At 40.7% G+C, this 127899-nt stretch overlaps 6 protein-coding genes across 7 annotated transcripts in view; 4 read left to right on the top strand and 2 right to left on the bottom strand.

Moving 5' to 3' along the window:
- Positions 1 to 12944: 12944 nt before the first annotated feature.
- Positions 12945 to 77445, top strand: LOC119660755 (A disintegrin and metalloproteinase with thrombospondin motifs adt-1). Its single transcript, XM_038069520.1, is given in 17 exon segments — positions 12945 to 13901; positions 41073 to 41145; positions 41526 to 41615; positions 54356 to 54543; positions 55032 to 55749; positions 66926 to 67085; positions 67149 to 67277; positions 67404 to 67653; positions 67982 to 68134; positions 68260 to 68399; positions 68452 to 68503; positions 68562 to 68676; positions 76062 to 76421; positions 76424 to 76650; positions 76716 to 76976; positions 77040 to 77244; positions 77305 to 77445. Coding segments are annotated over 17 exon segments (3315 nt in total). The 5' UTR covers positions 12945 to 13790; the 3' UTR covers positions 77388 to 77445.
- Positions 77446 to 82357: 4912 nt separating this feature from the next.
- Positions 82358 to 92152, bottom strand: LOC119647425 (G2/mitotic-specific cyclin-B). The gene is made up of 7 exons (XM_038048330.1): positions 91922 to 92152; positions 91690 to 91823; positions 91467 to 91630; positions 83879 to 84162; positions 83684 to 83818; positions 83447 to 83563; positions 82358 to 83384 (listed from the first exon to the last, which is right to left on the bottom strand). Exons 1-7 carry the CDS (start codon positions 91958 to 91960, stop codon positions 82785 to 82787), a joined length of 1473 nt encoding a protein of 490 aa, XP_037904258.1. The 5' UTR covers positions 91961 to 92152; the 3' UTR covers positions 82358 to 82784.
- A 698-nt stretch (positions 92153 to 92850) lies between these two features.
- Positions 92851 to 94473, top strand: LOC119647429 (histone H3.3A). The gene is made up of 3 exons (XM_038048342.1): positions 92851 to 93003; positions 93597 to 93880; positions 93956 to 94473. Exons 2-3 carry the CDS (start codon positions 93599 to 93601, stop codon positions 94082 to 94084), a joined length of 411 nt encoding a protein of 136 aa, XP_037904270.1. The 5' UTR covers positions 92851 to 93003; positions 93597 to 93598; the 3' UTR covers positions 94085 to 94473.
- An 8451-nt stretch (positions 94474 to 102924) lies between these two features.
- LOC119661628 lies at positions 102925 to 103654 on the bottom strand. Its single transcript, XM_038071047.1, has 2 exons — positions 103495 to 103654; positions 102925 to 103434 (listed from the first exon to the last, which is right to left on the bottom strand). The coding sequence occupies exons 1-2, from the start codon at positions 103527 to 103529 to the stop codon at positions 103002 to 103004; spliced, it is 468 nt and encodes a 155-aa protein (XP_037926975.1). The 5' UTR covers positions 103530 to 103654; the 3' UTR covers positions 102925 to 103001.
- A 75-nt stretch (positions 103655 to 103729) lies between these two features.
- LOC119652941 lies at positions 103730 to 119206 on the top strand. The gene is made up of 6 exons (XM_038057369.1): positions 103730 to 103938; positions 109727 to 109986; positions 110041 to 110513; positions 110566 to 110860; positions 118569 to 118844; positions 118906 to 119206. The coding sequence occupies exons 1-6, from the start codon at positions 103757 to 103759 to the stop codon at positions 119181 to 119183; spliced, it is 1764 nt and encodes a 587-aa protein (XP_037913297.1). The 5' UTR covers positions 103730 to 103756; the 3' UTR covers positions 119184 to 119206.
- Positions 119207 to 126410: 7204 nt separating this feature from the next.
- LOC119651849 (CTD small phosphatase-like protein 2) overlaps positions 126411 to 127899 on the top strand; it is a 20636-nt gene continuing 19147 nt past the window's right edge. For both annotated transcript variants that reach the window (XM_038055661.1, XM_038055653.1), the window contains exon 1: positions 126411 to 126557. The gene's annotated coding sequence lies outside the window, so the exon portion shown is untranslated. The remainder of the gene's footprint in view (positions 126558 to 127899) is intronic.

The following is a 127899-nucleotide window of genomic DNA, read 5'->3' as shown; positions in this document are numbered from 1 at the left end:
CATTCGCCGGCAAATAAAATATTTTTAGTGAAGTTACGATTTTGCCTAATTCGCTTTTTCACCCAAACGCCAAAATGTACTCGAGTTTTGCGTAAAATGGTAAGAATGATAAGGGCGTAGATTTTTTAGAAATTAAAGTGCGTGTAACAACTAAAGGGGTTTTTGGTTAGAACTTCAGGAGGAATCGCCTGGCATATAGTTTGCCCGGTAATTTTGGAACACCCTGCACCATATATTATAGTTCTTATTATCGTTTTCATGACTACGCTACTATTAGGGCATATGCTCCGAAATCTATCCGAAGTCGTAAAGTAATATTAGATATAGTCACGAATCTCTCCATTGGAATTTTCAGCGATGGATTTGCATCCATCATGAAAATATTCAACAGTATGGGCATGAACAGCTTCTCAAACACTTATAATATGTGCGGTGATACCGAAACGCATAAGAAACGCGCAAAGATCCTTATCAGAAGATGCAAAACAGACGAGAGCCGATTAAAAATTGCCAAGGATGGAAAGACAGGAAGAGTTTAAGTCATCAAATGGAAGTAATAAGGATACTTAGTAACTAAAAGGTTTGTTTTGCAGCATTATTTTTCCCAGTCCAGCAACATAGATGACTCAGCTTCGGAAACGCTAGTGAACTTTTGGAACTCTTCTTATAGCCTTCTACGACCAAGCCATTTGGGATGAGCTCAAGATATTTTAAAGATAACGATTCAAAGGTGAAATCTCTTAAAATCGATTTTTTTCCTCCGAATATGATGGTAAAGTTCAACCAATGGACAAGGGATTTATTCAGAACTTCAAAATATATTACATTACATTAGATCACCAAAGCAGTTGAGAGGGTGGAAGACAGTGAATTTTAGAGAGAGGGGGAGGATAAAGTCTTTTACAAAGTTAGGCTGAATTAGTTACCGTTTCTGATGCTTGCAGTATTCTCCAACAATAAAAGCGCGTAGTATAACTTCCAAAAAAATTAAATTTCTGCATCGAGGGTCAAATTTCAGAGGAATTTGAAATTTGCCGTTGATTCCAATTCCTAATTGGTGACGTTGCTGCCTGCCTACGTGTACACGACTTTAAGGGTCCACGACATCTTTCCTCAAACACCTCAACTCTCAAATTATAGCCGATAGCCAAATGGCTTTGGATTTGGAAAGAGAGGCAAGCAAAGTAGGAATGAAAGTAAATACCGACAACCCCAAGGTCCTCAGTCCTCAGTTTTCCTATTTGAATTAGCGGGCAAAACACCAAGAAATTAGTCTACATTAGAAGCGTTGTTTCTGCCGACGGTGGCATCGAGCTTGATGTTACCCCAGGCACTAGCAGTGCTAACTCAGCCTTTGCAGTTTTATTCAAAATTTGGAAATGCAAATACCTCAACACCGATATTAAGCTGAAGGGATTCGGCGCCAATGTTCTCTATGTGCTGTTATATGGGATCAGCACAATGGAAATGGTTACCCAAAGGCTTCAAGCCTGCGTTAACATCTATCTCCGCCATGCCATTGATGTATTCTGGCCTCTCTAATTGGAGAGCAAAAGCACTGCTGGCTATGCCATGGAATGAAGCAACAACTGGGAACGATAGCGCGTAGAAGTGATAGACGCACAAGGCTTCACCTAGGAGGTATTGGCTACCATATATCTAAAATTTGTCGAAGTTTTGTGCAAAAAAAACTTTATTATTATATTAAAATCGGCTTACTATCTGTTTATCTGTCCGTCAAACCCATTTTCTCTCAGTCTCTCCTATTGATACCAAATTTGGTGGAAGGGTGGAAACTGTGAATCCCCTAGCATGCACTGAGTAACATCCCTTCGCTTTGAGTTTAAGGGGAGGTCCTCATATATGTAAAAGGGAAGCGTGTCATATGGGGTTCCAAAGCCGGTCTTATGTTTGAAATTTGATGCAAAAGAGGAAAGGTGGAGAACGGAAACTGATATTTTCCCTCGTTCTCAAAAAATACTCAACTGAAAAAATCTGGACCCCCTTTCATACAGATATCTGTTAAAATAAAGTTAATATTTATTATTATTCCATTTTTTTAGAAATAACCTAGAATTCCCTTAAGTTTATCCTAAAATCATCAACTTTTTCAGACTATAATATTTCACCTTGAGCGCGTGGTTTTTTCATCGAACGGCACACGATGGGGACCTTATTTGAAGACCCAACAAGCAGGCTTTGTAATATGTTAAAGAGGAAGTAACAACCTTTCATACATTGGAATGTTTCGCGCAATTGCGGTGTAGATTTCTCTGAACTTTTCACGTAATTTAACTTTAGTAGGACGCACAAAGAGCCAACAAGCAGTAGTAAAACCCTATCCTATATAGAGCACCTCTCCTGCATACAACAACTGATACCTGCATTAAACTTACGAACTTAGCGAATGTAGCAACAATAGTCACACCATCAACTTATTAAGAATAAATTGTTTGTAAATCTAAAGATTGGATGTAATTGGACCCCTTTATACATACATATATGTTCATTCTACATAATTTTATTGCTATTTAAAAAAATCGAAGGGCAAAGAGGATATAAAACATGAATGGAAAATACAATGGGACCTTGGGGACTATACTCAATTCAGTTATATATGTAGGCATGAGTAAAATTTATCAATTCTCAAGTCAAGATATGTTTTTTGCCGTATCATTACAGGTGTAATTGTCCAAGTCTCTCCAAACCGACTCCGTTAATTATATACTCCGCTAATCTCCAATTACACACATGCGGAGCGTATTTTTCACACATCGTGGAAATCCAAAGAATTATGTCGCCAATTTTATAATAGTTCTTTTCGCTCCTCTACGATCGCTTGCAGATAGTACTCAAGACAATGATGTAAACACAAAATACCAGGAAAAAATTGAAGTATTTACAAAGTTATGCTTTTTACCATTTGTTTTTATTGAGGGACATTTCCATCGCGAACCGAAGACAGCTCAAGAACGTTAGCAGTCATACGGAACGGTAAAAGACCAAAGACCTTTGCTGGAAAATCAAAAGCAAAAAACGCCACCGGCAGAGCGCTAAAATATTACAAGTGGGACTTTATTGGAAAACATATCGACGGATGGCCTGTGCAGTTATCCACCATGTCCATCCATCAGATCTAAGATGTTCTTACCGGTATTCTAGTGAATAGTGGCAACAGTACCAACAATTTATAGCTTCCGATCTGCAGCTGAATCTTTGCTGCACAGAACCATAGATCGTTCTGGCCGTTAACAGAAGATCCACCAGAATAAGCTCTCCTGGGAAAATTGCTTTGGAGGCCATAATGGAAGACGCGATGAGGAGCTGGTATCAATGCATGCACCACATGAAATCCCGCAATTCTTTGATTGATTTATGCCCGACAGCCACTGCGCATTTTTTGCGGATCAATTGGCGATCGCCCACTCATTATCGGGGTACCGGCATTTCGCTGTCCATTTGCAATTTGAACAATGAAAAATTGTAGGTTAACACTCGCCAGTTAGCGCTTGCAGTGCTGACCGCCACGATCATGATTATGACGATGCCAATGAATGCCGGTGCAGAGATAATGATGGACATCATGCTAAACGATGTAACGTACAAAGCGTCTCTTTGCCGACATGGATCGGTGCTTCTCCAGCTATTTTTCATTTGGGCTTTCCACTGATTTAGTTTTTTTGGCTGTGGATTTGCAGGTGTCGGTGGTTATGGACATATGTAAATGTGAGCTTCTAACTTTGCTGTGTTGAATAAATTCTGTTGGGATTTACTAAAAATGATAATGGCATTCAAATTTGCGCAGTGTACATTTAATTTAATTTAAAATAGGAATATTATGAGTTGGATGGGAAGCACTCCATGGAGCATGCATGTTTACCATTTCCTTTATTAATATTTACAATCTAGGAAGTCAGTGAGCACTTTTACAATGGCATAATGTATTCTCTATCCTTTGTTCATTATGCACAAATCTTTATATTCGGAAAATCTCAATAAATTTGGAAATTACATTGCAAGTCTTATCACGATCTGCATTTGCTTTACACGTGGGCAGTATTCTTCTGACTGGGCTTTGCGAAAAACAAGGGTTAATTTGTTTCAGTAGTGTTGTTCGCGGCACAGTGAATTGAATTTACCTTTCTTATTTGTCACCGAACATGGAGATGGAGTTACAGCTCTGTCAAACTACTTTAATTCCTCAAATGGTTAATTTTTGTTGTAAATTATCGCAAACAACGATGATCCCGAAGCAAGGTAAACATCAAACGCTACTCACGCCCTAATAAGCCTGCTTCCCCCATTATCAAAGTTATTCGAAGAACTCCTACTATCCAAGCTACAACATTTGGACGAAAACGAAATGATTCCTTCTTATCAGTTCGGATTCAGGAGGAAACATGGCGACTAAAATGCATAGAAATTTGTGAGCTAACAACCTGCAAATTTTGAAACGTCATTGTCACCAAAACGTCAACAACGCCTCGGATGGGGGCTGACCCCATGCCAAAGACCTTTAGCTATCAAAAACGGACTATCATTGGTTTCTGGAATGTGCACACGCTTCTCGACAATGGTAGCGAATCAATGAACGGAAGCTATTGAAGGCTTTATTTATCGTTGCGAGTGATGGCGGGCGTGATGCGCTTGAACTCCAACACTGTGCGAAATCCCGAGAAGTCCAGCATAGTGTGCGCGACAAAAAGGAATTTGCTACTGCGTTGATCATGGAGCAGAACGCAATTCGTTCAGAAGTGTATACCGCAAATTCTGCAAAGATCCTGTGAAGAACATTAACAGTGAACTTCTCATCCGCGATGGCGAATAACTGAAGAGGTTCTTAACCGTTTCAATACACTCAAGCGAAGTAAAGCCACTGGACTTGAGGATCTCCCACAAACAATTATTCATCGTGGCACCTTCAGTTACTGCAAATCTGCTACTTCTACTCGTATGGAAATCTTGGTAGTCGAGTCCTCCCCCATAGAGTGGAAGAAGGAGGTGATTGTTAAAATTCCAAAAAAGTCACCCGTTTTGAGTATGACAATTGGGGGGATGTTGCGGGTTCCTTCCTATTGCAAAGGTGACAGCTAAAATAATCGTGGAGCGCATCAAAGAACATGTCGAAAGTTTGATCGACAGAGAGCAGACTGGTTTCCGCTCCGTATCCTCCTGCATAGACCACGTCAACATCCTACGGATCATTTTGGGGCAGTATGCGGAGTTTAAGTCTATATCTGCTCTTCATCGATTCTGATAGCGTGAACAGGGAGTATATCTCCCGGAGCCGGATTTTATCCTTAACTAGATGATCACGGTATCGCTCATAAATTTCGTCGTTATGTAAGCTACGGAAACGCCCATCCTGGAGTGAAGCCTCTTTGGTGTGAGCCAAAAATGTTCTGAGCGTATGGGGCAATCCGACCTAGTGAGATAGCAGCAAATATCTTATAAATGGTATTCAGCAACGTATTCGCTCCGATCCCCCCCTCCCCTCCCCCTTGATGAATCGCTTGATGTAATTGGTCGCGTCCATATTTAACTCGGCTGTAATTTATCATATATTGGTGGTGGCAGTATTTGTCCGTCGTTTTCAGTTAGCGGGACCTCCAACTCGCCGATGTTTTGGTTGTTGAGCAGTTCATCAAAGTACTCACCCCATCGCTCCAATATGCCCATTCTGTCGGAAATCAGATTTCTCTCTTTGTCTCGGCAGCATGAGCATCGAGATATATAAGGCTTCATCCTGTTGACTTGTTGGTAAAACTTGTGCACCTGGTGCGGTTGCTCCCTGTACTTTTCGAAGTCATAGACCTATTGGTTCTCTCAGACTTCCTTTTTCCGTCTCTGAAGTCGCTTCTCTGCTCGACGCAGTTTGTGATAAGTCTCCGCGCGTGCCGCATTCTTTGAGAATGCGGAGAATGCAGCATTACTCAGTATGCGGCATTCTTCCGCTCCGTTGCTAGCTTACATTCATCGTCGAACCAACCGTTCCGACTTTTCTTGCGACTGAGGCCAAATATGTTTGCGGCCTTATTAATGATAACGTTTTTCAGTACCTCTGTTGACTGCGGTAATGCAGCCTCCATTTCGCCCTTATAGGGGTTACGGAGGACTGTGTTGTTAATGGCATCAGTGTTAACTCTCACCTGATTGTCAGAGGGGATCTTGGGTGGTGTTGTTATTCGAGCCCGGAGCACCATGCCAACGAGATAGTAATCCCAATCTATGTCGGCCACCCTAAATGTTCTGATATTCATCAAGGCTGAAAGGTGGTGGCTTTCAAACAACACGTGGTCAATTTGGTTGAAAGTGATCATGTCTGGAGAGGCTCGCGTGTGTTTGTGGACCGCTTTCCCCGCAAACCAGGTATTTCCAATAACCATTTCGTGTGACACTGCTAATTAAATAATCCGCAGTTCGTTATCATCGGTATCCTTATGTAAGCTATGGAAGCCAGGCTCCGTCCCTACTTGGATGTTAAAATCTCCAAATATGATTTTCATATCATACCTGAAACAGGCTCCGGAGACTCGTTCTACTGCCTCGTAGAAGGTATCCTTCTCCGACTCTGCAGTCTTCTCTGTAGGGGCGTGAACGTTAATGAGGCTTATATTTCTAAATTTGCCTAGTAAACGCAAAGTGCATAGTCGTTCGCTTATGTTTTCAAAGTCGATAACAACAGATTTAATTTTTAGGCTGACTAAGAAACCTACTCCGAACACATGGTTTACTGGATGGCCTCTATATTATATGATGTAGTGGCTCTTGTTCAGGAAACCGGTCCCTGTCTAGCGCATCTCTCGTAACGCTGTTACATTAGCCTTACAGGGTATCGACTAGCTGGTGGGTAGCATTCGATCTGTACAAAGAGGGCACGTTCCATGAGGAAATGGATAAATCGTTATTTCCTTTTTTTTCCTGGAGGGCCAGTTGGTGCAATTTGTCCCATTTTTTGACACGAGAGACTCGCCTTTATCTTTCTCCGTCTGCAGCTGTTCGTTAAGAAAGAGTTTCCGGTCACAACATGGAGGTGGAAATAGGGTTTGGTAGTAGAACAGTTGGTGTTGATTCAGCAGGTGTTTCTCAGGTTTTATGCAACTATTCCACGTTTCACGCTAGGACCTAGACTACCCTTTGACACACAATCAGAGTGACATAAGATTACTCAAAATATCACGTGCTGCATCGAGGCAACATCTCAGAGGATTTTTAGCCCTCTACGGTTACATTCCTGTCACCGATATTATTTCTTCTATTATCGGTGACGTTCTTCATGCTGTTGTCTCGAGGACGTAGAGAGTTCAATGAACTATGACATCTTTTCTCCAACACCTCGACTGTGCTGACAACATCTGTGCTCTCTCTCACCCGGTTATGGAGCTTAACCAAATGGCTGTAGATTTGGGAAGAGGAGCAAGTAGAGTTGAACTGACGATAAACACCTAAAAACTCAGATTCTCATCGGCGTCATCGCACTCTCCTTATCTGTATTGATGGGCAGAGCATCGAAAGCGTCAACATTTGTATGACTACGACGCATGCTTTCTGTCGACGCCGGCACAGAAGTGAACGTTGCGCGACGCATTAATAGCGTCAGATCCGCTTTCGTTGATTTGTCTAAAATCTGGAAATGCAGTTATCACAACACCAAGATCAAGTTGATTTTTATTGTTTTTTACTAAAATTTCCAACACAAATAAATCAATAGATTTTGAAGTATCTATGGTTGAAAACATCTATTAAGAAGTTGCTCGGTCTTGCCTCCCAAAAAATTAGGGTAGACACGTTTGACCTCGTCGAAGTTGCGTCCACAAGGCAAGTGTACTATGGAGCGGAATACGTGGTAATCAAATTGTGCAACATTTGGACTGTTTGCCCGGCGTGAAAATAGTTGAATTGCGTAAGATTTTCTATCTTTTGCTGGTTCGTTTGGCACACTACATTTGCGTTATCCTGACACAAAAGTACTCGCCTCTGATTTAGCAACACATTTGATCAAGTTGTTCACAGCAGAGGTCTTTGTCATTTTTCTGGCTACTTAATGGAACCAACTAAAAGCGGAAATTCCTTTAAATACACAACAAGGCTTTTCTCGACTACCAGCTCTACAGACCGACAGATACAAGCGTCTTGACTAGAAGTTGTTTCACTGCAAAGAAGTTTATGCCTGGCACAACGCAGTTGTAGCGGAAAGTTGCGGTTTAAATTTCACTGGCGATAGAGGGAGTAGTGCCCTTTTACGATCTTGAATAAAGTCCTCCAATACGCTTCAAAGCACAGAATTGAATTGTAGAGCCAACAATTATTATAATACCCAACTGAGCGAAAATCTTACTGATGGACGAGCGATTGAAGGACAAGCGCATCGACAATCTGCACCTTTCGGTGCCGATCAGCTCCGTGATCACCCCAAAAATCGTTTAGGAATATAAAACTCGATTGAAATTTGTATCTTCATTCAATACGATGGACGGTGGTTGTTCTCTGGCTACCAGATTACTGTAGCGCAGAGGGAAATGAAATTTTAGATACCTTAGACTGTCCTAATCCTATTTGAGAGTGAAGGATGGAAGATACACTATTGTCTGAATGACCATGTATTTTCTAGGCACACCAGGAAGCAGATAGGGTAAATTTCACTAACGCCAATTAGCCGGGAGATTGATGCCCTGCTGAGCCTGAGACTTCCTTGTAAGTTGGATGGTTTAGAAATCACTCAAAGTATTCCTTATTTGTGGTGAATATCTACTAAAAATGTAAAAGATCTGTGTGCTTAACCATCACATTTCAAAATTTATTATACTTTGGGAATGACATTGTCGTCATAGGATGCGATGGAGCGAGAATTTCTGCGATATAACGTGGATAGTTTGGGGTTTAGCAAGTTAAAATGGCGGGAGCACTCCATTCCCTATTGCGACATGGTACTTTTATAATATGGCAAACCTGCCGGCAGTAAGCTTGATTCCGGGGCTATCGGAATAATGCGCCTTCATATCCTGGGGACTGGCATTAGACAGAAGACTGCTATATTCTGGTCCAAAATGAGGAACATGTCAATATCCTTGGGCCTTTTTATGAACAACTGAATACAGTTCAGGAAAGGCTTCCTAAAACTAAAATTACAATAAAGATGGGTAATCTGAATGCCAAGATGAGTTCTAATAACACCTTGCTCGGATATGTGATAGTAACACGGCCTTGAGGACCGCAATGAAAATAGTGAGAGGATTTTGGTTTTCTGGAACTTCTATCGCGCCATCATTGGTGACACATTGTTTGAATTCAGGGTCTGCTATAGTGTCAGGGGTTCAACTAACCTGTGATGAAACGGATTTAAGAAACGGTCGTCGTTCGGCTGTGGAAAAACAACTTTTCTGACAGGGCTACCAAAAATCTTGATCAACTTAACAGAAAACATTCATTAACGATTTCCCGCCATTAAAATGGTGCCATAATATCTAGCTGATTGCAGGAACTGCTGCGAACGGGGCGGACGACCTGGAAAGTTCAGCGGAGTGCGTGCCGCGACAAAAGGGCTTTTTTTATTTCCCTGGGCAGGGAGATAGAAGATGCCCCAAATAATAATGATTTCAGTATCATATATTGCATTACGAAGGAACTTGGATGTATTCGCAAGATCAATCCTACATATTAAAGGACACTTTTAAAGTTTGATCGACAGAGAAGATGCTGAGTTGCGCTCTTTTCGTTCTTGTTGGCGATATTTTTCATATGGTGGGCTTCAATGGACCTTGATCCATTCCTCACACACCTCGACTATGCTGGTGACATCTTTCTGCTCTTTTACCGGGTTATAGACCTTGTCTAGATGGCTCCAGGAAGAGAGAAGCACAGTCGGAGTGAAAATAAACACCAACAAAACCACAAGTTCTCAGCCGGAGGGGTCATTGTACTCTGTCTATGTGCATTAACGGGCAGAACATCGAGAGCGTCTTTCAATTTGTCTATCTTGTTATCTCTGCTGACGATGACACCACGTTTGATATCACCCAACGTATTAACAGTGCTAGATCCACCTTTGCTGTTTTGTCTAAAATTTAGAAATGTACTACTACTCTAAAGCTCCAACGCGTTCGTTAACACCAGATTCCGCCGTATTATTGGTGTACTATGAGCTGAGTTGGCGGTGGCGCATAGGCTTTATTGGGAGAAGACCCTGTGGTCAACCCCAGCACTTTGGTCGGCTTTGCTGAGGAACTGACTATTCTTTAATAGATTGTGTCATTAGGCAGGTTATCCTTTATGTTAGTAATTCATTTGGCTTTAATCTTTTCAGTCGTCTTATTATATTTGAAAAAACTGTCAATTTGGAAACTTGGTTATTTTCATGTGAGCATATTCGCTGGCTATACTTAATTGCGTGCTCTTTGATAACTTCACTAACCAAGTCTAATTACGCATTTCCTCATTACGAATAAACCAGAGAATTTATATGATCTTCAAGTTTGATTCTAAGGCATAGCCCCTGAAGCTGAATGACATATGTCCATATGGCCCTCAAGATCTGTTTGTAAATCAGAAACTTGCTGTCGACGCTGAGCTGGAAATTCCTCCCCAACAGTCAGTACATCTGTCGGCATCTGACATTTAACTCGCCTTTCTATTTTTGAGGATGTGTCTTTTCAAGCTCAGCTTAGCTTAGAGTGTCAGTCGCCTACGGCACGTCGTGACCGTTCATGTTGACTTTAGCTAGATTCACTTTTTTGTTTGTGAAGTTAATGTACGTTCATTTAATTTCGTTTAACTTAATTTTATATATATCTGATGCAGGCAATAGTCAATCGAAGCTGCTCCGAGATGTGGCAATAAGACACCTGACCAAAATCACCTGGCAGCAACCTAATATTAAATACTTGACTATAAAAATACTCTCCAACCGCCACCCAACCACTCACTGGTTGCTTGATTTTCCTTGTTAACCTAATTAGAATATCATCAAATAAGGAAGAGATATAAGAGCGACGAAACGTATAAATAGCAGGGGGTAGACCCAATATAACTAATTAAAAGTGTACATAGCTTGTATCACGAAAGAACTTGGATTTGATCGCAAGTCTTTCGATGGTGCGGTGAGGGATATTGACGGTCGACTCCTCATCCATGATGACGAGCAGCTTAAACCTCTATTCATACTTATCAGCACGTAGCATATCAGACACAAAATATTCTTTCATAAATTCACTATGCGGGTATTCATATTTACAAGCAGTATGCGTAGCGAATCCGCACAGACCCTGCACAGTACAGCCAGAATTTTCGGAAAGAACATCTTTGTTATTCTGGCTACGCTGTTTACTGTAATTGCTAAGTGTCTATAAGTATAAATATACTTTCGTCATATCTGTGGATGGCTGTACGTTGTTATACTGGCATATTAAATGAACATTTTTTTACATTTTTAGACGACAGTGCAAACTGTGTCATACGTTTAGTTTTCATATTCAAAATGAGTAACAAAGCATTCATTTAATAGTTTTGTATGAATACTTTTGCCCATAATATGCCTACTTCGCAAATTGCCGTATACTTTACGTGCTGGTAAGTATAAATACTTTTGCATGTGCTGTGTTTGCAGTATATATAGTAGGTATATATAGAGCTTAAGGGATGAAAGGAACATTGCATCACATCTGAGTGAAATTATGCGCTGTTTCCAACGACTAATTATCTGAAATAATAAAAACTTGTTGTTCCTTTTTCATTGGTGTGAATATTTATTCTTGCAAATACCGATATTTCGGGAACCACTTGTTCCCTTCATCAGTGCTAACAAGTTACTCTTACTTGTTAGCGTCTGAGATCTTTCCTAGTACGTGGGAGAAAGGGATGATTGTAAGATTCTGAAGATGGATACTCGGCAATAGGAGGGTTATTTGGGTGCTTTCTGCCGCCGCCGCAAAGATGATAGCTAAATTAATCCTAGAGCATATAAAGGAATACCTAGATTGGAGGCTGGTTTCTGCTCTAGATCCTCCTGCTTTGACCACAATGTGGAATTTAGATTTTCGCTTCACCTATTCTTCAATGATTTAGAAAAGGATTTCGACAGCGTCAATAGGGAGCGTATCTAGAATACTCTATACAGGAGGGACATTTCGGAGAAATTAATAACTATGATCAGAGCAACACGTTACCTGCTTCATAGATGTGACATTTCGGAGGAATTTGAAGTCCAAACCGATTGACCTGGGGTCCAATTGCCAGAAACCAACAACGAAGCGCGTAGGTGTGGATGACGCGCTTAACCGCATGTAGGAATCTATGGAAATATATATAAAAAAGTGTTCTATAACATGTGTAATAAAATCCCGTTTACCGAATTTTGAATAATCTCTTTTCAAAGAAACTACCTCGGTACAACCCTCTCCATTTGATATTAAATAACTCCTGTTATTTTCAAAATAATGTTAATTTCATTCAGAAAATGGTTATAATTCCAAAGAGAATTAACTTATTTGTTCACTTGCAGCAACATCGTACAATTCCCAAATTGTTGTCTGAAATTCATAGCAGTGCTGTCGAGCAAGGACTTATCAGCCGCGAAATCTAACGCTTACTTTTGCAAATAATATATGAGCAACTTTAGAAACGTTACGAAAGGCGTCCATTCATTATAGTGTAAAACCTAAGCCGAAAGTGTCTAAAATGTAAGCTCATAAATTGCCATCAAAATCCACCCGTTAACAGAATCAGCGAAGCAGTTCTTGCTTCCATGCAACAAATGTTGGTACCAAATTCAAAAACTGCTACAGGGAATCAACCGACCTCCGATAAGCATTCGCTATTGACGCGCTTTTTTCCCCAAACTTTTTAGCAATAGTATAAGCTCACTGGTACCACCTACAGCAGTCATCATGGATGAGCTAAAGAAGTGAAGATTCACTCATTCCGCTTGCGGGATTGCGTTAACACGTACTCTCGGATCCGGTGTAGAATAGTCGCGCGGTTCTAGTATAAAATCCTCTAATGGGTCAGTAAAGACTCCATTCGGGTATTGGCCGTAGTCCTTGCAATTATCGATACTTTGATCGTATAATAATATTAAATGTAAAAATAATATGGAAGACTTTAGTATCCACTGTGTCCTACAGAAATCACACTAGTGCCACTATAAAGTCACTATGCTCCAGTGGTTTTCCATTCTACTTACCGTTGGCGTGATACACAGAATAGTGCAATTAGGTGTCTTCAAACGTTGAAGACAGTGAAGTAATTAGCTTGAATCCAGGCAGAAAGTCCATATATCTTCAGCTGACCTTAACACGTCTTCCATTTATTTTCGTATTGTGTGCTAATTTTAATAGTTCAAGTGTGAAACCATTTAACAATCATTTGTGCTGCAAAATTCCACCGACGAAGAGACCGTTCTTGTATCACATCTAACGGCCGGGGACAATGCCGTGTACAGCAAGTTGTACGGAGGTTTTCTCAATTGCAAGAGTATTCTAGGCATTCGAATATTTTCCATTGCAACGAGGAAAGACACTTTTCTAAGATATGCTGGCTTCACCGACGTAGTGAAAGAAAATGTTAGACTGGCTAATTGGTGCATAAAAATTTCGTTGGTTCTGCCGTATTCAACCTTTCCGCGGTGGTGTTCGTTCGCTAGCGATTTTCTATCATTATCGTAATTAATTTATTATTCGCAGCGTTTTCTATTGTTGCGGCTTATTGAATTTTTGTGAAATCGCATAGTGTTATGGAAGATTTCAAAAGAATGCAGCTTTTCAGAAAATTTTTATGATGGTCACAAAGAAAACACTATGGTTCTAGTTAAAGTGATTGCTTTTACGTTGCTGTGCATTATTGTATCGAATTATGGATTTCACATTAGAATTAGAAGGAAAGGATATACCCGATTGGGTGAAATTAAGGTAAGCTAAGTTAATAAGTACGACCATACTCTTAATCACAAAATTAAACCTACTTTGGAAAGTAAAAAAGTGAATAAATAAAAAATCTTAACGAAAGCTAGTCACTTACAGATTAGGTTAATTTATAGTTGACGACTGACCCCAAACAGCAGCAACTATGTCCTGTTCTGGATTATATATTTAGAAATTCTGTCAGTTAAAGTACAGACAGCATTAGATAACTGGGGAAATTTCCATTTCCCAAAGGATTTAGATCTTTAGGTTTTATTTGCAATGCTACTATTAAACTGTTGTGATGTCATCTTGAAAACAGCAACGGCTCTCAGAAGAATGATGGAAAACGAGCTCCACTGTTATTGAAAAGCTCCTAGTCTTCATCAGCACCTGTCTTCGTCGCATCATCGGGGTAAGCTGGTCTGGTACTATAAAGGGAAAACCACTCGCACGCACTGTGATCGGAAGGCGGAAGTGCCGGTGGATAGGTCGCATATTAAGGAGGAGTAAAAATTGCATCGTGGGCTACGTCATGCAGTGGAATCCGCTCACGGATGTTTCGCCCCAGGAGCATTTGGCGCAACACCGTAGAGAAGGGGTGCAGGCGTCTCAAACGATCGCGAACCATGGCGCGTAGGTGTTGTTGATGCACTCTACCCCACTAAGGGATAAATAACAACCAGTCCGTTTCCTTTTTCGTTGATCCACCAGTTATTACGTTTGCACAAGTTATGTTATATAAGCGCTGGCAGACTCTCCGTCTACGTCCTTATATTTTAACTCTGAAGACCAAGACTCGAATAAATCAATATATTGCCAAAGGTCTGGTTGCGACAAAATCTTATTAAAATCGACTTACTCGTACGGTCTCTCTCACCCGCGCTTTTCTCAGAAACGATTGCACCCATTACATGAAATTCGATAGAAAGGTTGCAACTGTGAACCCTCACATATGCGATGAATTACATTGCTGCACGTTGAACTTCCCGTCGCCATACACTTAAAAATGCGGGCAATTTTTTTTCACCGAATATAGCCATGTGGGGTATCAAATGAAAGCTCTCGATTAGTAATTTCCAAAGCAGATATTAGTTTTGATATTGTTTGCACAGGGGAAGAAAGCGGGGGTTCGAAAAAAGTTAATTGCTTCGAACCCCTCTTAAGTTCCTTCCAGGTCTGCAAAAGTTTGCGGTCTCGTCACGTTACCACTCCATAAGAGATAGAACGTTAGTATTACATTGAATTGAATATCGGGTATTATTCAACGTAAAACACTATGAGTTATGTATAAATAGAACCATCGTGTAATCAAATACTTATATAAAAATAAATAAAATATTTCGGCATTCCAACTTGTTAGAAAATTTAAATAAGTTCGATGAGAAAAAAAACGATTTTTAGTGCGTCTTCTCTAAATTTCTTTCCCTTCAAATAATTCAAAGAGTGGAACAAGTAAAAAATCTGTGGAGTCAAGGCCAGAGGAGTAAAGGGGTTGGACCAACTGCTGTCACTCTACCTTCGAAATTTTCCTCTAAGTGGAGGCAACATTGGGGTAACACACTCTATTCTATTCACGCACTCTATATCCACCGAACTTGCACAACTACTGCAAGGGGTTGAATACAGTAGATTCTCAAAGAACTCGATTACCTTTAATTGATATGAGAAAACCAGGTTTTGGTTTTATTGATTTTTATTTCAAAAATTCGAGCAATTAGATTATTTCGATCATCCGTTATTATATATCCTATAGACTTCTATTATTCCTCATTTTAAAGGCATTTTCTAGTACTTTAAAAGATTAGATCAATTTCCACCAAAAGTAACTGATTTTGCGTTATTTGACCTTGAAAGTATTAATTTTTTTAGACATTTCAAATTAACGCTTGACGAGCCATAACTTTGCCTAGATTGTACGTAAAAAAAAATAAAAAGATTCATTCTTTCTGTTATCTAATATACTTTGTTTCTGCTTAATATCATTTTTAAATGAAATGTTTGGTTTTCGAGTTATTTGTGAAAAACTGTTGAAAAGCATGCATTTTTTGGATGAAAAAACGACGTGTTTGAACATGAATAACTCAACAACTACTACTTGTATGAAAAATGTTCACTAAACATTTTCTGCTTAGAATCGACCATTTAATCGATTTCCTCCCGGAGGAAAGCGCACATCGGCATTATATAACTTTTGTTTCTTATGCCACCCTCAACTCCCACACCAAATTTCATATCAATCGGTCTTGATTGAAACAATTCGAAGGTGGAAAGCTTTAATGAGTGGACTAATTGTATATCCAAGTATAATATTATCAGAGTCTACAACAGAAATTGAATTAATACTTTCTTCCTCCACCTTTAGGGAGCTTTCCCGCAGAGAGCTGCTTATACTCGCAGAAAGGACTCTTTTCGTTTGCATAAAAAGGTTCCATGTACTGGCGAACAGAATCTTGTAGTTGAAATTTATGTTCTAGACCAAAAAATCGTACCTTGCAAATTTTGTTACCACCAATTAAATAACGGACCCATACTAACTTGGTGCGATAGTTTAGTTGTTTGAGGCGTCAACTTTGTAACCTTGATCCCGTGCCATAGTCAAGGCTATGGATGTTTGCTATTGTCTGAAAAATATATTACAATTGGTCTATTACCGCATGAGCGCTTGTGTTCTTGGACTATGATTTCAAACTTTCAGTAGAGTTTACGGAGTAGTAATGAAAGGATTCTTCTATGTATCTTATTTCACCTACACAATAGAATTAGAAAAAAATATACGATAAGCAAGTCGTGGTCATGAGGCGTCAGCTTTTCCGTCGGATTCTAATGCCAATACTGACCATTTGCCTTGGTACTTGGTTTGCTGCTGTAAGCTTATCATTTGTATATAAAATCAAATTATACCAAAATTCAGGGGAAGCACCATCAAAAACACAAGCCCCAAAACGTAAAAAAAAGACTTAAAATTTATTTCTGACCTTAAGAATATTTTTGCATCTGTTCAGGAACAGCAACAGAAATCCAAGTTTCAAAAATTGCTTTGTCAGTAAATCTCTACCTCTAAATCATGATAGCAGCCAGAGCTCAAACTGTTTTTCAAATCCAAATAGATCGAATAAAAGCCGCCAACCCAGATCATGTAATTTTTTTTTAAATAGAAATCTTAAAAAGACTATCCCCAGGGTTCAAATGCCTTGAGAGTGTAGAATTTTTACCCACTAAAACTGCCTCTCACCAAGCTACGACTACGCTATTTCAGCCTCGCATTTATAAGGGAGGGATCCTGTGGTCAAACTCAGCACCTTGGTTGGCTCTTATACAGGAACTATGTATGTTTCTGATCAATGGTCCCATAACCCTCGAACTTGTATTAAAAGAGTCGATCACTTGCAATAAAAGGAATAAAATAAATAAATCTTCCCCAGAATCCGTAGGATCAACCTCCTGATAGGGTGGATTTGCCAGTATAACTGGTCTGCCACCTGGTGTGTTTAATCCATTGTTTTGTTGCCAGGTTCAGCAGTCTCTCTGTCAGAGTGTGAGATGGAACGTCGCTCACGTTTGTTCACCACACGACGGTCATCTAGTGGTTATCCAGGACTACCACTGGGAGGCTTGAAACAAGTTGATTAAGGAGTGGGCAAGGATCGTTACTGGCTTTTGCCCAATTAATCACATTGTGTAAGTAATGAAAGTAAGGAACTATAATTCGTGAAGTTAAACATTTCTTGTCAGTTGTCAGTTCTCTAACCCTCACGGTTTTTGAGCTACTATTAAAAAGAACGAAAATTGCCAGAAGAAGTAGCTAATGAGTTTGCTTGGAACTATGACAGCAACCACAAATATTTTAATATTCTTAAAACACAATACAATAAAAATGTCAAGCGATGACGGCTTTACGGTTTCTTACCAGTGCTGAGGCAAATCGTCAGAGAGGCAGCGCTCTGCCCTGGGAGCAGCGTGACCGTAGCGGCTCGCAGATGTTGAGTGCTCCTTTATATAATTATATGTAAGAAACCGTAAAGTCGTCATCGCTTGACATTTTTGTAAAGTTTGGGTGCAAACCCTAAGCGAGGGGTCTGTGGACCAGGAAAGAGGAAGTAAGTTGCTCCCCATTTTTTCCGGTCCAGCATTAAGTTGATCATTCTCACAAAAAAAATACTATACAATAGTCCCAAATTCCTAAAGCTATTTAAGCCTTAAGATTTTAAGAATATTTTTGACAAACATTTGCGCTTGGCATGGATTTTCTAACTTCTAAATCGATCAACTGGCTTAAGCGGTCACCAGATGTAAAATAAAAAATTCAATTTCCTTTAAACCAATGAGTTTTTTATTATTCGCCGAATATGTATTTCAGCAGCCACTTGCTGCCTTCTTCAGTGGACTAAAGAAAATTTTTTATTATTGAACATGAATTCAGTCAATGCAAACGAGCCAAGCCCAATACGCAATACCATCTAGAACAGACTTTATATTTTTTCAGCTCGGAATCAATCATCAATCCATCTTCAAAGAAAGTGTTTTTCGGGAGGAAAGTTGGGGGGGTTCTGCTCATTTGGAAAAACACCAAAATTCATAAACTTTCGTGCTTTCCCGACTTCTTCGATGTAAAAAAATTAAAATTAAAAATTAAAATTCGTTGGATACATTTTAAGATATATATATATATATAGTTCAAAAAGCCCACGGACCCTCTTCCCGCCCAACCGGACCGAGGGGCGACCAACCTAAGGATGGGCTGAAGGCAACATCCAAAGGCCCGCATCACAGCGATGATGCGTTTTAACGCAAAGTGTGTGCGACCATGCGAAAATGTATTACTATCATACATCCCGATTGTCGCAAACACTTCAGCCAATGACGCGGAGGTTCTACACTACAGAGACATGGATCTTATATTGTAGACAGTGCGGATCAAGACCGAAACCCATTAGGTCAGATTGTTACCGGGCAGGACTCTTCGGACTATAGCACAGGTTGCAAGGATAACCGCTTTTTGCATCTCCATGTATAGTCCAGCCCTAAGATCGAGCGTTTTCAGCGCTTTATGTAAGTTCTGCGGGACTAATCCCGTCGCTGAAATTATTACTGGGACTACTTGGATCTTTTGTAGTCTCCAAGTCTGCTTCATATCGTCTGCCAAGGGGCCGTAGTTCCGGATTTTTTCGTGCTGTTTTCCAACAGTGTTCCGGTCCAACGGTACGGCTACATCGATAATAAAGCACGTTTGTTCTTCCTTCAGAAGCAGAATTAGATCGGGTCTGTTATGATTAGCACTGTGGTCGGTGGCAATGGTGTGATCCCACAGTAGTTTGACCCGATCATTTTCCAAGATTCTCTGCGGAGTATACTTATAGTAAGGATGGTAGGTTGCCACTAAGTTATACTTCAACGCAAGGTTTTGATGGAGAATCTTGTAGACGGAGTTATGACGATTGGTGTACTCGGTACCGCTCAACATCCTGCACGCAGATGTTATGTGCTGAATGGTCTCCTCTTCATAGTTGCATAACCTACAACTGGAGTTGGTGATTGAGGAGTCGTGAAAAATATACCGTTTATAATTTTTTGTTGGGAGCGAAGCATCTTGAATTGAAGTTAGGAATGCTTCGGTCTCATAGAAAAGTACACCATTTGTCAACCATTTGTTGGAGGCTTCGATGTCAATGCCTGACAACAACAAATTTTTTATATGACCTCCGTGAATGGGTTTCTCTTTCCACATGTCGATCTTCTGTTGGACTGAAGTAACATTCGACATGGGATCCCATTCTCTGCTTCTCAAGTTCAAAGGAGATAATTTATTATCTGCCATGACGGTAGCCTGATGTATTTGGCTAGAGGATTGTTTCTCATAGAAAAACTCACGAAGAGAATGCACTTGATTGTAGTGCAACGTTTTTAAATCAAGTACCCCCCTTCCTCCCTGATGATGTGGGATAGTGATCCTAAATTTTTCGGCAGCTCTATTGTGCATATTGTTGTTTGCAAGAACTACCCTTACCCGTCTATTGACAGATTCTAAATCAGTATTACTCCACTGTATCACACCGAAAGTGTATAGAAGGACGGGAATGCGAAGGTGTTGATTGCCATGATTTTATTTTTCCCGTACAGCTCAGTTTTAAGGGCAAGATCCAGACGCCGCTCAAATTTGTTGCTTCCAATATGCCGAGGTATTTGTAGACGTCGTCCGAATCCATGCCCTCAATTCGGATGTTATTTTGGCTGTATCCTTCGTTGTCGGTGTGTTTTCCCCGAACAATTGTTTTTTTGCGACATTTCTCCAAACCCAACTGCATGCCGATATCCCTGCTGAACTGGATGGTGATGTCCAGCAAGGAGCGAAGTTGGTTCTCGTCTTAGGCATACAATTTGATGTCGTCAATGTACATTAAATGGCTTAATGTACATTTCGACAATATGCCATGCTTGACTTGGAACCCGTATTTGCTTTCATGCAAAAGATGGGATAGCGGATTCAATGCCAAACAAAACCACAGTGGGCTTAGAGAGTCGCCTTGGAAAATGCCACGCCTGATTGGTATCTCTCCTGATGTTTGCGAAGATACCGATAGCTTCGTGCTCCAATTCTTCATTACTGTTCTCAGTAGAAGAACGACATTCGGGTTGATTTTTTACAAGCGTAACACTTGTAGTAACCACGAATGTGATATGGAGTCAAAGGCTGATTTATAATCGATGTAGGCTGTCGAGATGTTTCGTTTTTGGTGGACAGCCTGCTTTACAGCTACCGTATCGATTATAAGCTGTTCTTTGCAGCCTCGGGAGCCTTTTGCGCATCCTTTTTACTCCTCAGCTATCAATTTATGAACATCAAGATGTTTTGAGATGTTCGCGCACAGAACTGAAGTGAAGACTTTGTAGATGGTAGGAAGACAAGTAATTGGTCGACATTTTGAAGGGCAAGAGGCACCCTGTTCCTTGGGGATGAGGAAAGTTATCCCCTTGGTGAAAAATGGTGGAACTAAATCAGGATCGGCAATCATCTGATTAAATTGATTTGCCAATATCCTGTGAGTGCCGCTTCAGCCAGAAGTTGTGAATTTTGTCAACTCCTGGCGCCTTCCAGTTACCTGCCTTGTCAAGTGCTGCTTTAACGTCGACTTCAGTTACGTCAGGCATGGTCATTTCGGGAAGGGCCTCGCATGAACGCATAAGGTGTGGGAGCCACGCTGCTTCTAAATTGCAACGGCTGGATTCGCTCCAAACACTTCTCCAGAAGTCTTCTTCCTGATCCAGATTGACGTTACTTTCCCTATCTGAGCTGGTGAGATTTTTGTAGAATCCCCGTTGGTTCTGGAAGAACAAGGTGTTGTCTGTCCTTCGCTGAAAGCTTTTCTGATACCTACGGATGCGATTGGAGCATACCGCAAGTTTCTGCTTCAGCACCTCGAGGATTTCTTCGATTGGCATATCATTGGACAGATGGTAGTTTCCAATGATGTTCGCAACGCATCTGTGCACTCTTGGTGATGGATTTCCAAGGAGTGCTTGCGTCACACGACCAATCTCCTTTCTCAACTTTTCGACTCTTTTGTTGAGTCGAAACACCCAGAACGGTAAAGTCCTTCTGCGCATACCTCTGTTATTCGCTCTAAGATGTTGGTTATGGAGACGAATAACCGTGGCAGCTGTAACGTAGATCAGGCTGTGAACCTCTGTAGCAGTAATCTCGCTAGCCAAACGATCAGCCAAAATTCTGTCAACGGCAGCAATGATGTTAGTAGTTGCCGAAGTAAACTTCAGTTTTGGGATCTTTGGCCTGGCGTCTGGGAGAATCTCAGCATACTCTGTGAATGCGACCTGGAATGCGGTCAAAGCCTCATTATAAATTGGGTTGACATCCCCAGTTACTAAGCTTCTCCTGATTACTGGATTCATGGAGTGCCTTACAGGTGGAGTACTTGTGTTACTCCTTTGATTAGTCCGGTAATTTGATGACTCCGGCCCGAGCTCAAGTGAAACCTCTTGGAAGATTTGTTGCCTAGTTGGTAAGGCAACTCGGTTGTAATTCACTATCACCCGGTACTGGTTGACGACGTTCTGTTCCGGAACATGACTTAGCTCCGGAAATCGGGTTATGAACGCGTCATGTAGTCGATGTCTGTACCCTGATGGATTCCGTTCCAAATCCGTGACACGGTAATAGGCGCGGACGATAAATTCGTTGAGTTGGTTCGTCCAAACCATACGACGCCTAGGTCTCCCGTCCCTGGTGGTTGACGGCATAACCGCCAAAACATCCAAGGGCGAAGAGCCGCTCTGATGTTGTTGAACGACCCTTAACCGTGTTGGGTACTGTCTTCGTGTCCCTGGGGTCCCATTAAGAGAATTTAAATTGTTTTCCCCAATTTTATTCCTACGAGTATTGGGGAAGCAGTCAACCCTGCAACAGAGCTCCAATGTTGCAATGCCCCCCCATGGTTACCTCCAAAGGTAGGGAAGGTATTTGGAGGGGAGCCGCTGAAATACAGTGTAACGTCACTGCAATTCATCCGATAGGTGCGTCAATCTCTTCACCCCGGATTACGGATTTGTTAAGGAGGTTTACTCCCCCTGAACGGGAAGAATCGGTAAGGGAGGACGAACACAAAGGGAAACGTTCTGCTTGTCCGCGGCTACTTATTTACAAGATTAACTTGCGATATTCGTAGCTGACCCGGTGGGTCATGTCATTATCCGCAACCCATGACACGCGCCTGGTCGCATGCAGCTCTGCGTTTGCAACTCAGGTGAGGATAAATATATATATATAATATATATATATAGATCCTAATTTTTAACATACAATCTTGGAATAAAACATGTTGAAAATTCATCGAATGCTTCAACAATATTCAGTATAAATCCACTATTTATCAAAAATAGTGCCTGTTTTATTTTTTATGATATGAATGTGATTCAAAATTATTTGAAAATAGGCAATTACACTGATATTCATTAATGGGGCAAAACATGCTCAGAAAGAAAATTTAAGAAGGCTGAACAAAATGATTATGAAAATCGTTGGTGCAGAACGAGGAAACGTGCTGAGCGACCGATGAAGACATCAGAATCTAAAGATCGATATATGTTGTAGCTTTTTGAAAAAAATCGTCAGAAATCCCTTCCGAAAATAGAATAGAAGTGAACAATACATGGACAAAACAAATTTCAGCAGCTACAGTTGCAAGAGACGCATTGTTGTGTTTCCAGAAGGCGCAAAGGCTGCACGTCAGGGCAAATCGCAGTTAATTTTAAAAAAAAATATTCTATATTCATTGGTAATATATTATTATTAACTTATTAACCAAGTACCGATATGGAAAGTATTTTGAGACCTAGATACCATGTGGATGGACCATCATATTTTTTTCAGGTATTTGAGTTGAGTGGTTTCTGAGAACGGGTCCTTGAAGTAACTGACCAATTTCGGAGCCCGCGCTCCTCCCCTTTGAAATGAATGTCAAAACTAATATCGGTGTCAGAGTACTAATCGAGACCTTTCATTTGATACCCGACACGACTATACCCCCCCTTAAACTCAACGTGGAACTATGTTATTCAATACATGAAATGGGTAACACCTTTCTACCAAATTTTGTATGAATAGGAGTAACCATTTGTAAGACAATAGGTGTCACAGACGGATGGACGGGCAGACAAACAGACAGACAGTAAACCGGTTTTAATAAGATTTTGTTTTTCACAAAACCTTAAAAAGCAGCTCCCAATATGTCAAAATATGGCTTCAGTTCGAAGTCGAAGAACTGGTCAAAATAGACGGCATCATACGCAAAGAATAATTCTCAAAACGAAAATGCTGTAATTGTTCGTAGCATTCTCCAGCGAAGCGCCATTCCATCGAGAATTACTTTGAAGGACTACTAAACTCTACTTTGATAAGATTTCTTTTAATCTCTCACAACTAAATCTACAAACGGATTTTTAACGTGGTGCATGGTGTTTGTGGGGATGGGGACCAACTGGTGGTATTGAGGACCAGCATGAATAATATAACATGGGGATTTGGGCAAATTTTCTTAGTGTTCAACACAGGTTCAATGGAGGCTTAGGTAATTCCTGGCGGATCCTAATAATTGATGATATATTTAGTTCATTTAAAAAATATATCAAAGTTTGGTATGAGATTTAAATCTATAGTCGCAAATTAGAATCAAAATTCCTGTACAAAAAAATTTCATTGTAGAATTTAATTTTTGAAGTTTATTGACATCTTTCGCGAAAACCATAAATCTTCAATTTTTTTTTGATAATTATAATAAAGCAGTTAATTAAATTGCAAACTAAGTGATGGACCATTAAATACATATCATTATGAAATAAATTATCATCTGAGCAAACAAAAGTAAAATGGCTAAGCTAATCCATCAAACATTGCCCGATTCGTTATAATTACTGTGATTGCTTCTCTAACCGTAACCGTTTTCTTGGCGCTTCACATGAAAATTATATAATTTATTTAACCGAATGCATTTCTGTTTTATTTATCATATTCAAGAAGCAGGAAAAATTCGAACGCATTGTTCCGTGATAGTGAAAATGTACATTATGGTGTTCAATGAAGTTTATGTATGTATGTTCACATAAGCAGAAGGTAACCGAATGTGCAAAAATTGTTAGTAATTAATGCAAATTTACAATGGTTTATAGTACATATTGCCACCTACTATATCAAGATGCTATGGTTTTGGGTTTTAAGATTATGGTAGAAGTTAGTAGAGCTGAGCATTTCGTTGAGGTGAAAATGATACAGTTGAAGTGAATTAGAAAGTCTTTTGGTAAAGTTTGCATCCCATTGGGGATTTGATCATTTTAATCCATTTATTACCTGCAGATACCTTCAATACTTGCATATATTGTGCTGCTTCCATGATTATATACGTTTATATTATCTCTATGTAGAAAATATTTGTTGACTCCATAACACTTATATAATATTCTGGTCACTAGTCTAGATAAAGAAGGGGGGTTTGGAACAATATCCTCAGTAATATTAAAGTAAAATTGCTAATATGTATCATGAATCAGTCCGAAGCCTCGTTCAATCTGAGCAATGCAAACATTTCCTGTAACTATCGTGTGCCGTTAGAAAATCACCCTCGCCAGAGATGAACGAGGCTTTGCTATCTAATTTTGCGTTAGTCCAAGTGCTCCTTTAAACTCAGATTGGCATCGATCGTTACCCCCAGGCATTTAATTATCGATTTTGAGACGACTTCGTAGTCACCAACCCAGATATTAGAGGTATTGTTTGTCGTTCCACCTGTTGTCACAGTGTACTCTTTCGGCCCGTCCTTCTTTCCATACCAAAGAAGTCTTCCTACCAACGTAGCACTACAATAACTTCGATAAGATTCATAGATTGCAGGTACCCCTACATTCGATTATCGCATTGTTTGTGACAAATGCTGAATTTGCATCAATCTTATTTACCAATGTAGTTGAGCGCCTTCCTAAATGCCGAATACTTGTTTCAACTGCAACGTGCCGGTCATCCACAACCCTTTTCTTCCTGCACAACATGCATTCTAAGTTTCCGGTGGAATCCTTGATAAGGTGACTCTCTTCCTCGTACCTTCTGCACTTTTTTGATTTACCGTGCTGACTGGTGCATGCTGGGGCAAAGTGGCGAAATCAGCATATCTGGAGAAAGAGATGTGTGTGTGATCCAGCCTATCTTTACTTTGTCCGCAGTAATGAATTTAACCGCTGTTTCCGTTGGTAAACTAATAATAGCGGTCTCGGTACCTCTGTCCGCCCTTCTGATCCTTTTTTATGGCACCCTGCCCAATATCGCTAAGATTGAATTGCTTTTTCATTTCATTTTCGGGTCGATCCGGACTGCTTTCATTGGTGAAGAGGACTTTCTCTTCTTCTCATCTTCCTGGAATCCCAACAACGCACTGGCACTGTCCCAATTTCGTTTGATCGCACTCTTGCTTTCGCTTCCCTCGTGACCGTGCCACTTGATGATTGGTGGTTTTTTTGCTCCAGTGCCCTACTATAAGAAAATTTATTGTCCCTTATCAAAGCCTGGATGTTTTGATAGATATAACGCCTCTCTTCAATTATCTGACATAGTTCATTTATACGTTCCCCAAGTAAAATAAATGCTGTTCTGGCTATTCCCTTTTACTCTCGTGTTTTGCATCAAAAGTGATTACTTCGACTCGGGCACTATACGCGTTCCTTTCTCAATCCCGCGACGAATTTCGACTTTTTAAGGACATTATTGTTTCCGGTGGTGACCTCCTTTGGAGCTTTTACCAAAAGGATCCAGTACAAACATGCCTATGCATCATGAATTTTGCTAGAAGGTCAGATAACAGGCAATATTAGTTGAACGATATGAGACATTTGCGTTAGGTAATTTTTCAGAATCAAAAGGATTTATGGGCACACAGCTTATGGATTTTACGCAGAAAAGCACGTGCCTACACAGTGCCATTTCTGACAGCTACCGAAATCACCTGATTTGAACGCCTGCGGTTTTTTCTGTTCAATCAATTTAAAAACCACTACGCAAAAAGCATTTCAGGATCCAGGTAGTCACTATGATGGATGTATTGTATGAAACCTCGAGTACTAACATTCCAAACACAAATACTTTTCGCTTTTTCAAGCGACAAATATCAATTGAGAAAAAGCGAATTCCAGATACCGTCAACAATTTCTTATCGAATGTTCCAAAAGATGGAACCGGTAAACACCAGAGTTGATTGAAGAGAAAATTCGGACGTTGTATATTGGTCTTGGGCTAGCAAAAAATTAGCACGGGTATATTCAAATAGTATTGAGAAAGAAGCGCCATGCAATTCCTCTCACATCCCATAAGGTGCAAGTGTTATCTGCACGACCCCAATGTGAAGTGAGGGATCATTATCAATTAGATCTACTAGTAACTAGATCGATTTCACTACTGGTTCATATTGATAATAATCAGCTGTCTTTTACCGTTTTGACTTCGTCATGGAAATGTCGATCTATGTACAGGCTCTTTTGAGATGCTGTAAGGTCCTTAATAGTAGTAGCATTTTCTAGCAGATTTTTTAGTATGCTGTGATCTTTATTACTGTAATTCTAGAAAAAACTTAAAGAGGTTTCCAGTAAATTTTCAAGATATAAGAATATATTATTAGTAACTTTTAATGAATAGATATGGGCATGGCAGCATCATAATTTTTTAGTTTTTTGAGAATGGCCCAAAATTTAAGTGACCTCTTTCTACTCCTCCTCCCCTCCCCCCACTTTTCCAGTGATGTCAAAATTACTTCGGGAAGTACTAATCGAGACCGTCCATTTAATACCCATTAATACGACTTTGAGACCGTTGACAATTTCTCCTATCTAGGGTCGAAAATCACAACCGATAACAGCTACGATGATGAAATCCGCGCACGGTTGTTGTCAGCCAACAGAGCCTATTTCAGTTTACAAAAACTGTTCCTCTCGAAACGTCTCACCATAGGGTCAAAGCTCTTACTATACAAGACTATGATCTTGCCAGTCCTCATGTATTCCTCGGAAACTTGGGTTCTTAGCAAGAAAAATTGCGATTTCTTGGCCGCGTTCGAGAGAAGAATCCACTGAAGAATTTTTGACCCCCTACATGAGAATGGACGATTCCGTAACCTACACAGTGACGAAATCTATGAGCGATATCATGACCGTCCAGTTGTGGATAAAATCCGGCTCAATAAGTTACGATGGTCGCAGTATCCGTATGGATGAGGATGATCCAGCCCGGAAAGTATATAAGGGCAATATCTATGGTAGAAAAAGAAGACGAGGCAGACCCTGCCTAAAATGGAGCGATGGTGTAGGTCAGGACGCCAGACAACTTTTAGGGATATCGAATTGGAGGACCTCGGCGCAAAACCGGGATGTCTGGAGTTCCTTGTTAAGGCAGGCCTAGACCGGATACCGGTTGTTGCGCCGTTGATGATGATGATGACTATATTCAATGTTGAACGATATCATCATCAATTTTAACCTTTCCGTCGCATTTCGCGGCAATAGGTATTAACGTTTCTGAGAGAGCACCCTTGACAGATAGACAGTGTTTTCCTAAAAATAGGGACTAACGGTTTCATCCAGGGCAGAGGCAACTTATCAGACGCTGCCTGTCCAGTCGAACATCAAGCGGATGTAGAATTAGGATCCCTCACTATCCTAAACAATAATTTAGCTTTAACCTATCTTAAGCTCAACCTATTGCCGGTTTCACTTGGATATAATTCGCATCCTTGAGGTGTTTTTGCGAATATATAAAGGAGCGTTTCCCATCTATTGCCACTTACGATCATGCTGCTCTCAGGGCAGAGGTGAGGCAGCGTCTGATGAGTTTCTTCTGCCCTGAATGAAACCGTTAGTCCCTATTTTTAAATGCTTGGGTGCCACGCCCCAAACGAAGGATCCGTGGACCAAAAAACGTGAGAGTAAATTGCTCTCCATTTGGTCCGGTCCAACACCAAGTGGGTGTGAACTTAGTATCCCTCACTATCCTAAACAATAGTGTTTTCCTGTTATCCAGTTTTTGAAGACAGCCTTAGCCAATGCTATCGATACTCCAATTGCTGGTTCCGGTCTTGCCATGGGGAAGATTGAACCCTCTTTTGATAAAGCATCCGAGATTTCATTTTTCTCCACAGCATAGTGACCAGGTACCCAGAGTAGTGTCACCATATTAAATCTGGAGATAGAATTCTGACAGTTTCTGCATTCCTGAACGATTTTCGAGGTGATCAAAGGACTACTCAACGCCATCAAGGCAGTCTGAATATCATTGCAGATTGTGATCCGCCTGCCCTCCAATCGCTCGCCAATCACCCAGTCTGCCGCCCTTAGGATCGCATATACTTCGGCTTGAGAAACCATTGCATATTGCCTCGAAGAAAAGTCCACTTCTCATTTTTATTCGAAAGGTAGATTCCAGCTCCAGAGTCTTGCTCTATTTTTGAGCCATTGGTGTAAAAGACTTCCATATATCACGACTCGCATTTCTCTGCGACTTCCCAGTTTTCTTTACGTCTCAAAGTAACTTCATATCTTCTACCAAACAGATGTGTGGGGACCCGAGAATCAGAAGGCATTGTAAGAACTGGATTCGATACTCCCAGTAACTCTTCACGTCCGTTCTTTCCTCATAGATCTAATCGAATTAGTCTATAAGCTGTTCTGAATGCAAAGTGAGTAATGCATTTAGAGTTGCGGCGATGTCGTGCTCATGGCACTGGTAATACCCGGACATACAGTTCTTTGCAGTGCGGCTAGTTTACGATAAAAACCTGCTTGTCTCACCTTAACCCGCCAAACTACATATGCATAAGCGAACATCGACCTAATGATAGCAACGTATATCCACATTACCATATGAGACCTGAGTCCTCATGTCGAGGCAAAGGTCCGTCTCCACAGTAAAGTCCATCCAGTTTTCTCCTTTTTGTAAATATACCATTGCGGTTTGTGATCAACGGCACGTTGTATATTTTTACACACCGTTCCGAGATCACGATCAATAGCAAGCAACCTCGTCATCAGCATAGCCTTGAGCGTTTATTGACAAATTTTGTAGTTCGCATAGTAGTGAGTCAATTAGCGCACTCCACAGAGGTGGCGATAGCACACCTCCTTGAAAAATGAAGAGCAGACTCACAGGACTTTCAACGCTGATAAGGATGTTAGTTTTCATTAAGTGGGTGTGACCTGAGCGCGTTCTCATGAATGGGACGCTCAAATAGTCTCTCTAAACCTTTCAGCAAGAATAAAGTCGAGCTGATCTGCCTGAAGTTCTTTGAGTTAGAATAGTTATCTTTCCTAGGCTTCAGTATGAAGACTACCTTAATCTTCTGCCAAGAGCCTAAGTGCGCTCTAAGTGCTTTATACCTTCCTTTAGCATTGCTGGATAGATGCCATCCATACCAGGTGCTTTGAAGTGTTCAAAAGACGGTATGGCAGCTCTCACATTTTCATCGCTAACAGCCGCTTTCGCAGTGTTCCACTTCACCTTCCAACACTTGTGTGTTAAAGGGGTTGCAAGCCCGATAAACAGGCAGACAGTGAACAAATTTTATTGAGGTTCTCTTTTTAAAAACCTTAAGAACAACAATAAATGAGAAAATGGTTTTATAAAGCCTCAATGCTCAAATCTCTAAAAGTGGAATACGTATATATCAGCCTTGGTCCATTTCTTTATATTTTAAGGTTCAGTTAGGTTTTATTATTCATTACAAAAAATTTCAGTAGTAATTATTTCATATAATTTGATGCTCGCCTAACTGGTCTATTCAGTGTGGAAAACATAAAAGTTGCGCACTCGAAAGTTACTCTAAATCAAAATGTGTTTCCACTATGATCCGCAAAATCCTGGTGTGAGGTGTTTCAGAACGGAGAGACTCGGAATGGGAACAAGCAGATGTCATCAGCGTAGCCGAAAGGGAATAGTAATGGCAACAGAATACACTCAAATGTGTCAAATGTGACTCAGATGATAGCTAACACTTTCTCCGAAATTTCCTCCTGCCCAAAGCATTCCAGATACACTCCTTGTCGATGCTGTCAAAAGTCTACTTCAAATCAAAGAAAACTAGGTGAAGCTAAACTCCGCACAGTATTGCAAAATGATTGATGATTGGGTATCGATGCTGTCAGTGCGAGGATCGAGCGCTGAATCCAGCTTGCTTTTATAATAATAATAATCGCTGGCGCAACAATCCAATTGGACCAGGGCCTTGAAGTGTGTTAGAGCACTTCATTCAAGACCGTAACGGTACACTACAGGATTACAGTACCCTATAGGAGGCAATGTTGTCAGCATTGCGCTCGCCCTAGATTATTATCTTGATTTGACTCAGGTGCTCATTTACAGCTTAGTCGACTGGTATCCGACGTCAAATCATGATACAAATTCCACTGCCCCCAGTGGGATTTGAACCGTCACTTTCCGTACGACGCAATGGCGGAATATCTACCTTTTCTTTCAAGCCCGAGAGTTAGGGTTCAAGAATCTGCTCAAATTTCGAAATTTTACTGCTATTGAAATTTTACTATTGCTGCAATAACGCCTTGGATAAGGACTGATTTCACGGTTACGATTGAGATGGTAGGAATCCGGAGAGTACTTTTCCCCATACATGCAAATGGGGAGTGTAAAATTTGTTATCATCAAATATAGTCATGTGGGGTATCAAATTAAAGGTCTCGATTAGTACTTTTCCAAGCCGGTCTTAGTTTTGACATTTGTTGGAAAGGTAGGGAGTGCGGGGGGTTAAAAGTGATCATTTCTTTATGGGGGCCATTCTCAGAAACTACCAAACCGAAAAATCAGAAGGCTGCCACTATATGGTGCCTGCGCTCCGAAATACCTTCCATACCGATATCTCTTCAAATAAAGTTAATATTAGTACATTACTATTATTTTTAGTAATTTGCTGCAAAGCCCCCTTAAGTTCATCCTAGCACCACGAAATTTTGCAATGATGTAGGCTATAATGTAGAGCATGATCTTACCAGTTTGGTGGAAATCGCACTATTACTAGCAAAGATATAATACGTCAAAGCTGTTACTCTTTGAAAATTGAAGACTATGAATACCAAAATCACCCGAAAGTGGATACTCTCATTTAATATATGGATATATTACGTGCTACGTACTAAGAAATACACAACATCTTTCGTACCTGAAGCGTCCAGCTTTCGGTTTCCCAACTTGTTTGTACTGTTGAAGATGCCGTTCAAATAACTACAAACTCCCCGGGATATATATTAGCAAAAAACAGATTGCTCATTTCTTAGAAATTAGTTCATGTTGCCAGGAGAACTTGTTCCGCAAAGAAGCTCAACTTTTATTGTCGGAACTGATTCTGGCTTCACAAATCCAAAATTGGTTGAACGAAGACACCTAATTGAATTAATGGAGCAGCTTCAGCTGGCTAAATCACAAATGTTCAGTGATTTTCTCGCCCCAATGTTTATTCGAATCAAACTTTATTTTGAAGTTCTGTAAATTCCTTAGTATGGAAACCTTCTCTCCGAATCCATTTCATCATTCTAACCAAAAACCTAAGGGTGCACAATCACCTCCGATCAGAAGAAGATGACTGTGAAAAATACCCTCAAAAGAGGCAGAACCTCTTACAACACCCTTGACCGGTATACCAGCTTAAAGTTATTAACCTGAATAAATTTTGTGAAAAGAAATGACACATTACAGGTGAGGACCTCATTTTATTATATTTTAGGCGCCTAGATCAGATGGTTTTTTTAGATACCACTAAAGCCAAACCTAACATTGGCAAATACATAAACGTTTGAATATCTTTTCATTTCAACTCTTCCATATTATCAGGCTTATTATCACCTTTGTTACTTCCTTTCTATGAATTTACCGTGCTCATATCCATGCGACTAGTCAGCGTAATTGCTTTGTCACAGTTTCGGATGTAAATATTGTTCGTTTTCGCCAAATTATATTCAGGAAACTTAATGATTCTACTGGTGAAAATATTGTTTGGGTACATGCTAGCAGCGTCTATGGGACGAAGCTGTTCAATCTGAAGTCAAGGTTAAAATGGCAATCAACTCAGATTTTACAATGGTTCGTTCGGTTAAACGTATCCAACCGTTTGCTTATTTACCTATTACACATTCACATGTATGCAAAATAGTTTATATAAAGGAAACACGCAAATATGTAAGTACAAAATTAAACCGTCGCATATATGCATACATCCATCTTTCTGCAGTTTTAAAACGACATAATCTACTGACTTAATTACTGGTTTATCTATAATGGGTGATCATAACCGCAGAAAACTGTAAAGTTTAAAGACTTCTGATTTGCAAAAGGTGCAGGTTTCGGGTTAATTTTGTTCGACTTAACAGTTATTCTTACGAATCCCAGTCCCCGGGAATGTGTTTGATTTCCAACGACACCATAAATTCCTTAAACTGAGTAATTTTACTTAGCACACTTGTGAGTTACGATTTGAGAAATTTTAAATTTGTTTTTAGTGCTGTTGCGGTGAAGTTACAGAAATTCTGGAAAAGATTATGTTCACTGGATAATCTTCTTTCTTCTTTTCTACAATTGTCCATCAACATTTTTAATTAAGAGATTAAGAGAATGTAAATGTAGTCACATTTTGGCATTTTTTTCAATCTTGCGATGGAGAAAATACTTAATTTGAGTCCCTTAATCCACTCCTAGAGAGTTTATTATTATATACAGTGTAATCCTGATGATTCGTGACGTCAAGAGGCTGACGATTTGGTAAGAAATGTCGGGATTACCAATTGTCGGGAGTGCAAAACAAAGAAAATTAACTCTGCGACCGACAAATACGAATTATCGGGATTCCACTGTATTACATAATTTATTTCCCCACAGTTAAGACAAGTATCCTTTTATTCGCCACAAAAGCTGTATTGATTTCTATGACTAATTGTTTCTAAACGAAAATAGAATTAGTGCTTGGAATTTCAGTGAATTCTACTTTCAAATGGGTTTCCTTACCCAGCAACGTCCAACGTTTAAAATGATAAAATGGTAAAAAATGGCATTAAAGTTAGTAGAACATAGCCAGAAACCTCTTCCACTTCGCTATCATAAATACTTTGAGACCTCTTCGTATGACTCAACGGTCGGGCGAGTAACTTTTTTGGTCTCATGCGAAATGCGGTTTTTTAAATCCTATTCTATCATGGAAGATATGGACCACCTTTTCAGTAAAAAAATATTTTTTTGACCTCCACTGACTACTTAAAAGTCATCATCAACGGCGCAACAATCGGTATCCGATCTAGACCTGCCTTGATAAGAAACTCCAGATCCCGGTTTCGTGCCGAGGCCCACCAATTCGATATCTCTAAAATCTGTCTGGAGTCCAAGCCTACGCCATTGCTCCACCTCAGGCAGGGCCTGCCCCGTCTTCTTTTTCTACCGTAGATATTGCTCTTATAGACCTACTTCCATATGGATTAAGTGACCCGCATAACGTAACCTATTGAGAGGGATTTTATCCACAACCTGGTTCGCTCATAGGTTTCGTTGTTATGTAGGCTACCGAAATGTCCATCCTCATGTAGGAGGCCGAAAATTTTCGGAGGGATCTTCTCTGGAACGCGGCCAAGAATTCGCAGTTTTTCGTGTTAAGTACCCAAGTCTCCGAGGAATACATGAGGACTGGCAAGATCATAGTCTTGTACAGTAAGAACTTTGTCCTTATGGTGAAGCGTTTCAAGCGAAACAGTTTTTGTAAGCAGAAATAGGCTCTGTTGGCTGCCAACAATCGTGCGCGGATTTCATCGTCATAGCTGTTATCAGTTGTGATTTTCGACCTTAGATAGACAAAATTATCAACGGTCTCAAAGTTGTAGTCTTCTATCTTTATTCTTTTCGTTTGACCAGTGCGATTTGATGTTGTTGGTTGGTTGTCTTGCCTTCATTGATGTGTAGCCCAAGATCTCTCACCAATCGACGTCTGCTCGATCTGGATGAAGGTAGACTGTACATCTCCGGTTGTTCTTCCCATTATGTCGATATTGTCAGCATAGGCCAGTAGTTGGTTGGACTTAAAGAGGATCGTGCCTCTTGCATTTACCTCAGCATCACGGATCACTTTCTTCAGGGCCAGGTTAAAGAGGACGCATGATAGGGCATCCCCTTGTTTTAGACCGTTGTTGATGTTGAATGGTGCTTTTATCTGGCCTCCCACATTGGTCAGGGTTAGCCTAGTCAGCCTTATCAATTTCGTCGGGATACTGAATTACCTCATGGTCGTGCACAGTTTTACCCTGGTCATACGCGGCCTTGAAGTCGATTTTACATCGCTTGCCGCAGAGAGAAAATCTGATTTGCTGCTGATTTGCCTGGAGTGAAACCTCTTTGATATCAGCCAGTGATGTTCTGGGCGTATGGGGCTATCCGACTTAGTAGGACAGCGGAGAATATCTTATAGATGGTATTCAGCAACGTGATACCTTTATAATTGCTACACTGCTGATAATGCCTCTTTGCCAGTCATTAGGCATTGATTCGCGGTTCCACACCTTAAGCATAAGTTGATGAATCAGTGGAGTTGGTCGCCTCCATATTAAACCAGCTCGGTTGTAATTCCATCGGCTTCTGGCGATTTCTGATTTTTAAGCCGATGAATTGCACGGACTGTTTCTTCTATGGTGGTGGCAGTATCTGTCCGTCGTCTTCAGTTGGCGGGACCTCCAACTCGCCGACATTTTGGTTATTGAGCAGTTCATCAAAATACTCAACCCATCGCTCCAATATGCCCATTCTGTCGGAAGAAAATTGAAAAAATCGTTATGACAAAATTATTTGTTTAAACAATAAAAATAAAATCAAATGCATGAACAATTTTGGGTAAACAGTTTTAGCACATCAAATGAAATCCCAGAAGCGCGTAAGTATTTATTAATTCCCACAGTTTGTCGAAGGCAAAAGCCATGGTGACTCCATTATTGAAACACAGAAATCTGCCGTTTCTGCAGTGCAGAAGGCTTCGCTGCATCTTAACTATGAACAAAGTCGGTACGGAAGTCCCACAATCAAGAGGCAATATGGCACGCCTCAATTCCACCAAAACGCACTTAACATAAATATATAAAAAAAAAATTAGTGTAAATTTAATAATTTTTTGCCTTTTGTGCGATCTAAGGATCTCAGTTAAGGGAAAAATTCCACTAGGGAGGTTTAAGGGGAGGAACTCGCATTTTTTGATTTTTTCAAGTGGCAGCTTGATTGGGGGATCGCAAATTAAGTTAAAACAGCGTCAGTGGTAATGAGAAGTTGATACTCGCATCGTTTCAAAAAATAGAAAATGAAACGTGTTTTTCAGGATCCTTCAAAGTCACATTTCGATCGTTTTCAAGCTGATATTGTCTTAATGCATTTTGCGCCATGTATGTCGCTTTGGCAACAGCTATCAGCTTCTTCGAAATGCCTCTTCTGCTTACAGCACTCTTGAAAAGTAGGAGGGAGAGTGAGATCTAAACTCCGTATACTGGCTGATTTACAATGATGCGAAGGACGTTAATGTGGTCAGTATCGGAGAATCCAGAGCAGAATGAAAGGATCCAACCAACCTGTCCTCTGTCGACTAAGCTTTTGAGATTTTCTTTGATGCATGCTAAAACCATTTTATATATTTTCTTTGTGGCTGCAGGAAGCTATTGCTTCAATATATGTACATACGAGTGTCAACCTCAACGAGTGGGTTAGATCATCAATGCTATTGTTTACCATACAAAAAATATACCTGCTTGCACAAAGATTGGGTGAATCTTGCATTACGTCAGTGCACTGGTAAACATCATCTTAGATTTTTAAGGAAACTGTAAAGTATAAGAATACCATACTGGCAATTATCCATCCGCTTCTCTAGTCTGTTGTTTTATTGAACTTCTGGGTAGTCTCAGCATTAGACAACGAGGTTCTTGAAGGCCTTCGCTTCATACGAGCTCTTGGGAAGTTGAGAAAAATATTTGTTTGTTTTATTGAAAACCACATATACTGTATTGCAGGAAACAACTGTGCCCTTCGTCAGTGTGCTTTTTTCTTTTTACTTCTCAGAAGGTAATTTTTTAACTGTCTTTCACAGCCAAAGATTATCATCTGTAACGATAGGACCCTTCAGTTCCCGATGGACCACCGAGTTATTGACGAAATATGGTCAAAGGGTAGTATAGGTCCCAGGGCGAAACGTGGATTGGTACCCACGATGGAGCATAAAACCTAGAAAATGCCTGCTGAACTAACACCAACAGCTCTACTACCAAACCCTATTTCCACCTCTACGTGGTGACCGCTGGGAGCTCTTTCTTAGCGAAACGACAACGGAATAACGATTTGTGCATTTTCTCATGGAATGTGCGCTCCCTGTACAGAGATGGACCTGCCAAGGAGCTAGTCGATACCCTGTCCCAATATAGGGCTGATGTAACAGCGTTGCAAGAGATCCGTTGGACAGGGAGAAGAGTCGCTGTACTCGGAGTAGGTTTCTTAATCAGCTGGCTTTAAAAACATGAGCGAACCGCTATGCACTCTGCGCTTGCGAGGTAAATTTAGAAATATAAGCCGCATTAACGTTAACGGCCCTATCGAGGAGTCTCCAGAGTCGGAGAAGAATACCTTCTACGAACCCTCGAAGCCTGTCCCAGATATAATATCAAAATCATACTTGGGGATTTTAACAGCCAAGTAGGGACGAAGCCCGTATTCAGGCGATACGTTGGCTCCCATAGCTGACATCAAAATACTGTGGATTATTCAATTAGTTGTGTCACACGAAATGGTTTTTGGAAGTACTTGGTTTGCGCGGAAAACGGTCCACAAACAAACGTGTGCCTCTCCAGACGGGACCACTTTCAACCAAATTGACCACGTGATGATCGAACGCCGCCACCTCTCAGCCTTGATGAATATCAGAACATATAGGGAGGCCAATGTAGACTCGGATCACTATCTCGTTGGCATGATGCTCCGAGCCCAGAATCCCCTCTGACAATCAGGTGAGAGTTAACACTGAAGCCATCCGCAACACTGCCCTCCGCAACACCTGTAGGAGGGAAATTTATACCGCAATAACCGCAGTCAATAGAGATCCTAGATATGAAGCATCAACAAATGATCTTCACAATCACCTGAAGAACGTTATCATAAATACGGCCGCAAACATACTTGGCTCCAGCCGCAACAAGAGTCGGTACGGTTGGTTTGACGATGAATGTAAGTTAACAACGGAACGGGAGAATACTACATACCGAGTGATGCATTCTCAAAGCACGCGGGCACACGCGGAGACTTATCACGAACTCCGGCGAGACGAGAAGCAACTTCATAGACGGAAAAAGGAAGCCTTGGAAAACCAACAGGTCTGTAAACTTCAGAGAGCAACCACACCAGGTGCACAAGTTTTACCAATAACTCAGCAGGATGAAGCCTTACACACCTTGATGCTCATTCTGCCGGGAAAAAGAGGGAAATCTGATTTCCGACAGAATGGACATATTGGGGTAATGGAATGAGTAGTTTGATGAACTACTGAATAACCAGAACATCGGCGAGTTAGAGGACCCACCAACTGAGACCACCAAATATAGAGAAAATAGTCCGTGCAATTCATCGGCTTAAAAATCATAAGTCGCCAGCAGCCAATGGAATTAGTTAAATATGGAGGCGAACAATTACACCAAGTGGTTTATCAACTTATACCCAAGGTGTGGACCAGTGAATCAATGCCCGACGTTTGGCAAAGAGGCATTATCTGTCCCATACATAAAAACGGAGATATCACGCAGTTCAGCAATTTTAGAGGTATCACGTTGCTGAGTACCATCTATAAGCAGGCGGCGCGAGATCTTCGGCTGCTCATCAATTAAGGTAAGACAAAATATATAGTGGCAACGTCACACCAAAAACCAACCAACTAACAACATCAAACCGCATTGATCAAACGGGAAGAATAAAGATAGGAGACTACAACTTTGAGACCGTTGATAATTTCGCCTATCTGCGAAAATTACAACTGATAACAGCTACGACGATGAAATCCGCGCACGGTTGTTGGCAGCCAACAGAGCCTATTTCAGCTTACAAAAACTGTTCCACTCAAAACATCTCACCATAGGGTCAAAGCTCTTTCTGTACAAGACAATGATCTTGCCAGTCCTCATATATTCCTAGGAGACTTGGGTTCTTAGCAAAAAGAGTTTCTTGTGAACTATTGGCCGCGTTCGAGAAAAAACCCTCCGAAGAATTTTTGACCTCCTACCTCCTGAGGATGGACGATTCCGTAGTCTACGTAGCCGAAATCTATGAGCGATACCAGGATCATCTGGTTGTGGATAAAATCCGGCTCAATAGGTTACGGTGGGCGGGTCACTTAATCCGTATGGATGAGGATGATCCAGCCCGGAAAGTCCATAAGGGCAATATCTAAGATACAAAAAGAAGATGAGGCAGCCTCTGCCTGAGATGGACCGATGGCGTAGGCCAGGGCGTTACGGAGCTTTTAGGAATATCGAATTGGTAGACTTCGGCGCAAAACCGGGAGTCTGGAGTTCCTTATTAAGGCAGGCCTAGACCGGATACCGGCCGCGCCGTTAATGATGATGATTTCGCCAATTCTTATTTTACAACTTTCAATTAGTATCGTCAGCAAAGATAGATGTAAGTAATTGTCTATTTGTGAATCTAACATTCTATCAAAATTATAATATGTAGAGCGTCAAGCACTCTATCTTCTGGGACTCCTGCTGGGTATGTCGGCCTAATTTGCCATCTAAAATTAAGTTAATTCATTGAAATGTTGATCACGTTTTGATCAATTTTATTTCGCTACAGGATTGATTGGCCTGCCCCTTGACTTTCGGAAGTCAACTGATTTTCTACTGTATTCGTATGTCCTGCAATCATGGTAGGAACTATTGACCTAATACTGTGTGGTGAAGATTTTGCAATGAAACATAAATTCTCGAAGCTTTAAAGCCATCAAGGATACATAGGGTTTGATATTGTCAGGATAGAATACAGTACCAAAGAATTCCTAGATAAAAAAATGAGAATTTTTACGGCAATAGTTCTATTACAAAACGCCTGCCTTTTCTTCTTAGTCAAAATGGTTTTCTTTGTTTATATAGGAGAATAGACTGGTCTTTACTCTCGGTCATTTGATCCGTTGATCCTTTTGTGTCAATCCGGAATACAAAGGAGAGAAAAACTAATCTTGGTAATTGTGAATTCCTCATCTGCTTCGGGGTTTGTCAGAAGGCCTCCGGCTCTTTCGTTTGCAAGTTTTCATACCTTTAGCATTTGACTACATGCCCAATTTTATTAATGCAACACGTGTGGCCGATGTAGAAGATATAGAATAGGCTGAAACTTGGGGTGAAGTTTTGGTAGAATAAAAAAGCTACCTGGAGATCCTCGGTACTAAACGAAACTGCTATACGATTTCTAAAAATGGCTCCTAAAAAAATAAAGGTATTCGTCAATAGTTATCAAAAAAGTTTTGGCAAGATAATCCAATCAAGTCGAATAATGAATCAGAAGTTATGTAAAGACTCATAAAAAGATCTGATAGCAATTCGAACTGGAAGACCGAAGTGGCTCCAATTGGACACAACCTGCGAAGCCTAGCGAGCAATATAGGATGCTAGGCTGAAAACTGCTAACCACAGGAGATAAGAAATGTGAGTAGACGACGAGTCGGAAAAGAACGGTGTTGAAAAAGTTGAAAATGAGTGGCAAAGATTGGGTAAAAATCGGCGCAATAACGCAGGAGAGGTTCCGATGAATAGACTTCGTGTAGGAAGAAGAATTTATTTAACTTTTCAAAATGGTTTATATGCAAACAATGCATCCAATGGTGTAGTGAGGGCTATCAATAATTGTGTTTTATTTTCCATTTTAGGGTTCTACTTCCAAATGGTTTAATAAGTGACGAGAGTGTAATGTTTCTGTCTCTTCAAGACATGCTTTTTTCTTTAAACTTGCTAACATGATTTATTCCAACGCGTTTCATGGGCGTTAAATAAAAATAGAAGTTAATAATTGAAATTACCTTATTACCCACAATTCAAAGTCACTCACCTCCATGATTAACAGAGACGCAAAACACACTCAATTCGAACATTCGGAAAATTTTACGCACCGGAGATGCTATAATAGTACTGGATGCTTTCAATGACCTGCGCTATTAAATTTTCACGCTTGAAAAACTTTCCAGACTTGAATGAATATCACTGTTAAAATCATTTTTCATATTTCATGCATATTATTTTTCAAATTCCTCCCAAAAAGCTATGCAATCGGTAACATGAGAGCGTGAAAAGTGAAAGCTCTATCGAAAAAGGGAAGATGAAAAATGAATTTTTGAATAAATTATGGTTAAGATTTAGGTTACATAAAATTTGATCAGTTGTAATGAGGTTCGTTAACTTCACATAATACTTTCAAAAACGATTTCTTTGTGTTTTAATCATGTCTCTGCTCTAGATTAAGATGACATAATTGATACCGCGGCTTAGGTGTCAGAGAAAGAAGATTATTTCACTTTTGTGAAATAAACTCCTATTTGGCCGCATTTACAAGAAAAACTGTTATCTATAGCAAGCAACTTTTTCCATTCTTTCCAGATATCCGAGAATCAAATATATAATCAACTAGAAGACCATGAAAAAATTCTATTGTTCGGAAAACGAAACCATAGTAAGTACTACAGCTCTAAACTAATATTTTATCATTTTACATTGTCACAAATACACACGAAAGTAAAAGGAACTTAGAGAACTGTAACTGGTATACAAGAATTATTCTTTATAAAACTACAGCTAAATCCGCTATTTAAATCAAATATAAGTGCATTATCCGAATAGAAAGTTCAATAACGCTACAAACCCCATTGACCCCGGAAAGAACGTTTTCCTTTTTATACAGAAAAGTATTAAGCAATTTTGTGATGAAACTGTCTGGAAGGCAAAAACAATAACAGCAATTGTATTAACTCACGATTTTTCCTATCGGTTTAAATAACACAAATCCACGATATGCAGAGAAATCTCTAATAACATTTTATAATATTGTTGCAGAGCCTGACGTGGCCTTAGTACATGTGGATCGTATCGAAAATAATCGACAAAGACGATCAACGGATAATTTCGTCACGATTAAATTACAAGGTAAGATATTCATGTTTATTGGGTTTTCTACATTCCCACGCTGAATCGGTGGCGAGTCTAAAAGAAAGTGATGCATCCATTATTCATTACTAGTTATATGGAAAAAGGGAATTACTAATCAAAGTTTTGTCTTTATTGGTAGAACAAACATTTAAATATTTAGTTTTTGTATATCGTTGGTTGCTGAACAAAATAGGCAGCCAGATACCTATAAATACCTTTCGGTGACTCCTGCCTAGAAATAACTACAACTCGTGCCTTTGCATTGCAGCCCAAAGCAAGCATGGTATGGTATTCTCTTTTATTCTACCACTAACCACATTAACGAAAAAGGTGGTCAATCCTACCCAACCTGTTCTGTTGACAGCTCCCACCACAGACCGGCCAATGCTTTGATTACAAAATCATTGTTCCTTAGAATATACCTCAGAAAAATCCGAGGATGTACTCTGATCCTACTGAAAGACGAGATGAGCTCTTCATTCAAGAACTGCTAAAGAACAGGATATAAGCAGACTAGATGTGTACTCTACAAGAAATTAGATGGTGCCTAGCGTTAGGCCTGCCCAAGACGATCAGTATTTCCTCAGTTCGGCGTAAGTCAGAATGACAAAATTATGACAAACTAATCATGTAGGATATTTCTACGGCAATGACTGATGGATTGATGAATATTTAAATTTTTAAATCAAATCTGTCATTCTGGCTGGACTGCTGATAGGCTGGGTGTAGTGAAGTTTACATTTTATTATTAATCGAAACATGACTTCCGAATGGTTCGGATCTTGAAATGCATGCAAAAAAGACACGTTAGTCCATCATTTTCCTGACAGTCCATTTACGATGAATTGGCTTATGGCAAACTGATGAAATACTGATCTTGTATGGCACGCCTTACGTCATAGATCGTAAACGCGAGAGAAACAGCTGCATTCCCCTGTACTTTGGTACCTCATGCACTTAATGTGGTTCCAGCATCTCTGGAAATGTCCGTGACAGCATTAAATAAGTCGAGAAATTTTATGGCTAATTGATTAAGATAACTATTGCTTCAACTAACCGCAGGATCCATTTCTTTACTGCCTACGTGGTCAACCCGATACCGAAAAGTACCTTCTGACAACTACTCGCCTCAAAGGTCTGTGGCGTGCCTATCACGTCCCATATGAAACCATCACACCTCAACATCAGCCGTTGGTTTCTTTCCTGAGCATTAAACTATAGATGCAGCAGCGCAAGAGACTCACTAGTTCACCGCCAAAGAAAGGGTGATACTCATGCGACTGCCAACCATCACCTTCAAAGAAAAATAGAATCGAATCAAGAATAAGACGAACAAACACAATGAGTTCATTGTCAATTAAACACAAACTCATTGGCAACTCTATAAGAATGTCAAACGTGAGACAAAGGAAACGCTGTTACTTGAGCAAGTCACTACAAAAAATTCTATGATAAATTGAACACTCATGATGGTGAGAGAAATCTTTTTCTTCTTTTGCTTTTCAAAAAGCCGACATCGACATACCTAAGGTATCGAATATTTCTATTATGCTAACGGTAAGAACAGTAGCTTACATGTAAATCTGAAACTATAACACACAAATGGCGAGACTGCTTCGAGCAAATATCAACAGAAGGATTCACTAATCTATCACCTCTGTACTTACTGTTAACATTTAGGGCAATCACATCAGTGTCACAGAAAGAAAACTGCGATCAAAGTAATGAAACCGAGAAAAGCAGCATTACCCAATGAAGTTGCACGTGTGCTCTGAATAGCGAAGAACTGCAACCCAACACTGTCCCAGTACGTCCTTTAATTGCGTTTTGGAGGAGAATGGAGCACCAGGAATTGAAAAGTTGTAATGAACATGATTGTGGATCCAAAAAAATATTGCAAAAAAGCCAAAAGGAAATCAGGAATCGGTGTTATAAGGATCGTATGTAATAAACAGAATGTATTTAAGGGATGGTGTAATTTCAGTGCAAAAAGCTGAAAAAAACCCCAGTCAACCAATCTTCATAAACAGTATTTATTTATTTATTCAATTAACAATAAACGGAGAATAATCCAATTGGAAACCAAGGAAGGAAACCAAGAAATTACAAAGTGTCAATAGCTCTATTTATGTGAGTGGCTTGGGATAAAGGCAGAGAACCAAGCTGCAAACGGTTATAATCCCGTAACATCCTGGACCAGGGGGATTTGAAGTAGCACAAGAGCTCCGCGAAAGAATCCTAAAAAATATCAAGGTTGTGAATATTGTGTGATGGGTCACAGTAATGAATTTCGGAAACCGAAGAGTTATCCATCAAGCCATTACCAAATTTGAAAAGAACACATGCCTCAGTCAAAGATCTACTGAATTGCAGAGGTTAAAGGTTAGGAATCGAGTAAATCACCTTTGTACAGATTCAATTGCACCGCAATTTCCTATTTCTCCTTAAGAAGGCATAAGAAACTGGAATAGCCATGTACTTAAAGTTCCGACAGCTTTTTGAAGAAAAATGCCATTGGCACCGGGTAGCGTGGCAGACCTCTTGATAACGCGCCTGTTCTCGGGGCTGTTGTGTTGTTCAAGAACTAAGTTGTAGCAGCTTCAGAGTTGTTTTGCTGCCTCGTGAGTTCACGCTCTCCTCTTCCTCTTGGCAGATTGACGCTTCAGTGGTTCGTTCAATTGGGCTAATACTTCCGCAGCCGCTAGAACGCAGTGGCGGTAATAGTTGAGCATTCCTAACAGCCGAGGTATTCTACTTCACTTCCGTCGAAGGCAGATTTTTCGGGTTGATGCTTAGCCTTGCTTGTAACAAAAAGAAGAGGAAAATATGCCGTAAATATTGCAGGTGCCGATCGGCATCGTCTGAAAAAGAAAACGCCTGGATAGAATTTAATAACAAGCCTCATGAGGTTCGATTGAGGAGTGAACTTTACTTTTTGCCTCCTGGAGCAAGTGTAATGATATTTCAACTTTCCTGGAAATATGTTTACTCTTGGTATGACGAAGATGCTATAGACCGTTGGTATCTCTATGTTACTGATCGAAACGATCACTCCCTTGCCTTGGAGGTCGTTTAGGAGGCCGTACTGAGACAAAAAATCTGCACCAATGATTGCAAATCAATAATCCCGATCTGTAGGAACTATCGGTGTCGCAGGCCTGAAACAGGTTGAGTCTGGTTGTGTGTGTTCTAAACTTGACCATCGAGAAGGCATTAGTTGCATGTGAAAAGTTAGCACTGAAGTTGCCCCCTCTTGATAACTGCAAGGAAATTATTAAACCTGAGGCAATCAGGAAAATGGGGATGGTGTTTCGATCGTAAACGTGTAGGTGTTCTTTTCATGAGAACAGTAACGTAAACCTCTACCGCCTGGATCGACAAGACTTTACTAGTTTCCCTAGCTATTGCCATTAAAAGAGCACGAAGCCCCCGAAATTCTTCTTCTGCTAGCTATAATTCAGTGGTACTAGCACGAACTTGGGTTAGCCGCCGGACAGCGCTTCTGTTGACGGCTTGCCTGCGATTCCGGCCGTCCTCAATGATGCTTTTCGCTGCCCTAGGTGGGTCCTGGATCTTGATTCACTGCCAAATCAGTGAAGTCAGCTGCCCCATACTGTATGGCGTCGATGATGCGTACTCACGGCGGAAACGAAAAGATTAGTCGAGATTACCACGCCTGTAAAACTTGCTTGATCGTCTAGATTAGGAACCTGAGAACTGCAGATTCAACCACTTCACACGTAACACGTCATTGGTTATGGCAGCCTCAGAAACCACGCTTAATGAGTCACAGAGGTTTTTGTCGTCAAGGCCCAGTTTGATGAAGAGCTTGTGTAACTTTTTGCCAGTTGAGTCTGTAACGTTGCCAAGAATCATTCACTTAAGATGAGTAAACCTCACGATTGATGACGGAGCCATGTCCTGAACGGTGTCAGGGTTGAGGCCTAAAACGACTAAATTATATCTGTTTCCATCCGAACGTATCCGACGATGCTACTACATCGATTTAAACCAACTCTACCCTCCTTTTACCCTTGGCCTGCAAGACCACTATCACATAATACTTCCCGACGGAAACTTTGCTCTAGACCAGTCTATCCATGTTAGTCATATGCTTCGTTTCCAGGGAGATCTAGTTTTCGGAGCTTTTCTACTTCTTCTTATCGTTGCTCTGTTGCACAATTCTCTCCCATAGACTTCTTTGCTTTTGCTAATCAATGTGCGCCCCGCTACCTTTGAACCTGAGGCCCGGAATATTGACTTGGAGTGTTTAACTGCGAACATCGTTTTCGCCACTGTTTCGTGGATCCGGAGGATTTCCTCTGGAGTCTGGATTCTATATGCCACACTAAAGTCTCCTCCAAGTAGGATCCGCTTATCAAACGACGTCATCCAGATCATTAAGCCTGCGACAAAAGTCACACCGGTAAGGGCTGAAAAGCGTTGTCGCAAAACATCGAATCCAGGCAAATTCATTCCGTTTGGCCTTGGGCTCGAGCCCGAAGTCAAGCACTATCACGAACACAAAAGGTAGCTGTAGTTGATAAATCGAGATGCCATGAGAAAGGGAAAAAGTGCTCTCCTGTACCCCAGGACCACATAGATGAAGTCTCTTTCGGATGCGTCTTCCCCTTTTCGCTTGTCCCCCATTTCGCGCAGCAACGGACTATCTGCAGTCCATTTGCTGCTTATGGTATTGTTAGTGGGAAGGGCGGTTGCTTCTGCCTTTCTCTTCTGTCACCGTCAATTATGATAAGGGGACCACATTACCGAAGCATATTCAAGAATATTACTGACGAAAAATATATAAAGGATGACTGAGAAACGGATGTTCATGAATTGATAGGAAGAATGAAGGATCAAGTCAGATATTTTTCAAGCGCAGCTGAGTATATCGACATAATGATAATTAAATCGGAACAGTGGCGTCTGAAGCGCTGCTCGCTTCGTATTCAGTGAAGAAAAAACTAAGACGATGAAAAAAAATAATTTTATATAATTCAGATGAAGAGAGCTGTTGTGTCCATAATATTCGTAAGAAGAAAATAGTTTTAAATAAGTGGCGACTGGGTCCTTTAACGATGGATCCAAATTAATTTTCCTCGCTGAGGAAATGAACGTTCGAAAGTATGTACTTTTTGGACATCAAATTTTCCGCCAATCCTCTGAGATTTACTCGTCGATCTAGATTCGATTACAGAGAATTCCTGTCTCCCTGGCTACGTTCAAAAGTTCCATTGGGATTCCGTCCCCTCTCATTTGATTTCGGGAGCAAATAAGTCGTTTTTACTTATTTAATTCTTTATGTTGATGTGCATTGCTCATCTAGGTTATATAGGATATTTACTTCACTTGATGGAGGCTTCGTCTCGCGATTCGGTACTGAACCTAATTACCTCTAATTATCGCACGTTACTAAGATGCTATTAAGCGACACCATTGGGACAATTTGCTGAACAGATTAAACTTGATACTGGTAGTTAGCTGTAATTCTAGCTCCTGGGCCCCAACACAGGGTTTAATATTTTTTTGGGAGTGAATTATATCTATAGAGTGCAGCAGTGAACTCATGAAAAATATCGCTATATAGAGATAACTATAAGAACAAGTGTAAATGTGTTACTTTGATGGATTAAAGTATGTCTGTGGAAATCAAATAATTCTGTGAAGAAATTCCCGGCTTTATTTTATTAGCAGCAAGTATGACCTAACAATATTCATTTGTAGGCGTAGCTCATATTTTTATTGCAAGCTACTTTCTTCAGGAGGGGAAACTGGTTTTGAAGTGTACTGAAATAGTACTTTAATGTTTGAAGCCATTCATCATTTTAAATAATCAAACAAGACGCAAACAAATTCATGCCTCTTACTGTATGCATGGGATTTCATATATAATTCACATATATCCATCATATTGCGTTTCACTCGATATAGCTGTTTTCGAGAAACATGCGTTTGACAAATAGACATGTAGACAGTGCGCAACCCCAGATGGCGGTTAGAGGCATACTGCTCCTTAATGATGGCTTACTTACTGAGAACAGAGTCCTGATCCAGAATAACTTCAAAACAAGGACATGCACCAAGCCATTAAAAACATGACGAAAGCTATCTGGCTTCTTTATAATGGGTAGTTGAAGAAAGAAAGAAGTCCTAAGGAAACGACGAACCCTTTCATCTCAACAGTGTCACAGGCGACCCAAGTAACACTAAATCGCACTATCATTGATCTACGGCCAAATAAAAGAGTGCGAGACAAAAAGGTGAAACATCGAGACAAAAAGGTGAACGGAAAAAAGACCTCCTCCCCGGTCCGACAATCGGAACAAAAAGTTTACAGCATGTGGTCCAAGTGCTAACGAAGCAAAACCCCAGGCAAATGAAAACAGTGGATAGACCAAGGTTGTGAATAAAAGAGCGAAGAAGAAATCAAAGGTGCGAATTCCCCCAGAGGCAATCGTAATCTCCAGTAAAAAAATCTATCATACGCGGAGATATTAAAAAAGTTCGAAGCTTGACTGAAAGACCTAGACGAAAATATCAGCCAGATCCGGAAAACACGGAAAGGCGGATCTCATGTTTAAGCTTAAAAAAAACCATCATGGGAAAAACTGACGGCTTTGGCAATTAACAAAACATAAACTCGCTTGGGGAGAATGTCGCGGTACGTTCCCGAAAACATGAGATCTACTTACAGTGCAAGGATTTCGATGAGGGGACATACAGGTAACAAACCTGCACTGCCTTGAGACAACAATTTAAATTGGAAGAATTCGGAGAAGAATCCATTGTGAGTCTAAGAAAAGCGTATGGCTATGGATACTCAAGGGGCCATAATGAGAGTACCATTGAAGGCAGCGTAGAAGTTGTTGGCTGGGGGAAAAGCTGTTTGCCATCTAAGAGAGCAGATCTCATTAAATGCTTCAATTGCCACATTTTGGACACCTTGAGAAAACACTCACCAGCGGCATTGATCGGTCCAATTGATGTAGAGGATGTGGAGAATAAGGACATATTGGCAAGGAGTGCAATAGAAATCCCAAATGCATTTTGTGCGAAGGAACGAAGGCATAGAATAACCCACATATTATAGGAAGTGGAAATCGCCCGAAATTTAGAAAAGCGTTAATTGCAATGAAAAAATCAAGTTAATTCAAATAAACCTCAGTCATTGTAGAGTCGCTCAGGAATTGCTGCCACACATCAATTACGAATTACCATCATAAGTGAACCCTACAGAAACCTTGACGGTCGTGTGTAGTTCACAAATTCGGGAGGTGAAGCGGCAATATGGGCTTGCGCGAAACCATGCAATATAATAGGATTCAATCGGCTAGTGGCTTTGCGTGGGCAAAAAGAAGCTATGTAGTCGTGCATAGCTACTACTCCCCACCAAGCCTCATAATGTCACAATTTGAAGACTTGCTAGACAATCCTGTTCTCGACGCAAGGCCTCCTTGAGAAGTTTAAAAATTATCGAATGTGAGAACAGAGGGACTAGCGCAAGGGGGCGTAGTTCACTAGAAGTATTTGTCAACCTAGACATAATACTAGCCAACAAAGGTGATGAAAACACCTATCGGAAAAGAGGTCTGGTTCAATTGTAGGCTTGACCCCCAACAGCCCTCTGCTGGTGCGTAATATGTACCAGCAAGTTAGCGAGGACTTCATGTATAGCGACTACGAGGTTATCAGTTTTGAACAATAGAGGTAGACACTCACGACCACACCAAACTTGAAAAGAAACATTCATGGAAGTACAATACATCGCCAAAGCAGGCATGCTTAGGAGATGCTCATTCTCCATAGAACATCCAACTATTGGTGGAATAGTGAACTGGTCAACTTTCAATCAGCCTGCCAATAAGCCAGAGAAGTGGCTCAGAGGACGATAGGTAGGATCAATCAGGGCCAAAAAGAAAATGGCTTTAAGAAGGCTCGCAAAAATATAGACTCATATGTTCATGTTCCATCAATCCAGATCAACTATTCATGCCATCAAATTGGATACTAGTTTGTCCGAAAATGTAATTCATTGAAAGAATAATAATAGCAAATATTGCGTGAGGAATTACCAATTGCGGCGGAAAAGGCGGAAGCAATCTTCAGGTACGAAGAATGTTAGCATGTCAGTAGAGTTGGAATGCGATCAACTCTATGATAGCATGTCTAGGCCAGTGCCGTTTGAAGGTGTCTACTTACTTGAAGAAAAGAAAGACATACAGACTGAAAGACACATAATGAATCGGTTTTAATAAGTTTGTTTAAATATTTTAAAATGGTCGAAGGAAAGGGGTTTGGTGCTTATCGAAAAAAAAAAAAGCAAAGAAAAATCAAAGTGACTGATTTTATCGAGGGTTTCGATTAATTTCATCGAAACCCGCGGTAAAATATCTTGAGGTAGTAATGGGCGACAGTCCAGCATTCAATAGCCATTTCCAGGCGGCGAATAAAAAGGCAGGAGAGGCAATCATGCCAAATATTGGTTAACCAAAGTAACCAAGAAGCTTATTGTTGTCTAAAGTGGTCACTTCGATATTGTCTCAAGGAAGATTTTTGCCCTCATGAATGTGAATTATATCAAGGATGAAAACAAACGACTTCAACGGTGATCGTTGGATCTAGAGTTCAAAATTATGAAGCGATAGTTTTAAGATTCGGTTCTATTTTTTATGAGGAAATGTTATTTTCTATCATCATCATCAAGGGCGCAGCAACCGGTATCCGGTCTAGTCCTGCCTTAGTAAGGAACTCGAGCCACCCCGGTTTTGCACCGAGGTCCACCAATTCATGTGGTATTTTCTATACGCATGATTATTAGACTTAAAACAAACGACTAGAGCCCACATGGCAGTTTAATTTCAGGTTCCATTTATATCACCTAAGTACAGGAAAGCATTTCCTTTAGTCCCAGGTGAAGCCCCTTATTACTAATTATACATGTCTGTAATTGTTTGTTATAAGTTATAAGCCAGCGACTGATAACACGACTGTGAAGCTTCAAACTAGAATTAACGCTTCTACTACATATATAGCACACACATATCAGAAAATTAGAACTATGTACATATGTATATGAATTGTTATAACTTATATATTTTTATATCCAAAGTGGCTGGTCCATATGCTTCAATTTTATTTCTCTTAATTGATAAGCTTTGAATCTATTTATTTATTTAATTAACGGACAACAAACAGAGAGAATTCCAATTAATTATTGTCCTCAGGAGGAGGAGGAGAAAGCAAAAAACTGATCCTACGTTTAAAATTACTTAAAATAGGGAAGTTAAAAGGACCAAGCTGTTTTGCATTATAATTTAGGCAAAGCCTGGGAATCGGCGAATGAAAATAGACTTCGAGCTCTGCGAAGAGCACTTTGAAAATATCTGCGTTACGTGTGTTATAAGACGCAGGACGGCAGGTGATCTCGTCAGCGGCGGAGCAGTCCAACAGACCCGAGGAAAGTTTAAAGAATGTGCATAGATCCAGATAGGATCTACGCTATTATAGGAAGGGAAGGTTTAGAAAGCGGAGGCGGAATGGGTAATCCACACGAGGGAAACTTTTCTTAAAGAAGAGGGAACGGGTGAATTTACGTTGCACGTTTTCAAGGGCAAGACAATCGCAGTTACGAGAGGGTGACCAGATCACGGAGCAATACTCGAGGGTATTCCTTACGAGGGAATTGAAGAGAGCTAAGGAGGGTTGGATGGAGTCAAAATCAGAGGAGGAGCGAAGAATAAAGCCTGACAATTTTGCTGCTCGATTGATGACATCGAGGCAATGGGTGTCAAAGCGGAGCTTATTGTCGAAAGTGACTCCGAGGTCTTGAGTGGAATTTAAGCAGGATAAGGAATGTCTGTCAAGCGAGTAGGAGAAAGAAGTGGGTGAAGATTTTAGGGAGTAGCACATAGAGTGACACTTTCTGACGTTTAGCGCTAAACCATTAGTCGAGCACCAAGGAACCAGAGTGTCCAGGTTATTCTGAAGGGAAACACAGTCCATAGGTGACGATATAGCGGAAAACAGCTTAAGGTCATCTGCATAGAGCAAACAGTGACAAGTAAGGAGGGGAGGAAAGTCGTTAATAAAAAATAAAAATAGCGAAGGACCCAGAATAGACCCCTGTGGGACGCCAGAAGAGGGGGAGAAGGAGCGGGAAGTACAGCCGTCAAAAGAGACGCAGCAGGATAGGTTGGAAAGGTAAGAGGCAAGCCATAAAACAAGTGGTATGGGAACGTTTAGGGACGAGAGTTTGGATAGAAGTATCTTGTGATTTACAGTGTCGAAGGCTTTGGCGAAGTCAGTGTAAATGGTATGCACTTCTTACCGTGAATTTAGACATTTGGCGACAAAGTTGGTAAAGTCAAGCAGGTTGGAGGCAGTGGACCTACGTTTAACGAAGCCGTGTTGTTCTTTCACTATGTGTTGGCCAAAGTGGGCGGACAACCAGTCGCTGACATATCTTTCCAGGATTTTGGAGCAGGAGGAGAGGAGGGAAATGGGACGGTAATTCTCGGCAAGCGAACGATCGCCACCTTTGTGAATGGGGATAATGAGAGCCCCTTACCACAAGCTGGGAAAATGATTCTCTTCAAGGCTTTTGTTGAAAATAAGAGATAGGGGAAGGGAGATGGACTTACAAGTTTGGAGCAAAAAGAGGTTTGGACCATCGTAGCCAGGTCCGACCTTGGCATCAAGTTCGCCAATGAGGTATTCGACAAGGATAGGGGTAAGAAGGGGAATGGTAGGCGATGCGGGGCAGGCTACATCTACTATCGGGAGGGATTCGGAGGAAGGGGGAGGAACATAGGCTGACGAAAAGTAGCGGCAGAGTAAATCACAAGATAGTTGGGGAGAGTTAGCTGAGAAGCCAGAGAATTTAATGGACGGAGGGGATAACTGGGCAGGGCAGCGGGAGTTGCGAATGTGGGACCAGAAAGGTTTCAGATTTCCGCGCTTTAGTGAGTCTTCCACGCTGGACGAATATTCGTGTCTGGACTTACGTATTAAGGATTTGACCGAGGAACGAAGGGATTTGAAAAAAACTAAGTCAGCAACGTTTCTAGAAGACAGGAACTTCTTTCTCGCAGTTTGTTTTTGACGTAGTTTTTTGTGAATTTCAGTGGTGAACCAGACGGAGTAAGAGCGTAAGCAATTAGGAGAGGAGGAAACGTAACAAGGAAGAAGATCAGATAAAATGGTATGGAGAGTGTTGAGTGCTTGGTCACATGTAAATGGAGAGAGCAGGGGGACCCAGTTGATTGACGCCAGGGCTGAGTTCAGACCTTCGAAATTCGCCTTACGAAAGTTGAACTTGGTAGGCTTGCGAGGGACAGGAGAGTGGAGTCGGGATATCTGAACATCGAACTCGAGAGCAGGATGATGGGCGTCAGGGGCAACGTAAGACGGAGCATGAAGGGATTGGGAAAGATAACGTACAGGAAGGTTAGAGAGGACAAGGTCAAGAGTGCGATCTAAGTGGTTTCTAGAAAGGTTAAATTGGAGGGCCCCACAGGTGTACATGAAAGTGGATAGAGGAAGGGAAGGGTGGGTCGAGTTATTAGAGAGGGAGGGAAGGCCAGGAGAGCATAGGAAGATTAAACTCACCACAGAGGATGAAAGGAAGTGAGGGAAACAAAACGGTTAGGGCCTCTGATAATCTGTCGAAGAAATCCTCGTACAGAAAAGGCAGGGAAAATATACACACGATATGATAAAGGGACATACGGCGGAAGGACACGCATGGTAACAGAATCGTAGGAGGAGGAGGAAAAGATGATTTCGGTACGGAGAGGGGACTTAACAGCTATTAGAGCACCTCCGCCAGTTGTCTTGCCAACCGCAACGCAGTCTCTGTCACAACGAAAGACAGAGTAACCTTCGAGGAGCTCAGAATCTAAAATCCTGTCATCCAGCCAGGTTTCAGAAATGCAGACGACATGATGTTGGAATGCTAAAGCAGACAGTTTGAAATCCGACAGCTTGGTCCTTAGACCCCTTACATTTTGATAAAATAGCGTATAGTTATTGGAATCATTCAAGTTCGGCGAGGCAGGCGGGCGGGCCGGAAATTTTCACGAAGCTTAGACCTCTGATAAGGCTTAACGAAGACCTCCTGTGGCCAAAAGGAGGATTGGACGATAGCATCGAAGTCATGGGGATATGTCACTTTGAAGGAAGTTATCACTCGGTCAGGAGAGCCATCCTTCGTCAGCTTCGCACAGGAAAGAGGTGACAAAGTTGAGTTGCTAGAATCTAGAGCACAAGCATACACAAAAACTTATAGAAAATTAGTCGCAATAACGTCACAAAAACTTTGGTTTCTTACCAAAGATAGATGCTGTAAAAGCTAAGACAATAATTATAAATGGTCATTACTTGTAAATGAGTTTTTTTCTCCAAATAATCGAACAACACACCATTTTTTTGCCCGACGTTAAATCTTTTGAAGTCAATAAATTTTAGATTAACCCTTAATTGAACTTTTGAATGTCATGGATGGAACAACAACTTATCGCTTCTCATAGTCAAACTTCAAAATAAATTTTAATGTTTATTTTGTGTAAGCCCATACCTATACGATACCCATTCAACTTTTACATCTCTGCAAATCCAATTGTTATTGTTTTAACTCACACTCTGAAAAATTACCAATTCGACCTTGAAAGAGCAGATATTGTTACATACCATGTGTACCATAGATTCTCATCACCAATCCGATCTTCTGTTTGCAGATAATGGAGAACAGGTTGACTTGAAACTACAGCAAACATCCAAGCTGGTCGACGATGCGTTCATTTTGATTCGCCGATACGAGAATTCGTCGCAATTCATTGAAAACTCCCACAAATTGGCGGCGGACTATGAAAAGTGCTTCTATCGCAATGAAAACTCAGCCCTTGACCTCTGTGGGGAGACCATTGTAAGTACCGTATCACATCAGAATATGCACTTACTTTGCATTAATTATCATTGAAATAGGGTTTTCACGGTAGAATCTTTTGAACAATTTGAAAAGCTTTAACTCTTTTGTGCTCGCTAAACATAAATGTTGAGTAAATACCTACTTATTTTATTGAATTTGGGTTAGAATATTTATCTAGATAGAAAACATACGTAATAATATAAGCTAAATTCAAACAAAAACAACTTTATGTTTCTCTTTTTTTATTTTCTCCCAAACTTAGAAAACTAACCTAAGGTTTCAATCAGCTTCCGGGTGTTTTGTTACTAATTTCCTAAACCTATCTATTTCCTAATACATATTCGGTTGAATTATATTAACTTCTCACATATTAAAACTTATGCATCTAAATACAACTACACCTATTCAAAAGAAAAAACAAAAAGGGTTAATAAACCTAACGTAGATATTTTGCAAATTAATCTTCATTTTTGCTCTTTTAACAGCGTGGTATATTCCATCATAATTCTTCAGACTTTTTAATACATCCGCTACCGCAGCGTTTCGGTAGAAATTCTCACATCATTTTCAAATCTGGAAATAGGTTCTCCAGCATTCATAGTGAAGATGACGATGGTGGCTTTGATGGCGTCAATGATGGAAACCAAGACGCCGCCACCACCATGGTCAATGACATTTATTTTGAACCTGACTTTGATGAATTTAATGGGAACGTTAGCGGATTAGCCGCTAGCACATGGGATTTTATAACCGGAAATGAGAAAATGAATGATGCCGGCCATACGTGTCCAGTGGATGAAGACGATGGACAGGAACAAATGCAAAACGATGTCCGAAAGAAGCGCCACATAAGCACTCAATGGAAGATACCGCAAGTTCTGCACATTGAAACTGCAATTTTTGTTGATAAAGACTTGTTCAAGCACATGGCTAAAAACTTCCCGGATAATACGGAGAATCAGTTGATACGCTTTGTATTAGCTATGGTGAATGGGGTGCAGTTATTGTACCACCATCCCTCGCTCGGACATCAAATTAACTTTGTACTGAAACGACTGGAAATCTTGCATAGTGATCCCGCTGAACTGAGAAGGTCCAGTAATATTGATATGTTCCTGAACAACTTTTGCATGTGGCAACAGAAATTGAATCCCCCATCAGATACGGATGCCGTTCACTATGATCATGCTGTAATTTTAACAGGTAAGAATTGGTTATTTTATTTTATTCCGTAAGTAAATATATGTAAATCGGGCAGCAACAATTTCGTCCCCTATTTTTTTCTTTTCCTTTCGTGAAATACCCATGAACTTTATGTATAATAACAATGGAGCCAAAATTTTAAATATAGTGCAGTCTATACAGTAAGGCCACGACTTTACTTGGTGAACATGGATACTGATGAGTAAAACCCCTCATCCATATCCATCCTTATCGATATAAGCTTTTAGCTATTCACTTTAAATTGTGCTTCATATATTATATTATGTGAACCTGGTGGCACAGATATTTACGAGTAGTTATACTGCGAGTAAAAAATCGAATCCCGTTTATCGTATTTCGCAGCAATAGCTGAGCAGCATTAGCCAACTACTGGTGCTACTGATTCTGGTTCCAGCAAGGAAGAAATTGATCCTCTTTAGCTAAGGTATCCGAGATTTCATTTAGTAAATAGTTCCGGCGTTTTGAATTTGGATATAAAATTCAAACGAATTCTATAATACTGGACGCTTTTTGAGGTGGTCGAAAGAGCAAATTGGCTATCTCTGCAAGTGTCGGTACTCATATATATGTATATTTCGGCCTAAAAATCCCCTTCTTGTTTCTAACCGAACTGTACACCCTTGCTCCAGAGACTTGTTCTGTTTTTGATCCATCGGTGTAAAAGAACTTCAATATATCCCATCAAGCATTCTTCTGATTTGCTCCAGTTTTTTCTGCGTTTGAGGTTAAATTTATATATTTATATACCAAACAAGAACTGAATTCAGTTACCCCATTATCCTCTCCAATGCTTTATGTCCTTCACATCAGCTGTTTCCCCATAGACCTAAATAAATTTGGTATATATCCAAGAGTTACAAATTCTTCTTTACAGTGAGGCTATCTTACAGTGAACTCGCTTTTGTCTCACTCTATGATCACCCTATTGATGCGTAGGTGAACATCAGCCTAATGGACTCAACGTATATCAACGCTACCACGCGAGGCCCGAGTCTGCATGTCGAGGCAAAGGTTCGCCTACATAGCTCATAAGTAGTGGAAGCTAGCTCCGTCTTTGCCTCTTCATTTATATTCTGCTTATCTTTGGAAGGTACAGACCTTGCTCCTTTTCATAAATATTACCATTGTACTGTTATTCGGAGTTACTGAAAGCCCATACATGACACTAGGTGTTAATCAAATCAGCACACTTTGTTTACTTCTAAACACTGTTTCAATGTTCCGATCAACACATAGCATAACCACATCATATGCATATGTTTAGACGTGTATTGGTAAATTTGGAATTTCCCAAAGCAACGAATCGATTAGTACGGGCATACTCAACAGAATTGGTAATAGTGATAGCAAATTACCTTGAAGGTAAAGTTTCGTTTTTTCGGCTGTCAGAAAGCGATCAACACCTACTTCAGCGCGCAGCAATCTTTCAGTTAACTAGAGTATCATCGACACATTGCTAGTATTACATGTTTATATTCCAGTTTGTTCATGCCTAATAGTCAAACTAAGTAATGGTGATCTAACAATGAAACTTCAGCTTGCATTGTTAAACCACTGAATGAACTCTAACATCTTCGAATTGTTAACCCAATTACTCCACATCTTCTAGGCCCGATAAACACAGGAGCAATCATGAGACTAACCGAAGAAATGAAATACAAAAATTTCCCACTTCTAGTATTGTATTTACTAGACAAAAATATGATGAGCTTTCGCATCAAAATCTATTAACAGTTCAAGGCCACTTGATTTTACATACGTTACCAGATCCCTTAGTTCTGGCGGTGGCGGAAGACTCAAACAAACATAGGGCAGGCATAGGGTACAGAGGCAACTATCGTGTTTCTCTCGACCTTCGTTGTGGCGTTTACCAAAACTTCTCCATCATACTTTCACGAAGATTTAGCTGGAGCCATTGGCATTCAGATTCCAGAATGTGGCTTTCATGATAACTCTTTTAGAAATTATTCAATCGTTCGGAGCGAAATTTTCATCATTTTCATCGAAAGTGCATAATTATAGCAAAACATCTTTGAATTTGTTTATAAGACGTAATTATGGAAAATTTTACTTCGTCCTATTTTTGTCTGACCTCTACTATCAACCGGATAGCTCAGTGGTTAGAGTACTAGGTTGTCGTCGCAGTTCAAATGTCACTGGTGGCAGAGCGATTTGTATCGTGATTTAATGTCGGAATCAGTCAACTCAGCTGTGAATCAATACTTGGGTCAAATCTACTCGCCCACCACAATGAAATCCTTCAAGGCCCTGATCCATTTGGGTTGTCGCGCCAACGATTATTATCATCTGCTCTCATTGACTATTGAACAAGTCGTGAATAGCTGAACCGTACATATTATAATGACTGCCACGAAAAACCCTTGCGCTGTCTCCTACCCTGCCTAAGATGGAGCGATGGCGTAGGCCAGGAAGCCAGACAGCTTTTAGGGATATCGAATTGGTGGACTTCGGCGCAAAACCGCGAGTTCCTTATTAAGGTAGGACTAGACCGGATAACGGTTGTTGCGCCGTTGATGATGATGATTTCTACACATTATCAGAAAAGGATCATTATTAAACAGGAATTATGAGACGACTAAATTCATCACCAGACGGGCAAGCCAGTTCAATGTATCGTGAACCATTTTAATTAAGTGATTAGCAAATATTTTTGATAATTAGTCATACTTTTGGGTGTCCGTCAGGCATCAATGATGGTCCATACCAAGCAGCTTTTTCACTACCCCGTACCCAACAAGGCGTAGCCCTGTTATTTTCATGAACGTACAAAATTGCACCGCCGCCATAGCATAGTCTTCAATAAACCTACCATGTCCTAAAAAGAAGAACACCCAACAACTTTTGTGCTCTTACCATTTTTGTTGAGAAAATAAGTAGCCCTCCGGATGAATACGCATATTAACAAAAGGCATTGTTTGTTCTTAGACCTCAGCTGTGGCGTCGACTTTTTCAAGTTAATGGTTCCTGATCTCTATTTTTATAATAAATTCTAAGTCACATTAAATGGAACGCGAGAAGCACAGAGTAACTCTCAGGGGAATCATAGCAACGACAAAATCGACGGAAATTTCGACATTTCGGAGCGAAAATTAAGTACAGGCACCTCATCACCAACCTGGATCAAAAAGTTATAGCAGCGGTTTACTAATTGATTCTCTCCGGATTGAGTACCGAGAGCGGGAAAAATAGATTAGCTAAGACATATCAAAACAAATAAAGTAATCGGAGGATTGTAGTCAAACGATCAACCTCTTCCGAATCAGAAACATGACCAAGAGCCAAGTTAATGACGAAATTTTGCAAACAGTATTCATGAAAATGTTCCTTGAATAAATTCGTATATTCTTAATCATAAGCTGCACACCTGACCTTACAAAACTAGCGACACAAGTCCGACAAAGTCTTGGGAACTACTCAGGACAACGTGTATATTTTGAAAACTAAGAGCGACGCAAAAAAGGTCGACATAGCAACGGTCTCCAACAACCCTCTGACTGCGGAACAAACTTCACTCACAGTACTCGAACCAAAACTTAAAATCATGAACAAAAAAGAATCTTGGAGAAGGAGCTGGACATAATTCTTTAATAACTTCAACAAACCCACACATAGAACCCAATATGTGCTACTTCTACTTGGCCCATGCTTAGAACCCACAACAACTACGCTATCGGGCAAAAAAAACACAAACATTTCATGCAGGCCAAACAGTTTTTCTAAAAATGTTGGCAACAGGTCACTAAGTAAAGCTCATGAAGAACAACCATTTACTTTGGGCCTAGGCCTACGCGAGGAATTTTCACTAGCTCTTCGAGGTAGCAGACGTGGACATCCCATGATTATGAAACGCGAACTACCCATTGACCTGAGATAATATCAAATATTAGACCACATTTACAAGTCCAAAGGACAGCTAAAGAAATCTGCTATTAACAGCATATACTATTCATTCAAATTATCCTCAACCAACAGCCCGTGGAAATGTTCACTTTAAATGAGACAAAGGACGTTAGAAAATTACAAACTATTCCAGATCGTTACCAACCGCCATTGATATGGGATCTACTTTCGAAATTACGCTTTAAACAAATGTGCTCGACACTTGGTTTGCCCAAGACTTGCTATTAAGCAATCATGGCCTAGGAATAGATCTAGAAAATAGTATCAGTACTCCTGTAGACCTTTTGGGATGAACAACAAGCTTTGGGAGTCAATAGACTTTGGAAAGTGCTTCAAAGTCCATTAATTGAATCTTCAGAGATCTTAATCTCTTAATTTTCGTCTACATCGACCTTCTAACAGAGTCCCGGGACCGCAGAGAACACAACTGTCAATGGATCTTAAAAAATTCAACCTTGGTTAAAAAGACGTCAACATTTTTGAACAAGTTACAAACGACAAAAGATATAAACTTCTTCAAGAATACAGAATACAAAAGAAAGAAACAATCAAGCAACTTCGCAATTCAGGGCATCATCATTTTTACCACTCACTTAAAAGCCTCCTCAAAGGTTGAAAAAACAAAGATAAAATGCCTTGCACGCCATGGTCATAAACAATCTTCTTCTTCTTGCTTTGCAGAAGTCACTATTTTGAACTTTCCCTCCTTAGATGTAAAATTACCTCTCCAACTTAGCCATAGGTGCACCCTTGGAAAAATATCATAAGAAATTAGCAACCAATGCAGCCTTTCTCTAAGAAGCTACTGCATACGGAAACACCATAGGGCATACGATAGAGAATTTTTACCAACTTTTGCAGCCATCTAGTTCTGCCAAACTCGAACATGGAGCCTTCTTGTATACGCATGAAACCAAAGGGCGACAAAAACTTCCCTCAGCCAACTAAGACAATTAGGTTTCATTTCAAAGTACACTATCGAAATCGTGCACTCCAAGGACAAGGACAGCAGGAGCACTTTCCAGACTCAGTGAAATCAAAATGCTTGTAAGTTAAGACGGGGAAACAATCGAAGAAGTCCAAGAAAAAAAACAAAAACTCCTTTCGAGGGCTCATCCTATGAAGGTTAAAGTTGCAGCTGTTTACTGGGTAGAACACACATTATAATTCAACATTTCAACCGCAGTTGTACGCACTACGCAAAAATCCTTTCCTGTCATGCCCCAAGTTGCTACATCCAGGACGATCAAAAAATGTGTCATGGGCTCAAATCCGCAAACATAAAAATCACAACCAACCAACGAACACAGTTTAAAGCTGCCAAATTCAAGATCCTTGGCGCTTTGCCTGGCCTATTTCTACATAAGTATATGTACATCTGTTCCCACATATTCATCCGCTCTGATGACTTCGAGGTTCCACTGATCCAATCTTATTTCCAAGAGAACCTATTGCTTCGTTTGGTATATATTATACTATGTATGCGAGCGTTTTTCAGCACAGCAGCATACTTTAATTAATAGACCAGAAGCTTACTGCAAACTACAAAGGTAGCTTTGTACTGATGAAGGGGGTAAGTTGCTCCCGAAATATATATCTACACTGAAAAATAGAAATTGTAGTTTGGAGTAAGCCACTGGTCTATCAATTTTAGGCTAGACTATAAATAGAAGACAATATCTAACCTCTCAGCATACTTTTTTGGAATTATTTTTAGTAGGAACAATTAATTGGAATTCAATCAAATTCAGACATAATATTAGTCATAGTTCATAGTTTTGAATGATTTAAGCAAAAAGTAACAAAGCATTAGCATTAGTCCGATGAAGGTCGTAACTAGAGTTCTCCAGCTGCCAAAAGTGTAGGGGTTCCAATTTTTATATGAAACCAAAAAACTTTTATTTTACATTACTAATTTATTATTTTTAAGACTATGAGCCTCAATTTAGGTGAAAGTAATCAAAATTATTCAGTTGTAACCACTTTTTTAACATATCCAAAAAATACCCTTACAAATATGATATCATCCCACATTTGGTTCATATTCTGGGCAATTTTTCATTCATTCATTACTTTTTGAGCTAGAATTCCCGTAAATGTGAAAAAAGTGGTTTTGAGAAAAAGGTGTTCGTTTGCCTTACGGATATAAAGATATTTTCTGTCTTAACTAAGAACAAAATTCAGTTACAACAAATACAAATGTACTCGTGCAAATACGTTATTTACATAGCGCTAGAAGACTACAACAATGCTTTATAATTGATGAACTGCACGGAGTATCAATCAAATCTTCGATTGTCGGATTCCAATTTAGATAAAGCTATAACCGATCTCAAACGTTTAGATGTATTTTTCCCGTGCCTCTCAAAAGTTTTATGAAAATTATTTTAATGATACCTACCCTATTTAAATCCACGAATCTTCCTGTTCGCCCCACATTATTTTCCAAGAAACTAGTAGACATTGCCCACAAAACATTTATTTCGAAAGTTGGAGTCGATGAATCAATCCACAACATTACAAATTTACTAGAAAAATCACGAGCTCAACACTTCTTTCCGTTTTAATATTTAATACCAGCAATACGGACGTTTATCACTAATTTCTTCCTTACTAACAAACGAACGCGATCCAAAAACTTTGGTAACAGATTGTCAGTCTCACAGAAATGAATACCTTCGCCTTCTATTGATTCAATGAAGGCACCACTGAGTACAGCGTTGCATCACTTTGGCACCAATATGGTCCTAAAGGCTGTCAACCAACCAAACTCCCCTAACAGATTTGCCAGTCGTGATTACCAGCCACGCCAGATAATATGAGGAACCGGATGGCACGTGCTGGAGCTAACCCTAATGCTACCAGTACGGCGAGAGCCGAGGTTCAATAGTCAACAAAACTAAATCCACCCGGGGTAAACTACTATAATAGAGACGTGAAGTCTGGAAGCGGATTGATACCACCGAAAATTTCAATCCCAAAGGAGCTATACTGCCTAACGGCCCAATAAGGGAAGATACACAATCACACAAAACAATTTAACGCGTGCAGGATAGACAGGGAAGGAGCCGACTCTGGCACCTACGCAACGAGTGGCCTCCGCCTTCCTTTCCTCTCCATGGGGGGCCAGATGACATGGTGGCCCTGCGGCGGCCCACCCCTGCTGCTTTAAACAACAACCCTATATACTTGAGAGAATTGACCCCCTTCTAGAGAGGGTTAGAGCAAAAAAACAGCTTACTTCAATTCATAATTATTTATTTTTTTCTTCTCACAAAAAATTGAAAATGAGCTAGAATATATAGTAATAAAGTGTAATAACCCGGGACAACCAATATAAACGACAGTTTATGTCTATATATAGGATCATTAATAGTGGATAGTATATAATCAACACCTTCAGTGATTTTCTTTTAGTTCTTATACATTTTTTTTTTTTGAATTTCTACTTCATCGAATAGCTCTATCAGTTTCGAGAATATGATCTAAATATAATTTACTTTCAAACATAAACAGATCGGAAAACGTTTGTAAATACCTTTCTTGATTCGATCCTTGAATCATTTTTATTCTTCTTTGCATCCCGTCATTGATGCTTCATCTCAATTGTTTTCGTTTAGTAAGAATTCTATACGCCAATCCATCATGAATTGTTATCGGTTGCTGCTCCAATTGAGAAGAGATAGCCGCAATAAAAATTTATATCCTTTCAGGGTGGATATTACGTCGACTTCTTTAGGTCAAAAGAACCTTTTTAGGTTCTTTGCATAGTTGAGATGAAAAAAAAAACAAAATTCTATTCAAAAATGATATGGGCACAAAAATAATGATACTTCTCCTTTGGAATGACACATTGCGGCCACCCTTCTACCCGGAAGAGTGCTCACATATCTGAATTTGATTTGGCTGGTGATCAACGTCAGTGGCTCGATGCAAGGTAGGTCGCGGGCCCGCAAGCACGGCCCAATTGGCTTCCCCCGTAACGAAGAATGATTGGGTTAGATCCAGCCGAACTTTCTACTCACCTTAGGAATATGTACCATTAGCATGAAATCAATATGCACTTGAAACGCCTTTCGAGTCCTTAGTCGGGATTCACGGCGCAAAAAGGCAACGTCGCGGGCAAGAAAAGTGCTACCGAATGCGGCGCTGATTTTTCAAAGAGGAACTTCTCGCATATACGCCACCTCGCACCCCAGAAAAATCCTTTTCAGCCGGCACAATTATGCTTTGTCCCGGAAACTCTACACTTTACGGGCGAACCAGAATTCGGTTAAGACACAAGTTTTGTCAAATCGATTCTTGCGTTCTCACACTCGGTCCGTGGCAGTTCCTCATGTCCCCATCCACCTGAATCCCACACCGTCTTTAGCTTTTTCCATCAGCAATCCAAAAATTCACCACAACCGACAATATGCTTGAAGAGTTCACTGGTCCCTTCGCTTGTAAAAGCATATTTCAGACTCTTTATAATGAAATTTCAGCGGGACGCAAGATGACCGCTGCTTTGGGACGTCCCTTGAATCTTCAAACTATTCTGAAAATCACTACCAGAAGAATCCATAATGACTTATTGCCCTAACTTGAGAATAGAACCCCATGTCGGCAAACGATACCGAAAAATTTGTATTTGCCGCTAAGCGGGTTGTTTACTCGGATGATTATCTTCTTTCCGTTTGCGACGGAATTCTTATCGTGTTCATTTTTTTATGGTCGGTGACGAGACATTGAATGTTCACTGTGACGAACTTCGAAGGCACAAAATGGTTTATTATGTGGCAAATTCTAGCCTTATCGCGCTTTCGAAAAATTTCACAACATTTCCGACCAAAAGATGAAAGGTCAATTGCGGGTGTAACGCACACGCTGCAAAGTTGCTAAATTACGAAAAAAAATCCACTAGAAAAATATTCTCTTTATGATGATCTGATAACAACGATGATGGAGTCACTTCCAATCGGGCCTAAGACCGAAATACGTCTCTCCCACCTCAAAACTCTACTATTCAATGTACTACAAATCAAATCTGAAACTTAAGTATTCATTGTTCATTCGATCGGGCTAATATACCACACGATTCATCAGCAACCAATTCTGCTGTTCCAGAGGCAAATTTGAAAATACCTCCATAAGAATGTAACTCATCGCATTGGCTCGGGATGAACGCTTGACAGCGAAATGATACAAACCGAATTTAAAATGTCTCTTTAGAAAAATGTATCGCGAATAGTTCAAACTGTTGTTAAGGAGCAACATGTTAAAGCGTACTATGATTTTCACAGTAACTTCTTTATTTTTATTATTTTTATTTTTTCTGTCACTGCATTTTCTTTAATTAAGTAAGTTAAGCGATGCCTCCCTTGCTTCCAATGACGCTATACCACTACCCTACTTGCCCCCTTCTCAAAATACAGGGCCATTCGGCCTAGGTCAATGACTAGGTGAGAAAAAAAGCAGAAGTCATCAGTCTAGTAGCTGTATTTGAGGTGAGACATCATTGATAACCTCCGAACAAAGCAGAAACGAAAACGACATCGACACTGGCAGATAGAATAAAATGACGAAACCGATCACGAGGGGCCGACCCCGCTTGCGAACGGGACAAAGGTTGAAGAAAAAGAAGATACAATTCTGGCGGAATCCGTTTTGACCCTCAAATTCCCCTGAGACTTCACCTCAATGCAGTGCATGGCATTGCGCCATCATATATGCTTTGGTAATAGCTATTTGTTTCCGCGGAAACTCACTTATGCATAGAGTATCACAGATCCTTTTAACGGTATCAAAAGTCTTCTCGAAATCGACAAAGAAGCGGAGATCCGAACTGCCCGCACTATTCCAAAATAATCCGAAATGTGTTGATGTGGTCAGTGCCGGAAGACCCACAAGGCAAACTAGCTTGCTCTCTTTCGATCGAGTCCTCGAGGTGTTCTTTAATACGTTCTAGAATTATTTTAGCTATTATTTTTGCAACGGCAGGGAGAATACAAATACCACTTAAATTGTCGCACTCAAGATGGGTGTGCCTTTTCTGAATCTTAACGACCATCCCCGTCTTCTACTCACTGGCAAAGATCTCGGATTTACGTAGAAGTGGAAGTAGCAACGACTAATAGGCCAAGGCAACCGATTTTACATTTGAGTGCATTGCATTTAGTGGAGACTCCGTATTGGCATCTTACGGTCGTTAGTCGTTTCATCCAAAAGAGGCGAAACGGTATACGATTCTTAAATTATTGTTATCTCTGGACGATTCTACTTCCATGACCAGCGCAATAGCAAATTCCCTTTTGTCACCGCGCATACGCTAAACTTCTCGGAATATCGTACAGTATCGAAACTCATAGCGATCAAAGTAGACTTGAACCCCTCCGTTCATCTATCTGCTTCCATGATTTCGTAAACAGCCAGATCTAGTGACATCCCTTCATCCCTTCCTATCAACAAGATAGTTCTCCATTCTCGGGCAATAACTGGATCACATAAGCAGTCGGTGTTGAACTTGGGGATCAAAACTCCTTTCGTCACACCCACGTAACGCAAATCCACAAGACAACCCCTAAACCTACTGCTGATCGCAATGTGATCGCTCGTACGATACAGGTCAATTGCAATCCAACTGACTTTATAACAAACTCTGTGTTCGAAGATTGTCGTCCCAATTAGGAGACATGGGAAATTTCAGAAGTCCATGAACCTTTCAAATAACCAATAACTATCACAATGTCATGTTTAAGAAATCTCTCCTGGACTGCGTTCATTTGCTCATAGAAAGCCTCCTTTTCCTCTGAGAGCGGGAGGTCGTTGATGAATAACACTGTACCTTTGAATCTTGCAGTTAGTATCCTGCCCCATTCCCCACCCACTCCTTGAGACCCCTGGATGTTACACAGCCATTCAGACAGTGACAACTCATCCCTCCGTCTTTCTCAAACAGGCTTGGGGCTGCCTTTAACAGAGTTAAGACTATAATAGCTATAATAACTTTATAGCTCATACATAACAATAGCCTTCAGATCAACTTAACAGTACATAACAAGCAATTTCATTCTTTCATTTTGAATCATTTCTCATTACGGTAGTTCAGAATCAATCAATTGAGACCTCATTGCGAATAAATTTTAAAAATAAAGTTACTTGCTTGAATCTATTATTGAAAAATTACAGGTTATTTGCATAAATTGTTTACCCTAAAATTAGGGTTGCTCGCTTAAATTTTTCGTTCATATTACAGGCTTGGATCTGTATGTGGTTGGGAAAAATGGAAAAGTGAGCAGTCAAGTGGTGGGATTAGCGCCCGTGGCCGGTATGTGCATCCCAACATCAAGTTGTACAATCAACGAAGGAAAACACTTTGAGAGTGTATTTGTAGTGGCGCATGAAATTGGACATAAGTAAGCTGATCCACGCCATTATTATACAAGCCTTTCACTAAGTCGTATTGAATTCAATTGCAGCCTCGGAATGCGTCATGATACCAACGAATATAACTGTGATCCTAGTTTATATATTATGTCACCAACGCTGGGTAGTGGAAAAATTACATGGTCCAAGTGTAGTAGAAGTTTCCTCAACGCATTTTTGGAGTGAGTCTAAGTTACAATGTTTAACCTTTTCGACACTACTAGAGCCACTTTTATTTATGACAATTCCCTCTTTTTATTGAATTGTTTTGCGGTATCTAATTTAATCTAATTCAAAATTCGATCCAGGACACCACAGGCGCAATGCATGTTCGATCGCGGACAATTTGGTAACAATTTAGATCATTCAGCCGAAGGGATACTGCCCGGCGAAAGATTCGATGCAGATCAGCAATGTATGCTGAAATATGGAAAGGACAGTATACGTTCACGTAATCAACCCCTGCCAGATATTTGCCGAGATTTGCACTGCCAACGAGAAAGATACACATGGACTTCACATCCTGCGCTGGAGGGTACTGAATGTGGTGAAATGATGGTGAATATTTCTTAGTTATATTTCTGAGGAGTAGAACTTCTTATTCAATGAACCGATAGAAGTGCTAAAGGATACAACATACCATTAGCTATTTATATGATCTAGTAACTATGGTATAAAAGAATATAACTGAATTCTGTTTTGTCTTTATATAATATTATATAAATATGTACATATGTGGTGACTAAAGCAAGATTTACCCCAAAATGTACTGTAATCTGAATGGCCAGAAACCAAATCTATATAAGTCAAAGTTCTATTAAATTTTCCTATATAGTTTGTAATCTGCACCAATTTTCAATAAATTTCCCAAAAAATATTTATACAGTGGTGCCGAAGTGGAGTTTGCATACTCAGAGCAGCCTTGATGGAGTCTTATTCGATTCCAAAACAAGTGGTTTTATCCAAGCAGTACGACAAAGTGAATTTCATCGATGATAAAAAATTTGCAAATTTACGGCATGAATACAATTTCAACAAGGTAAAATATTATCCAATTTTTGGTCACTACATAGCTCAGTCGAAAGTTATTTCATCTAACCTCGACTTGTCTAGCCATTTCAAATCAACAATAAATGTAAACATCCAACAAGCTCAATGTCTTAGCGTTCATTTCAGCCACCTACTTGGAGTGAATGGAGTCAACCGAGTGATTGTGATTCAGGTTGCCTTTATGGTCCGTCAGGTCGACTTAGAGAAGGTAGCACTGGATTGAAAATTTTCACAAGAAGCTGCCTCGACTATAAGTAAGACCCTAAATTGTAAAAATATTCCACTACTAAAAAATTTTCCTTATAGGCGACGATGCACTGGGAAAGATAAAAAATATGAAGCATGTATTGCAAAACAGGTAAATCTTTTTCTAATTTCTAAAAGTAGTGTTACCCTTTACTGGACGCTTCTTTTAGTGCTACACGATTGCAAAAACAACTGTTAATGATTTTGCTACCCAAATTTGTGAAAGAGCAAAAAAATTTGATAACGAGTTGACTGGAGAGGGTCTACAAAATGTTAGCGAATCAGGTAATGTACACCCATTATAGATATCTGCATTATAGATAAGATACACTATAGCGCACTGCTGTGCAATATTTCCTTCCTTCAAGAGCATTGGTTATTTCTTTGTTATTTCTGATACAATCCGGTAAAATTGCACTATCGTATTGTGTTGTTTTCTGAACAACAAAAAAACAGAAGATAATTGGCGCCCAACCAGAAATTAGACCTAGTAACATGAAAATCGAGTCTCCTGGAGGTCGATTTTTTCAGAAATTCACTTCTGGACCGATTATATACTTTATGATGATATTGCAAATCGGGAAGAAAAAGTTTTTGAAATCGCCATATAGTTGCGTTTTCTTCCGATTAGATATTATTAAACACTGAATAAGGGGCATATAGCAGTGAGTCCTTGAGGGTTTAACGTGAGCACCTGTCTGGATGAGTTAATACCACGGTCTTCTTAAGACACGGATTGATTTTGTGACCACAATTAGAGCCCCGCTGAGACAAGCAACAACGGTACCAGTCTATACCAAGTGCATGGCTTAGCATTCATAGTGGTGGATGCAAGACTTACCTAAATCTCTACCAAACTAAGGAGTACGGCACCCGTGTTGAAACGTAACACCACGCCGAGGCCCGAAGGTCTCTTCTCGCTTGAGCATAACCAACAACCCCCATGCAGCTCCCACTAGTGGGCCAACCGCAAATAACCGAGCTGTACTCACATACAACGGGAGTTCACCCGAAGTATGAGAGTTAGGATATACTGACGTCTTCTACACCGATGGGTCAAAGACAGAAAACGGTTCTGGAGCAGGAGTCTACCTCTCGAATAAAAACGAGAAGTGGGCTTTTCCTTTGGGACAATACACAACGGTTTTTCAGGCTGAAGTGTTTGCGATCCTACCTGGATCCTGCGATCCTGCAACCTGGATGATTGACGAGCGGTTGAAGGGCAGGCGCATCGCAATCTGTAACGATAGTAAAGCTGCGTTGAGGGCGTTGAGTAGTACTTTGATCACTTCAAAAATCGTTCAGGAATGTAGAAACCGATTGAATTCTGTTTCCAGATTCAATACGGTGGATTTACTCTGGGTACCTGGTCATTGTGGTGTAGAGGGAAATGAAATCTTTTGATGCCTTAGCAAAAGGGGCTTCAACTTTCCCCATGCCCGGACCGGAACCAGCAATTGGGGTGTTGGTAGTATTGGCTGATACTGCTATCAAAAACCGGGAACAAGCTTCCCATAATGACAGGTGGCGAGGCCTTAATGCTGCTAGACAGACCAAACTCTTCCTGTCAGAACCAAACAAACATACTGTAAAGTTTATCCTGTCGAAAAGCAGGAAGACTTGCAGAAGTATTGTGGGTATTCTGACTGGTTCACTAGCTGGACATATGTTTAGAATAGGAATTATCCAAGATGATACGTGTCCATCCTGTAATGAGGAAGCGGAATCCACGGAATATTTTATATGTGAGTGCCTCGCTTACGGGCGCATCAGACATCAGATTTTTGGTCCTGATGTGCTCCAACTGCAGCGGATAGTATCACATCCACTAACGGAAATCCTGCGATTCATAAACGAATCCGGGATATTCCGTTAGACGGGGGAATCGAGTACAATGGACCACTAAGGTCTGAATGCTCAGAGGCTTTGCTTCTCCCCCACCTCAAACACACACACACACGAGAGTCCAGGGGCTATCTCGGTTCCCATGATACCAGTATAACCCTGGTGAGGTTTCGTGACCAATTTGCCACTTCAGATGAGTCCCCGTGCAGACTCGGGTCTGATCGCCCTGATTAGGCCTTTGGAGCATTCGCCTACTGCACCACGACCGGCAAGCCAAAGTGAGTACAGCGTCTCCCGGTGCCACCACTATGGAGGTTCTCCTCGGCCACTTGGTTTTGGTTCAGCCGACAGGATTGCCGCCCCGTCTTCCTCACCGCTACCTCTGAGCACCAGAGGCATGATATTCAATGTTAAGTGCATTAGGCCTGGCAGAGACAGTCACAAGGTACTCGAAAACTGGCGAATATTAACTGTACTGATCGGCCAACACCTAAGTGCAGATAAACTGAAATGTCCAGTCGTCACGTAGTTGCATAACTCTAGAAATATTCAGGAATGTGGGTTGGTCTTATGAACATTTCAGTTTTTTTTTTCGGTCCAAAAAAAGTGTGTGCCTAAGTGACCGGCGCAATTGTGATTTGTATCGATACGGAACCACTAGGCGTGCATGGATTTTAAATTTGAAACTTTGGCATAGATAAAAAGATGTTGATAGACTGGTAGAAATTTGCTAAAATCCCTTTCTTTTTCTTTTCAATAAAAGAATATCTAGGGTCACTTTTATTTACTACTAGAATTATTCTATGGAGTTCATTTCGATTTCCGAAATTGTTTACACAAATTGAATTGTAACTGACTTTAAATAACTTTTCATCTCACCGGTGAATCACTTGAAAATTATAAGTTTCATCTTGAATTGAGGGCTGTAAGATTTCCATACTAAACTGAAGCTCTGAAGAATTTTAAGTAGGGTTGGAGCGAGTTAAAGCTAGAAGAGGTATACAATATGGAGCCAAACATTCCGAAAGCGCCATTGTTGCCATCAAGGCAGTGTTTGTTCAAACGGAGCCTATAATCGAAAGTTACAAAGAGGCCTTGGTTGAAGCTCAAATATAATAAAGGGTAACTGCCAAGAGAGTAGGAAAGAAGGGGGAGGGGAGGGGATTTAAGAGAGTAACACAACGGGTAGCATTTGCTAGTGTTGAGTGCTAACTGCATAATGCTCCATAACTATAAAACTCGAACGAATCAGACTATCTAAGTTCCACTGTAAGGGCACATAACTCATTAGAGATGCTACAGAGGCGGAAAACTTAAGGTTATTGGCATAAAACAAACAAAGGATAGTGGGGAGAAAGGGATGACCGTTGCTGTGGAATACAAATAATAGTGAACACAGAATGGAAGGGAAGTAATGGGATATGCAACGTCGAAGGAAACAGTGCAGGAACGGTTAGTTAGGTTCGTGTCCTGCCTCGTATGGAGCGACAGGGGAATGTAAAGTCAGGCGAGTTTGGAGAAAAGTATCCTATGATTAACGAGGCAAAAGGTCTCTGAGAAATCCATGCAGATAATGTGTGCTCCCTGTCTAGAATTTAGACATTTCGCTTTGAAATTGAGAAAGTAGGGAGAAATAGAGCGGCAATTCTCGTGTATAAGGATATTGAAAAATTAATACATCCTTAGAGGTTTTTGTTAAAAATTATGTCCAGAAGAAAGAAAATGTACTATTTGGCTTTTAGCAGAAAGTGATTCGGAAGCCTGAAGAAGATCGTGAATAACATTGGCGTCAAGGTAAATTTGACGAACCAAATAGAGGGGTGGGCGGAATTGCGGATGTGAGACCTGAAGGGCTTGAAATTCCCACGTGTCAATATGGCCCCGACAGTGACTTGACTGAAGTTCGCAGAGTTTTAAAAGAATAAAATTAGCCTGGCTTCCTGAAGACTTATATTTTTCCTTTGATGCGAGTTTCACATGGAACAAAATTAGCCATTCCATGGGTAAGAGCACAGAGACCTGAGGGAGGAAGGGACGTAACAATGACGTGTTAATTCACCAAATCTATTGACATTCTGGCATCCTCTTTTTTCCTGGGCACTATTAAACAATTTCTCCTCTGAGGTAAAAGGTTGGAGCATAAAACTAACTAGTCAAAATAGCTTATTTTTTCAGCCGGAAGGTCATTCACCTCAGAAACTGGCAGCCCTCCCCGCAAGCCATAAGCCAATGCAAACTGATACTTCAGTTCAATGCGCAGACGCACAAATCACTCCATCGCTTCACATTCATCTAATACTTGACCTTACTTGACTTATATCTATATTTATCTAATAATTCCCGGATTTGACTAATTGGAGAGAAACTTCCTCCAACTTTTTTTTGTTCTACGGGCCCCTCTCTCTAGGCGAAACACCCTACTGTTTAAAAAAGAGACTCAGGCTTCTTCTATGCCAAAGGCGACTCATCAGACACTGCTTCATCTTTGCCCTGGGAGCGAAGTGACAAAAAGTTATTCCCAGTTGTTCACTATTACAACAAGATATGGATGTGAATCACATTCAAGACGGGTGTAAATAGTAGCTTTCGCCAAAGAAGGGTAAAACATAATGGTCGAACTCGAAGAACAGAGAAAAACGACAAGGATGCTTCTCAACGAATTCTAAAGTATAATTCCGCCGCTCCCTGGATTCGGTACAACGAGACTCAGACAGCTCTAAAGAAAAGCATAAGGGCAGCGAAACGATCATCATGGAGACTTTTTTGCGAAGAGACCAACTCTTCGGAAGCAACCTTAAAGCTAAAGCGGATTCTTGTCAAGGAACGTAGCCAGCAGTTGTGTTATCTACGTTTACAGTGCGGGAGGTACACAGAAAGTGATGAGGAAACGGCAAACCATTTGCTTGAAGTGTACTTCCCAGGCAGCATTCAATATATCATCTCGGGGCCGACAGACACATACAGCCCTCAACCGGAAGATTGGACTCTGGCTGCAAAGTAATTTCACGGAAACGAGTAAGATGGCCATTTAACTCGTTCCATAGATACAAGTCCGCAGGTCCAAATGGCATTATCCCTGCTCCAGTAATAGAGGAAATGGATGCCCTGGGTCTACACATTTGGAATATATACCCCGCTTGCCTAGTACACAAGGCAGTCCGATAGAGAATATGCCTTTGGCGCATTCATGGACTCCGAAGGCGCCTTCAATTATGCCTCATTCGCAGCGATTTGTAACGCGGCAAGATAGCATGGAATCGCTCCACGTTAATCAGTTGGATCCTTCACATGCTAGAGTGGAGAAAGATCCACTTTTTGGTCGGACAGAAGTCGATTGAGGCAGGGCATCTTAGGGGTTGCCCGGAAGCCCCTCTCCTCTGTTATGGCTCCTGGTAATGGACACCTTGCTACGACTCCTGAAGAACACAAAGGTCTTCACACAAGCATTTGCGGACGATCTAGTCATAATAATTATCGGCAAGTTTGCGGGCACAGTATGTGACCGTCTGAATGCAAGACTGCATGTAATCCACAGCTGGTGCCTCCATAATGGACTCACGGTGAACGCTAGGAAGACTAGACTAGTTATCTTCACTAGGAACGTCAGGTCATGTCAGCTACACGCCTAAGTATTGCCGGTGCCACAAGTAGTACGCCGACCGTGGCTAAAGCTATTCTAAATTTACCCACAATCCATTTGGAGGTGAAATACAAAGCAGCTAACGACGCATATAGGCTTGATATTAATAGCGCGTGGAAAGGCAGCCAATCATACAGTCATGCGTCCATCTGGAATTTTTTTAGCCCGCCGATCATATGGTTTCCAGATTCATCTTCAAAAAGACTTACTGCGTCGTAATCACCAAAAAGAAGAATGGTCGATAAATGACCACCAACGAGTCAGTCATGGGAAACGGATCGGGCGCAGGGGTGTTCTCGAAAAATCCGATTATAGAACTGGCTCGACCTTCGGAAAAATGACGACCATATTCCAGGCGAAGAAATATGCCATTTTATTGGCAGCAGAAGAATGTTTGCGGCAATAATTGAGGGGTCGCACAATTCGAACCTATTCCGACAGTCTGACAGTATTATCAGCACTAAACAGCAACGATGTATCCAGCCGACTGAACGGAACATTCAAGATGTGGGTGCCAGGGCACTCAAACATCGCTGGTAATGATTAAGCTGACAGACTGGCTCACCAAGGTTCTGGATCCATAATGGTGGGGCCGAGGTTCTCTATGATATTGATACTGATCTTTACAGCGGCAGGAAGCATGCAAGTACTCCTCCTCCTCCTTCCACTGGATTTTCAGGATTTTCAGTTAAGCACTAGTAGCAGCTGCAGTCTCTGAAACTGCAGTTGGTGTAAGGAGCAACTTTGCGGGGCACGCTGTAAACAGTGGTGGCTTCACTTTTTTATATTTTGATGACTAGCCATTTCATTCAGGAGAGGTGGAAATTAAGCGGATATTATACGATTGAAAGTCATGGTGCTCCTCCCACCTCGCAAGTTGCTCGCCATGAGGTGCCTACAAGAACTTTTAGTTATTACCTTCGTCAATCCACTAGCGAGTTTTCGTAGTCATTCTTTGGGACGTGGCTGATGATATTCAAGCGGCAGACAGGATCATGTTTGGTGGCCGCCAAATGTTCACCAAATTTATCTTATGGAGTCCGTAACAATCTGCCATCCGATTAGCAAGAGTATCGAACGACGGCTGGACCATGGAGCCTCGTTGAAATTGCGGGTCGAGGCTCTGATACCCTGTGGCTAGGTACAATTTCTATACACAAGCAATCAATTTATGATCTCTTTCAAAGCCGATAACATTTCCCGTTTTATTTTATACGACCAGAAGATCCACTGTTGATCGTGATGTGTTAGATCTCATTGATGCTAAGTTACTGGTCTGTTGAAACATAACTGGTCATGTAGCAAACTTTGTGCTCGAGCAAGTTACCAATAATGATGAGGCGGTGGCAGCTGTAGAAATCCACAAACCTTTCATCATTATTGTGGCCACCCCCAAAATCATGCTTTCCAATCTCATGCCCGAGCAAGGTCCACCTTGGCATTCAGATCACCGATTACAATCGCAATGCTATCACCACCAAGAGGCGCTCCTTTGTTACATTCCGTTCCTTATAGAAAACCTCCTTTTCCTCTATATCGAATGTCTCAGTTTTTACTTAATACTATACTATTTAAATGTTCCTCATTCTGTGCAGGAATTTTGTTGTTAGTAGAAGCTTTCTGGAACCAGTTGCCAGGACATAAAGCGTCATTGCCGTTAGATTGAGCCCGATACCAGATATATACTTGCTTCCGACAATCTTTCCAGTGTACAGTGGGGGTGACAAGATGGAGAAAAATACTCTCTTAGGTCCCACTGTCGAACTTTGCGCAACCACGGAACCTCGATTTTGTAGCGCCGAAATTATTCTTGAAAAAAAGCGAATATTACCTTTATAGAGGAGTTTACGCAAATTCTAAAAACCAATTCGATTCTTTCTACGATACCCGAAGGACGCAGCCAATGAACCCATCTTTGACCGAGATGTGGATAACCTTGCACTTAATATAATGCTACTGAACACACACAGAGGCTAAAAATTTGATCGTAAAGAAAAGAAATCACCATTTAATCTGGCAAATTTGCTTATTTTCCAATTTGTTGAATATGATATATACTTTTATGGAAACGAACTTTGAAAATTTTTTGAGTACACGTATAGAAACCTCTAAAAATTGAAACAGATATAAACATCCCTCCCATCATTATGTATTCTTATCTTAAAATCTTTTATTCAATTTGCAGCCGAAGATGCCTGTAAGGTTTACTGTAGAACTCATACAAATGGGACCAAATCAAGAAGTTGGACCTTCCCGGATGGCACCACCTGTCATACAACTAAATATGAATTCGATGATACTTCATATTGCATAAACGGAAGATGCGAAAAATTTACATGTGAAAATTCTACACGGAACTACTATAAAATGGATGCGAGGTTCTGCCCCCAGAGTTTAGTAGAATCGGAAAGTCAACAGTGGAATAATATCCAACAAGAAAACGGACGAGACTATAAGCGCTTCCGCAGTCAGAATAAAATGGGGGGTGAGTATAGAAACACCTGAATATTTGACAAAAGTAAAGGCAGCTCAATCAATTTCAATTTTTAGATATAAGCGAAAGAAGCTTCCAATCATCTACAGACAATATGAGAAAATTTGACCACCTGCCTTGGGGCTACAATGGACCGGAACATGCCGCCAAATTAGAGTCCATGTGGACAGTCAAATCCGGATGCCACTTCAGTTGCATGGATCAAGCAAAGGGCATCCAAATAATTTCATCGACAATCGACAATACAAATAATATTCAATTATGTTCGCCGCAAATCATGGTGGGTATCTCACAATTCTTCAAACTAAGTCCATCATTTCTAACAAGATACAATCCCCTCTACAGCCTTGTGATAAATATCAAACCACCGTTGAATATTCTCAGAATATTTGTTCACGCTATAAACTCAAAGTTCGAGGGTTGTCCGGATATGGGATGCAAATCGCTCCAAGCGTTCAGGATCCAGACAGAAGCTGCCGAGTGGCATGTCAAGATGAATATCTCCCACATCGCTTCTACCTAGTTAATGGCGACCAAGGATTGTTTCCATTTGGCACCAAATGTTCGCCGAAAGAAGATCGATATTGCGTGAATGGGAAGTGCCTGGTAGGCAATCAATTCGAATAGCCCAAAAGTACAACGTAAATAACGAGTGAAATATATTTCTAGGAATTCGGTCCCGACAACGTCCCCTTAACACGATCCTATATTAGCCTTGCACTGTTTCGAAATAGACGTGAAACCACCGACGTACAAAATAGGCAAAAACGTAGTTTCCTTTACTATAAACCCGTTAATATTAGCGAGGAAATTTCTCAACAATTTTTAGATAATCTTATACATAAGCTTAACTTTCAAATTGACCCAACTCCAGGTTGGTAATATTTTAAAGATGAAAAGAATATTTTAATTCATGAATTTATTCATTTCACAGAAACTTTCATCAGCAACGAGAATATCGAATTCACAAATCCCATTCATATATCCATTGATAATGATGAACTGACTGAAATCTGAGAACTATTTTATTTAAATAATATTTTTATATCTACGTATGTCGATAGGTGAAAAATAAATTGTATTTTCGGTAGCGTATGAGTTTTACTTAGTTAATTATTAGTATGAACGCCTTGATGAATGAATATCGTGAATTTGATTACAATGATGTCGTAGAACTGCTTGTTTTTTTCTACCTACAAACTTAAGTAATAGAACTATCCAGGAATAGAAGTGTAGTGAGTTATGCGCTGAGAGAGTAAGGCCTAAGTCCATTTGGACTGACAAAGAGCCGCAGCTATCTCGTACTAGGAAATTGAATGATACTAACCGTACAGGCCATCTAGAATCTACATGCAACTGAACTGTACCATCGAAAGACTCTTGCACGCCTCTGTGCTAATTAGGCTCGAGAATGTGGGAAGTCTATTAGACATAATCAGTCCCTCTTGAGCAACTAGAAAAAAATCGAATGTCGAAATCACAAGCGTAATTGTGATTTACGCTGAAACGAAAACTTCGCCCATTGACGCGGAAAACCATTAACATGCCGGGGTTTTAAATTTGAATTAAAAATTGAAGCTCCCTACGACCGGGAAAAAGCAGTGTCGTGAGATATTACTCTTGATTCTCCATCGGCTGTCGAGAAAGCAATAGGTGACAACAATAATTTAGCCCTACTGCAGGCAACGGCGCAACAACCGATATCCGGTCTAGGTCTGGCTTAGTAAGGAACTCCGGACATCCCAGTTTTGCAAAGAGGTCCACCAATTCGATATTCTTAAAAGCTGTCTGGCGTTCTGGCCTACACCATCGTTCCATCTCACGCAGGATCTGCCTCGTCTTCTTTTTCTACCATAGATATTGCCCTTATAAACTTTCCGGACTGGATCATCCTCATCCATGCGGATCAAGTGACCCATCCACCGGAACTTGTTCAGTCGGATTTTATAAACAAACAAGCGGGCGCGGTATCGCTCATAGATTTCGTCATTATGTAGATTACGGTATCATACATCCTCATGTAGGGCGCCAAAAATTCTTCGGTGGATGTACTCTCGAACGCGGCCAAGAGTTTGCAATTTTTCTTGCTAAAAACCCAGGTCTTCGAGGGATACATAAGGACTGGCAAGATCATAGTCTTGTACAGTAAGAGCTTTGACCCTATGGTGAGAGTGAAACAGTTTTTGTAACCTGAAATAGGCTCTGTTGGAAGCCACAAACCGTACGCGGATTTCATCGTCATAGCTATTATCGGTTGTGATTTTTGACCGTAGATAGGAGAAATTTTTAACGGTCTCAAAGTTATATTCTTCTATCTTTATTGTTTTCGTTTGACCAGTGCGATTCGATGTTGTTGGCGTTGACGTTGCCAGGTTAGAAAGGACGCATGATAGGGCATCGCCTTGTCTTAGACCGTTGCTGATGTTGAATAGTCTCATGAGTGATCCTGCTGCTTTTATCTGGCCTCGCACATTGGCCAAAGTCAGGTTAATCAGTCTTATCAATTTCGCCAGGATACCGAATTCTCTCATGGCCGTGTACAGTGTTACGCTGTCTACGCTGTCATAGGCAGCCTTGAAGTTTATGAAAAGAAGGTGCAACTGGTGGCCATATTCTAGCATTCTGATATGTTGCTGATTTGCCCGGCGGGCAGGCTTAACAACCAACTTTAATTTTAATATTTTTATTACTAAGTCTTTTTTATCCCCACTTTATGTCATTACCTTTCAAACAACTGTGAAATGTAAACAATTTATCGAACGGTTTTTAGAATTGCCACTTAAAATGGCAACATGCGTTTTCTAGAGCGATAAAAGTATTTTTTTTCGTATTTAAATTTATATTTTGCTTACAAAATGCATTTTTATTAAACAAGTAACAATGTTTAATGCAATTTGGTTGATTTTGAACTAATAAATATTGTTAGTTTTACAATAGGGGGGACATGCACACTACAGATATAGAAAATATTAAAAAAATACAAGAAAGTCCAAAATATTTTGCACTGTTTGGCAAAAAGATTGCGGATGCATTTGTTAGCTAAAACACGAACTGGGTATGACAGCTATCGTTCATATTGTATGCCGAAGATTGAAAGGCAGTAATGTAAAAATCCGGCAAGCTTACTTGTTTAAAAGTTAAATTATAGTGTCTGTAAAAATACGTTGTTTACTTTTGTTAGAAAATACTTTCCACAAAGAAAGTTTTTGTCACAAAAAAGAGAACCGACGTACATGACATCAATAAATTACGGAAAGGACCCGTCCTGAGAAACTACCCAACTCAAATATCTGAAAAGAAATCTATCTAGGCCTCAAAATACTCGCCATGCCGATACCTGTTTAAATAAAGTTAAGTAATAGTATATTACCATTTTTATTATAAGTATATTTTTTAGAAATTCACTGGGAACCCCTCTTAAGTTCATCCTAGAATCATCAACTTCGGCAGTAATATAGGCCATACTGTAAAGTTTGATACTATCAAGTTTGGTAAAAATTGCATAGATAACCCGTATTTATTTGTGTGGGAACATGTAGGTTTGTACCTTTAAGCAATAACATATTAGTTGCGACTTTCTCAGAAGAATAGTTTCAGTTGCCTTCTTACAGCTTGTTGTTCGAAGACTCCTGGTCCTTCTGCTAACCAGGTGTCCGAAACGACGGTACAGATGCTGATCCGTTTGTGTCGCGGCATTATAGCTTCTAAAGTGCTTGAGGGTCACTCTAGAGATCGCAAATTTCTGTTCTTCGCTTGGGCGGGATCTCAACAACGACTCGAAACTCATCTTCAGCGTGGAAACGAGATGGATAATGATTGACTGTGAGGGCGGACCGCAACCCCTTTTATACCTCGTTGGATATTCCAGAATGAGGACGAATATTTTCCTATAAAACTGCTGTTATTTTGATGACATGTTATCAACTATCCTAAATATATATTCGGTCTGCTCTACTGTGGCGCAAGAAGGCTACACACAAGAGATTCGTTCCCGGTGCATTGCTTGAATTTGTATGTTAAAAGAAAAGCATCGCACATACACACCGTCCCTCAATCTCATACACAAGAAAACTATCTAAACGCTCATATATCAGTGATAATAATTTCAATTTTACAATTATCTCAACATCTGTAAAATCTCCGAAAAATTTCTTCCTTTTTTCGTGATTTTCCCGCCGTCTGTACACAATTTTTTGGAAAATGAGAACTAGGTTTTTTTCCTTATCCTGTAAATGTTTTTATTTTTTCCCCGCATACGATCGTTTCGGAGACCACGTGCCTCCTTCTTCACTGCTAGTACCTAATTAATTAGCTAGCACTGAAGAAGCAAGCACGTGGGGGAAAAAATAAAAAAATTTACAGGATAAGGAAAAAAACCTAGTTCTCATTTTTCAACTTATATACCAACTGTAAAAAAAAAACATGGACACTAATTTCAACTCAATTTTTTGGGCTTTTTCACCTCTAAAAATAGTGATCACGACCCTAGCTCTTTTCTCTGAATTCTCAATATTAACCGAGATAACGGCGTTTAAAAAGGCTCCGCCACTCACACACCCAACTTATATACCGTTTGCCAGGTTATTCGCAGTCCTAAAAGTGGTGATGAATTTCGTTCCTTTCTCTTTCCAACAGTTGGCCATATTATGGTAACGAGACCCCATCCATCGGATGACACGTAACTGAAACACATTTGATCGAAATTTAAGCCTGGCTTTGTTGTGAATGGTGTTCTGACTTAACGAAGAGTAACACGTCGACATTCACTACATGCTCACTTCTAATTTTCCTGCAAATTGCGTGTAAACAGCTCTAACCGCTTCTGAAAAAAGTGTGAGTGGTAAGCAGGCAAACAGACAACAGTTGGAACACAAATAATATACATATCCCCTGTCCGCGCTCGATTATTTAGGCGTGATGTTCAACCAAAGGCTAAATTTCAAGTTACATGTGGAGTATTCAAAAAACTAGTTATTTACCAACAGAGCACTGATTATGGGAATGCTACCAAATACAAGTGGCCAAAAGCTGAACCGTCACCTCCTAGTCAACACGGTCTTACTAGATTGCAGCCCCAATGGGGGGCAAATGTGCTGGAAAATAAAGTAACCGGAAGAAACATTGGAGCTGTATATCGCCTAAGTGGACTCCCGAACATTGACCGACGAAGCGGTCTACATGATGGAAGATATGGACCCAATTGATATTCTGGCGAGAAATTGACATCGGCGGTGCGCAGTTCCCACAGAGTGAAACTATCGTCGACTGGTATGAGAAATGAAACGAATTAGAAAAAGACCGTTCACAGAATATGAGATATTTTGACAAACGCCCCTGGCTAAAAGGTTTCGATCTGATTTGGGCATGATGAAATCACCATATTGCTTGAACATTGCAAAGGCTGCATAATATGCTTTATTTTTTTGTCGAAGAATCACAATTCAAAAGGTTGAATTGGTAGCTACAGCCGGGGACACTTAACACCTGAAGACATCATGGAGCAGCATATTAAAGTCGAAGTGAAATGGACTGAAATCGGAACGGCGGTAGCTAGCATACGTAAGAGGCTTAGGCAGGAAAACGGAATGAAAGAATGTGAGCACGAGCGCAAGATAAATTCTGATCCAAAGCCAGGAGGTAATGCCATATGAGACTCGCGGGGAGAACGGAAGAAGAGTGGCTTTAGTTGGTTATAGTCCCCCATAGCTGTCAATAGGAGCCAACAGTAGGTTTTGGCGCTTTCCACAACACGGAAAACATTAAAGTACCCGTTTCTGCCTGTCGTAAAGTGGAAACCACTCTTCCAGGATGATTGACGTTTGGACACCCTGGGATTGCGGGGCGCAGACCAACCAAAGAAAAAACCACCACGCCCCAAATACATAAAAGGACAATGCAACATCAAAGTAAACGGTCCTAGCAAATAATTGTCACAACAGCATTTAATAATGCAGTTCAAACCCCGTAGCATACTAGTGGCGCTCAAGTTCTGTTATCGACTTCTTTATTGTATTTTTTTTTTATTCGCTACTTGTTTTAGTTTCAATGCTTTTACAATTTATCATAGTTACATAAAGTGATAAGCCTATAACACCGAAATCTACTTACATGCAATGTACGAAAATAGGGACTACCTCGCCTTATATATTGAATTCAGTGGCAAAACAAATCTCAAATGCATTCAAGTTAATAAGAAAACGCATTAGATTGCTGATGTTGACAAAACGAAACCATTTATTGTGGGACTTTTACTAAGAATCGATTCCACTATTTACTCTCAGAAGACAAACTTTTGGCCAAACTCCACAAATCTGTAAATTTTTATATTAAATAATAGGCAGCAGTCGAATTTGTAGAATTTCACATTTGTCCAAAAGCAAGCCTTCTCAGAAGAAGCAATACTGTTCAATAGACTTAAGAGATGAGTTTTTCTAAACGAGATGCATTCAGTTCTGATTTCAGTGCAATTTTATCGAATTTCGATGACTGATATTTGTTAAAAACTGCTTTCAGCTGAGCAGTGGGTGCATTCTTCAAGAGTGTTGCAATTTTCTTAACTAACGGTCGCAAATTATCCGCTGTGTATCCTGTGTAGAATTTTAAAGTATTTGTCCATAGTTGATCGTCAGTAATTTTTGTGTCCTTATTGAATAGTTTCAACGCTAAGAATAAAGATGCTGCTGCCACCTCTGACGGCCGATGATGCGCAAGAGTGTAGTCAATTGAAACAAGTTCAATAAGATATTTGGCTAACATATGAGTATCTTCAACCGTGCTAGCTGCCTTCGAAAAACGACGAAGGAAGTGAATACTGGACGGTCGACCTAGATTGTAGTCAATAGTCTTTATGATCTTCTGTTCTATTGCAAGAATTTCATGCTTTGAGTAGGTATCGTCTGCGATATACACAAAGTCGCCAATCTCTGGTGGATAGAGTTCCTCGTACTTTGATGCAAGGAATAGTGCTCCGATACCGACAAGTTGTAGGTATTGCCGCTGTGTTGTAGGTACTTCCTGTAAGTTTTAAACAGAATCTATTAGTGGGAGTTCATCTCATAGAGGTTCAAGGCGCTTACCTGTAAGTATCTGTCGATTAATGCAACTGTCAAATGATATGTTTCAGGCAATAAACGGAATTGGAAATGAACCTCGTTTATCCAGTCGAGAAGTACTGCCCTCATTTTTGGGGTCACCTGTGCAAATAAAAAATGTCGAAGGTAGAAATTGGCTTCAATTAAGTAGACCAAACAAGAAACTTAATTTTACGGAATTGCTCTCAACTTCTGTGGAGAGTGCTTTAGGAGATCACTCACCTCAGCCTGTTTGTCTAGGTGTGCTTTACGTACTGGCATCTGTAACTCCAGTTGGAACAAATATGAATAAATATCATTAGCATATTCGGAAACCAAAAGCAAATTTTTCGAATCGCCAGCGTCAATGTTCTCTACCTATTGGTGAATAGAATAAAATTAATCAAAGAATGTAACCCAACTGCACATTGTACGTACTTCGTCAATCAGTGAAGATGAATGTGCCGTAATCTTACAGTTAACTTCTATAGATTTTGGCTGTTCGGATGAGGGGACGACAATTGGAGCCGAAACATGAGGAGCAATAACTGCCACAGCCTTTGGCTTTTCCTTTTTCTCCTTACATAAAACGGCCTTAAGTTTCGACAATGATCGACGCGACACATTACTTTCCTCCCTGCGAACAGGCGCAATGATTTGCTGAAGTGAAACAGGCTGTGGTTGCGATGCTTGTTTTTCAACTGCCTTTGGTTTAGTTACAACTGAAAAGAAAACTCGAAATTAATTTTGGTGCCCAGAATTTATAAGGTGTTTTTGAGGGGTTGAATGAGCTATATCTAACTGCCTTAGGCATCATGGATGATAGCAACATCCTTTATAAACCTAGCATCGATGATTCAATGTGAGTTATTCCGACAAAACTCGCTTATTCCAAATTGTTTAGTGTTCAAAACTTCAAAGCTCATACCCACAACTCACGTTTGCAAAGTCGATGCCCCTTATACTCCAAAATTAGTGCACCGATCGTTCAGAAATTTCAACCATTTTTTTATTTTGCAATAATAAATTAGCCGATTTTTCCGCAATAATCGCGTTTTTCAATTCAAAGTCCAGTCAAAAATTGAAAAAGTTAAAGTTTCGAAAGTTTGGAATTAATTTTAAAATGGGGGTGCGACAGTCTTCATCAATCAACAAGCGAAAATTAAGCACACCACGTTATTTACCACGAAGGAAATAAAGTATGTAATGCTGCCACCGACATATTATCAACCATGCGATGCTACATCTGTGGTCAAATCTCCCAAAACTTCAATATGTTGAATAAAGGGCATGAAGAAAACTCAGAAGCAATGAACTTGGCTTGTCTACTCCCCATACGAGGGATTCGGTTCCTTGAATCCTTGCGCCATATGGCATATAAAGTACCAATAAGGAAATGCGCGATCAACTACAGATAAAAAGACTGTGCAAGAAGCAAAAGAAAAAAAATTAAACAGAATTTAGGCAAGAAATGGAGCTCTTAGTGGATGTCTCTAAAGTTGGTTTTGGAAATACCAATAATGGTGACATATCAAGAGCATCTTCCAGGATCACCAGAATTGATATGGACCTCATCAATTGAATGCGAGTCATAATAGAAGTAAATGACGTTTTCGCTTAGGAAACAGCAAAAAAAAATGTGTGAAATTATATGAATGGCACCCTATTTCACCTTCGGTCCACAAAACTTTAATTCATGAAGGCCAAGTTATAATTCACGCAGTATTACCGGTGTGACAATTATCAGAAGAAGCAGTTAAAGCCCGCAATAACAACTTCAAGCAATACCGACTGAATTTTTTGAAACAAATCATCGAATCCAATCTAGATATTTTCAACAGATTGCTGTTATTGTTTAGGTTCGATTAGACGAAAAGTTTATATAAATAAACTAAAAAATAATTTTGTCTGATTTTAAGATATAATGATGATGATGTGCCAGTTTGTTAGGCTCCAAATTACAGACCACCAGATGGAAGTGGCTAACACTTCATCAGAATGAAAACGTAAGTTTGAGATATTGAATGTCGCCTCCATTCGTCACCATTTATTGAATCATTCGAATCGACCCCGGGTGGCAAGCGCGAGGTGTTGCTTCAAGGCTGGCACAAACGCAAATGCGTTTCCGGCAGGGGCAATAATAGGAACTTGAGCAAGAAAAAAATGCTTACACTGACGAGACCTCCTAAAACCACTCTTGATGAGGCGACACTAAATCACTCAATTCTTCTATTGATGCATGCAAAGTACGTCAAATTAAAATAAATTGTTTTTTTTTTAGATTTGGCATAAAAAGTAATTAAATCTTTGCAACTATTGGGAACCAAACCTTAATAGGGGGAAGGGGAAGCAAACTTTCATTCCACTTTTTCATTTATTGTTGGTCACCATTTTTCTTATTTTGCTTTTTTTTATTGTTTGTGAAGTTTTGTAAAATGACACTTGAGAAATCGAAATGTTCGAAGGATCCCTCCCGCATTCCCGAGCGTGACTAGCATAGAGGCATGTAAGCACGTGCGAACGGAATATTTCAATGGAACTTCAGTATTTGTGGGCATAGCCTCATGATCAATTTCGCCAATTCTTTTTAGGTTTCAGTATACCTCTCTCTTCCTAGTTGTCTCCCACCACTCAGGATGCTCTTTGGCTATTAACCAATCATATTTTGTCATTACAAGTGTTTACCTTCAGAGCGACTCTGCTTGCCTGCGTTTGCAGAATCCTTCCATATCCTCTAGTCAAGAGAAAAACATTACTGATAACACAAGAAGTACTTCATTTCTTGACAAAAAATTTATTTTTCCAAAAAGCGTGTCACTTTATATCCTTTACCCTTCCTTCCTCTCTGACATGAGAAGTGTCGATTGATTACTGTTTCGTTAGTGGAAATGAAGAGTATCATCCAAATTTTTTTATCATGACGAAGGAAAGGCACTTTCCGGATGATGCCGATAGAGTTGTATCATCATCAACGACGCAACAACTGCTATCCAGTCTAGGCCTACGCCATCACTCCATCTCCGGCAGGGTCTGCCTCTTCTTTTTCTACGATAGATATTACCCTTATAGACTTTCCGGGCTGGATCATCCTCATCCATATAGATTAAGGGACCCGCCCACCGCAACCTGATGACCCGGATTTTATCCACAACCAAACGGTCGTGGTATCGCTCAAAGATTTTGTCGTTAGGCTACGGAACCGTCCATCCTCATGTAGGGGGCCAAATATTCTTCATAGGATTCTTCTCTCTCTCTAGAACGCGGCCAAGACTTCGCAATTTTTTTTCCTAAGAACCCAGGTCTCCGAGCAGCCAACAACCGTGCGCAGATTTCATTGTCATAGTTGTTATCGGTTGTGATTTTCGATCTGCGTAGGCCAGTAGTTAGGTGGACTTAAAGAGGATGGGGCCTCTCTCATTTACATCTGCATCGCGAATCACTTTCTCCAGGGCCAGTTTGAAGAGGACGCATGATAGGGCATCCCCTTGTCTTAGACTGTTGTTGATATTGAAAGGTTTCGAGAATGAGCCTGCGGCTTTTATCTGGCCTTGCACATTGGTCGAAATTTATTTCGAATATTGTTAATGAGACAGACAGATGCCACCACCGGTGCTCTCCGTGGCGTATTAACTCACCACGAGGCCGATTTAAAAGAGTAGGACTACTTCACACGGAGTAATAGTTGTCGTGACGTTGCTGATTTGACATTTTAAAAAATTGTATAAATAATTGAATAGATTGGAGTAGATGGAGTGAAGACTCCTTTCTCTCATATCATTTTTCAATTTACTTTAGGTGTATGGGGCTATCGCGCCTGGCAAGATAGCGGAGAATATCTTGTAGATAGTACTCAGCATCGTGATACCGCTATAAATGCTGCATTGCTTGATTCGATGTACCAAAACTTGAGCATTAGTTGATGAACTCCTGGTATAGTTGGTCGCCTCCATATTTAACTAATTCGGCTGTAATTCCATTAGCTCCTGGTAACTTATGGTTTTTAAGTTGATGGATTGCACGGACTGTTTCTTCTATGCTTGCTGGTGGCAGCAGTTGTCCGTCGTTTTCAGTTGGCGGGACCTCCAACTCGCCGATATTTTGGTTGTTCAGCATTTCATCAAAATACTCAACCCATCGCTCCAATATGCCCATTCTGTCGGAAATCAGATTTCCCTCTTTGTCTCGGCAGGATGAGCATCGCGATTTATAAGGCCTGTTGACTTGTTGGTAAAACTTGCGCGCTTGGTGCGGTTGCTCCCTGTACTTTTCGAGTTCACAGACCTGTTCGTTCTCCCAGGCTTCCTTTTTCCGTCTGTGAAGTCGCTTCTCCGCTCGACGGAGTTCGTGGTAGGTCTCTGCGCGTGCCCGCGTTCTTTGAGAATGCAACATTACTCGGCATTTAAACCACTTTTCTTGCGGCTGGGGCCAAGTATGTCAACGATAACGCTCTTCAGGTGGTTGTGAAGATCATTTGTTGATGCTTCATACTGTATACACGGCTTTATGGAGATTCAGTGATAAAATTAAATTAGTAAGGATAATTTGACGAAGAAATGCGCAACCCTAAGGTGCATATACAGGCTGATACAATAGACCCTAAGAAGTGGAAAACGCATCTTTCATTTGCAAATTAGTTCATATAATTTTTGAAAACAACACACAAATATAAAATAATTTAAATGATATGAGCTAATTGATTTCCGTTCTGTGAGTTAAAGCTTGAGAATACACTCAAAGTCTTCCCTACTTGTCATACGAAGAGCGACTAAAAGGAATAGAAATTTGTAGGCTAGCAACGTATAAATTTCGAAACTTAAATGCTACCGAAACATCAAGAACGCCTCGGATAGGCACTGATCTCTCGGCTATGATGTTTGGCTATCGAAAACGGACTATGAATGGTTTCTGGAATGTGCGCACGCTCGGCAACGACGCAGCGGGGGTCCTCAGAATGTTCGCTTTCTCCAGCTTGAACGGGAATTCCAGCGAAATAAGTTGGACATTCCGAGCATAAGTGAAGTAAAATGGTAGGATTCTGGAGAGTACTCTTCTCCCTCTTGCAGTAATGTGCTTTGTACTCTGGAAAGCCAAGTGGTAGCAGACGCGACTCCAATGTCGGGTTGCTTCTGACGGCTACCGCAAGGCGCTCTCTCTTAACCTTGGAGCCGGTTTCCGACAGACTTCTAAATGTAAGATTCCGGTCCAGATTAAGGAGAATCAGAATTGTACAATGCTACGCACAACGGAGACTGACGATGTAGTGGAGAAGAATGCTTTCTATGAGCAAATACACACAATTCAGGGGAGGATTCCTAAAGGTGACATTGTGATCGTGAAGGGTGATCTGAAAGCCAAGATGGACTCTGATAACACATTCCTCGGACATGTGATGAGGGAACACGGTCTTGGTGACCGTAACGATAATGGTAGGAGGTTCATGGATTCCTGCAACTTCCAACGCCCCATCATTGGTGGCTTTTTTTCGACCAGAGAGCCTGCCATAAGGTCAGTTGGATTTCAACGGACGACACCGTACGACCAATCAGATCGACCACTTCGCGACCAACAAATTTAGAAGTTCTCTTCTAGATTTATATAACAAGGGAGACGCTCACATAGGCTTCGAAAGAGATCACCATCTAATGGTCGCTTACGTTCGCTTGCGTGTTGCGTTTGCCACTTCTCACAGGGATGCCGAGCTGCGACCGCCTAAGTCCAACATCGACTGCTTATATGATCCAACTGTCGCGAACGAGCTATCTTGCTGGTCGGACGGCAGATATACTAAGTAACCTGACTGAGAATATCGATGAGCATTGGCCTGCTATCAAAAATGCTCTTTTCTCAGCTGCGACACAGGTCATCGGCCTCGTCTCGAAGGGTGGTCATAAGATCTAGTTGACTGCTGAATCGTGAAACAGATCGGTCGATCGGCTGCGAGTGATGCGCTCGAACTTTGATACCGAGAGAAATCACGAGAAGTTTAGCGTAGTGTACATGGGGACTAGAGAGAATTTGATATTGCGCTGGCCAGGGAAATAGAAGATGCCACAGAAGGCAATGATATCAGACGCATACAGCATCACGAAAGAGCTTGTATATGATTGCAAATCTTTCGATTCTTCTTCTCATCCAGGATTACGATCAACCAGAGAGGTGGAAAGAACATTTCACCAAGATTCTTAACCATATCAAATCCGGTGAGATTGCTCCTCTTGTGGATGAAATGGCTAGTCATCGTAGCGTGCAGATACGGACTGTTCCTCCAAGCAGAAATCATTTCGGTCATCAATGCACTCAAACGGAGTAAAGCCACTGGGCTAGACGGCCTCCTTCCAGAGTTGTTTATCGCTGCACCTGCAGTTACTGCATATATGCTGCTTCCACTCGTACGGAAATCTTAAGAATCCAAGACATTTCCCAGAGTACCCGTTTTGAGTGTGACAATTGGAAGAGCATGTGCATGCTCCCTGCTGTGGCAAAGATAATAATAATCTTAGGCGCAACAATCCATATTGGATCAAGGTCTTGAAGTGTTTTAGAGCACTTCATTCAAGATCGTAATAGTGCACTACATTACACTGTAGGAGGCAATCCTAAAACGCATCAAAGTACATCTCGAAAGTTTGATCGACAGAGAGCAGGCTGGTTTTCGCTCCGGGTGCTCCTGCATGGACCACATCAACACCCTACGGATTATTTTGGAACAACGCGGAGTTTATATCTTAGTTCATCTGCTCTTTATCGAGTTTTTCTGGCGTGCTATACGTAGGAAGGGCATTCCGGAGAAACTAATAGTCATTATTAGAGCGACATATAATGACACAAAATGTTTGCAGCATGTGAGGTAAAATCTCAAAGGATTTCGAAGACCAAAGTGGAATACGCCAGGGTTGCATATTATCACCGATATTATTTTTTATTATCGATGGCAGTCTCCAGACTGCCTTGTCCGGAGGATATGGACGATAACATCCTTCCTCAAATCTCTCGACTACGCTGATGACATCTGCTTGCTCTTTGATCGTGTAATGGACCTTGCCCAAATGGGTTTGGATTTGGAAAGAGGCAAGTAGAGTTGAACTGAAGATAAACAAAACCCAAGTTCTTAGTCTGACGGGTCATCGCAATCTGCCTGTCTGTATTAATGGGCAGAGCATCGAAGGCGTCTATCAATTTGTATATCTATCAAGCGTAGTTTCTGCCGGCGGTGGCACTGAACTTGATGCCCGACGCATTAACAGCGCTAGATCCGCTTTCGCTGCCCTGTCTAAAATCTGGAAATGCATTCATCTCAACACCAAGATCAAGTTGAAGCTGTTCTACACTAGTGTTCCTCCTATGTTGCTATATGGGAGTAGCACATGGAAAGTGAAATCCACTGTTACTCAAAAGCTACAAGTCTTCGTTTAAGGAGGAATGATAATTGCACTGCAGGCTACGCCATGCAAAATTGCCTCACTGCAAAAATTCTTGCAGCAATGAAATAAAAAATCAAGATAAATAGCAACCATGTGAGCACCGATGAAGGGAAGAAGTGGTTCTCAAAATATTGGTATTTGCAAGCTTAGTAAATATTACTAGCGAATAGAAAATAGACAAATATTAATTATTCCAAATAATCCAAATTGTTTTTAAGATCGGAAAACCACGTAACCTAAGTTCAAAGACATTAAACGAGACGCTCTACAGCATATCACATCTTGGTGAATTAAAGCGTCGTCAGGCATTCATGCTGAACGAGTGACATATACAAAAATATCCACATTCGAAGAACTGGAAAAACCCAATCATGCATGAAAATTTCAAACTGATTTGCTTCTATTCCTTACTATTAAGCTAGATTTTCCGTTAACTTTAATTTGAAAGTGCTCATGAATATAAGGTTCATGTTTCAAATGTGTTAGACGCCGGTTCCCTTCAACAATTGCAATCACGGAAACCATAATGTGAGGCATGTTTAGAAAGTTGCATCATTATTTGCGCCAATGGCACTTATGCACTTTGATCTAAAATAAATACGTACCTCGTGGCTTTAGGACCTTTATTTCACTTATCGTCGTTTTCAGTGGAACCGTTGGTTGCTTCGGTGCTTTTGCCAGGACCACTTTATTGGCGGCACTTGAGAGAAATTCAGTCTTTTTCCAATGAGAGTCCACACGAGCCTTTGCATTCTTCAGGCAATTCACACTGCAAGGAAACAACGAAAACTATTATTCCAGCTCGGCTCCCATTTACACCATACACACTTCTCCTTTTGTACATCATTTGTCTTTACGAGCGCCCTGTTTCCCAGTTCACCCAGAGCCGCCCGTTTCGTGAGTCCCACTGTCCCCGCTTTGAGGAGCTGACTCGCCTTCTTCGCTTTCTGTTGGGTATCATTCTATAAATAATAAAACACAATTTATCATACACCTTTCTAATTCATTCCGTTAGATAACTGCAAATCGTACTGTAAAACGAATTTTCCTAGCAATTTACCTCGTCCACTTTGTTTGCTCGAAGGCGGGTAGTCATCATTTTTGCCTTCGCAGGATTCAGGAATAAAGAAAAAACTTTCTTACTAAAAGATATACACTTTCACGCTAAATAGCTAGTCTAACTTATAAAATAAAATCGGGATTTTATTGCTTTAATATTCTTGCAGTCTCTGATCGATGCTACACACTCGCCTCTGACGAAAATGACCCGATATTGCAAACGATGGACTGCTACAAACCGTTGGATTTGTTTTCAAAGTATTCAGCAGTCGAACGGATTCAGCTGTCTACCACGCGAGTCAAGTTTGAGACAGATAACTACTGATTCTGTGAACATGACATTTGGTGTGGGAGCTTTATGCTGCGAAGATTTATTGAAAATGTACTTAATGGGAGTGATATCTACAATTATCGTAATTCTTTTAAATTCAGATTACAGATATTGGGGTATTTTATATAAATCAATTCAGTTAAACCGAACTGAAATGGCAGATGGTTTGTGTTTACACTAAGAACCAATCCCTCACTGAGAGCCTTTTAATTAAAACAAGTTTCTGGAACATAACAGGATGCAGAATTAAACACGTATAAAGCGTTTGCCTACATAAAGATTTATTTTTCCAGCAACTTATTCCCTATTTCAAGAAAAAGGAAAGATACTGAAGGCAGATGATGGTTTAACCTTGCCCGAAAGCTTTGGGCTTTCAACAATCATATCATGTAACTTTAAGTTTGGAAAATGTAAAGAAAAAGTAAATACTTTAAAAACTAAGTGGCAATTTGGTAATTTAAAGTTCCTACTTGAATGCAATTGCAAAAAAATGAATTGCACTCATCATTTCAGCAGGTCTTTGGGGTATTCCCTCATTCATTGAACGTATTTATGTGGCGATCAACGCCTAATCCTCAAAACTTTAGGCATTGACCTGATGTCACGCTGGGAGCGGGGCGAAAAGTAACAAAAGTGTTTTGTCAACTGATCGGCGAGGACGTACTCGGAATTCCGTGTGCACTGTGCAAGTGAAATCCAACTTAAAGTTAATAAAAAACTAATTAAAAGAAAATAATCAGAGCGAGAATCAGGTAATGGTGCTGAGCTTTCATTTACTTTGTTGGTTTTTTATAAAATTTGTGTGGCTGCAAGTGTTTTGCCTACGGAAATGCAATCGAATTGTTGTGGTCAATTGATCGGCACTTTTTCTTGAAATCGGTGCGGAATTTTCAAACTCCGCTCTGGAGCCATGTTAGTGATTTCCGCGACGAGCAGATTCTTATAGAAAATCGATATTTTTTCTGAGCAGTGGATGTTTGGAAAAGTCGACCTTTGTTGAGTTTTCCGGGTTAACAAGTAACAATTGCAATCTAGATTTGGTTTAGTCGCGATTTCGGATGCTCAGTGGGCATGGATTTAGTGGAAAGTATTTGTTGAAAAGGCGCGGGACCTGGCTCGGCCACCATTTTGTTGCCAAGTCAGTGACGAAATAGAGCTCCCTTCCCGCACTTTTCGTGACGTCACGGAGCGTCGTCTCGTGCACCGTGAAGTGTTTTTGTTTTGCATTTCGGTAAATCTGTGCTTGGTCTGGCAGACTTCATGTGTTGAATAATTGGGTTTTTGTTTGGAATAGATTAATGCGAACATGATTAGATATTTTCCACTAATAATTTGATTTCTCTAGAAATGGCGCGTACTAAGCAGACTGCCCGTAAATCTACTGGAGGAAAGGCTCCACGTAAACAACTGGCCACCAAAGCCGCCCGTAAGAGCGCCCCGTCGACCGGAGGTGTGAAGAAACCACATCGTTACCGTCCCGGAACAGTCGCTCTTCGAGAAATTCGTCGCTACCAGAAGTCGACTGAGTTGCTCATCCGTAAACTGCCCTTCCAGCGTCTGGTCAGAGAAATCGCCCAGGATTTCAAGACCGATTTGCGTTTCCAGTCCGCCGCTATCGGAGCCTTGCAGGTAAGTGGCCCTAACCTAGTGCTAAGTTTAAGTCCTTATTGCAACTGATTAATTGATATATTTTCGCGGTTGCAGGAAGCCAGTGAAGCTTACTTGGTCGGCCTTTTCGAAGACACCAATTTGTGCGCCATCCACGCCAAGCGCGTCACCATTATGCCCAAGGATATTCAGCTGGCGCGACGAATTCGAGGCGAACGTGCTTAAGTGCACTCGCCCAATGGACGTCAGAGTTTAGCGAATGAGAACAACGTGACATTCGGCCCCACGAAAACACTGACAACTTCAGAAACTTGTCCACTCGGGGCTTCTTCAAATACGAAAAAGTTTCATTTTACACATTTCCTCGTATCTATTTTATATTTATGTCTTAATTGTAAGAGTAGTGTTCGTTTAATGCGCATAGGGTTACGTTTAGTACTTCCGGGAGTTCTTTTTAGGATGTGAAGATTGAATTTCCGTTCAATTGATCCTTTTGATAACCAATGTAACGTCGTAGTGGAGATTTTATGTTACACAAATTTTATAAGCATAAAATTATGGCATCTGAGATATTCCCACCACTTTGATCAAATAAATACTTGAAATAGATTAAATTGTGTTTCATGGGGGATAGCGGAGACTAGCCGGCGGACTATGTATTTAACGTAGTGTTGGCAAGATGTGCCATGAGAAGAAGATTTGGACCCGAGCAGTGGGCGGGGTGTTGCCAAGTATACTTTACAGAAAAGATTAGTAATTTTTGTTGTGGCGCCGCAGTCTGGCGATGGCGTTCAGTAAAGTGGCAATGGTGAATTCATACTTTTTATATCGCCTAGTTTTCGAGGTTGGCATCTCTCGTTTCCAATAATCAGTAGCCTCTCGGAATAGCGAACCAAGTGAAACAACTTTCGCTATTTCAAATGTGCTCGTTATTTCGAAACATTGTTTTAAGAGAGGCGTTGCAAAAAAAACGGAAGAGTATATACTTCATATTCTTTTGCAATGTAACAACTTTTCACAGAATCTGAATAAAACAAAATTGTTTTTTTCCGAAACGGAATATATTTTATTTTGGACACGAGTTGTGCCGTTTTTCAGTACCTGACAAACTAAGATTAATTCCTATTCTTATAATTGCTACCAGATTACTTAATTAGAGATCGTAGAGACACTAATGTTGCCCGGTGTCTCTCAGAAGCTTCGATTGCACGTTGTCCGTGCCGTGGTTCAATCTGTTCCCTTCTGGTTCGCCAAGCTCTCTTGCGCGTTCAACTTCCTCCTGTTCTTGCATTCCCTGATGACTTCTACGTTGTCCCATGTGATACTATGTCTCTTCTATCATTGATTTCATCGTTGTACTCTTATTATTTCTCCTGGCCGTTTCCGCTTCTCTCGCGTACCGAAACCAGTCTTTTAGTTTATCCTATGTAGCACTTCTCACAATCTGGACATGTCACTTTATATATCCCATTGGATTCATGTTTTGATTTGTGGTCCTTGGGGGATCCCAGCCTGCTCTTGGGCTGGTAAATTCTACTCAATGGCAATATGTCGATGTTTAGCCCTTTCGTCGTTTTTATCATAATTTCGACGAAGCCGCAAAGTATGTGACCCATATTCTTTTCCCTTCCAAGTTATTAACGGCGGATGTCATTGCCCTTATTTCTCCCCTTTTCGCCTTTTTCATCATGAGACTTTCAATAACGACCGTTGGAAGCCGTTCTTCACTCCGGTGACGATTACATACTCCTTTTATTTCCAAAATCTTTCTTTTATGTGAATGCGGGTGGTTCGAATTATCTTGGATCGTTCGCTGTAGGTGTGTAGTCTGCCGGTAGATGTCTAATGATCCTGAAGTCCTCTAGCTCTCTGGTTCCTTTGTAGAAGTTCCCTCTGAATGTTAGGTAGCTCTCTGACATGCATACCCCTGCCAGTTTCATGCGCATCCCTGTTTCTCTTCTCCATGCCAAGGATGTAGGATTTTTACTCAGTAGCGACTCCTGAAAATATAAAAGCGCCTCCTTCCCTGGGATGCTTCGAAACAAGGTCTCCACGTCAAATGACACTACCCGTTCACTTGCTGTCGTAAATTCCACATCTTTTAGTTTCCTTATGAGGTCCTCTCTATTCCTGATGGATTTTCCAGCGGGTAGTCTCCCTAGTTTTTGGGCGAGTTTATGGCTGTCATTATTTTCCGGAATTCGTTGCAAGGTTTGTGCATCCTTGGCAGACCCTTTATTGTTGCCAGTACGGGGTTGAGCATCCGAAGTTTGGCTGGATTCTCAATAATGCCGCGACATTCCTTTAATACTTTATCCGCCAGTTTAATGGAATCCGGCAAAGGGTCTTTCCTCAATTCAAAGTATCCCTGCCTCGATAAAGATGACGATCTGTTCTTTCGGCAGATTTGGCTGTTGCAGTGTAAAGTTTAAGCCCATGCTTAATAGTTCCCCTCGGTCCTTGTTGAAGATTTGCTTGGATTTATTCACTATGAAATCCAGAAGTTCCGTTGTGCTATTCAGATTAGCCTTTTCGCCCGACGTCTGTATCAAATGGTTCAGCTTTTTTACTGAAATACTCCAAAATCCTTTTTTACGTACCTTTTCGCACTGGAAGTTCCGCTGGGGCTTGTTTACAGTATATATTCTTCCGCGAGTTTTAAATGGGAACTGTGTATCCTCAAAGTCACCTTAGCTAATTGCCCATGGAGATATTTGCCCTATTTTGCCACTATTTTCTGGACCATTATATTCTAGTGCTTTGTTGAAATTTGAAGTCGCTTTAGCAGTTGATATTTTCGAACGAGTTTTCGATGCTACTTTGTATCAGCTGCCATTACGTGTTTCATTCCATATTTTGCATCAAATATAGTCATGTGAGGTATCATCTTAATTAGTACTTTCCGAATTTGATATTAGTTTTGCCGTGGGAGTAAGGAGTCAAAATGAACACACTTCAAGTGAAAAGAGACTAGTTTTCGGAAACTACGGAACCCAAAGATCCGAAAAAATCAGGATGGTGCGCTAATATAACATCTAGGCCTCAAAATATGTCCCATTCCCATGTAAGCCCAAATAAACTTACTAATAGTATATTAACAACTTTTAGAAATTGACTGAAAAACCCCCCTTAAGTTGATCCTAGGAGTGCCAAATTTTGCACCAGCATAAACGGCAATGTCTCAAATACGTATGTCAAGTTTCATGGAAATCCGACCATTAGTGCCAAAATAATATCCTAACAGTAACAGTTCAAATTATAGCCATGTGAATAAGATGCTGTCGTCATAATTAACGAGAATAATTGACATTCGATTGAAATATTATAGTCCCGTATATGAAGAAGTTACTTCTCCCCAGCCCTTTTACCCTTTGCTGATGTTAGGTGAGTCGTTTTTAAGGTTTTATGTAAACACATATACCCAGTGGCGTCATTTTGTGTTGAATTTGAGGAGCGGTTCCCCATATATGTCAAAGGGGGGTATAACACTTTTTTTCACCAAATATGGCCATGTGGGGTATAAAATGAAAGGATTTGATATCTGCGAAACAAAGAAATGGAAACTGCACGTAATTGCCACGAGATCTAAATGACAATAGCAAACGGTTTGCCGTAAACGCGTTCCAGTAAACTTTGAAATTTCGAAAAAAAACTTAGGATCCCCAGAACGCAAACTATGAAACATGTTGATCGCATAATCCATCCGCGCTCGGAAAAATATCGATTTTAAAAAGCTGTTGATATCTAATCTGGATGTGCAGATCGCTGAACAGGTTAAAGAATATTTATACTTACCAGTAGAGAGGCAACGCAGATATATGTATTATAGGCAAAAGCATTCATATAAAATGAATCCGACACGACGGAAATGTATTCATGTTTACTGACATTTAACGTTTACAGTACATAATGTACCAGCACAACAAAACTATTTTTCCGGACAACTCTGACATGCATTGTGCAGTGTCTGTGCGGATACGTTACGCTCACTGCGTTGAGGATTCGAATCACCACCTATTAAGAGTTCGATACCAGTTAATTTTTGTACCGGATTTTCTAGTTCTTCTGTGGATAATAATATAAGATGTAGGATAACCGGAGCTAGATCCTGGGTATAGAATTGTCTCAGCATGGTTCTCTCAGTTTTGTGGATCCTTCATCGTAGGGGGACCTAGTCCCTTTAAAATACTACAGATTTTCATAAGGAGATAAGGTCACTTATATAACTTTGTTAACTTCACTGCCAGCAGAAATGATGTTTTTTGATATTAGCGTACATAGCCTTATATGTAATAGAAAACAGTACGAGCCCCATACGGGGGTTCTGTGAATGTATGTACTATTCGCACTAAGGATATGGCAAATTCGCTCTATTTTGGATGAGTTCAATTTCAATCTTTCCAAGAAAGTGGGGTATCATATGGTGACTTTTCCTGAGCACCTCCAGACACTTTTAGTTCAGTTCGAACAACAAACTGAAACCTTCCTTGCATACAACATTTAAAAATTATCCCTTCGACATTTCGTACTCCTTAGCGGAAACTCCGACGGCAGTGGTCGGAAATGAGGCTGCTGGCGCATACGTCCTCTTCTTTACCGCTTTCGTGTTAATATTTAAATGGGAGGGTGCTGCTGCTGCTGTCTGTTGCGGCCAGTGTGTCACCGTGGTTATCAACGTGTGCCCACCTCATTCACGCCTCCATTGAAGTGGGGCATACCTTGTACATATTTCTCCTTGAGTGAACACGAATCTGCTGAAGCCTCCAAAATCCGCGACTTCTTACCACTGTTTAAATATCTAATGTCGTTAAATGTTTGGATACACTTAGGTGCTTAGGTGTTTTCAAGAAGCTGCAATCCCAAAACAAAAAAGTTAAAACATATCGCAAGTAGTCTGATAAAATGCTTTTAATTTTTCTCTGACTGAAAACCCATTTCCGTGCCACTGAGAAAATATATTTGTTAGACTAATTGCCATGTTTGAACTGTTTTTTGTTTGGACGAAAGCGTGTGTGTGAGAGAGCAACAATTTTTTGGACAGCTGGACCAGATCACAACGCAAGGCAGGTTCGGATTATTTCAAGCTTAGTCCCACTTTGTAATCGATGTCAAATCTGAGATCTGTTTCGAAAAGCACTCATCGAGACTTCTCTTATGATGTCCAAGGAGATTAAAGACAGGAGGAGAAATCAAGCCTCTAGGGGGTACGAAATGTCATAGCGTATTCGTGGGGTAGAGACGAGGCAGCTAACTTCTCCGTGGTCTCTATGGTTCATTGGTAGTGTGCCGAGAGCCGCCAAATGGTTTTCTCATGTGTGTTTCCCTATCCCATGTGGCAAGCCATAAATAGCTGTGCTCTGCCACATGCTCACAACCATGTAGCCGCACCCCAATGCACTGCATCACATACAAGACACAAACACCATAGCTCATGCGCGTAATTGCCTTCGGGCGCGTACCGTAGAAGGTCGAATATGCGCAATGATTTTTTCCACCATACAATTTCAAATAATGTGCCGGGAGACCAATCTCCTGAGCTTCGTCTTCTTGATTATGTCACATACCGCTAAATTGTATCCTCCTCTTCGGTTGTACATATGAGTACCTCCACCAAAGCTCCACACAGAATCATGTCATTTAGTGAATGTATGGGATTGCCAGCCTGACAGTAAACCAATTTTAATAAGGTTTTGTTTGAAAGCGAAACTTAATGATTTGGAGTTGTGCGTTATGGTTCGATCTAAAACCGGATGATTCATTTTTTGTTCTTGCCTTCTCATTCGAGTTTCAGGGTGTATAGTCTTCTTGACCGCTGATCTGTTTAATTTATTCTCGTGGTGCTGTGAACCAGATTAGCGGCCAAGAATACTATACACCCTGAAACTCGAACGGAGTATCTTATATGCACAGAAACATGTCATCTAATTCTTTACCTATTTTGAAAGGAGAAGGCAGAAGATCCATTATCTATTCATATTTCTTTCATCGAGGGCGGAAGTAAAAGATGATTCATCGAAAGAAATATGAATAAATGGATCAGTTTGTTATGAACCCTCTGACTTCATGACATATGTTACGATGAGAGTCCAGCGTTGCATCACCTTGGCAACAACACGGTCACCAAGGTTGCCAACCAACCAAGCTCCCTTAACATGTTTGCCAATCATGAACACTTACTGCGCGAGATAATATATAGAACCGGACGGCACCTGCTGGTGCTAATCCGAATGCTAGCAGTTCGGCGAGATGTGGCCCAGTGTTCTTGATTCTCACATATTATCTCCCTGTCAGGACACAGTGATTTAATCAAGTGCCTGCACTCAGGAGTCAACAAAACAAAACCAACCCGAAGTAAACTATTCTAATAGAGACATGAAGTCTCGAGGCGGGGTGATATCACCGAGGATTTCAATCCCAAAGGAGCTCAAATGCCTAACGGCCTGATAAGAGGGAGGACTAACTAGCAAAAACCTAACGCGCGAGGAATGGATTGGGAAGCAACTCCGAGGCGATTCGAATATCGACGAGCGGCTGGCACACCGCAACCTAATCGTTCGCCCCTGCCGCTTTAAATGGGGGAACCCTAAATAAATGGGAGGACCAATGCTTCCCGGGAGAGGGCTAGCAAGCAATAAGAAATCTAGAGCTCAAAAGATTATAATAATTATTTGTTTTATATTTACTAAAGCAAATCAAAAATTTACTTTTCTAAAAATAAAACGGTAGATATAACTTTAAAATCCCTCCAGACAACAAAAAGAACATTCTTGGACAAGGAATTTGAAGGTGTTTCGTTAAAATATGTTTAAATCTGTAATTTTCTTTCATTCCACATGCTTTGATTTCTTCTATTTAATTTCTTTTTTATGGGTAACAGTATTTAAGATATATAATTAGATATATAGTTTAGATATCATAAAATGATGTTCCTCCTTACCTTTTCATATATTTTTTCCCTTAATCCTCTCTTTATTTTTAATTAAATGCATTTTCTGAGTTCAAAGCGTACTGTATCTCTTTTTTTTTTAATTTTAATATTCTTTATCTAAGGTGTAACTGAACTGCGACATTTGCCAAAATCGGCTATAGTTAAACCCAATTATTCTCGCCTGAGTCAACATGTCTAATTATTAGATATCTATCGAAGCGATAAGAAAATTAAAGAATGGAAATCAACGCAAGTACCTCTTTCGTGACAATAGGAAAAGCAAATATATAAGGAATATAGTCCTATTTTTCACGGAAATTAAGCATAAATTTTTAGATATACAAGAATAATTACCATAATATATACAACTAGAAATAATTATTAATAAATTTATGCCGAAAATAGACAGAATAACATATCAAAATTCGCTCTATTATACGCTAAATTGTATTTCGGATGTAGTGATATCATTCTAAATAAATTCAGTTCTAAATACACACACCACGGCGCATTGATTCTGTAACGACTACCTTACATTTAGTGTAAATTTCCTTACTCGAGATATTCAAGTCTTTTAATTTATCGTTTGGGGAACTCGGACATTGTCGTCAATTTGGTGCTTTCCCTCTTGTGATTAAAGTCGCGGTGGATTCGGTGGACAAGGTTGTCTCCGCTGCCATTGCAGCCTCCTCATCTTGCACAGCTACCGCTTTCTTCGACTTTTGTGACGAGGAACACCTGCGCGTTCTGGTGTCTCCTCGTTACTATAAAATGTCCGTTCTCCTGTCAAATGATAGACTCGAGTTTCTCAATTTTCGCCAATTACAAACGCGTGTTTTAGTAGCACTCGGAAAACTTCAAAAATACACTTTACGCATTGAAATGAATTCTGATCTTTTTCCTGGAAGGAAAACGACTTCCATCTTTACAAGTTTCGACGTGAAAACTTCCATGTCCCGGCACACACCGCACTTGACAACCTTCTTGCTCTCTTCTTCCCTCCTTTACTCTTTTTTTTTAAAAAAAAAACCCCAGCCATGTAACGCGACAGATTTCCCTTCCGTGGCCGAAGTTCGAAGATTCAAATCTGAACTTTTGAAGTTTAATTTCAAATTGGAATATTGGAATCTCAAAAACGCCCAGGAAAATTATGTCGGGGTAAAACACACAAGATGGGATTACATTAAGCTATGGAAAGAATATTCTGCCGTGCAGAATCAATGCTTTTAGGGAACAATATATACTCATGCCTTTAATATTCGCAAATTTCCTATAATGGTCTTACCATTATTTTTACATGTCATTTGAAAAATTATTATTATTAATCTTTGTTAACTTTGCAGGTTTGTAAGTTTAATATGCCGTTACGATATTACAGTTTGAAATTTGGATAAAAATTTCGCCTTGAAACTTCCTTGATGTCTCAACAGTTATATCTTCGTAGCGACGATGACCTTTGCAATTGAAAAAATATCCATTTACAAGAAATTTTATATAGTCTCTGAAAATGGTATCAAATCTGGGATTATATGAGTGAGGGAGTGAAAACTGCGACTTTGTTATGAGGGTCAAGTTTTTTGACATTATTTACGAAAAACACTAAAACTCTGCAACTGTAAAAAATAAAGTGCCCATTCCAAGGAACAATTTTTCTCAAAGGAGTGATACTATCCACCATTAAAATTTCTACCATCGTCAACTGCACACCCTTAGAGAAATCAAACAAACGCCTAAACCATTCGATAAATCGCCCACGAATCATCGAGTGGACCAAATACCACTGAGTAAGTGGAGTATTAGCTAACATTACACATTCCTTTTTAGAAGTCAGAATATGATTTCATAAAATACATCTGTTTTTGCATCATGGCTATTGCTGATACACGTAAGATTTTGCATAAGTATTTCTCGCTATGTGCATTATGACTCATGGTACTGCCGCGAAAGCTGGGGCTATTATTACAGCTGCATTATATTGGATACATTGCAGGGATGGGATTTTCTTATTTAGTAAATGCTGCTTAATCTCAAATTGGTTACGCAGTCAAATCTGTATGTCCTTTTACTGTTACAACAATTCATTTTGTGGTCATAGGAAGTGTTCGTCAAATTACCGCAAGCGTAATCGAAAAACGAATTTACTACTAACAGCAATTATTTATTGCGACTTTTAACAACTAACATTATCAAGTAATTTCGTTACTATCTTAGGATCTAGCTCATTACCGACTTCACATCTATATTCAGCTCCTTTAGCCGTGCCACTACCTGCGAATTGTCGAGGCCATTTTCACGGTTATACTTATACATAATCACCAGCTGTTGTTCTTCTAATCCTTCAATATGGTCGAACAGGCTTTTCCCTAATTTCTGGTCAATGTCGTTTTCCTCTCGAAGGACGCAAAAGTAGATTAGGAAGGCAGCCAAGCTAGCGGATATAACGTACGGCTGATACCAGAGCGCTTCATCTGCGCCCCCGGACCGAGTCTCCTTTGCACGCCATGCACCTGCTTGGCTTCCGAAGAACTTAATGGGTTCATTGTTGGGTTCCTCAACACCCTCCCGTTGCTGCCTCGCCCGCGTTTCTGTAGAACTGCTACTGGCTGCGATTCTCGATGATGTTTGAAACCTCCTCAGCTGGCTTAACCTAAAAGTGATGTTTGTCAACAAGGCGCTAGTTAAATTAGTAACTGGGGAAATATTAAACCTGAGCTGCCTGCCAAATAGCACCCTTAACACCATGCTTCGGCTGTAAATATTAATAATCTGCGCCACCAATTCCGACTAAAGTTCTGCAGCACCGGCCACTTTCCCACAGTATCTGCCGAGAATTGAATGCATTCGCTGCATTATATTTGGCATTTTTGACAATTGTGAATACCATTGACGTCCCCAGTAAGCGTCAAATATATTTTGAAAATTTGAGAATTTTTCCTCGCAATTATCAAAAATTTGCAAACCAATGTCTGATGAGAATGGATGGCGCATCGACTGCTACTTCTACTTTGGAAGCTAGGATGAGGCGTGTGTTTCTGGAACGACTGATGGACTGGGGAGCTCTGCCCAAGACTAGAAGTTGTCCTGCAGAAAATTGCAGGAGTGAAATGAAACTGATGGCTGATACCCGATTTTGTGACGGTGTGTCCTGGTAGTGAGTACCCAAGGATTATTATGAACGTTGCGCATATAAACATATAATCTGCTTCTGATGACAATAGTATAACGTTTCTTAAAACATCAAATTGCATCTCGGTTCGTAACGGCAGTAATTTTATTCTTCTAATGTATTATAACTGTCTTTGGTATTTTACCTTCCAAACTAAATATTTCTATATACATTTCTATATAAGTTTTAAGACTGGCTTTAAAGGTACGACTTCTTATTTCCCGATCTTTCCCGAAATATCAACTGCTTAGTTGCTGGTTCGTTTTTTAATGTTTTGTGTGAAACAAAACCTTATTACAATCGATTGAATGCCTTTGTGTCTGTCCGTCTATCTGTCTGTCACATCCAATGGTGAGAATCCAGCAAATGGCGCTATTTCTGTTGAGTTTCAAGGGGAGTTCCCCATATATGCGAAAGGGGGGTGTAATTGTTTTTTTTCATAGAATATGCTTCAAATGAAGGGCTCGATTAGCACTTTTCGAAGCCAATCTTATTTTTGCTATTGGGTGAAGCATAGGGGAGGAAGCTCTCAAAATGTGCCCAAAAAATGAAACAGGTCTCGTTCTCAAAATATATCCAAGCAAAATGTGTGAAAAGAATCAGAGAGATACATCCATACGAAATCTAGGCCTCAAAATATATCCCGTTCCGATATCTGCACAAATGAAATTAATAATAGTATATTACATTATTATATTTTGGAAATTTACCCGAAAACCCCCTAAGTCCATTCTAGAAGTACAAAATGGGAGCGCTAGGTTCATAGCAGGAATACATACTGGTTATTGGGGGATAAATTTTTAGCTTAGATAACTGCGAATAATGTCTGCATATTTTGTGAGGATAGTGATGAAGCCTCCATGTTCTGGGACAACACCTAGCACTTATGTAAAGTACGGTAAGTTTTAGAATACTCGTATATATTTCAAGCCAGATGCCCGGTTGAAACATCTGGAAGTGGGGGTGATTGGCATACTTTAGTTTATAAGTATTCTATATTCATTAAAGGGGACAGTTGTTCTTTAGTGGGTTTGAGTTGTTTGGTTGAGATTGTGAATAGCGAGTGATTGAATTGAGAGACTTTGTTGTCTTAGAGATGCTTACTTTGTTATTGTCGTCTAATTGATTTTAAGTAGTATTTATTGGTTCACCTTTTTTAAGTTGCTGGTAGTATATTTGGAGATGACATTCGCGGGGATTTATAATATTCTGCAGAGTTTGATTTGGGTGTTCAATTTCAGTTTCTTTCGTTGCAACTGCCGCTGTGGCTGCGGCATTGGTATGCTATTGGTCAATTTGGGACTCGTACTTTTGAATTTCGTTTTTATTAAGGTTTTGTTTTACAAAATCGTCAGAAGGTGGAAAGGTTCAAAACCTACCGAGACTGCTATAAAGCATGGTATCGCGAGGCTGGATCAGTTCTTAACTGCGGCCCATTATTGTTCTCTTCTCATTTTCCATTTCCTGATGTGTTTTCGCTACATTACTAGTTAGTTGTATAATTTCAGGTTTCCCTTGCTTTGATGTTAGTCGTATTTTTTTTTTTTTTTTGTTATTTGGGTTACGTTTTTGATCGATGGTGGAGATCCTGGAAACCTCGAACTCCTACTAAAAGGGTCGATCAAATACAAGGCCCTCCCCGGAAGCTGTAGGACCGACCTCCTGAAAGAGTCGATTTTCCAGTACAAAGGCCACCCGTGGTATATATTCCATTATTTTGTTCCATTGCATATGGGTGGGTGCAATTTATACCTCTTGTAAAATTCAGCTAAGTCTTTGACCTATTGGTAGGCGATGGGATTGGATTTGCGCCAGAAACGGTTTTGATTTCATCTCAGTAGTTATTGATATTTTCTTAAGAACTGTACAAGATATCTGTTATCTGCGCAACAGCATAATTGCTCCAGCGCTAACCACGAATTTGCCAATCTAATATCTAATTCAAAGTTTATTGAAGGGAGTTGAAATTTGGCTAATGTTATGGTAAGCTCTCTGCTTGTATGAGCAATGAAAGGTGATGAGAAAACTTTTTGTAACTGATTTTTTTTACATTCTACCTCACATACTAACAGCATGACAATACTATCTCTATATACAGCATACTTATTTTTAAAACATTATGTATACTGGTGCTGCGGAATTTTTTTAATTGCATCTCCCATGCGGTCAGGTGTACTGCGAAACTTGATATCATTGTTTTTAATGTTCAATGTTTTCTTTGAAATTTGTAAGCGTAGTGTTTCTGCATATTTCTTTATCGGGTCTAAGTCCGGTGAATTACCATGCCAAGGGAAATAATTCAGATCCAGTGAATTTAAATAATTTATGCTAGCTATGGCATTTTTTGCACGCAGAGGCTGCAGATTATTATATATAACCCAAAGACCCTTTATAATAATCGTTGGCGCAACAATCCATTTTGGATCAGGACCTTGAAGTGTGTTAGAGCACTTCATTCAAGACCGTAACGGTACACTGTAGGAGGCAATGTGGTCAGCATTATGATCGCCCGAGATTATTACCCTGATTTTGACTCAGGTGCTCATTCACAGCTGAGTCGACTGATAACCGACATCAAACCACGATACAAATCCCACTGTTTCCAGTGAGATTTGAACCGCAACCTTCCGCACGACAGCCTTGTGCTCTAGCCACTCAGACCCTTTATATTACGTTAATGTACCCCCTAGATCGCGATGTATCTCCAATAAATTGTATTAGATCAGGTCCTTCTTCAAAAATGCAGCTACAAATCATTACCGTTGATGAATATTTAATATTCTCAACCGTACAGACATCAGACAAGTATTCACCCTTCCTTCTCACAACATAAGTTGCCACCTAAGTCACCGCTTCTAGTCGATATTCTTTACTAAAAATGATCTAGAAAAAATTAAAAAAGGCAAAATTTGAAACTCAAAAATAAGCCCAGAAAAAAATATTTTTAAGCAATTGACTTTTCTCCAATTGTTCGAATTGTAATCCTCTTTTAAGCGGACCCATGAAAATCGCCATTGCCGCATCGCTTCTGTTAACTTCAGCTTTTTACCAGGTCTCCTGCATTTAAATCCGTTTTCATACGAACGCCTGCGTAGTGTATGATGGTATATCTCAACACCAGCATCTCTCGCCCCATCCAAAATACTCTCGGAGGTCGTAGTTCAAGCCTCTCCAGACTTTCGCAGAATTAGTTCATTTTGATTAATCTTCCGTTTTCCCTTGTAATTTTTTTCACTAGTCTGAAAAACCGCTGGTTTGTCACGAGCAATTTCGCTGTTTCTACCACTGATTACCTAGAAGCGCCGACATTTAAGGCAATTGCTACATAACTTGACCTTCCCTCTTTCAAAAGGGACACAAGTTGCATGTTGTATTTTACTTTAATATCTCCTTTTTTCACATTCCCTGTTAATTTGCCATTATTTAAAATGTGTGTGCTGTGGTGTATATGCAAAATATGCAAAAAACAATGTTTCACGTGTACCGTTAAGCACACTACAAATCCTCGCAAATAACTACAAAAATACTACTACAAAAATAACCACTCTACTACTACTCTCCCTCTCGATTTCCTCTAGAAAAACCAGAAAAGCACAGCAATATTGAAAAATCGACCAGCTTAAAATACGAGTTTCGACAGAATGAAACGATTGGCAGATAAATAACGGTTCTAATTCTATTTAAGCATCCCCTCCTAGGTAGTGGAAAAATAAATGAAGGTGACAACGTATTTTTTCCGACAGAATGGGCATATTGGAGCGATGGGTTGAGTACTTTGATGAGCTACTGAACAATCAGAACATCGGCGAGTTGGAGGTCCCGCCAACTGAAGACGACAGACAAATACTGCCACCACCAAGTATAGGAGAAACAATCCGTGCAATTCATCGGCTAAAAAATCATAAGTCGCCAGGAGGCGGCCAGTTATACCAAGTGGTTCATCAACTTGGGCTCAAGGTATGGGACAGCGAATCAATGCCTAACGATTGGCAACGAGGCATTATCTGTCCCATACATAGAAAGGGAGATATCACACAGTGCAGCAATTATAGAGGTATCACGTTGCTGAGTACCATCTATAAGATATTCTCCGCTATCTTGCTACGCCGGATAGTCCCATACCCCCAGAACATCATTGGCCCATACCAAAGAGGCTTCACTCCAGGCAAATCAGCAACAGATAAGATTTTCTCTGTGCAGCAAGCGATGGAAAAACTATTGGAATATGGACAACAGTTGCACATCTATTCATCGACTTTAAAGCCGCCTATGATAGCATAGCCGGGGTAAAATTGTACACGGTCATGAGAGTATTCGGTATCCCGATGAAATTGATAAGACTGACTAGGTTGACCCTGACCAATGTGCGAGGTCAGATAAAAGCAGCAGGATCATTCTCAAGACCATTCGACATCACAACGGTCTACGACAAGGGAATGCCCTATCATGCGTCCTCTTTAACCTGGCCCTCGAGAAAGTGATCCGTGATGCTGAGGTAAATGCAAGAGGTATGATCCTCTTTAACTCCACCCAACTACTGGCCTATGCTGACGATATCGACATCATGGGAAAAACGACCCGATATGTACAAACTGCCTTCATCCAGATCGAGCAGGCCGATTGGCGTGAGATCTTGGGCTGCATATCAATGAAGACAAAACAAAGTATATGGTGGCAAAGTCAGCACCGAAAACCAACCAACCAACGACATCAAACCGCACTGGTCAAACGGGAAGAATAAAGATAGGAGAATATAACTTTGAGACTATTGATGATTTCTCCTATCTAGGGTCGAAAATCGCAACCGATAACAACTACGATGATGAAATCCGCACACAATTGTTGTCAGCCAACAGAGCCTATTTCAGCTTACAAAAACTGTTCCGCTCGAAACGTCTCACCATAGGGTCAAAGCTCTTACTGTACAGACAGACAATGATCTTACCTTTCCTCATGTATTCCTCGGAGACTTGGGTTCTTATCAAGAAAAATTGGGAACTCTTGGCCGCGTTCGAGAGAAGAATCCTCCGAAGAATTTTTGGCCACCTACATGAGGATGGACGATTCCGTAGCCTACACAATGACGAAATCTATAAGCGATATCATGACCGTCCGGTTGTGGATAAAATCCGGCTCAATAGATTACTGTGGGCGGGTCCTTTAATCTGTATGGATGAGGATGATCCAGCCCGGAAAGTCTATAAGGGCAAAATCTATGGTAGAAAAAGAAGATGAGGCAGACCCTGCCTGAGATGGAGCGATGGCGTAGGTCAGGACGCCAGACAGCTTTTAGGGATATCGAATTGGTAGACCTCGACGCGAAACCGGGATGTCTGGAGTTCCTTATTAAGGCAGGCCTAGACCGGATATCGGTTGTTGCGTCGTTGATGATGATGATGATGATGACAAAGTATTTTGATTTTTCCTCGTAATCAAAAAACCCACTGTTATATGTAAATTTTCTCAAAAAAGTTCATCGTTCATAATTCGATGTACAGATACTGGATATATATCGCATCTGGATACGTATATATTTAATGTTTGCATCGAAAACTTTCGTTGCTCTTTGGTTTATTCAATTTATTACCAAATCTGACTGGCTTATATCTTTGCGAGTACTATTGAATCTCGAGTTTTTGTTAATTCTAAAAGCTTAACAAAACCAGTTGTGTTGAATTAGATAGTGCACTTTTGAAGCAAGTCTAAATAACCAAATCAATAAATTAGTGATACTCGTGAAAAATGTATATAAAAATTTGGTTTTCCCTTACAGTTGCTCTGCAGTTATACCAAAAAAGAACGGAAAACGTATACCGTGCCAAAATCGGTTATCAATTCGTATGCGCACCTTTTTCGAAGGCTCACATTTGACACTGGAGCAGATAATTTTGATTGTTCGTGGCTGGTCCAAGAACACTCCTCAAAAAGAAATTGCCAACAAAATTTCCGTCTCTAAAAACACACTTATTGTCTGGTCTTCAGTCTGCCGTGATGTCGCCACCGATTATTGCTTGTCACATTCAAAATTGATAGGTAATTTCAACAATTTGACTGGAACAATAAATTATTTGGATATTCATTGACTAGGTGGTCCCGATAAAACTGTAGATATTGACTTGTTGCATGGTAAGAAAAAATATGATACTGTACAGTACCTGATGCTAGGTGGCGTAGAACGTGAAAGTGGAAATTATTTCCTCGCAATTGTAAATGAGCGTAAAACTGGGAAAATATTAGCTGCTATGAAGCAATGGATAGAACCCAACACAAATGTAGTTTCCGATTTATTTAAAGAGTTCAGCCTGCTATCAAATGAAGGGACGAAAAAATGGAAAACAGATTATAGGGTACATTTTATAGACCCATTAGAGACTGCAGCAGTGAAAGCTGAAGGTACCTGGTGGTATACGAAGCGACGTACGCCTTGTAAAAAAAGAGAAGACTGTTTAGCTGGATACTTCGCACAATACATGTTTTTAAACAAATGTAGAATAGACGACATCGATCCTCTCATTGAGTTCCTTAGAGCTGAAAATAAATTTTACGACTTGGATCAAGTGGTAGGTGTAGGACTAGATGCGAAAGTACGCTAATTAATTAGAACTTTTCCAGAGTTTCGACACCATGGGTAGAAAACTTAGTATCGAGGAAATTGAAGCTAGACTTAAAGAACAAGATGATGTTGTATGTAGAATGGTGGAAAATGCAAAAACAGATGATGAAATCAGACCGTCATTAGAAGCCTTATTAAAAATGAAAGCGGACTATAAGATTGCAACTGGTGAGGATTGGAAAGGTCGGTCTGATGAAATCGAAATCACAATTGCGTCTGAGGTTACATATAAAAATAATACAAATTATATTGAAGAAAATTCTATGAATATTAAAGATGAAATAAGTGATCCTGATTAAGTATGATTTGGCTGTTAAAGTATGTGTATCTAAGTAACCTGTTTTTAGAGAAACATTTCATTACTGAAAAAGTGACTACGCTCCTAAAGTTTTGTTAAAGTTAGTTCGTTTCGTGCAGTTTATTAATGGTCCTCTTTATATTTGTTTCCAAATTGTATTGGCTAAGATAACTAAACGAGAGTAAAGATCGAGGACCGGTTTCCCTGTATAAAGTTGTTTTTTATATATAATATGCATGTAAATAAAAGTGTACAGATATTACAAATCTACAAGTTATACGATATTGACACAAATTAATTATATAAGTGATAATAAAAATTTTTATTTTTCGAAAATTCTATCCCAGTCATTCGAAACTCATCGAACGGGTTCTCAAACCGAGAACCGCCATCGGACAGAAAGAAAAAAATTGGACCCGGAGTGAAAATTGTGCGGAAAATCCAGGCTCACGGTGATCTCTTTCTTCTTTTTCTGTGACGCGACAGTCTGATATTGGCCTTTGGCCCCCCGAAGTCTTCGTCTTCACTCTTCTCAGTCGAGCGGTCCCAGGATATTAATATCATCTGCGTAGGCCACAATCTAGGATTAGTTGCGTACCATTTGGATTCACTGGCATTTTTCAGATTATATACTCCACATGCCGAAACATTTTGTTGACTGGTTTTGTATCTTTACTCGAACACTAGACTGACCCATTGCCACTAAGACGAATTTAATCATTTTCGCTGGGACTTCAAATTCAAGGAATATTTTGTATAGTACCGAGTGATCAATACTGTCGTATGTCGTATGATGGACATCAAGGATTTATTCCCAGCAGTTGACCAGCATCTGCTTCACTGAAAATATGTGATCAGATCAAGGGAGAAGAGCCAAGGGAGGTGGTTGCTGGTTGAAGAACGGCAACGCACCCTAGACGCCTGGCAACTCTCTTGGCAAAATGAAACTAGAGGCAGGTGCACTGCGCGGTTCATCGGCAACTTAGGAGCGTGGCTGAATCGGAAGCATCGTGAGACTGACTATTTCCTTACCCAGTTCTTAAGTGGGCATGGAGGTTTTCAGGAGGAGTTGTGGACGAAGCTCATCACACTTTTTTTCTTGTGGAAGGTGGGGTGGGATTCGTCAGCAGCTCTATTTAAACATCGTTCTCCGGAGAACATTGTCGAGGAGATGCTGAGGAGTGCTGACAAATGGAGCCGTTTTGCCCATTATGCTCGGGTCCTTCTCGTTGCAAAGAAGATAGAGCTCGACCGGTGGAGGAGCCGGATGGCAGCGGGTTCTTTGAACTGACAGTTCCCTTCCTCCTCTCCCCTCCCGTTGGTGAAAGGAATTCTCCGCAAGACGGGAGAGTTCGGGGACTAGCCCGAAGTAATAAGACAAATGATCCCAGGCTATCTCTTGGACGATGGGGAGGTGTTTAGTTGGTAGTCCGACGACGTACCGCTGCGGGAGTCCAACACTGTGCGTAAATGCATTCACCTACACTACCCTCCAAAAGAAAAAACTGAAAATAGGTGATCAGTTGCTGAGTTGTTACAACGATATTCTCTCTGGTATTCGCCAACAATATTTTTTGAGAAGGGTTCACGCCTTCTTTCGATTATTTCTGACAAAACTTTGTAACATCTACATAACAACGATATCTCAATATAGTTCTCGCTGCAGAATTCGTCATCATTTTAATAAATAGGGCAAGTAACACCTCCGATATTCCAGCATATCCAACTAAATCTATTCTTGCGGTGTTTTTAACCATTAAATTAATGTAAATAAACGATTTTTCTTTTTTGCTAGTGTTCGTTCATTTTGATACATATATACCAGTATTCTTTTTGCAGGATGTAGAAATAACTTTAAGATGATATAGTGGTGCAATTAGTATTAATAGGAATACTAGTATACATTTGGAATAGGATATAATTCGTAGAAAACCCAATTATAAGCAGACGTACAGCACTGGAGAAAGGAACGAGTTGTTCCCGAAATATCGAAATATGCGTACCAAAATAATCAAAAACTCATCGTATTATTGAAACTTCTAGCATAGATTCGTCAGATCAAATAGTGGTTAGGCGCTCAAGAAGCTTGGTCGCCATCCCCACACTTCTTCTCTTTAGTAGCTGCACAGGTATTCCATCCACAACCGGCGCTTTGTTGTTTCCCAGCGTTTTTAGCGCATCTCTCACTTCGTCAGGTATAGGTGGTGGGACAGGTGCCTACATGGTTTCTGATCTCTCGATATGCAGGGATTGGGTTGTGGCATTCAGTAGCTCCTCGAAATATTGGGCACCTCGATTTCCGTCCCTACAAAATATTCAGGGCTGGAATTCTGCAGTCATTCTTTTTGTCAATTCGTAAACGGATCTTAATTATTGCATAAGCCTATTCCGAAACGCGTCTCCAACGGTTCCCATCAGTAAACATTAGTAATAAAAGCTTTCTGCCAAAACTTGTTTTTCTGATGCACAGGGTAGCACAGAAAAAAAATCGAATGAACCGATTTAATCGCATTTTTGTTTACAAACTTATGGCGTAATTAACTACGGCACGCACATAAAAGTTAGAAAAAAATATTAAATTTTAGAAGTTTGGAAGCATTTTTATAATGAAAATAGGACAAAAATCTAATTGTTGTATTCGAAAGCTTGCCAAAATTCAAAATTTATAACTAAATTTACGTGTGTGGAGTACAATTTCATCAGAACTAAAGAAATATTTTTATTGAATTGGTAAAAGGTAACTTGGAAAACTACTACGCCACGTGATTCACTCTCTTTACATTTTTACGCTATTGTTATTGCCGTTATTTTACCGGCATCGATATTTTGCTTTGACGAAATAGTAGTCAATGTCCCCATCGACCCCGCAATATGAGCGTAGGTCAATAATGCAAATATATAGGTCAACGTTTAACTGCTTCCTGCGCTTACTTTGTGGATTTGGCCTTCAACTTTTTTTTTTCATTTTGCAAAGAAGTCAGGCTGGCATGGCTAGTTTTATTGATGTTTCATAGCTTTATCATTAAGAATAGAATCGAATTTATCACTTTTTCGATTTTGCGTTGAAAAAAAGATTAATTATTTATAGTAAGCTTGTAAGCGGTTGATTTAAAACTTTATTACTGTGCCACATGCTGATATCTCTTCATTTTGAGAAGACCTTTAAAATGAGGTATGAAAGAGGTCAGTGGGATAAATGATAATAGAAGTATTATTACTCGGATTTTTATATAAAAACCAATAAAAGAAAAACCGAGTTTTCTCATATAAATTGAAAGTTAGTCAAATTCCTTAAGAATCTACTCTATTTAAGTCCTCGCAATAAACTCTAAAAATTTGGTGAATGTAAACTACGTAGTTTTAAAAATAAGTGTGATTTACTCCAAAAGTTTCTTTTTATTTCTTCAAATAAAAACGGTAGTGAAAAACCGCCTACTTAAGCTTTCAGCAAAAAAGAGACCACATTTTACTGCTCTAGTAATTTTTCCCTATATTCTATCCAATTCACTCTCTTAGCCTTCCAAGGAAACGATTGCATCTAATTTATCATCATTAACGGCGCAACAACCGGTGTCTGGTCTAGGCTTCAGTAAGGAACTCCAGACATCCTGATTTTGCGCCGAGATCCACCATCACCACCAAGTTTTCTTTTTCTACCATAGATATTGCCCTTATAGACTTTTCTGGCGGGATCTTCCTCAACCATACAGCTTAGGTAACCCGGTGATTACAGTCTATTGAGCCACATTTAATTCACGATCAGTGATATCGCTCATAAATTTCATCGTTATATAGGGTAAGGAATCGTCCATCCTCTTCTGGGGGGCCAAAAATTCGATTTCTATTTCTCTAAGAGTTTGTATTTTCTTTGCTACCAACCCAAGTCTCCGAGGAACATATAAAGACTGTGTGCGGATTTCATCGTCATAACTGTTATCGGTTGTGATTTTCAACCTTAGATAAAAGAGATATCAACGGTTTCAAAGTTGTATTCTCCTATCTTTATTGTTCTTAGTTGTCCAGTGTTGTCTGATATTGTTGCTTTCGTTATTTTCGCGCGATCTGGATGAAGACAGTTTATGCATCTCGAGTGGTTCTTCTTATTGAGTGGACTTGAGAGGATAGAACTTCCCGTATTTACATCAGCATCATGAATCACTTCTTTTAGGATCATACTTAAAATGATGCATGGTAGAGCATCTCCTTTTCTTAGACCGTTGGTAGGTCTCGAAAGTGTTCCTGCTGTTGTTACGGAAGACTTTGTTATGATCGTTCCATTGTTCACTGTCACCCGTCTATCAAAGAGTTTTTCAAGGTGGTGTTGTTATTCAAATCCGGAGTACCATGTCAACGATATAGTTATTCGAGTCTATATGCTCTGACAACCATCAAGGCTGAGAAGAAGCGAGAAAATAGAATTTTTTCTATTGCATATTCTTCTACTTCTACTCGCCTCTTGGACCGTTCCGATACCTCCGAACGAGCTTATAAGGGGTTATGTACAGTTGTAATGGTCGAAAAAATCGAATTTTTTATTGCTTATTCTTTAAGCATATTATTTCAAGAACATTCTCACCACATTTGGTACCGTTCGGAACATTAGGTCGAAAGTGTGCATAGATTTTCGAGCAGTCATCGCTTGCATTATAATTGCAGCCACAAGAGAATGGCTTGTAGGTAGCATCAGATCGATGGTTTAAAATCTGTAGAAGGAATACTTTATGGCCCTGGAAGTGACGACTCAATGTAGGTAAATAAGTTAACATAAAAAACACAAACTTGTTCGCTGTGGACACGATTAGTAAACAAGTCGGGAAACGGAAGCTGGATGCTTTAGGTATGAACGATTTTGTGTATTTCTTTTATAAAAACGTTTGAGTGGACATTTGTGCCACTAGTAGCTAGCACGAAATATATCCATATATTATGTGAGAATATCCACTTTCGTGTGATACTGACTCTTGAATGTCAACTGGCAACTTTGACATATTATAATTTTGTTAGTAATAGTGCGATTTTCACCAAATTTAGTAGGATCATGCTCTATATAATAACTATATTTGGTGGAAAAAATTTTAACCCCCTTTTTGCATGCATGGGGATCCCCCCTTACATTCGTTGTGACTCACTGTATGCATGAACATTTAGAGTAAATACTCTTTTTTGGGTAAATTCTCTACCTTTGCTATAGGCCGATAACGGTATAAATAAGTGAATTGGGACTTTGAGTTCTAAAGAGTTTCCCTGGCCCGGTACAATATTTATGGGTCAGCGATTCTTATTTTTCTTTGCATGGAAACAAAATGTATGAAATTCCTTTAAAAAGTAAGAAAACGCCGAATATAATATGCCCAGAATTGGTTGAAGATTTTCCTTTTGAAAAGCTGGTTTCAGTGGGCTTTTCAGTGTGCCTTTTCTTTTTATATATTTATTTGTAAAGATAACAAAAATTATCAAGAAGAGCAAAATACAGTTTGTTTATTCGTTATTACTTATTTTTCAACATCAGAAAAGTAAAGTATTGAAAATTCTTGACTCATAAAGCAGAGGCGACTCGTTCGCAAATTCACTTCATATAAACTTTACTACGCGAGAGTGCGTGTGATCACGCCGGCGGTTGGAGCAGAAGAGAGATGCGGTCCCTCTGTTTCCAAGCAACAGGACTCCCTCACCGCTGGCTCTCCACTCTCGTGGCGAGCTCTAGAAAAGCCGCGGAGAGCGGCGGCGGCGTCATCCATCCACTCGTATCAACTTTGCATTAATTGTCTTGCCTAACAATTCTTCAGGAGATACTACTTTGGATGTACACTGCAAGGCTAGGAGGGCGATTTTCAGGATGGCTAGCCGTATCAGTGAAGTGGGGAGTTAGCTAAATCAAAGTAAGATTGATATTCTTTCTAGGTGGTATCCCGAATTATTGATACCATGATTGATTGATAACATGATAACGAGGTTTCACTTCGATACACGTTGGAGTAGCAGGTCAAACTGGGAGAGCATGGCTGTGATATACGGCTTAAACTAGCAGCTGATCACTTGGTACACTGACGGATCTCTCACAGCAGAGGAAGTGATTGCCGGGGTTATCGATCCAAGAAAAATGTACTTGGAACCAATGAGGAAGCACACTAGCATATTAATAATAATAATAATCGTTGGCGCAACAATCCATGTTGGATCAGGGCCTTGAAGTGTGTTAGAGCACTTTATTCAAGACCGTAACGGTACACTAGGAGGCAATGGGGTCAGCATTGCGCTCGCCCGAGATTATTACCCTGATTTGACTCAGGTACTCATTCACAGCTGAGTCGACTGGTATCCGACGTCAAATCACGATACAAATTCCACTGCCACCAGTGAAATCTGAACCGCGACCTTCCGTACGACAGCCTTGCGCTCTAACCACTCAGCTATCCGGACACTAGCATATTCCAGGCGGAAATACACGCCTTAGACAGATGTGCCTCCTTCAACCTTCCAAGGAACTACAGGGGGCAGAACATTGGTATTCTGACCGGTTCCCACAATAAGTAGTATCCACACTAAATGGACCGGACTTGCGAATGTATTGGAAAAGTTTATCCGTACACATGATAGTCACTAATCCAAATGTAGATACTGCTAGATGTCGTGGGCCTATGAAGTGTACGGAAAAGCTTTTCCATTCCATTCGCAAGTCCGGTCCATTTAGTGTGGATACTGCCTATTGATATACTGTGATCTGGACACTCTGGGTTCCAGGCCGTGTTGGGTTGGAAGGCAATGATGGGGCGGACGAACTGGTCAGGAAGGGAGCGGAGATGCCTGTACACGGCTGATGGAACTATATTGGGCGAGCCTACCAGGAATGGAGCAGACAAGGGTGTAGACGGGGGGACGCGAACCCAAGCGCGCAAGGACTGTTTATACCTCACAAAGAAGTACCTCCGGTTTATAGTGGGACTCCTCCCTGATCACTGCTGACTAAACTATCATCTGGGGAAGCTAGGGATATTTACGGACACTGCCTGCAAATATTGTGCGGAGTTTGTCGTCTATGCACTTTCTGGGGCCAGTGTCTGGGACAAAGTAGGTCGAGGCACCTGGGAGAATGCTTAACACCAGATGCCAAGCTAAAATAATGATGGTTATAGGCTTGCTTGATATACTATAATTAAAAGGTACACTATCAACAGTAAAAGGGGCACAATAGTTCTTTAAGGACGCAGTGCAATTTCGCTTAACAGAATAATAACATGTAGTTGTACGTAACTCCTTAAGCGAAGCCTACGTACCGTTGCAGTCGATTTTTAGCTCACTCGGGATCCCCCAGAAATATATACTTTCCTCAAGTTAGTTTCCTTTTATTCCCAATTCAAATTTTTTTTTCTAAATATTTCGAAAGAGAATTGGCGAGTTAAATTATTGCAATGAAATCCGGAATGGCGTTTGTTAGGCAACAATGTAGGCACATGAAGACATTCTTCAGTGCGGATATAATGAATGAATCTAAATTACTCACTATTTTTTATTACCGATTATTTTTAAAATGCATTGTTTGTTTTTTTCCTACTAAGAAAACAAAAAAAACCAATGGGCTCTAGCGCTCTATGCGACAGCTTCGTCTTAACAGTTTTGCGCCTTCATTCGAATAGCATTGAACGTACAACTTCGTTTCCCCTCTCTCGCTCTTTTGATTTGTTGACATTCAAAAGCGCGGCAATTAATCCTTTGAATCTCGGAGTTGTAATTTACAAACAGTTTTTATTCAATTGGCTGTAAACAAAGCAATGGCAAGTGAAGAACTCTTTTCAGAAACGCCGGTGTTCTCCGAGGAATTACCTTCGGGCAATGAGAATTTAAGACACGTTCTCGAAGAAGTAGAAACTGAAACAGAAATTGCGCACTCCGAGGAGGACCCGGACAAAGTGAAGTCTGCTGAACAGACGGAAATTCCCAACGAAACTAAAAGCATCACAGAAAATAATAGCGCCACTAAAGGTATTCTAGCAAAGGTTTGGCGAGAATACCTTTTTTTGTAATAGAGGATGTTGCTTTTCAGAAAAACCCGCAGAGAAGTCGAACGAACCACGTCTCACACATTTACCACTGACGAGGATACGAAATCTAATGAAGCTCGATCCAGATTTACATATTGCGACATTGGAAGGTGTTTTCGCAGTAACGAAAGCGACAGAAATGTTTATTGACTCGTTAGCCAAGGAGTCATTTGTGCATACTAATCAGGCTAAGAAGAAAACTGTCCAGAAACGAGATGTTGACATGGCGATAGCGTCAGTGGATAGTCTAATGTTTTTGGAAGGTGCTATGAATTTTTGAAATACATGTTATTTTTTATTTTAGTTTGGGAAAAGTAATGATTTCAAAGGAATGTTTTAAACCTACTGGATCCATCCAGGAGTTGCGTTAGGTCATAGTTCAGCCCACCATGTCTCCGTCTAATCTTCTCGCTTATACTGTGCGGTACTTCTTTGCGGTTTGCCGGGAAAGCACATCTCATTTACTCAGGTTTTTGCTTTCAGTAAAGTACAATCGTATACGGTGAGGGCATCGTTTATCCTTCTTTTCTCCTCCATGGATCCCGGATAATGGAATATAATGTGCTGCGGATTCTCGGACGTCGGAAGACTCGTCTAATCCGAAACGATGCAAATACTTCCTGTAACTAAGCTAAGTAGACTTTTCGAAGTCATCCCACCGTTGCTGTCATCTCCTATGGATTTATTTCCACCCCTCCCCCCTTCTCTAGTATAGCTAGCGCGCCTTGTTCATTTTACGATCCTTGTAGATCAATACCGTGCTGGCACAATGCCTCACCTGGTGCTGTCCTATCTTTCATTGGAGCCTGGCCATAGTAGCCAATTAAGAGCTTTGTTCGGGATTTTGTCTAATCCTTGAAGCTTTTTATCTCCAATTCTTCTGCGGATCCCCCTCAGGAATCAATATGTCGTCCTGTTGGGCTTTTAGATGGAGTCTCTCATCTAGATGCAGCGGAGAAATGGTTATAATTATTTTGAACAAGAACTGCGAGCACGTAACTTGGAGTGATTTTGTCCACGTATCTTGTCCATTACAACCCTGTAGCAATGCCCCACAAATTCGTTTTGGCATTGAAGCACATATAGCCTTCTTGAGGTTACTCCGGAGACCTCGATATTCTTCCTCCAGCTTCCGATGCCCCGGTTTCATTCTTGTCCTTATGTAAAGTCCTCTAGCTCGCAGACACGATGATTTCAACAGAGAGAACTCCCGGTTCAACCAATAGTTCGGTTTTCTGTCGCGGTGCTTATGACATCGAAGCATTGTAGCGTTGCCTTCATTATATGTTGGCGCAGTTGGCCCACCATTTCCTTCGTTGTTGCTTTCCGACGACGACCTTCTTTTAACGCCGCATGGAATGTCTCCTCCTCAAAATTCTTTTCTTTGGTAGAGCCGCCAACCATCCTTGCTTTTTTACTTCCAGTGTGCCTTTGGTTGTGGTTTCCAATGTCGAAAGGGCCTGCTGGTCGCTGACCCACCAGCTCTTCCTAAAAGGATCCGGTGTAGATCTACCACTACCATTACTGAGGCATCGCGGTCACCGGATGTCCACGGCCCTATAGTGGAAGGGCCAGGCGCTCATTATACAGAATGAAAATATCCTAGCACTGCTTCAAGGGAGGCACTGGTTTGCTAGAGAAAAATATATATTATAGCTGCCATCAAGTAAACCATGTGCCTGGAATAAGTTTTCTAATCAGCAAAAATAAATGAAACCAACTTTATCGGCTTTGAAAATATGAGCGAAGAATTATGCATTCTAGACCTGTGAAGTAAATTTCAATCAGCCTTATAAATGCTAGTATCCCAATAAAGGCGACTACAGAGTTGGAACGAAACACCTAAGCGGCAGTAGAACGAACCCTTGAAGCTTTCTCCAAGTATGGCATCAAAATCATGCTAGGAGATTTCAACAGCCAAGTGAAGAAATTTGGCACTACTTATCACAACGAACAGCGAAATATCTTGCTAGTAGTGTTGCATAAAATGGTCGTTGGAAGTACCTGCTTTGCGCGGAAAGAAATTTAGAAACAAATGTGTGTCTCTCCAGACGGAACTATTTGCAACCAAATTGACCACGTTTCAGCCTTGATTAATGTTAGAACAGGGAACCATGACACCACCATTTTGTTTAAATGGTGCTCCGCGCTCGACTTTACAGATAGGAGAAGGAATCTTGAGAAAAAAAATAAAAGGCCTGTGAACTTGAGAAGTGTAGGGAGCAACCGCTTCAGGCCCGGAAGTTTTACCAACGAGTTTGTGAAATGAAGCCATATACATCTTGGTATTCTTCTTGCCAAGACAAAGAAGGAAATCTGCTTTCCGACAGTGTGGGCATATTGAAACGATGAGTTAAGTATTTTGCTGAATTGTCAGACGCAGAAGGAATTACAGTAAAACTGGAAAGGGGTGTCCGGATAGCTGAGTGGTTAGGGCATAAGGCTGTCATATGAAACGCTGCGTTTCAAATCTCACTGGTGGCAGTGAAATATGTATCGTGATTTGACGTCGGATACCAGTCGACTCAGCTGTGTATGACTATCTGAGTCAAATCGAGGTAATAATCTAGGTCGGGCGTAATGCTGACCACTTTGCCTTCTATAGGCTAACACAATCATAGATGACCCAATTGGATTGTTGCGCCGATGATTATTATTATTATTATACATAAAAAGGAAACATCTCATACCTAAAAAGAGATATGAGTGTAGCAATTATAGAACTATCACGTTACTGTGTACTATTTATAAGATATTCTTCGATATTTTACTACACCGAATAACCCTAACCCACTACGTCAAGAGTATATTCAAAAACCTTCATGGTATGGGAAAGTAACCGGATCGGACGGTAATTTGAACATTTTGTTGGACAACCTTTCTTTTTCCATATTGCAACAGTTGTACTTTCTTGCCAATCAGACGGTCTTCTTTCTTCCTGAATAACCCGATTAAAGAATTCATTGAACCACAGTGTTGGGTCCCACTTCTTCGCTTTCCAGGGCTCAGATGCGATGTCGTCAAGTCCTGTGGCTTTCCCCGATTTCATTCGTTTTATTGCCTCCTCGACTTCAGTTGCGCTGACAGTTAAGCCCTTGGGTGTTTAACGTAGGTACCTGTCGTGGAGACTTAATCATATGGTCCTCTTCAGACACGGATTGATTTTGTGACCACAATCAGAGCCACGCTGAGACAAGCAACAACGGTACCAGTCTATACCAAGTGCATGGCTTAACATTCATACTGGTGGATGCAAGAATTACCTAAATCTCTACCGAACTAAGGAGTACGGCTCCCGTGTTGAAACGCAACACCACGCCGAGGCCCGAAGGTCTCTTCTCGCTTGAGCATAACCACAATCCCCATGAAACTCCCACTAGGGGGCTTACCGCGAATAATCGAGCTGTACTCACATACAACGGGAGTTCACCCGAAGTATGAGAGTCCAGGGGCTATCCCGGTTCCCATGGTACCAGTATACCCCTGGTAAGGTTTCGTGACCAATTTGCCACTTCAGATGAGTCCCCATGCAGACTCGGGCCTGATCGCCCTAATTAAGCCTTGGAGCATTCGCCTACTGCATCACGGCCGGCAAGCCAATGCGATACAGCGTTTCCCGGTGCCACCACGTGGAGGTTCTCCTCGGCCACTTAGTTTTGGTTTGGTCGACAGGGTTGCCGATGATGATATAGTCGTCAGCAGGCACGTGATAAGTCTTTTTATCGAGAAGTTGCCAGAAGGCACCTTTCTCGGCATCAGGTCGACCTGTCTGTGGTGTGTACGCGGTGAAGAAGTAGATAGTGTGATCAGCCGATATAATGGTGATCTTCATCAGCCGATCATCAAATCGTTTGACTTCTTTAATGGCATCACGGAAACCCTCTGAAATGGCAATGACAACTTCATATTGAGTGTGTGGGCTACCAAAATAGAAAAGTTTTTGTAGTCCTTTTTACCGCGTTAGGGTTCAATGTCGCAGCTTTTGGCACCATACCATCGGGCGCAGATATCAATGCGCCTTTTCCGAAGGGCTCTAGCGGGTGCCTCGGTCTTTCCAGTTAGGGTGCCAACATTTAGCGTGCAGACACGGATTTGTTTTGTTCGGACTAACTTGCTTACATCCTGACGCCGTCCATGCGTCAAGAACCCTTGCCCATTTCTCGACAGGACCGGGGCCCGTCCTGTTGCGTCGACTGAGGTGGACGCCCTAGCATTTTTCCGAGGTTTGTGACTCAATCCTATCATTCTGTTTCTAACGACATTGTATGTGTTTTCTTGGTCGGCGGTTTTCTGAAAATGTGATTATGTCCGCAATCCCAAAATTAGTTCTCGAGTTCAAGCAAGAAATGCTCAAGTCAGCAGTGGCTGCCAGCAACCATTCTTCCCTTTTGGTGGTTACGAGAGATTATTCAGAATGCACAGATTGGGCATATAAGTTCTTGCTATATCCTCGTAGCACAACAATTTCGAACTAATTTTAGGATCCACGACAAATACTGTAAAGTATGGTGTCGTCATATCTGCGACACTGCCGCTGTGTAAGGTAAGGTATTTTGTTAGAGCTTTGAGCGTAATTATTCACTCCGTTGCTTAATCTAAACAATAGTGACTTTGAATCTTCGAAATCTGACCTCGATCTCGATGACATATTGGCCCATAGCAATTCTGCCGTCTAACCAAATTTGTTACAAGGGCTATCCAATGTTTGCTATGGACTTCCAAGTGCATGTATGGCTGCGCTGTTAGTTGTCTTTCCAAGTCCCAGTATATATATGTGCGTCGTTAGCCTATTTACACTAGATCACACTCAAGACAGTTCAGTCGTAGCAGCGGCCGCGTGCAAACGTGGCTCTCCGAACCTGAAGGTGGAAATTATCTCGGACTGAGCATCGAGGAACCAGAGCCGACTCCGGTCGGCCGGAAGCCGCAAAACAACATTTGGACTTCTGCGGAGTCCATCATTATCGGCCGACGTTTGTCAGGTAAATATTCAGTGATTATTTTTTATTTTTTTCCCCAGGATGTCGACCTGGGTGAAGGTAAAGAGGAAGAAGCGTGCTACCACGCCGCTCGAAGACGACGCCACGGAGGACATCGACAGCGTGGAGAACGAAGATCAAGCGCCAGCAACCTCTACGGACCGGAATGACCCAGCAGTGCGGATTCAGTTCCTGATGGCGCACATTCAGCGCCTAAATTTAACAATCCTAGAGCTTAGGAAAAAGGTGGACGAGGCGGAGTGTGCACGGACTACTCCAGCCACTTCCCAGCCCGCCTCCAACGAACCGTGCACGTCGAAGGCTATGTCAGCGAGCACCGCCACCGCGAGTACCGCCGACAACAGCACCGTCACGTCGAAGCCAGCAGCAGCAGCCAGCAACAGGAAAGTGCGGATTCCGCCAATTATTCTCTGCGAAGAAGAGGCAGCACTGCCCACCATCATTTCGGAGCACCTCGAGTCGCTCCCTGACAAGTACACTCTAAAAAAGAGTGGCGGTAAGACCAAAGTGCTGTTGAATTCACTGAGTGACTTCAACGAGACACGGGATTACCTGGCGAGGAAGGAGAAGAACTTCTTCTCCTACACCCCGAAGAGTTTAAAACCGGTTAACATGGTTATCCGGGGCTTGCATCGGTTCCATCCGAGAACCGATGTCATGACCGCCGTCGCGCAGGCCGGCTTATCTGAGGCCACGGACGTCAGGGAGTATGCGACGAGACGCTCTCTACGAGAGAATCGTTCGCTCGACCTCTGGCTGGTAACATTCGCACCAGGCTTCAACACGGCGAAGCTCGCCGCTGTGAAAACGCTTCTTAACACGCTCGTTAAATTCGAGCCTGTTAGGAACAAAGAAATAATGCAGTGTAAGAACTGCCAACGGATCGGCCACGCTGCGATCAATTGCAGCATGCCCTACAGGTGTGTGAAGTGCGTCACTTCACACGCGCCAGGCAAATGCCTTAAAGCGCGGGAGGAGAAACCCACCTGCATCAATTGTGGTTCGACAGAACATCCTGCGAACTATAGAAAATGTTCCGCCTTCTTGAATTTTAAGAAGGGCGCTGGTCACCATCATTCCACCAGAATAAACCCTGGCGTTTCCTACGCCCAGGCTATCAAAGGCATCCCGTTGAGGAAAAGCCAGCAGACACCTGCTCAGACACCAGCCTCTAATGCCCACGAGGTCATTAGCAGCAAGGCGCAGGAGCTGTTTAATTGCAGCCTGCCGGAACTCAGTCGCCAAATAAAGGCCTTTTTACCAGCCCTGTCCAGTTCCAAGGACATCTGGGATCAAAGGCTACAAATGATTGCTTTTGTGGCGTCAATCTGCAAAGATTGAAGCTCCATTAGCAGTCCACTGACGGCTCCAGAAATGGAATTTAATTGCCTGGCCTTACCCTGGTAAGTCCAGCAAGTAGCTTTTAAGTACTTTTAGCCGTAAGAGGTTTTTTATTATCTTTCCTCTTCTGTCTTTCCTTTTATGTTTTAGGTAATATGTTCTATTAATTAGTTAGTCTAGTCTGTAAACTTTTTTCTTTTAGGTTATAACTTAGATAAGAGTTTCTCCTTAAGTTTTATTTCATGTTTTTTTTTTTTATTTAATCACCATCTGTGTCTGAAATTCTGTTAGGCTAAGGTTTATACAAATAAAAAATTGTGTTTCTTGAAAAAATTGTGTTTCTCTATTTACACTAGATGACGGGAGTGCGCGGAAGGCGTCAGTTTCATTGCTCAAGTTTAGCTTTGACCAGCCGTCCGATGGTACATGCATACATCAGAAGTGAATTTATTAAGGGTGTGTACATCTAGTGAACCCGCCGCTACAAGAGGCACTAGTTTTACCTATAGCAGGCAATCCTACAGGGCCAAAATCGCACGCAGGTCTTCTGATATTGAATTCTACGCTAGCTTGGAGTTACCGTGAACTGCTAAATATTTGATTGATAGTGCGGATTTCCACCATTGATAATGTGATTAGCTCCATAGCTACCCCGCTTTACTTTATTAATTAGTCCAATCTTCCTAGCGCTCATCGTGAATCCGTTTCGTAAGTACCAGCTCTGGATCACTTGCAGAATTGAACTCTGTTGTTGCATACTGACTCCGCAAATTGGTCGATCGCTGCAACGGCCAGTTCGTTCATAAAAGTTTGCGCATGAGAAGAATCCAAAAAATTAACATGACGTGCAGTTCTTCGCTCCGTATTGAAGATCGTGCCAGAATATTTAATTACGTTCGCCTGCAAGTGAACGCAGTCTCACTTCTACTTGGGCGAACTCAGCCATCGCTGGGTTTGACTCATTACTCTCTTCAAACTTTTCTCAATGCGTCCCAATTGGATGTCATAAAAGCTGTTTGTACTTGGGCTCCCAAGTCGCAAACCAATTTCCACTCAATTCTCGTACCAGTCATCGTTCAACGACCTCCCCTCTTACGAAACCACACACACTCACACTCGATTCCACGGTGAACTGCAATTCGCCTGAGCATCCGCGGCGAAAACAGGCTGGGCGAAAAGAACGCACGACGCCATGTTGAAAATAGTGAACTGTCTGAAGGTAGCGAACGGAGGAATTTCCTAAGTGAAAAATAAATAAATAGTGTTTTTGCGATGTCTTTTCGTGAGCATTTGCACGAAATTTACGATTAAAGGTATGTGGAATTGATATAAAATTGAATGAGTGTCGCGGCGGATGTCGGTCTGGTTGGAAATTGATTTTGTTTTCATGATTTTCATATGAAAATTTTAGTGACAGGCTTCGATTTTCGGAGGACTCGTCAGGATTTTTGCGAGATAATTGAATTGTATCGACGGAATCGGTGGAAACTACCGATTTCCTGGTGTTTTTTCGAGAATTGCAATAAAGGCGGGAAAACTGGATTTGTTTGCAAATAAAACACTTTGCTGTAGTCTCGCTGACTCGGATCCGCTCCGCGCGCCACTTGACGTCGCTAATCGACCGCCTACTTACGATTTTTTCTTTTGAAAAGTTCGCTGTTCGTTTTCGTCAGTTTTACATGGCGTGACGTCATGGTTTTATCTGTGGCGGGCCAGTAGCCTGCGATTTTCCCTCGTCGGGAATTCAACTTGGATTTTAGTAGTTTGGTCCCTTTACGTTGGACGGTGGTGAGTGGGTGTGGAAATGGGGGTTGAATTAGCGGAGAGGCCGTCGCTGGAGCGATTGCACGGCAAACCGTGTCAATCGAATTCGGCCAAAGGCACACTCCGCCGTTTGGCTAAGCAAACGGTCGGCCTGAGCTGCAGGTGACGTGCGGCCGATGTAGGTTGGCGGCTACCTTCAAGTGCGCTCGGCGCAGATTTGTTGGGTTCGCGCAACGACGGCTACTTGAAGCATAATTATTCATGACTCAGAAGTGAGACGACTCGAAGCTGCCGATACAGACAGGATAGAACACGTTTCCGCTTCAAGGTCGCGCCTCCCACCCCTGACTGCCGCCCGTCGACTGTGCTGTAAACGGCGCGAACCCAACAGCCGCCAAGGGGCAGAATTTTCAATCATTGAGAAATTGGCCCGTCGACGACTATCCGTGCTGATATCGTGGAGCTTTGGGGCTAATTCACTCGTTCGGGCGATTTGCACTGTTGCGGTGAGCGCAACGTTATGTAATGCACGGTGCCATTTGCGCCTGGTGCGGCCGATGTAAGTTGCAATGTTCGGGGCCCTTTGGGGTTTTGCGCCAGTTGGACGTTTTCAATGTGTCGAATGTAAATATTTATCAGTTTTTTGGCTGGGGGCATCGACATTATGGGCGACTTGTAAAGTGTCAGGTTGATGCCTTCGAGGCATAGAAAGTTGACAACAACTCGTTGCGCGCCAGTCGCTAGAGAAAGTAGTTGTCGATTGGTTTCTTGGGATGGGTCGCATTTTAGGGCGGGCGGACAGTGTACTTTGTAGTGGCCTTGGGGTCAAATGAGTGAGCAAAACCGTTGTTTACCCAACAGAACAAACTCATTGTTTACTAAACAGTAAAT

This window comes from Hermetia illucens, chromosome 1 (assembly GCF_905115235.1).
Source record: "Hermetia illucens chromosome 1, iHerIll2.2.curated.20191125, whole genome shotgun sequence".
NCBI classification, from domain to species: Eukaryota; Metazoa; Arthropoda; class Insecta; order Diptera; family Stratiomyidae; genus Hermetia; species Hermetia illucens.
This window is presented reverse-complemented; position numbering and strand designations above follow the sequence as displayed.

What these genes read in the sequence shown, in the direction of transcription:
- LOC119652941 (XM_038057369.1), top strand. Translation starts at nt 103,757, where the DNA reads ATGAGAATGGATGGCGCATCGACTGCTACTTCTACTTTGGAAGCTAGG. An exon ending in AGATGAAATAAGTGATCCTG is followed by an intron (nt 110,861 to 118,568) that starts ATTAAGTATGAT and finishes AGCGCGGCAATT; the next exon opens with AATCCTTTGAATCTCGGAGT. An exon ending in AAATAATAGCGCCACTAAAG is followed by an intron (nt 118,845 to 118,905) that starts GTATTCTAGCAA and finishes GTTGCTTTTCAG; the next exon opens with AAAAACCCGCAGAGAAGTCG.
- LOC119647425 (XM_038048330.1), bottom strand. Translation starts at nt 91,960, where the DNA reads ATGATGACTACCCGCCTTCGAGCAAACAAAGTGGACGAG. An exon ending in AAAGGTCCTAAAGCCACGAG is followed by an intron (nt 84,163 to 91,466) that starts GTACGTATTTAT and finishes TTTTCTTTTCAG; the next exon opens with TTGTAACTAAACCAAAGGCA. An exon ending in CATCTTCACTGATTGACGAA is followed by an intron (nt 83,819 to 83,878) that starts GTACGTACAATG and finishes ATTCACCAATAG; the next exon opens with GTAGAGAACATTGACGCTGG.
- LOC119647429 (XM_038048342.1), top strand. Translation starts at nt 93,599, where the DNA reads ATGGCGCGTACTAAGCAGACTGCCCGTAAATCTACTGGAGGAAAGGCT. An exon ending in CCGCTATCGGAGCCTTGCAG is followed by an intron (nt 93,881 to 93,955) that starts GTAAGTGGCCCT and finishes TCGCGGTTGCAG; the next exon opens with GAAGCCAGTGAAGCTTACTT.
- LOC119661628 (XM_038071047.1), bottom strand. Translation starts at nt 103,529, where the DNA reads ATGGTGTTAAGGGTGCTATTTGGCAGGCAGCTCAG. An exon ending in CTATTTGGCAGGCAGCTCAG is followed by an intron (nt 103,435 to 103,494) that starts GTTTAATATTTC and finishes CATCACTTTTAG; the next exon opens with GTTAAGCCAGCTGAGGAGGT.